At 42.3% G+C, this 121,291-nt stretch overlaps 6 protein-coding genes across 7 annotated transcripts; 4 read left to right on the forward strand and 2 right to left on the reverse strand.

Moving 5' to 3' along the window:
• Window positions 1–2,558: 2,558 nt before the first annotated feature.
• Window positions 2,559–3,458, reverse strand: LOC137904464 (leucine-rich repeat-containing protein 30-like). Its single transcript, XM_068748646.1, has one exon. The coding sequence runs from the start codon at window positions 3,456–3,458 to the stop codon at window positions 2,559–2,561; it is 900 nt and encodes a 299-aa protein (XP_068604747.1).
• An 8,470-nt stretch (window positions 3,459–11,928) lies between these two features.
• Window positions 11,929–17,824, forward strand: LOC137904465 (GTP-binding protein Rheb). Its single transcript, XM_068748648.1, has 8 exons — window positions 11,929–12,061; window positions 12,657–12,728; window positions 15,160–15,227; window positions 15,355–15,437; window positions 15,513–15,569; window positions 15,657–15,704; window positions 15,956–16,037; window positions 17,040–17,824. Exons 1-8 carry the CDS (start codon window positions 12,010–12,012, stop codon window positions 17,130–17,132), a joined length of 555 nt encoding a protein of 184 aa, XP_068604749.1. The 5' UTR covers window positions 11,929–12,009; the 3' UTR covers window positions 17,133–17,824.
• A 6,749-nt stretch (window positions 17,825–24,573) lies between these two features.
• On the forward strand, window positions 24,574–35,838 carry LOC137904282 (activin receptor type-2B-like). Of its 2 annotated transcripts, none has more exons than XM_068748443.1 (11): window positions 24,574–24,896; window positions 26,728–26,935; window positions 30,900–31,015; window positions 31,359–31,493; window positions 31,665–31,831; window positions 32,792–32,935; window positions 33,629–33,777; window positions 33,935–34,049; window positions 34,174–34,312; window positions 34,474–34,604; window positions 35,332–35,838. In XM_068748443.1, exons 1-11 carry the CDS (start codon window positions 24,845–24,847, stop codon window positions 35,524–35,526), a joined length of 1,551 nt encoding a protein of 516 aa, XP_068604544.1. In that variant the 5' UTR covers window positions 24,574–24,844; the 3' UTR covers window positions 35,527–35,838. The 2 variants fall into 2 exon arrangements, with proteins under 2 accessions (XP_068604544.1, XP_068604545.1); XM_068748444.1 differs by having other exon boundaries at window positions 30,900–31,003; window positions 31,359–31,510; window positions 31,688–31,831.
• Window positions 35,839–40,908: 5,070 nt separating this feature from the next.
• On the forward strand, window positions 40,909–63,498 carry LOC137904401 (rho GTPase-activating protein 29-like). The gene is made up of 21 exons (XM_068748579.1): window positions 40,909–41,209; window positions 48,613–48,756; window positions 51,506–51,602; window positions 51,851–51,923; window positions 52,163–52,223; window positions 52,808–52,957; window positions 53,665–53,729; window positions 53,847–53,957; window positions 55,210–55,290; window positions 55,868–56,035; window positions 56,178–56,315; window positions 56,700–56,887; window positions 57,490–57,662; window positions 58,084–58,218; window positions 58,680–58,778; window positions 59,109–59,272; window positions 59,547–59,735; window positions 59,893–60,030; window positions 60,383–60,621; window positions 61,267–61,564; window positions 61,806–63,498. Exons 1-21 carry the CDS (start codon window positions 40,909–40,911, stop codon window positions 62,892–62,894), a joined length of 4,101 nt encoding a protein of 1,366 aa, XP_068604680.1. The 3' UTR covers window positions 62,895–63,498.
• A 3,704-nt stretch (window positions 63,499–67,202) lies between these two features.
• On the forward strand, window positions 67,203–96,645 carry abca4b (ATP-binding cassette, sub-family A (ABC1), member 4b). The gene is made up of 49 exons (XM_068748596.1): window positions 67,203–67,268; window positions 67,386–67,479; window positions 67,588–67,729; window positions 67,853–67,992; window positions 69,028–69,155; window positions 69,322–69,519; window positions 72,732–72,821; window positions 74,399–74,636; window positions 74,994–75,133; window positions 75,337–75,453; window positions 75,664–75,861; window positions 77,323–77,528; window positions 78,399–78,575; window positions 79,020–79,242; window positions 79,464–79,685; window positions 79,841–80,045; window positions 80,150–80,233; window positions 80,408–80,614; window positions 81,463–81,640; window positions 81,749–81,880; window positions 82,226–82,365; window positions 82,461–82,598; window positions 82,885–83,066; window positions 83,153–83,258; window positions 83,358–83,563; window positions 83,913–83,967; window positions 84,248–84,298; window positions 85,307–85,479; window positions 85,989–86,113; window positions 86,252–86,350; window positions 87,258–87,539; window positions 87,615–87,647; window positions 87,729–87,834; window positions 87,905–87,979; window positions 88,174–88,343; window positions 89,007–89,184; window positions 89,632–89,747; window positions 89,831–89,978; window positions 90,712–90,835; window positions 91,337–91,466; window positions 91,548–91,671; window positions 92,134–92,196; window positions 92,702–92,808; window positions 93,974–94,115; window positions 94,336–94,470; window positions 94,754–94,857; window positions 95,079–95,171; window positions 95,433–95,682; window positions 96,529–96,645. Exons 1-49 carry the CDS (start codon window positions 67,203–67,205, stop codon window positions 96,643–96,645), a joined length of 6,957 nt encoding a protein of 2,318 aa, XP_068604697.1.
• Window positions 96,646–107,847: 11,202 nt separating this feature from the next.
• On the reverse strand, window positions 107,848–118,858 carry LOC137904394 (noelin-3-like). The gene is made up of 6 exons (XM_068748573.1): window positions 118,817–118,858; window positions 113,489–113,623; window positions 111,653–111,808; window positions 110,683–110,902; window positions 109,821–109,927; window positions 107,848–108,525 (listed from the first exon to the last, which is right to left on the reverse strand). The coding sequence occupies exons 1-6, from the start codon at window positions 118,856–118,858 to the stop codon at window positions 107,848–107,850; spliced, it is 1,338 nt and encodes a 445-aa protein (XP_068604674.1).
• Between the last annotated feature and the right edge of the window lie 2,433 nt (window positions 118,859–121,291).

Below are 121,291 nucleotides of genomic sequence, written 5' to 3' on the forward strand. Positions count from 1 at the left end.
CATTTCATCTCCTGGTTTGTCTGTACCATAAACTAGGACAGCATAATAAAACCGGTATACCATTATATATCAGCATGATGTACCAGCGATTATGCATCGTGTGAATTTTCCACCAATGGAGTTCATGTTTAAAGTACCAACATCTGTTTGATTTTCATGACATTACTCAGGAACAACTCATCATTATTAATATTCTTCTTTTTTCACTTTTTATAATCACAATTGTGTCAATTATAAATAAATCCGTTGCAACAAGGAAACTGGAAGGGTGGGCGTGTACATGGGGACGCAAAAAGAAAAGAAGCTATGACATCACACACTGATCAAATGGAAGGAAGTGGCTCTGAAACCAATGCCAGACCAGGATCAAAAGATTCCCGATTTGAGCATCGAAAAGGTCATGTTGACATTTCATTCCAGAGAGGTGGTGCTGCTCGAAGAAGAGAACCTCTCGGCCTTCAGCCCTTCAGCAGACCTGCTCTGCCTCATATTTCTCCCAGCAGGAACAGCATGAATCAGTCGAGCAGAACAAGACTTAATAGTAAAGTACTCAAGTGGGGGGGGGGGGGGGGGGAATAATGCTGTTTGTCAATAAATGCCAATCACCGCGCCCGGCGTGAACTCTCAGTGTGCCTGAATAAATTATAGAACTTAAACGGCGCTCCAAAAGGAAGACGATCTCATGCGGCTGCCAGACAACAGTGAGCTTGTCATTTAATTCCAGCATGATTATCCCATGCCTTGATTGTCAAAAAGCTCAATACGGGATTGATTAGCTGTCCTTCGTTACTTGAAGTTACTGGCTGCTAGTGAGGCTGAACTGTCTTGTGCATGCAGAATACCTCTGACTGAAGAGCACAGGGGCCGATCTGTTCTCACCCTGTTACAGCTCGTACTGTGTCTCATTATGAAGCCAAATTATTGAGGCTTGCAGCAATTAAACGGGATCTGACTGCAGTCACGGGTGAATCTGTCTACAGCCAAGCCACAACAGCTTTTCACTGCAATGCGATTGATGGCCAGACTGCACAGGGTTTTAATTATCATAGTACCTAAAGTATGTTTTACTTGACTTTACGCAAATAGATTGTTTTCAAGTATTCTCTCATCCATTAGATTGTCAGATTTAAACTGTTATTTTCGGATCAGACCTTCCTAGTTTTATTTATTGCATGCACAATACTTTAAATAAGACGAGGCAAAGTCATCGTAAATTGCTTTATCTGTAGAATAGTAGCGTCACCTCAGTGAAGTGAATTCAGCTCATTTGACTCACATCCCATGATTGTTATATAGGACAAAGACTTATTTAGGAAGGACTCATCCATCAAGAATGCTTGAGTCGTGTATGTGTGTGTGGGTGTGTGTGTGTGTATGTGCGCTGTCCTCAGTGGGTGTGGTTAAACTGTGTGTGACCTTTTTAAAAGTGACACCACCTAAACTTCAACCAAGGTTTTGTTGAGTCACAACATTTTCATTCTTGGCATTTGCGCCAAGTGTGACTATGGATGCTTTTATTTTGAACTTTTTTATTTTTTACATTTTATTTTTGCTTATACAGCTTGAACAGTATATTGAGTGAAACAATTATTAAGTCATTATTAACAATTATGAAGTTATTCTTGTCCAGTGAAACACTAGGCAATGATATTGTGGTTTGGTCTATGACAGTCTGAGTTCTCAATTCCATGTAGCATAATATCATGCATGAACATCCACAGAGACGTCTGTGACTTTAATCTAAAATAGCCATCTACAGTTTTGTTGCATATACAGTAATGGGGTAATGAGGGTAATGGGGCTTCACCTAAAAGGTCCACAGACATCATTTCATTAATCATAATTCATTTAAATATATTTTTCCCCACATTCATTCCATTTTGACAGTCAATTTTCAGTCTTGTCATTCATTTTTTTCCACTACTTCAAATTATTTGTGGCACCAAAGCGCCCTCGGCGGAGCTTCTCCCAGCAGCCTTGATCTGATGCAATGTAAAAACGCTCAATCAGCGTCTAAGTCCCTGCTGTGTTCTGTTTATTTATTTGTTTGGGGGGTGGGGGGGGGGGGGGTGTTTTGTGTAGATCTTAAGCCCCTTTCCGCCATTCTTTCCACTGACTTTCCACGCCTGATATCCATGACCTGAATGCAACAGAGAGGGCGGTGCTCTGTGGCTGAACTTGCCACAGCCACAGGTCAAACAAGATCAACTGACTGCAATCCTTCCCCAAATGTAGACCTGTGAATGTCTGCATAGGCTGAGAAACCTGTCCTGATGCCTTTGCTGTGGATTAACAAACACATGACACAGCAGTTATTTATTCACTTACGCATTGCATAAAAACAGGATTAGTAAATACTACTGTTGAACAATCTTCATTTATGCTGAGTAAATAGCAACGTGACATTATCAGTACGAACATCTGCTATTTACAGAATGACTGCCTCGTGCCAGGTGGGGGGCGGGGGGGGGTCCGATTTGTGCCACCATCCCATAATGACAGCCTCTTTTACCCCCACAGATGAGCACACAAACACACACACACACATTAGTAGTTCCTCAAGTGGGCTTGAGGTAGTTATAGAAGGCACCGAGTCCTCCTTGCAGCACCTCCTGGATCGGCTTGAGGAGGGGGTTGTGAATAATGTGAAGTCCTTTATCCAGCGGGTGGCAGGCCAGCCTCCTCAGCCTGCTCAGTAAGTACATTTCCACTGGCACATTTTGCAAGTCGTTGAAGTCGACGTTGAGGAGTTCTAAAGAATCCAGGAAGCACAGTGTCTTAGGCAGTGTGTGGATACTGTTCCCCTCCACAATTAGGATCTTCAGGTTGACCAAGTCCTGGATCTGGTCTGCGATAGTCTCCAGGCGGTTGCAAGCCAGGTGCAGAAAGACCAGGCCCTTCATGCTGTAGACACAGGCTGGGATGTGAGTGATGCGGTTGTGGCTAAGGTTGAGCTTGGTCAGAGTGTGCATGGCTGCAAAGCTGCCGGGGAGGCCTGTGATCTGATTGTTGGCCAGGCTGAGCACCTCCAGACAGGCACAGGATCTCAGCTCCTCCGGAACCTCACTCAGTCGGTTACGACAGGCAAAGAGCACACGCAGCTTCTTCAGGAGGCCGATCTCTGGTGGCAGACGGGACAGGTTGTTTCCCCACAAATTGAGGACAACCAGATTGTCCAAAGTGCCCAGGGCAGGGGGCAGAGAGCACAGGTAGTTCATGGACAAGTTCAGCTTCTGCAGTTCTCGGAGTTCCCACAGCTCCGCTGGGGTCCCATCAAGGCCCCGCATGGCCAGGCTGAGGGTACTGTAGCCAAAGTGAACCGTGGTACGTCTCCAGATCCTCTCAGCGGCCGAGGACAGGCTTGGCTCTTCGTCTCTCCAAGCACCCTTTGTCCTTTGACTCACAGTCACCTCGTTCAACTCCTTGTTGGCGAGACTGCGAGATTGCCTCCCACCCATTGCCTTCCTGCTTCTCGAGCCTTAAACAATCTCGTTAGCATGCAATTAGCCGAATCGCCGACATTAACAGAAAAGCTCAGGATAATAGCTTCTTATTGGTGTCAGGGGTTCTTGGACGAGCCACACAGAACATGGGCAGTTCTGCAGGTTGTTGTATAACCCTTGATGTTTGGCAGCGGTTGCATTGGATCCTGGCTGCTTTCTCACCGAGTTGAGTTGCAGGCTGCTCTAACCAAGCACTATCGCGGCTCATGGTCTGCCTCGCTCAGACCAAGTGCCTTTCCTGCTGGATGTCATATCCCAGCTGGTCCTGTCACTTTGCATGTCCACAGATAGCACCATTAATCTGCTCCACCCACTTTGGGAAGGCACGACTCGGGATAGGACGCCGTCGGAGATCAATCATTCAAGGTCTCTGCCATGACCTCATAGGCCTGATCTTGTAGCTCAATGCACAGACATGCACTGGTATTCGCTAATACTGTCACAATAGGAATGTGTCCATGTTCACGTAATTAAATGCACATGCTAGATTTTAAAAGTGTGTTATATTTTGCTTTAACAATAATTCAGATTCGCTCTCACACCTTTTGCATTCGCATGTTGACCCCTCGCACGAGATCCCGTCTCAACATAAATATTGCAACAAGCTGGCAGCTGTGAATGCACTGAATCATAGCTAAAAAAAGTCACAGTTCTTAGAGGTATTAGCGGAACCTCCGACACAGGCACGTGTCAGTTTAATCTAAAGTGCAAAAGGACATGGAACATTCCAGTGGATTCCTAGAAACGTCTTCCGCTATTCTAAATTCTAAGTCCCTGAGGTGAGAATCCCTCTTTCAGTGAAAGCATATACTGTGGTGCATTTACATTTTAGCATTTGTCTCCCCCCCAGCAATGTTCATGCTGAGGTAAAAATGTGTTTAATGCTCTTTCTCTGTGGAGTTCTTAAAGTATCTTCATCGCGTTCACTGAGACCTATTTGTCCCAAGATTCAAACACTAGGATTTTCTAGTATTTAGGTTTAGCTGTGTGAATATTTTTTGTATGATGTGTCAACCGAGACCTCAATTTATTTTAAGGATTGACAGACTAGTGCATTTACCCCCAATTTACACCAACAGGGAATTCAGAGATTCCATTTGAGGCTCTTTTCCTTTACTTGAGTATTCATGTCATGCTACTCTTTGCTCCTTTTTGCTCCTGTTCCACTACAATAAGACCTTGTGCATGCTACAATTACACTTACACTTGACAGTTTTAGTTACTAGTTATCTAACTGATTTGGTGTAATTTACCAACAGCATATGAAATTGTTAAAATTACATCCACTTTGAACAAGTGCATTAGGGTTAGGGTTAGGGTTAAAATAATACTCCTTATATAATAATGTATCCATCTCTATGAATTATTTACTTATTCACTTTTTTCAAGCAGTATGTAAATAAATGAAAATGTTATTTTATGCAAATATTAAGGTATTTCATGTTATGTTTACGTAACATAAATATAAGATATATTTGTCGACAAGCAAACAATTATGGCAGCTTCAATAAACATTCATGACCTGATTTGCTTACAACACCACAGTGTGTTGCTGCATCCCAGTTATTCAATGTTTAAAGGGAAAGTAAAAAAGAACATTACCTTAATGCAATCATTTCTGATATATCATTATCATTTTCTTTTCATTCATATTTGTTCTGAAGAACTTTTTATCATTTTTAAGATTTCATTTGTGGTGCTAACAGGATGAGGTGCATCATTTGGATCACCTTGACAGTCTTTGAGAGCAACTTTGGACAACATTCCTCTCCCAGTCTGTTATTTGGATTGCTGGACTGGTAGAAATCATGACAGTTAGCAGTGATATCCATCTCTGGGGACTCTGTGCCTCAGCTCTCAGGCTACATCAGCACTAATGAATGACAGGCTGAATCATGCATTTGCTGAATTGGACATCGTTGATAAGGCTGTTGGGGGTGCAATACCCATTTATGTAGCTGCTTGTGCAGATTGTGCAGATAAGCTGCACAAGCAGCTAAAAAACACTTTTTAGTAAAAAGTGTAAAAGTGTATTTCCACTCCTTATACAGTGTTTCGGAGATTTGTCCATGTTTGTTCCGTGGCTGATTTCACATCAGCAGGATTGCTAATATTTGCTGTCCTCTATGAAAAATGACACCTCAAATGTTGGTGTCAAAACACCTCGTCCCTGCATGGGAACGCATATCCCCAGAGAGGTTCAGAACACATGCTGTCAAATATGCAGGAAGCCACTGCCTTATGCATATCCCTCATTATTGGTTAGCGATACCTGCAAAACGCTGAGATGGTCGGACAGATGGATGGAGGAGGCTGTGGGGGGCGCTGGATAGACGTGTGAATGAATGGACAGAGCCAATGATGCTCGTTTCTATGATGGAGAGATGCCATCATGACATAGCTCCCCATAGCGCAGTGTTTTCCAACACTTTGTCATAATTTTGTGAGCCATAAATCTTCATTAAATCCCTATTCTTTTTTTTTACACCATATGCTTTTTTTTTTTTTTTTACTCCAAACGATTCTTCCTCTCTACCAGTGGAACATATGTTTGGAAACAGCTTGAGACTTAAATGACAAGAAAACGGGATTTACCGTTTGTCTTCCATTCACACGACACCGTAATACCAGGTCCCATTAGTAGCAAATGAGGATGAGCTATTCAGTCTGAGAACAGCTACACCCTCCAGTCCTCAGGGTGACAAAAAAAGATCTCATTTGAGGAAGCTCATCTGGTTACGTGGCGCAATAATGACTCTGGATGGGCTACCTTCAGAGACTCCAGTTCAGGATATATACCATTATTACTTGTTCATTACTGTGGAGGCTTCTAGCAATGACAGATGATATATGGCCTTGCTGCCACAGAATCTGCCTTAGGTGTCTCTGGCCCGTTGAAATGTAAGGAGTGCCTACCAAGACCCAAGGCTCTTTAAAGTCTATATTGCAGTCACATTGCTCCCTGCAGCAGAAAAAAAAACTCTTATTGAATTTTCACTTTAGACAGATTGCAAGACAAGAGACAGGAAATGTGCATTTGCCAAGTCTGTTGACTATTTCAGACAAAATTAGCAGCATGAGATGGAAGAGAAGCGCGTGAGAAGGGTGGATGGAGAGCCACCTGAGATGATAATCGTCTATTATTCAGCAGGTGCGGATGTGAATAGCCACACCACTGGACACTTTCCACTTTAGATATGTGCACGCTTAATGCATCTGCCCCAGCGAATGTCTGTGGAAGTGGCATTTTGTCAAAATCAAGGATATTTCACACATTTGAATTACCATCTGGAAAGTGACTGCAACACTGCTCTGCCCAAACCTCCAGGTGTCACAAAGGATCAGCTCAGCAATGCAAATTAGCATGGGGGAAATTTGAGAGAGTGTCCAACAAATCTACTCGGAGGCTGAATGCCAGTGCAAAAAAACGTCATTTCAATGTTTTGAATGTTCATTTATTTACTCGATTGGACACACTGAGGTTGCCCTTGACTGCCTGCGCAGATTTTCCGTTAAAGGTCACATATTATACTCTTTTTCCATAAGTAAATGCAGTTCCCTCTTTCATTTCTCAAACAGCTCTATCAGTAAAGCCTCTGAAAACAAAAACTAAACAAAATGAATTACATGCATGCAATTCATTTTGTTTAGTTTAGTCTCCATAATAGTCGTGTAGAAACATGGGAAAAGTGAGTTTTTCATAATATGTCCCCTTTAATATTCCTTAGGATATTTCTCACCTTTTATTGACTCTAATTGAAGCGTCTCCTCTGTATCTGTAATCTTATAATCGCCCTCCCCTGGCCACATGTTATGTATCTGCGGCGAGGCAACCAGATTCATCTCTAGATAAACTGGGACAACATGATGAATAGAGATAATAAAGGCGCCCAGGGGAGAGCACTATCCGGGTTAACTCCACCACATGAAGTTACCATTTGTGACGATAGCTGGAGTCAACAGGGAAGTGTAGTGAGCAAAGCTAACTGGGCTCCAAAGTGACCAAATCAGTCCTGAGTTTGCTGACGCAGCGGATGGAGCGTACAAACCAATTGTGGCTGTGACACAGCAAGCCGGGTGATGGAATACTGCTGAAAAGCCTTTCTGGGTCTCACCTGCTCGCTGCCACTGCTACAGGCTACTGCGTTTGCTATTGCTATTTGGCTACAAGCCAAATAAAAGCATTGTACAATAAAGCCAGTTGTGGCTTGTTCATAATAGGAAAAAATGTCAATACTTTGGGGCGATATGAGGCCAATTGATTTATTTGGATCGCAGGCTCTGACCTTGTCACTGCATGAAAACAGCAAGACCCAAGAGGCATCAGGTCTGTGTAGAGCTCACAATGGACATCTGGGGGAGGGGGTTCTCCCGGTCCACCTCCAGAAATTTAGAAATTTAGTCTGATTATTGAATGAATATTGAAGTTCCTACCTCACTGTTGAACCTGCCTATTAAAAGCTAAGCGCGCGGTAATGGTCGCCACGAGAGTTTGCATTACGGGATGTACAAATTAGGGAACGAGTCCTGCAGCAGCCTCTTTGCAAAGGGCAAATTGAAGATTTAAGTGTGTGGAGTGTATCAGGTGAGGTGCAAACTGGAGCTACTACAGTCTGGTCAGGTGTGGCGGAGAAGGTTTTTATTCTGACCACAAATGACAGTTCACTTCCCTCACAGGTACCATTCTTCCAACCTTAGAATCTGACATCGGGAAATTAGGATTCTTGCCAAGCCATCCCTACCCAGCAATCCATAAATGTTTCATGTGGTGCTGATATGGAAATTATTAGCTCCCTACAATGAAACCTTGTGAGAGTTGGATAATGATGGCTGTCTTTCAGGCTTGTGTGACTCTGGACACAGTCCAACAGCTGAGGCCCAGCCTGAAATGGGAATCTGCCAGTCGGGAATGTCTGCGTTGCATTCAGTAGGGGCATAAAAGTCTCAGAGCCTTAAAAAAAAAAAAAAAAGGTGCGGCAGATACCTTGTAGGCATCATGCAGGGTCTCTGCTGAGTGATGCAACCCGAATGCATTCCACTGAGTAAAATACGCATTCTTTTTCATGAGGTTTTTGCGAGTGGGTCCAGGTGCCTGTTGGTGGCACAGGCCCAGCTGGAGGATGTGGTTGACTCGCTACGCTCAGGCTGGCATACTAACAGAGCCAGGGGTGCTTTCACAGAGAGTTGAAAGAAGCTGGGGGGGGGGGGGGCACACACGCCCAGCTGCGTGTCCACTCGCTTGCGCAGTGACCAATTTGAGCCTAGAAAGTACGTTTTTGAACATTCAAAAGCAGTGTATGACCAGAATATCAATGTCATGACATCGACGTCACGCTGTCACTGTAATCATATCTCGCAGTCGCACACGAGATTCTGTGGGATCAATCGTTGGGAAGAATGAGAAGAAATTTTCCAATCACAAGGGATGCGGAAATAAAAAGCCAACGTGGCTAAAAGGGCTTAATGTATTATTCCTCTGAGGCTTGTGTAAGCCTTTTATTAAAGTAAGACAAGCTTGTCACACACCTGTTGCTCTGACGTGGAGGTATTTGCTGTTGGCCTATGTCAGCACACTGTAATCCCTGGCTGGAACATGGCTGTATTCTCATTGTGACCTATCCCTGGTCATAATACTTTCCTACATGTGAGAGAGAGAGAGAGAGAGAGAGAGCGGTTGTCGGCACTCTTCAGCTATTTTGTTCTTTTTTCTTTTTTCTTTTTTGACACCTAATGTCACGGAGAACAAATCACCAATTGCTGACACCGGTGATTCCTTGTCTCTGGTGCTGAGAAGTGTGTGTGGAGGCAAAACAGTTGGGTCCTACTGACGGGGAGTTGGACAGGTCTGTGATTAAGCACTAATGGTCTCGGACTTGACAGGGAAACAGGAGATTTTATTGGTCACGGGGCAAGAAATACTGGACACCCTTGGGTATATGGCCTATTTTTGTGAGAGCGAGAAATTTTGCTCTAAAACGCTCTAAAGTGGCACATAAACTGTATGACGTATCTCTAACAGTCAACACAAAAGTTCCACAGACTGAATCATTGGTGTTTGTGAGGAGTTTAAAGGCAAAGAGGGCCATTATCAGTTCGGCACCTTCAAAACGCCTGCCTTGGATTCCGGCGTCTGCCTGCAGGCTTAGCCCAATAACTGTGGCCTGGTTTCCAATGGTATTGTTGCATGCCTGTGGGTTGAGTGAATGCAGTTATATTAAGACCTGAAACTTTTATCACGTCTATGATGGAATACTCTTATCAATTGTGATGATCAGAGGAAAGTGTAACTGTGTTTGACTTTGCTGAGATGCAGGCCTTTATTTTAATGGTCTTGCATCACGCGAGGGACAGTGGTCAGTGAGAATGAAAGGGAGAGGGAAATAAACTCTGAGCAGAAGGGAAGGTTTACATGAAGTCATTTGAGCAGATGCATATAGACAACTGCTGTAGTAAAATGAATGATGTTATAGCGACATCTACTGGACATAAGGGAAGTGGAAGATTTATTTTTATTGCAATAGAACCGCCCCCCAAATCGTCAGGGAACAAACCAATGCATCATGTCTAGCTGTATAGAATGATCATAGCACCACATGTGTGTGCATAACAACTGTAAATCTTTTGTCCAGTTCTGTCGAGTACTTGTACATGTGTAATGGCAATAATGGTGATTCCTAATTCACAGACTGTCTTTAGAAATGCAGATTTTTTTGTAAAACATCTTATCTACGTGCTTCAAAAAGGTCCTCATTACCTCTGCCGTGTTTTCACCTTACCAATATGTTTGCGTCTGTATGCCTGTTAGCAGAAATATGTTTGTTTGGGGGTGGGGGTCCTCCTTCCTCCCACAGGCCAATACTACTACTAAAAATAATAATAATAATAATAATATTAAATAAAAATACAACATAGGTCAATTGATTATTTAAAAATTGTTTGTCAAATTTGTAACCTGGATATTTCTACACTGCTACGTTTACAGTTCATTTTATCACATAAGAAGTGACTATATGGCTACTCCTGTAAAGACTATGACTGTAATACATAGTAAATCTATCAAACAAATCCCTGTAATAATAATATTATATTTATTGATGATGACAGTCTGATTAGTTATCTGATGTGAAAACACAACCCCAATGCCAATTGCACAATTCGATGTTGTATTATGTAAATATACAGCGTGTTTAAATATCCAAAAGTGATAGCAAAATACAAATGTTATGTTGAATGCACTTTATATTTGAAAGCAAACCTCAAAGTGCACAAGAGTATAAAAAAAACATAAAAACAAGAGATAAAATCAACAAATAAAACATAAAATTAACAAGCAAAAGAGGTACAACATTTGTTTTTCTAAACAAGTATACAGAAGAGGAAAGGTGTTAACTGTGGATGATGAGGAGTATATATATTTTTTATGTATGATAGTATTTTATTGTTTATTAATGCAAGTATTTATGTTGAATATTTTTCTATATATTGAATAATAGGGGTAGACATTTTTTTAAATAAGTATTCCACTTCTTCCTACTCCTTTTTTTAACTATGTGCTGCATTTTGTTATGTCTTTTGTTTTTTTATCAGTATTTCTTTCCTTTGTATCTACAAATACTTACATATTTTTATACATGTTCAAAAACAAAATTCATTAATTCATTCATTCATGTGGAACTCCTCGTCTCCAAAATACAGTATATAACCAAATTTGTCCTGTGTCCTTCTCACGTGTCCAACGGTTGGACACGTTGTCCAGGTTGTTGTCCTCGCCTGCCTGCAGCTTTGACTCTATACGCATCGGCTGGTCCAAACGTTTCTTCACCTGTGGCGGCGGACGTCGATTAGCCGCGTAAAAACGCACGCGTCGCTCATCGTTGGCTGCAGCAGCCGGTCACTCATTGGCTCACATTTAAAAGTAGCACAGCATGAATTTTTACGTGTTTCTTTTATTTTCAATTCAGGTTGGATTTTGTTTTTGTGCGCTGCGGAGATTTTCGCTGCGCGAAGACCGCGCCATCAGCAGTGCGTAATTAATTACGCACGCAGCGTAGCCTCTGACGTTCTCCAAATGAACGGCATTCCCACACGCCCACTCAGCGCGTCACAATACATGTAACAACCAATCATATTTTAGATAGAGGGCGCTGCTATTTGACGAACATTTATTTCATGCAATCAAAGGTGAACAACACCGATTAACGCCCGCCCTCGACCCGTATGCAGCCAATTAGGACGGAGAAGTAATTACTAATTTATTATATCGCAAAGGGTAGTGACGCAGTAATTGTAGATCGTAGATACTCCATGGCTTCCGTGCGTGACCCGAATTAACGTTTAATTTTCTGTCTGTAGACGTAAAATTCCTTAGAAACAGAAAGAAAGAAGCGTCCCTGCTGTCATCTGGGAAGGGGGGTGGCGGGGGGGGGGGGGGGGGGGATTTTGGATGCCATTCCGGTTGGAGGTTGCGGTCGAGCCCGAGGACTAGATGCGATAACCGGAACGAGATATGCCGCAGCCGAAATCACGAAAACTCGCCATCCTCGGGTACAGATCCGTAGGTGAGTTTCCACGCGACGCTGCGTGAAAGGCCTCGAATGAGAGCGCAGATGGAAAAATGATCACGACCGAGTTCGTGCTCGGGCAGAATGTAAACTGGAAGCGGCGCCTCCCATAATGGGGCCGGAATGACAGGGAGCAGCATCTCAGAGCGCCTCCAGGTGAGACGCGGCCTTCGTGGGTTAAGACCCACGGGTTAAGACCCACGAAGGCCTCCCGTAATGGGCTCAAGAGACACGTTTCCTCCCGTCGGTGACACTAAAGCCTGGGTTAGTCAGCGCAAGGCTTTACGCGGAGGCCTGAAAGGAGCTGCAGAGTTGATGCGTTACGCAGGATGTCTGCCGTGGGTGCGCTCAGGATGGGGGGGGGGGGGGGGTAGCGCACATACCGCCCCAAGTTGAGTGGTCGTGGGTATAAAAAGAAAAAGATAGACACCTTAATGAACCTGAAGAATAATGAGGTGGTCTGTTAAAAGGGGATTTCTTTCTTCTGTTCATTCGAGTCATTTCTCTGTGCATGATTTGCTGCACCACCAGCAAACTGTGTTTCATTCTAGCAAAGCGATCTTTGATAAGAATTCTCCTTCGTGTCTTGCAGGAAAGTCCTCCTTGACGATTCAGTTTGTGGAAGGCCAGTTTGTCGACTCCTACGACCCCACAATAGAAAACAGTAAGTGGGAAGCCCCCCCCCCCCCCCCCTAAAAGTAAATTGTAAATGATTTCCTCTAGCAGAAACGGCCCTCTTCAGGTTTGTAATCTGTGAATGTAACACTTTATCTGCTCTGCTCAGGTCGCTCCTCGTGTGAATGTACCGTTCACTCGTGTGTAAACTGATGTTTGGCTATCAGGCCATCGTTTGTATCTGGAATCAATGACATGTGCTATCTGCTCAATGCTCAACAGGAAATCCCTGCTGGTTACTCTGGTTGGAATCAATATATTTATCTGTTCCAACTTGCTTCCCTGCTTGCTGAGTGTTTCCAAAGCCTTCAGCGCCATCTTGTGGTCTCGGTGGACGGAGCTGCTCACCTGCCGTGTTGTCATGTGATCTGTGCGCAGAATTGCTGTTATATGATGACACGATAAATCAAGATGTTGTTTAGGAAAATGTTATCGTTCATTGCTGATTAATCTGCCTTTCTTAATTATTAGATCTGTACAAACGCGGCGTCTGATTTTGTTTTGTCTGCCGTGTGGTCCAGAACTCACAAATATGAGATTCACAGCGATAGAACGAAGAAAAGGAAGACATCGGGGTATTTATCAGCTGGTATGACGAATGGAAGGGTTGGAAAATGTCACAAATACCCCTCCAGATATTTTATTGAGTCTGATTCTCTTTTTCATCCCATAAACGTTGCCTTCATTATCACTGCAGCCTTGGTGCCTCAGCAACACGATCGCTGTCGGAGACGAAGTGCAACCCGTTGTGGCGTAATGTTCTCTCCGAACGAATGTGTCCAAACACGACACCAGCTGATTTCACTGGTTCCCAGAACCGAAGACAATCGGCTTCATTTTGTTCTGAAATAACTCTCACGTTTGCTGTTTGCCGATCGCTGGCGTGGAGGCGGAGCTTCTCTCTCTGAGATGCTTCAGCAGAACATTTTCATTAGCCTGTAAAACAAACACACATTCCCAGTCTCTGGGAAGATTCGAGTCTAAATTTTCCCTTCAGGCTGTTTTTCTTTTTCTCAGCATGTTTGCTCACGCCTCACCCCGCTTTTTCCGCAGTGTGTGTGTGTCTATAAATATTCTCTGGATGGTTGACATAAAGCGAAGTGTCAGCGTTATCAGCCCGATGCTACAGGCAGTGCGTTGCTGCGGTCCCGCTCTAGATTACGTGACCCATCTACAGGCAGATATTGACATTTTTTCTGCTGAATGAACTCAGTGGCACCAAAATGGATCCGTAACTTTCTACAACTTGTGTGTCTCCAGACCTACGCACTCATGTATATGTATATAAACAGTACTGTACACCGGCTTCACAGCATAGAGTTGAAAACATATTACATCATGCACATCACCATCTCATACAGGGGATTGAATTCTAACTTACTAAAATGATAAATTAAATAGATCATCCTTTGTGAACACATGAAGATCAATATTTTTATTGGGTTGGAAGAATACTATATTTTTTTGGTTTTTCCCTTTTTTAACAGTAAATGCGGGTTATTTTCCTGAACCTCTCACTAATACATCATCAATCAATAAGTTAGTCAATTCATTAATAACCAGACAGCAACAGGGAGAGCACATATCTCCAAGACTAATTGATGCCCCCCCCCCCCAATGCACATAACACCCAGCAATGAGGAACCTTCCTGCAGGGCTGTGTTTATTCACTGAAAGTAGGGATGAGAATTGATACAATTCCAATTCCTCTTTTTCATTCTGTGAACCGATTCAGTTCTTTATCGATTCTCATTTGTAAAAAAAAAGAAACCAACAAGGTGAACAAACAGATCGATTAACATTAACTAAGTTTGGTATCTTATTTCAGAATTTCTAATTACATGACTTTACAAACCCAACAGTTCAGTTTTTTTTTATATATACATGTATAACCTCCTGAGACCCAGCTTTGGGTTAGCATGTCATCTGTAATGGACAAATGTCCACTCCAGAGGACATGCTAACTGGCTGGGTCTCAGGAGGTTAAATAATGAAATAAATGTACAAAATACAGCAGAAAAATGTCTAGAAATTAGAATTCCCTCCTTTTTGAAAATAATATATGAGCTGAACACTCAAAAATAAAACTTCAAACATACTTAAGTCCAATAGAGCTGCAACGTGCAGCCGTCAGCTATGAAGAATTAACAATTATTTTGCAAAGAAAATGAAAATAAGCATATATCTACTATTTTCAGGAAGGATACGTGATCTTTCTGGACTTACTGTGTCGTGTGCGGCTGCAGCAGGCTATATGATTAATTGTATCTGATCACAATGATAATGTTGCATTGTTTATATTTGTCAGTGTTATTTTGAAAGGAAATGTATTGATCCCCCCCCCCCCCCCCCAAAAAAAAAGGTTTCCGTTGTGATTACTGCTGATTAGTTTCTCCTTTTCCTTTTCCTTTTAACTGCAGCGTTTACTAAAATGATCACAATAAATGGGCAGGAGTACCATCTCCAGCTGGTCGACACGGCAGGGCAGGTAGGACTCGGCGCATTTGCTTTGATGTCAGTCGTGCTGCATCAGACGGAAGAATTGCTTTGGATCATTTGAATGACGACCTTTAACTTTTTGCACACTCATGCCACCGTGAATTCTCTGCCTGCAGGACGAGTACTCCATCTTCCCACAGACCTACTCCATAGATATCAATGGGTACATCCTGGTCTACTCAGTCACATCTAACAAAAGGTAGAGCAAGACAAACGTCTAGTAAATTCTGTACATTGACCTGAAGAACGATTGATTTCCCCTTGTTTCTTGCAGCTTTGAAGTTGTACAAGTCATCCATGAAAAACTGTTGGACATGGTGGGAAAGGTCCAGTAAGTACTGCTTTTGCTGCTCCACGCACGTGTGTGGTCGATCATCCAGTAATGACCACTGACCGGTGACGTTTTCCTGTGATGCAGAGTACCGATTATGCTTGTGGGAAACAAGAATGACCTACATATGGAGCGGTATGTTTTAACACACATTTACAATTGTTCACACAAACACCAATTATGAAGCCACTGTTGTAAACAAGCACAGGACACCGTGCTGGCAGGATGCTTAATTACTCGACGCAAGCTTAGGAGAACATATTTGTTGTGATTGCAGCTCAGTGATACAAAATAATTCTCCACCACACATTCGCCGTGAAATATTAACGCGTTTCATTGCCGTGTGTGTGTGTGTGTGTGTGCGTGCGTGCGTGCATGTGTTGTAGAGTTATCAGTTGTGAAGAAGGAAAAGCGTTAGCCGAATCCTGGAACGCTGCCTTCATGGAATCTTCAGCTAAAGAGAACCAGGTAATATTCTGAGCTGCAGATGTTTTTTAGTCTTATATTCCATCTGGGTTTTCTGGATATACTCGAGGTGTAACCGTCCACGTAATGTATTGAACCGTTTCGGTTCTGCATGTTCGGTTCGGTTTTTTGGTTTTATGCATTTTTTCTCATTAAATTTAGATCTAAGCAAGACTCGCATGTAACTTTTTTCAAACTCGTTTTGGTTCATTCTCGCTGCTCAGCCACTCCAAAACTCCACTATGAAGTCTTTATTAGCATATATGTAAATCAAACAGTGCACACACATACACACACCACAAAAAAAATTTACGCTCTACTACTATTGGGCCCCTTAACAATCCATACACATGCATATACAGTATGTAGGGGCCCTATAACATGCATGAAGAGGGAATAGGGGGAAGGCGCCTCCGCCTTGAATCGGTTGAGGGGGGTTGGTGCCTTGCTCAAGGGCACCTTGGCAGTGCCCTGGAGGTAGGCTGGCCTCTCTCCAGCCACCAGTCCACATTCCATGTTTTTGTCTCAGCCGGGACCTGAACCGGTGACCCTCCCGTTCCAACCCAAGCCTCCATTATGCCACTAACGAGCTGGTTTAAGAGCCTCTTCTCAGTTGACGTTCAGAATGGGACCTGCATCCATCAAGCATGACCTCAAACAAAGGAAAATGTTGCTGCTATAAGCCAAGGAAACAGAAAAGTAAAAAATTCAGATGTTTAGCCACAAAACTCCCGATAAATCTTCTGTCCACTCTTCATTTATTAGAGGCTGAATTTAGCCAACATTAGCTGAAAGTAATCATAACTGAAAAGGATTGGATCGTTTTACAAAGTTAAGATTCATTATCAGGAAATCTGTTGATCTGCTTTAAATCAATTTAGCAACAATGCAGCCTATGTTGAGCCTAAAGCCACAGTGACCCTCCACTCTATGACGTATGTGGCTGAGACGTGTGATACCATCCTCGTATGTGTGTGTGTGTGTGTGTGTGTTTCTCTGCTGCAGACGGCTGTGGAGGTTTTCCGGAGGATGATCCTGGAAGCCGAGAAGATGGATGGCGGTGTGCAGCCAGGAAAAACATCCTGCTCCATGATGTAGAGCTGCCCAATCAACACACAGGACACTGCACTGGGATATCCCATTACTTGAAGGCTCGCTGCCAGTTCTCCTCCACCTCAGTTGACTCCACCCCTTCAGGGTCCTAAATATCCAATACCGTCTATTTATGGCTCTGATTTCACTATTATTTATCAGTATTTCCTATTCCCTTGTCATCGTCCTTGTTTTTCTTTGTGTGTTTGATTAAAAAAAAAAAAAAAAATGGGATGAGTGGTGGTTCCCTTGACTTATAATGTCTACCATCCACATCTCTGTTCCAAGCACAGTGATCACGAGAACCAAAATTAAAGGCCAGAGGTTGTAGTGGCTTGATGCATTTTAGCTTGTCATTATGCAGCCCCCACATAGACTCCGAGCCCCCATCCTGTTTGAAGAGCAAACGATAAGAGAAATGTCATGTCCGCCTCGCATATACTCTCAAAATTGATAAGAGAACATGGGTGTTTCTTCTGATGCATCTCCAGCTGTTTGGCCCCTCCTCCAATAAACAGCTCCTTTTTTTTCCTACTTCATCTGAACGCATCACCCAATTCTATGTTCTTCAGTTTGTTCTCATTGCCGTTACTGTCAGCCCCCCAAAAAACAAAAACAAACAAAACTCTACATCCATTTTCTAATGTTGAAAATGTACAAATGTTTTTGATTGTAATCATTAAAGCCGAAAGTGGTTATGTAAAGTGTCCGACTCTGTCCGTGTGTTGCAGGATGGCTAACTTATGTATTACCGGTAGTTTAAAAAGATGCTGGTTGAAATTGCTTTACAGAAAACTTATAAACGGATCAGGAGGATGCATTTAGGAGAACAAAGCCACCAGAGTGCAAATAGTTCACACTCATACCGGAGTGCAACTTACCAGTTTACCTTTATTACATGTTTTTGATGGTACAAGCACCACCCAGTTGAAACATGAACACGGCTTCATGTTGTCACCTAAGGAATGTGTGGTGTCTTTGCCTTTGGTGGTGCCACTGCTTACTGTTCATGATCAGAATAAAAATAATGATTAAAGGTAAAGAAGGGACGACACATTATAATTTTATCCATGCAAAGTTATAAAGGCAATTTTTATTATAGTGATATTAATGTCTTTTTTTCCATCTCCAGTGTGAGACAATTGCAGCAGTGTCCCTCAATGCCATTCACGTCTAAAGTTTTTTGAAACCCAAACATTCACTGCCAACCTTGGCTTTGAGATCGGTCTCTCTTCAACAGCCAATAACTCTGGAACGGACAATGGTAGGAACACACTTTGTTTTGTTTCTGATGAAAGAAGAGACTGTAATCATTCATTTGGTAGCATTGGTGGTGTTTGCATAGGACACAGTAAAGAATATTCTGTGGTGGCTTGGAAAATCAGGCTAAAGGAAACGAAAACTGGGACACTCGGCATTTAGCTGGCACTGAATGAGTTTAAAACAAATTATTGATTCTTAACTTTAAAATCTATTGTAAAATGAAAGCAATGCCTTTGAGTGTCACACAAGGGTTCCTCGACACTGTCTACAGGAAGTAGCAGATGCCACTGTTGCACAACAGTGGATGTGTATTTAGTGGAGAATAAATGACAGACTCACCAGCTGTTAACAGCAGGGCGACGGTCCAACCCAGACCGACAGCTTCATCTTCCGCTCACTCCTGATGCCTCTGAGAGATACAAACCTGACACAGCATGCCCACTGCTTTTAACGCTCCAGATTCTAATGTATGTCATCCATTTCTTTTAAAGAGATTGTTAATAGTGCTATAAAAGCAGGTGCGTTAACAGGCAAACCAAAGACACCAAACCATTAGTGATTCCGTTATGTTTCTAAACATCATTTAGAACTGAAGGTTTAACACACAATACGAAGCAGCTCAACAAAGAAGCAAAGAATTACACCATGATCAGATTCTTATTATTATTAGGAGACTTTTGTTAATAATAATAACAATAATAATAAGTCAACTTTTTTAAGAATCAAATTTGATACAAGCAAATGGATGGATGGACGGAGAGTTCGATCTCTACCTAAATAGGATAAGAGGATGTTAGTTAAGGTTCAGTGTGTTAACTTTAGGCGAATCATGTCGATCGAGATTTAACAACAAAGAAGCCACCTTTCGTTTGGATCCACGGACGCATAATGAGCACTTCAATTCAAATGATGAATGATGACATGAATTGGATACAGCATTAAGTCTGAACTGACATAAACCAGATAAAAAAAAACCTCAACAACCCAGAATTAAATATAATGAAAGACAAGCATTCATGTTGCATAAAAGACCCACATATTTTCTGTGATGCACAGAGGCTATGACATCTATTAAAATGTCTTTTGTGCATTCAGAATGTATAGTTTTGCTGATATATACAGCAATTAATGGTTTAAAAAAAACCTTTTAAACCTCACAAGTCTCTTAAAGAGGTGAAAAACTGCACTGACATCAATTTAAAAAGCTCATAATGCCATTGTAAGTTTGCAATCTGCATATGGGAGACAAATGTTTGACACCACTTCTGGCCTTGAACGACTGCTTTTGTGTGAATACTAACCCGTGTTGCACTTTTGAAGCTGTTAAAAACCCACTGAAGAGCAATTAATCATTTCAAAACGTGTGTTCTATCTCTGCTGCTGTCGCTGCAGAGAGCTTCGGGAGGTGGGAGTGGAAGCAAAGCCACGGAGTTCATGTAAGCCCGGTCTCGTCTGTTTAGCACGCGGCTCCACCTGACTGACGCTAATTCTCTCCGTCTTTGATGCTGTGGCTGTGACATGCACGAAAGAACAAGCGAGCTTGAGGGAAAATCCATCCATCATCCATTTTCTTCCGCTTCAACAGCGCTAACCACTACGCCACCGACGAGCTGTAGGCAAATCTTTGCAGTAGGAGATCTGGAGAAGAAAATAAAAGTGGCGATGCAAACAACGATGCATTTGGTCATCCATGGCCTTTCACGTTTGTCAAATCTAAGCTCTTGACTTGTTCTTTCCTCTAATGGACACAAGCCCACTCCTCAGAATAACAGTCCAAAAGCCCAATCAAAGCCTAAGATCATCCTCTATTGTGGAGTCACCCCATGCAGAGCCAAATTCCAATATCAGCACTGGCATGTGAAGGGAAACTGTCCATGTGGCAGAATGTTAAAAGCCCCCTTTGTTATGCTTTTGTTGCCCCGGCCTCGCGATGCCACAACACGCTCTGTCAGCCATATATATTTGGGCGCCACTGTGTCACTAGTTTCAAACAGAAAACAGTGGAACATGTCTCGGTACTCAGGGAACGTTCAGTCGCATCAGCCGCACGAGAACCCTCTCATATGTGGCACGATCAAACGTCAACACAAAATAATGTCGACTGATCCTTCTTTAGCGATCGCTTTGCTTGCATTGGTGCTCGCCATGTCTTCGCCACAATCCCCATCATGTTCCCTGTTGTTGCTAAAAAAAAAGAAACAAAAACAAACCGAGTGTCTTCTATCAGGGGAAAATGTTTCACTGGTAGGTCATCACTACATTCTGGAGCATGAGGAAAGTATCCCGAATTTCCTCGCTGGAACGCCTTCGACAATCATATGGGATCCTGCAGCATAAATCGGAATGTGTATGAGATTGTGTATGAGAGGAACCCCAGGGACGGGTTATTGGTAAAGAAGCTGTTAGCTACAATCGAGCTAACAGGTTGGTTATTAAGACTTCCAAGAATGTGAACTTTTTTTTGTGTGCAAATCTGTTTTTTCAGAAACTAATCAATAATGATATAATACATAGCAGCAACTTGCAGCTTTTAGCATCGTGCATTGACAGCCACCACTGACAGAGCCGATTGGAGCCTCTCCACACGGTCCTTCATATATACCCATCGGCCTTTGCATTTCTATAGCTGTGTTTGAAACCTGCCACAGTCATCACCACATAAAAGAGGAGGCCGTGGCCCTTTGTATAGGTGGAGGTGAATACTGTTGCTATGATTCAGTGCCCCCCCCCCCCGAGCATGGAGAGCACTGCAGGACTGTCCTTCTCTGCAGGCACGAGGCCCGACTGAGAACTGAGACGAGTCTCTCAAGGTCGATGGCGATGGAGCGCCTGTATCTCTGCAGCGAGCGATTGATTGAACCTGTTTCGAGTTCAAACACGCAGCAGCGTTTCAGTTTACGGCACACGATCGATGGACGTCAGCGAATTTGATAACAGTGCGTCAGTTTTTGAAAGGTAGATTTCCAGAACCCGCAAAGAGGAAAAAAAAAAAAATCATTATTTCAAAGATTTATTTCATTTTGATTCTTAGCTGATTGGGACAGAAGACCAGAACAAGAAACACACACATTTCATTTGGCCATGTTTTCAATAAAAAATGAATGGTATAATGTGAGCATACTGCCGTCACTGATCTACACATATATATATTTAATATATTAGAAATGTACCTTCTCGACCTTATGTCACTAAACGCACCAATTTTCATGAGAAAGTAATTCCATTTGAAACAATGCACTTTTGGTTCCACAAAGAAAAGTATTGCCTCTCATTTGCCTATTCTATAATTAAACGTTAACCCTTAATGTATGCTAAACTGCAAATTCCAACTCTATTCTATGTGACCCCCCCCCCCCCCCAACCAGCTGGTTGCTGCATGAGGAGCTAGGAGAGAGGAAACTATTGCAACCAGGTGGCGTGGCGGGCAGACGATGCCGAGGACATCCACTGCTGGGTCTGTAAAATCATAAAAGATGAAGACTATGTTTGGCATCGCTTGTTGTATTATTATTTTGTATTGCTCTTAAATTCTGCAACAAAACAGTGATCCTGAACGTATTGTGAATCTTATTTCCTTCTCTTCCTGCGTTTATGCTCACTAAGTAAGAAAAACTAACTTGGCCGTCATTTCATTGTAGAGAAGTATCCAGGCTATTATCCAGGTAATTGCTTTCTATCATATGCCGTAAATCCAATACCGTTAAGTGTTCTTCCCTTCCGCATACTAATGGCTCCATTACAAGGTTACATGGAATACTCTCGATACAACTGGGCAACACAGAGATGGGTAGTTTATTTATCCAGAATGGAAATGAAATGTTTTTTTTTACTGTTACAAAACACTGAGCCTGATTAAAACAAAAACAAATTGCTGTAATTGAAGAATGCAAAAACTCATGAACGCAGTCTCTCTCAGCCTTTCAAGCCTTTACATGCTCCGAACAAAAGAAGTGTGTATGTAGTTCGCAGTGTTTAAATCACTAGTGAAAGATGCACACGAGGGAGAAGCTGCACCTGCTTCAGGGAGCTCTGCTACCATCTAGTGACATTCATCTCCTCTACTGTGACACAGAGACGCTCCTCAGGTTTCAAAATGATCACAATGGGAAAGTGCAACAGCACTGACACAGACGCGTAAAAACGTTATCATTTACCCATGAATAATAAAAAAAAAGCTACAAAATACAGCAACTAATTATAAGGTTTAATGTGTCTGACATGCTTATTACCAGTATATCTAACCTGGATTATATTAAGCACAGGGCATTTGTGCATTTGTGCATTTATGCAGGCTGATGTCAAATGAACATGATAAATTATACTCAACAGCTTTTTACCTCAGAGTTTCACAGATTTCATGCACCATTGCATCATCTCCTCGTATGCTCTCATTCCTGTAGCGTTGTCACACAGCGGCCTGCGGCTCCCAGACCTTTAATGAACGCTCGTGAGTTTCTCTTGCAACTGTTATGAGAACAGATCACCTATATTTACAGGGTTTCGCTCATGGCTTCTATTGAGTTACAGGGTCAATATGGGACAGCTGAACGAGGAAATGCTTTGTCTTGAATTGCACTCAAAGGCACTGGTTGAGCGGCGATTACCGACGACTATCCTTATTCCCGCGGCCCATTTGCAGCTCGAATCGGCTGCGCGTCACAAACATGCCATGAGTCGGCTTTTCAAAGTCGCCCAAGGAAGTCAAGGAAGGCAGAAGAAACTGTGAACAGGGCTTAATGGCATTTAAACAAGGTCACTGCTGATTTTCAATTATGTTTGGGAATAATATGGGGAAACCTAAAGTCGTACGCTTCCTGTCATGCTAACAATAATGAAAATACTTCATTACTTATTACGATTTTGCATTTTGTAGTTACTTTAATGCTGTCTGGCAATGAAATGAATAATTAGAAATACTACATTTAAAATACTACTTGTTGTATCATCTTGCTGCAAATTAGGTCAGCTTTTTATTTTATCTTTTAACAAACGCCACTATAATACATAAAAGAGAAAACCGTCTGAAAGTATCCCACCATTACTATTTAAGATTTATTCACCAGCACAGACAAAGAGATCAGCTGCTAGGCAATGCAACGAGCCAATATTTTATATATCACTGATATACTGTAATCAATGTTCCCTCTAATTTTTCATGCGTCTGAGCAAACACACAAATTCCCTGAGCACAGTCCCTTGGACAACTTTGAGCAACATCATAATAATACATTTTATTTTAAACGCACTTTACATTTGAATGCAAATCTCAAATTGCACAATAGTATAAAAATAAATAACACAAAAACAAGTGATAAGAATCAACAAGCAAAGGATGTGTGTACTGAGGTCCCGCGAGAGTCCTGCAACTCCGATTACAATGGCGTCTATTAGCTGCGTAAAAACATGTGAATCTCATCATTAGCCGGAGCGGCCAGTCACCGGACACTCACTGACGCACAGTGGAAAATGGCACAGAATGAATGTTGACGTGTTTATGTTATTTTCAATTTAGGTTGGATTTTTTTGTGCGCAAAGTAGATTTTCGCTGCGCGAAGAGCATATCAGCTGTGCGTAATTACGCACCCTTAGAGGGAACGTTGACTGTAACACACAAAATAAAACTCTGCATTAAGCTGCCCCAAAGCAACACCTTATTGTTAAAATATCGCAATATATTACATCAATCATGTTAATATGATCTAGAAACAAATATCCGACGTGTAACCATTTAAATCCGGATAAAACGAATTTATTCCCGACTGTAAAATGATATAAGAACAGGAAATTCAACTATAGAATGAAATAACTCTCTCCACATAAAGTGCGAGCGTGAGAAATCCACACATTCACTAACACTTCAAAAGCCTCCTTTTTTTAAAAAAAAAAACACAAACATATGAACAGAACAGCGCTCAGCGCCGATACGAGGACAAATAACGCCGTTTCAGGCGTGTGCGCGCGGTGTCGCGCTCAGGTCACTCGCTGGCTGCCTGAATTCCCCTCTTTGTGTTTACACATCCGGGTTTCCCTGTTTGCAGCCCATTCCCCATTTAGAAGCCATTTTGGACACAGATCGGTAACATGCATGTAAACCCCGACCGACCTCCCGGTGCAGCGGTGCTACTATTCAAGTGAAGAACCTCGCGGAGAGCGCGGAGTTTCGGGCTCTTGCCGGGTGGAGCGGATTCTAATTCGCTTTTTAGACGGAGTTCCGTATCCGCGGACTAACAACAGTGTAGCGAGCACTCCCTCGCCCCTGTCTTTTCTTGCAACATTGTTGCGGCGCCGCGGCGGCTGACGCGCCGTGGTGGTGGTGGTGGTGGTTCGGCTGCGGAGGGACCGGAGAGGCCTGCGGTCGGGTTTTTTTTTTTTTTTGACTGATGTTTGGACAACCTGAGTTTTAATGTTCGCGACGGAAAGTGGAGGAAATCTTTGTCCTGTATTTAAAACGGAACATGTCTTTTTCGTGGCTGACTTGTTCACTTCTTCTGGGAACTTTATGCGCAGGTGAGCCGCTATTTATTTATTTGTATTTGTTATTTTTCTTTGATCCGGCGGACGCTTTTCTTCGCCCCCCCCCCCCCCCCCCCCCGAACCGCTTTATGCTTGTCGGCGGATTCAACTTTTTTTTTTTTTTTTTTTTTACCGTTCGGGCTGCGAGGAATTCGTTGACGTTAACCGTGTCGAGCAACAGCACCGTCTATTTTAAATTGAAGAGTTATCGACGGCGATATTTGCTTTCGTGTTCGAACCGCCACGTGAAAAAGACGCAGCTGAAGCGTCTCACGGTCCGAAATGTCCCCGTTTGAAACTGTTGCGTCCCGGTGGCAGGAATAGAAGGCAGCAGCTGCACCGACATCCTGAAACCTTATCGGCACGTCTGCGTCCTGCAGCCCGAACGAAAACACTCCATCAGTGCGGATTCTACGGATTCTCCTAAATCAATGACCTTCGTTTTGGGGAGACATCATTTTGTGTGAGGTCGCGGTTTCTCCTCGACGGAGCTGCGACTTTGCCCGACGAGAGGCTTGTTTTTCTTTTGTTTGGCTTTTCTTCTTCTTCTTCTGCATCCTTTTTTTTTTACTATCTAAACCCAAGCCTGCCATCGTTTTTACCATGATTAACGATGATTGTAGAAAGAATAAATTCCACTTTCACCCCCCCCCCCCCCCGTAATGTTTTTAGCTTTGGCATACATTTCCAAAGGGCGCAGCTGTCTCCTGCGTGTCAAGAAGCGCTTTGGCTAATGCCTTTATGGTTTATAAATTAGGGCCGAGTGTAGTAAGCTGCTTCTCCTGAATTCATGTTGCTGTGGCGTAAGCCTCGGTATAGTGACAGAAGGAGGGGGAGGGAGGGAGGGGGAGGGGGAGGGGGGGGGGGGGGGGCTGTGATCTTGTAGTAAAAGTCCTCCAGGGTCATGTGACCACAGATATCTCAGAAATGCCATCCCTGCTCTGTGGCGCGTGCGTGATACGTGCGTGTTTCCTTCCTTGGCCTTACCATCCTCCTTAATAATGAGCGTGGTGCGTCTCTCGGTGCTCTAATGAAATCCAGTGTATGCTGCTGGACTAGTGGATGCGTGTGTGTGTGTGTGTGTGTGTGTGTGTGTGTGCAATGGGTTGAGGGGGGGGGGGGGGGGGTAACACTGAGGGGGGGATGGGCAACCTCATATAGGCAAGGATTTAAAGAGACAAGCACTGTTTGTTTTTCTTTTATTTCTCTGCGAACAAAGGTTAGGTGTGATTGTCCGAGCCGCGCTGTGAATGAGGCACGCGGCGGCGTTCATCAGCGCGTATCTCGTGTGTGTCGCCTGAGTATGTCCCCCCCGACCGCAAATCCCACAAAGGGGGGGACGGAAGGGAAACCCTTTTTTTTTCCAATTTGGAATTGTTACAACTCGTCTTGCTTAGCAGAAACCGTCTCCAACACTGAAAGCCCCCCGAAAGAGCACGCGCTTATCGACCAGCAGGGTTCACACGAGTCTTATCTGTAGAACTAGCACGCCCGGTGTGTGGCTTCCCTTTGGTTCCACGCCTGTGAGTATTCCTCTAATTAAATTCTGTCATTTCCACTCTGCTTCAGCTGTGACTCGTTTTTTCTGAATGGGGGTAGTGCCGGACTTACTATCCAGCAACAATTTGTGTGCCCTGAGGAAATCAGCGTTTACTACGGAGAGCGAGCGACCCGGGCTCGGCCCCGTGCCAGTGATGATGGAGGCTCTGCTCGGAGACGCCTCCTCGTGACACAGAGCGGATCCCGCGCCATATGTCCGCGCTTCCTCCGCTTGAGCTTCGGCTCATTACGGTGTGAGCTGACCGAGGCCTTCCGTCTCCCGCAGGGTACAGTCTGGGTGAAGCAGAGACCCGGGAGTGCGTGTACTACAATGACAACTGGCGCACGGAGAGGACCAACCAGAGCGGCTTCGAGCGCTGCGAGGGGGAAAAGGACAAGCGCCTGCACTGCTACGCCTCCTGGCTCAACTCCTCGGGGACGATCAAGCTGGTGAAGAAAGGCTGCTGGCTGGATGACTTCAACTGCTACGACAGGTTGGGTTCCTGTGCACGTGCGTTCTTATTTTAGGTGTCTGGTTTGTGCCCAGGGTGAATGGCAGTGTGTTCGGCGTAAACATCTGCTCCAGCACTCGCATGTTATTTTCTTGCTCCCAGAATTTTAGAAAAAATACACAAAAATTTGCATTTATTTGGGAAAATCTGAAATCTGAAGATGTAATGTTGATGGCCAGATCCACAGATTTACTCATCCTGAAATTATTTAGTTTCAGTTTAAAATTTCAGGCGTCCATTGTCTGGGATAGAATGGTTTGTTTAGTTTGATCAACGATCCAAAACCCCCAAAGATGAGCAGCGGTATCAGACAGAGAAAGCACAAAACAGGGACTGGATTAGTTCTGTCGATTGGGTGATTATTAGTAACTGGTTCTGGCTCATGCATAAATGCTAGCTCTCTCCTAAAAGGCACGTGGCCTTCATCCACACAGCTACAGACTGAACATACAACAGAATGTACGGAATGTAAGTTATTCAGTGTGTTTGTGAAATAGCGACTTTACAGTCAGAAAAGTTGATTTGAGATGATTGCCTTCACAGTCGTGCTTTATTTTGATAGGGCCGGCGTTTATGCTGGAGAAAACACTGCAAGCTGTTTAGCTCATGTTTATTCTTTCTGGAAATAACCAGATAGTCTTCATCGCTGGTGTCGGGTGCAAGCTCTGTGTCACAGCCTGACGGTGACAAAGATACAGTGTCAGCACCGCAAGTCAGGAGAATTTAAAAGACCTCCTGCTCTTTATCGTTCAAGCCGGGGCTTTTTAAATACTCTTGTGGCTCATGGATACGAGCTGGATAAAATGTATCTACGCTATTCAATGCTAAATGACACATTCAGGTGTCCTTGTTAAGGATTAATCATTGGCTATATGCAAAATGTGCCAGTTTATATTATATTACGAAACGTTAGACGTCTTCTGGTTTCTGAAAGGGAGTCCAAGGATGCAGAGGGCTGCTGTTATGAGTGACACAGTGGAAAGGCAGTGCTGCTCATGAACAACCGCATTCAATTCAAAAGATTCTCTGAACTAGAAAAACACTCAGAGCTCAGACCTCCGGCGAGAACCTAACGTCCGCTCCGTTTGGCCGGGTGTGAAAGCGCATCCGAACTCTGGTGAGGATCCAAACAAGTCCGCCTGAAAACGTGGGTCTCGGTTTGCTTGCAAGAGAACCCTGGTTCGTTTCGTTAGTTTTGTAAACCTCCTTGGCGGAGATAATTAGGATGTCAATTATTAAGATAGTCACATTCACTGGCGGTTTCAAGGGAGTAAGTTTTGACCTGAAGTTCTGCTGACTGTAATTATGAGTGGAATATAATGACACCTGGAGAAACTTTAAATCCTGAGTGTTCCATTCTCAACAGAAGGCTACACTAATTGCCGACAGGAAATGAAAAGTGATGAACAGATGGAATCCTTTTTTTTTTTTTTAAGTGAAGCGACAGACTCAGAAAGATTAATTATAGTATTTAAAACCACTTTTGCAGTCATGCTTTAAAATGTTAGAATCCCAATATCTAGGGTTGGACACAGAAGATGCTCTTTAGGATTGAGTGGACAAAACCTGTTATTTATTTACATGCTTGCCTGCGTAACCTGTTTTTAGTTTTCCATTTGTTAAATAATACCTGGTTACATTGTACCCTGTGCTAGCCTGATGGTACAACCTCCTTTACCATTTCAAAAAGACATGGGCTGGTACAAAAAGGTCATTTGAAAAAGATCACAGAACACTCGATTGGTCAGAGAACACAGGAAACGGTGTTTTTCCAATCATCAATCTCTGATGCGCGCAAAAGATCCGTAGAAAAAAAATCCCATGGCCTACCATTTACAATATCTGCACTGCTTCAGCCATACTTTTATGTGGAGGTGCAGACGTTCCTGCTTTTGATGGCTGAGGGGAGGCTCACAGGAGATGGACTAGAGGCGTGCGTTTCTATGACAGACGTCTAATGGAAATCAACCTTCAGAATGTACCCGATACCAAAGCTGAGTCATGCCGCCGAGCGCCGGTGACGCGTAGTGGAAATGTGGCTTGTGATCACAGTCCCTTCGCCACAGTGATGAAACTGACCGGTCCCGACAGAAATTGATAGAGAGGTCGACGCTATAATTCCAGCCAGGAGCCCCAACCCAGAGCAAATGTCTTTGAGGAGATTCTCCTCGTAGTCTGCGTCTTGTAACTGGATCAATGCCGGCGTAAAAGGAAGCTCGGACAGACGGCATGCTGCCATCGACTGGTTCGACGTTTAAGACGGGTGGATTTATTTTCATGGGCGGATTGAGTTTAAATGACACACGCAAGCTATCAAACGAGACTTGTTGCTAGCCGAACGACCGGACAGACACCCAAAGGTGAGTCCTGGTCTCCTCCCACGGAAACAAGCAGACCCACTGGAGTCTTGATACCAAGTCCACAATTCTGCTCGAGTGTTTGACTGACAAGCGGCTCCACTCATCAGTATGTTTGTCTGTCATGATTTTCTTCTCGCAGATCACATCTCCAACGAAACGCTCGAGCTTCACCAAAACCTTTACAAACATTTTAACCATAAATACTTGTGCCTTTTGATGTTCTGAACTGTCTACAGTTTTTCTTTTCCATTTTCTCTTTTGGCAATATCATTTTCCCAACTGAACTTGGAACATAGAGCCTTTTGATATTCAGGATTTCTATAAATGATACTCCGGGTTCACAGATTGCAGTTTTCTGGCCGATCACTGATCTTTTTTTGTGAAGTTGCTTATAAACATTGGTAGTCGCGGGTTGCGGTTTTCTTGGCCTTGTTTCTAAAGTGTCGTTGCTTATTTGGGCTTGTCCGCAGCTCCCTAATAAGTTGTCAAGCAGATATCTTTGACGTGTCATTTAAAGGTCGGATAGTTTGTCCCGTCTGTTCCCCCTGCTCTCCCCCCCCACACAGGCACACAGAGAGAGGAGACAGCAGAGTTTTCCCCTCCACCCACATCCTGCTTCTAATTGGCTCTGGCCCTGATGGCAACGAGTACTAGCCAGTCAGAGCAGAGGCTGAGCCCAGAGGGGACCAGTAGCAAAAGACGCTTGTTTTGGGCTCGTTTTCAAAGGCTTGGTTGCTTATTTTTGCTTGCGAGATACTAATTGAGTTTTCCTTGGAAATATAATTTTTAAGAGACACCATTGTCCATAGCGCACTGAATATATATATATATATATATATATATAAATAAAATCCCCTATTTCAGGCTCTCCAGAGAAATGGAGGATGTTGGCGTCTGGGTATACTGCATCTACAGAAGCTTAACTACTGATAAAATAAAGCCATCGCCTAATTGGTTTGTGTAATCCACGTATACATATATATGTGCAAAGAAAAGGGTAACCATGGTGATGCGTACGCACGGCATCACCAGTCTTCTATCACACATCAAAAGCTGCTGAAACTGCTGTGCCAGTTCATTGAGTCTGTTAATGAACTCATCGTCTCTGCCTGTTATAGGATCCTAATAGTTATCGGTATTCATTCATTATTTGGACATGTTTTGTCACAAAAGAAATTCATGACCATTTATGTGGTCGCTGAATATTCGGAGCAGAGCTCGGTCGTAACTCGGATAGGACCTGCGGGGCAGAAACTAGCCCTCACGTCCGAGCCAATAGCATAAAACCTTTTAAACATTTTAAAGACACGGCTGTGAGGGTTCAGCAGAAGTATGTAAACTATTCCTGTCAGCTTTACCAGCAACCAGTGAAACGGTGTGTTTGTCTCACCACCGACGGGACGGGTCTTACTTTGCTTAGGGGAAACATGCATGGCAGAAGGTAAATAGAAAAAGGAGTCACTAATCTACCTGCTTAATCAAATTCAATTCATGATCACAAAGCGTCGCTAGTTTTGGCATAATGGTTGCGACACAACTGGTTTCAGTGTTGGTCAATAATGTGTGTGTGTCGTTTACCCTTTCAGGCAAGAGTGTGTGTCCATGGACGAAAACCCTCAGGTTTTTTTCTGCTGCTGTGAGGGCAACTACTGCAATGAACGGTTCACTCACCTGCCTGACTTGATTGGCAGCGGCAACCGAGGTGAGCAGCAAATACATCCCACATATAGTACAAGCAAATGAAAATAGGTCTTTGCCTCCCTCTCCAATTAGTGGGAGGAAAGCGTCTCTTTTGATTTAGTAGTATATATAAAAAACAAACCTTCTAACTAAACGTTGGTGCGTTTTAAACGGAAGGTTCATTTTAAATACTGCTTAAAATTTCCCACGTGCTGTTGATCAGGAAAAGATAGTATTTGCTGAATATGATGGAAAACCAAGGTCGCTGCACTTTGTTTCGTTGCTATTGCAGCATTCGGCAGTTTTGCCTGTAACCCACAAGTCATAAAGCTGGCATGCTGTAATTATTCTGTCCTCCTTCACAGTGAAAATCCGGCCTCCCCCTCGAGTGCCGTCCTTGCTCAACGTGCTGGTGTACTCCCTGCTGCCTCTCTGTGTGCTGTCCCTGGCTCTCGTTCTGGCCTTGTGGATGTACCGCCACCGCAAGCCTCCCTACGGCCACGTGGACCTGAGCGAGGTGAGCCGGGCCGAGCCCAAGTCTGACTCTCATTTCCAGTGGAATTGCTCTGGTACCCAGATCAGCTGCTTGAACTGGGCGTTTCATTGGTTCATTTTCTGTGTGGCAGCTCAGTAACGCACAAATCATGGTTCATCCTAAGCACTCAGTTTGTCTGTCCTGGTTGCCTTTATTCAGGATCCTGGGCCAGCTCCTCCATCTCCCCTCGTGGGTCTGAAGCCGCTGCAGCTGCTGGAAATCAAAGCCAGGGGCCGCTTCGGCTGCGTGTGGAAGGCCCAGTTAATGAGCGAATATGTTGCCGTCAAGGTCTTCCCCGTTCAGGTATGTCAACTGGGGATGTCCCGATCAGGTTTTTGAGTCCGAGTCATTTCATTTTGAACCGATACCGAGTCCCGATCTGATACTTCTTTAATACATAAAAGAAAATAAAGACGAGTGAAAAATGGATCCAGGATGTCCCTTATTTTTTATTTTATCATCTTATTTCAACATTTAACTCTTAAACAGAGCTCTTCTGTGGCGTAGCTTGAACATTTTAGTAATGAATAAAATACTTTTTTCACTTTGGATTTGGACTAGTGCAACAGTAAATATTAAATACCAATATTTAAAATAAAATGAACAGCAGCCCAATCGGCACTTCAGAATACTTCCACAGCGCAGACAAACTCACGACTCGCTTCAAGCTGCTTCCGTGTTTAGCCAGCATTCAACCAATAGTGTCACAGGAAGTCACATCGCACCGCATGCATTACCATCTCTGTCTGTATGAGAGAGGTCTCACTGTGCTACAGCGTAACTGACAATCTGACAAAAAAAGTAATGGCAATAACGATCCATATATATTCGAATCCTGATCGGGAGCTAATATCCGATTCCGATCGAGTCTGCAAGCTCGTAATCGGGCCCGAGTTCCAATCACAAGATCGGCTCGGGACATCCCTGATGTCAACGATATTGATTCAAGGAATTTGTATTTTCAGTTATATTTGATTTGTGCCTCTTTGAACTATCATCTGTGTCTTATGAGTATTGATGTCCATAAAGAGCCCAACGATCAGGATGAGCAAATATTCCGTTTTTTTTGTAGGTTTTTCTCTTTTTATTCCATGTCTGAGTAATTATTTTTTTTAAATCCAATTAGAATAATGATAACAGCTGCAAGTGTTAAGTGAGCCTGAAGGAAAGTCCAATATTTTATTATAGGTGAATGTAATACAGACATTAAGAGACGAGCGGTATAAATCATGGAGTCCTGATCTTGTTGTCTGGTTTGTGTAGGATAAGCAGTCATGGCAGAACGAGCGGGACATTTTCCTGACTCTGGGGATGCGTCATGAAAACCTCTTGCGCTACATCGGTGCAGAGAAGCACGGCGCTAACCTTGAAACCGAGCTGTGGCTCATCACAGAGTTTCATGAGAGGGTGAGTGCATGTTTCCCTGTGTATTTTACATTCAGCCCGAGATGCTGGGTTTCTGCGTTTACTAGATCATCTAAGGTCATCAAATATCTGCAGAGGCGGCAGAACATCTCAGCTTTTATTAAAGAGGACTTTATTGCTTGTGGCTGAGCTGAAGGACCCTGTTTGTCTTAAAGTGACAGAAATGTGCTGCTCAGATGTATGCATTTTATTCTTCACGCTTGTAGTGTTAACAAAAAAGAAAAAAGAGCGAGGATTAAATCTAGTATCAAAAATAGCATGTCAGATTTCATGAAATGACACTCTATTATTCAAATGCTTTGAGGCAACCAGAACATCCTCTTCTTCGGTTTCCTCAAAAAAGGTATTAACAGGATTAAACGGTAATTATCAAAACCACAAATTTGGCATATCCATTGTGTAGCGGACTCGGTGCTTGCAGATCCCGTTTCCAGCAGCATGTTTAGTGCTGGGGGGGGGGGGGGTGTTAAATATTAAATATTAATATATAGTTAATAGTTAAATATTTCCATTTTTATTATTCTTAATGATGATTCATGAGGTTTGATTTTGTCTCCTCTGGTAATTCTTCCTTGTGACATCACAGGCATCAAATGCTCAACTCGACACGATGCATTCAGGGGTTATTGTTGCCTCAGTCGTTGATCTTTGCTGCTGATTCCTCGGTGCTTTCAGGGCTCATTGACGGACCATCTGAAGGGCAACACTGTGACATGGAGCGAGCTGTGTCTCGTAGCAGAGACCATGTCCCGCGGCCTGGCGTACCTCCACGAGGACATTCCCAGCTACAAAGGAGAGGGGCCTAAACCCACCATAGCACACAGGTGGATTTAAATATAGGGCAGTGCCTTCCATGCTGCCACCTGCTGGTTGTACTTTTCAATGTTTTTGCCCTGCTGAACCGTGGAATTAGTCTGAGTCTTAAAACTGTCTGATTTACAGCATTGTAATGAGATTGTTCCTGGAATAAATAATGTGCAGGGACTTCAAGAGTAAGAACGTGATGCTCCGAGACGACCTGGCGGCAGTCATTGGAGACTTTGGTCTGGCTGTCCGATTTGAACCCGGTAAACCTCCAGGAGATACTCACGGCCAGGTATGGAACTAATGGTTGCTTTTTATATCCCGAGTGAAAACTTGAACAGAGGCTGTCTTGCTATTATTAGTGTTCTGCAGAGACCCCCTTCAGGCACATGCTCATGTGTTGTCGAATCCCGCAGGTCGGTACGAGGCGCTACATGGCTCCAGAGGTGCTCGAGGGAGCCATCAACTTCCAGCGAGACTCGTTCCTGAGAATAGACATGTATGCTATGGGCCTGGTTTTGTGGGAGCTGGTGTCTCGCTGCACGGAGCCAGACGGTAAGTCAGGCTGTGCAGGCATGCGGGGGAAAGTTTCCTTTTCATCCGAGCAGTCAATCTTTAAACGGAGATCATGTTTTGAATAGGTTTCTCCATTTTACACTGCTCTGTGCACTTAAATCGATTTCCCTTCATCCTGTGATTTCGACGGCCCTCTTCAGGTGCAGTTGGTGAGTTCATGCTGCCGTTTGAGGATGAAATAGGCCAACACCCCTCCCTGGAGGATCTGCAGGATGTGGTCGTGCACAAGAAGATGCGTCCCGTCATTAAGGATTGCTGGCTCAAACATCCTGTGAGTAGCAGTGGGAGGAGGACGTGGCAATGCAAGGATGTCGTGCGTTCTTTATTCCAGTCATTATCTTGGATCTTAGTGCTCTGATTCAGTTTTTAGTTAGCCAGTTAGCGCTTCATGGTTTTCAGATGTGCTGACTAGAGCTGAGCAATTTGCTTTTAATCGATTCAGCGATATATCGATATTTTGTTTCCCCAGAGACCATCACTACATTAAGCCCCATTCAAACCCCCCCCCCCCGTGTCCCGCACTTTGCAGGAAGAGCTTTTAGGTCTGCCAGCCGCTTGTGTGCATTTCGGTTTTAAACACCGATAGGAAGGCGACTATTTGGACAGAAGTATGGCGGGTTTGCAAACTGTGTCACACAAACATGTTTCTATTCCTGAACATAAATCTGAGGAGCATGTGGATCGCTTGGGCTGCAGTTCTGTGGAGAGGAGCTCTTCTGTTTACAGGCCTTAAGCTACTCTGCTAGGATGGGTACAATTTTTAAGTTGGCTTAAATGTTGCTCCAATGGACTTGAATTGTTTGCTGCCATGGTTTATTTGTGCTCAACCTGGTGTGGCTGGACAGTTCAATTAATTCAATCCAAATCGCAGGATCACTCACAAGATGTCACCAAAATCACTTTTTCCTTTTTAAGATCTTTCACTAAATGATGCAAAGTGTATCGCATCGCATCGCATCGCTACAGCCCTGATGCTGACCTCTGTTTTGTGGCTCCAGGGTCTGAGCCAGATGTGCGAGACCATCGAGGAATGCTGGGACCATGACGCAGAGGCACGATTGTCTGCTGGCTGTGTGGAGGAGCGCATCGGTCAGATTGCAAGAACGATCGGCAGCACTACCTCAGACAGCCCCGTTTCCATAGTGATGTCTCTCACCAACGAGGACCTACCTCCCAAAGAGTCCAGCACCTGATTAGGTGACGTCATCCTTCGCCTGAGCTCCTGACTTCATAGATTTCAGATCGAAACTCACTGGGTCTCCGTGAATATTTAAAACATCATTAAAACAACAACCTAAAAACATCCAAGCAGCTGCTACTTTATCCCAATACTGGTATTTTTCTTCTGTTTCAGTGTTTCAGCATTTAAAGTCGGATCATACTAACGTATCTGCTGTACTTCTGAAGTAGTAGTAAGTTATGCGATGGGCACATCTGATAACAACAATGTGTCAAATCTAGTAATGTCATTACCTCATGTATTTTTTTTTGTGTGTGCGTTAGTCTATTTTTTATTACCTCATAAGTTGTTATCTTTGTCGTTTTCCTGTCGTGGTCATGACCATCTATGGCCAAAATGAAATGAGCCTTTGCTCCAAACCTCGGACAACGTGCTGCACACCTCGGAGGAACCTTTCTGAGACTGTTAGACAAAATGTATTCTCTTCCTCAGGGGTTGAAAGCTTCTCGATTTCTAAACTTGAGTGTGCTCCCTTATTTTAAACCTGCGAATGCTTCTGAAATGGGGGGGGGGGGGGGGGGGGGAGGGAAATTGGAGCACACCTGTTTTACCACAGGGGAGGAGCTACAACGGCGAGCTGAGCAGTTTTCGTACATATTTTTGAACTCCTTTGAACATTTTGGACAAGCGCCTTGTCCCCGGGGGAAACTACCTCTCAGGTATCCAGTAGGCCTCTTTGGAACATTGTCTCGAAGTTAAGAGACAAGCTATCAAGCTCGCTGTCATGGACGTATTCCTGGATTCGTTTTTTTGTTATTAATTGTAGGACTTCAGATTTACTCCTCTGCCAGGGGCATGTATGGATGCTGCCTGGAGTTGCAATGTTACACATTCTTTATTTTAACTGTGTGTGTGTGTGTGTGTGTGTGTGTGTGTGTGACTAAATGAAGTGAGATGGCTGGAGAGCATGTTTTAAAGTAAGAACAGTGGAAAGCTATTTTGGGGGGGGGGGGGGGGTAATCCTTTCAAGGGCCATACTTGAGGAAGCAAACATGTCTGTTTTTATTTTCATGGTGTTTGTTCACTGGACTCAGTTGGACACCAGTCCTCAGATACCTCAGTCACTGTCCGTCATGCAAGGAGAGCTGGAGCGGCTGCCTTTGTCTCAAATGCAATGCCATAGTTGTACAATAACACAAATACCATACATTGAATGTCCGTTATGCTGCTGTGATTATTCCAGGATACTCAAGGATTTGTAAATGTGCGTGTGTTATGTGTTAATATTATGCTAATGATATGTGAGGTTAATATTTTCTGGGGGGGGGGGGGTTGTTTTTTGGGGGGGCGGCCCTTCGTTGCTTACTCCTCCAGACTGATCTCAGAAACTCTGACAAGTACCTCAGGCTTTTTCTACATGTACATGAAGTTGTGTTATGTATTTGATTGTGTTTTAGTAGTTGAGATATTTTATTGCTGGTTGGGCCTTCTGTGGAGATTAAAAAAAAACCCAACTACCTGATCAATTGTCGTGGCGTTAACGCTGAACAAAATGAAGAGCGAGGCAGATTCTTGTAAATAATACCTGTACACGCAGTCGCTGAAACCGATCTGATTATTATTTTATTTTTTTAAGTAATCTGAAAATCAGGGCATTACTGTTCTCATTTCACAGAAACGGAAATGGATTTCTCCATTCCACCTCAACATGTATTTAAGTCTATCTACAACTAGCCCTGCGCTTTTTTTATTATTATTATATACATTCAGGTTTTTTTACGAATTGTGCTATCGGTTGTTATAATACGGTATTCATCTGGAGCAGAGCTGTGTTAAGACACTCGCTTGTGTACATCATATAAATACACACACACCCACACACAAAAAAAAAAAACAACCCTTGATGGTTTGGTGCTGGTGATTAGTGATTAGTGATTAGTGATCAACCACAGCGTGTGCCAGTTTGAATATGAACCTGCTGATGTGATGTCCAGACTTGTTCGGTGATACTAGTTTAGCCCCGTTGGACGGCACGCTGGCTCGTCTGTTGTGTTTTGATCAGTGCTGTGGAAAGCCGCCGATTCTCAACAGAGATCTGTAAAGCTTGCTTCTGTGCAGTGTAAAGAATGTGTAGGAGGGAGGGAGGGAGGGTGGGGGGGGGGGGTCAATTCAGAACAATGTTTTAAATTGTTTATCATTGATGTCTGTAAACACACGATTAATAATGCAGCCCCTATTTGACTGATGTTAAACAATGGCATGTGGTCCAGCAATATTAGTTATACAGCAATAGTCATTTGATTATCATAGTTTCTGTGAACTGGACCGCGCTGTAGCAGTTTTATTCTGTGGATGAATCAAGTCCATCTCATCACGCATGGATCAAGTTCTGATGTGGACATGTGAAATCGTCCTCATAATAATAATAATAATAAGAAAACAAAGTGACCCTGTGGGGTGAATTTGCAGGCATGAGCTGGACATGACCCGGTTGATTTAATGTATTGTGCCAGGAAAGACGGATCACAGATAAAGATGTGCTGTGATTGATTCTTACCTCCAAATGCTGTCTTACCCCCAGCTCCTCTGGACGTAAAAACGCGTTACCTCATGCAGTACCTCGCTAACGACACTAAACATGGAATCAGTCTCATCTTTAGGATAAACAAATATAGACAAATGTCAAGTTTCTTGTGTATATATTCACTTGACAAGTATAAAGGCTTTTTTTTTTCTTGTGTGAATCTTATGAAAGCAAATCCTCTTTATTGATTTACAGTCAAGATTTTCATTTCTCATAGTGTGAATGTATGCTTAAGTGAATTGTGTGACCTTCCCTGTTTATGTGAAGAGTGTGTGTGTGTGTGTGTGGGGGGGGGGGGGGGGGGGGGGGGGGGGTTGATTTCACAAAATGGTATGAATGCTAACTACCTGTGAGTTTAAATGCTTAGAGAAATATAAACTAGATGAGAATACATCCATCTTTTTGTATATTAAAATAAAGAAAAACACTGATTTAACCATATGGAATGCTTTGCTTTTTTCAGAATCCCATCTGTTTCACAACATTTACAAACTCACAAGATACAATATCTCAGTGCAACACAAAAAACAGTTGCATTAATGAATCCAGCCTTTTGGCAGCTCTATAGGTTCTAATAGTTGGAAATCCAAAAAGCGTTTTAAGAAGCCAAATAATCTTATTAGAGTGATCGGGATTAGGTGCTGATGTGTGTTTAGTGCAAACCTGTGAGAGTTCTAATCCTTGAATTATTTTGTAGCTATTTGTGTGTAGGGTGTTTAACACTGTTTTACAGTCACTTATGTGCACTAGATGGCAGCAGTGGCACCAGTAGCTTAGTTTAGAATTGTTTTATTTATCTCCGACAAGACTTTTCTGTAGTTTTGTGGCTAATTGTATAATTTTAACGAGAATCAAGGAAAATCCATAATAAACAATTGACAGAGTGCTGTAGCATGCTAGATTTTCACCAATGCCTTTAGTGACGTGTTTAAACTAGTGATGGGTTAATGATACCTCAAGGAGCGTATTGACACGCTGTGTTGGTCACTCAACGGTGACCTCTGCTATAGATCTAAAATCATTGCAGGTAAACAAAATGGAAAGAAGATGGAAAAACTTGCATGCTGTAAACCCAACATTGGCCCGTGAAATAATAATAATCTTTATTCCATTGCTGGTCTCTTACTTAAACTATGATCATCTTTGTATAATATCATTTTCTCCACTTGTTTGCTGAGTGAAGTTGTTCAGGTTAAGGGTTCACATTTTGCTTGTTTGTGTAAAATGCTCAAGAGTTGGCATGTAAATTATAGAAATGTGTGCGTAATAAAATTCAGAGTTAAAATGTTTATGTGGGATTTTGTTAACCAAAGTGTTCAATCGTATGAAATAACACTAAAAATGGATTTATTCACACATTTCCGAGAACGATCCATGAATGGGAGCAAAGCGGAAATCCAGTAGGGACAGCAAACAATGTGATCTCCATCCACGAACCCGCAACAAGTCGATACAGTTTGTTTCTTTTTTGTCGCGGCGCATCCGGACGACGCAACTCCTGCGTCGGTCACGTGGGTTTCTCTTAAAGCGATACGCACCAATCCGGGGGTTCGCTCGACACAGCGGTGACGCGCCAGTGTTGTTCGTCCCATCACTAGTTTAAACTTTCACAACGCTCTGTTGTTTTCAGATATAATCTAGTTTAGTAGTCTAGCAGCGATATTTTCATGTTCGTTCGGTGTGATATGATCCACAACCGATTGAACCATTTGCACACGAAGGTCTCTTCAAAGTTGGGAATGCATTTATTTCAGATAAATAGCGATTTTCAAACAAAATTCCGAATACAAGGGTCGATTATTTGTTGCGTCAATTTAACATATATTCCACGAAAAGTAAAAGCACTATCTCGAAACTTCTGCAAAACCAACACAGTTCAAAGCGTCTGCTAACACTTGAAGGCATCTCATCGCCATTTGATCGTGAGGATTGGGCCAATCGCAACACGTATGGGTCGTCACGTGACAAAGAGACTGGTAAATTACGAATGACCTGAAGACTGCTGTTGGGAGACGACTTTTAGACGTACAGCGCCTTTAAGCGGACACTTTCTGTCGTTGTCAGAGTTTGCTTAGCCCGACGGAAATGTCTCGGGGCTTTTACGCGCTCGTTTGAGCAAAGATTTATCCGGATATCGTGGCAATTATGTCAGAAAACTGCCGAGCAGGTGAGTTTGAGTAGCGTTTTTGATTGCGCCGGCGAAGCGGTTTGCGGCTCCGTACGAACAGTTTTAGACATCAGCAGTAAAGGAAACGTAAAGGTTGTGTTGTTTCGGGGATTGTTTTTCTTTTGGATTATAATTATTCTACCGTGATGTTGTGTCCGAAGTATTTTCTGTGTGTTTTGATAACGCTACTTTATAAACCAGCGGAGCTGGCGTCAACCACAAAACGTTACTCAACAAGATAAACCATAAAGTTGATGTAAAAACTTAAAAAGAAACTTAACGTCAAATTTGTTGCATTTAAAAACCTGAAATGACTTTTTGGAGCCCATAAATTAAAGTTGTTTGTTAAATATTTGCTGTAAACGAGGTAGCTTCTATGAAAAACGCACATAACGCACGGAGAATGGTGAGGAATATTCTATTTACTTAATTTTACATTCTTTACTTTGCTCCCCTGATGTAGTTAACACCGCTACACATCCATAACAAGTCTTCTGCAAGGAAAACATGCGCACATCACCCCCGCCCACCATTCTCTCTCTTTCTCACCCATCCAGGCAGCAAGGCAGCGCGGTGAGTTCAGGGGCTCGGTGGTGAGTTCAGGGGCTTCCTGGGACGGGTGGCAGCTGGAGTGACTTGCTGGGATGCTCCGGAAGAGCAGCAGCAGCAGCAGCAGCAGCGGCGGCGGCGGCGGGATCAGACACACCGGGGGGCTGCCACTGCACATCTCCAAGCCACACGCAGGATCTCTCTCAGCGGGATCGACCAAAACCTGGGACATGGGCCGAAGCTCCAAGATCCCCGGTCCTCTGAGCAGCATGGGGCTAATGTCCCACGCGGCGGGGGCCCCTGGGGTGGACCCAGAATATGTTCTGCAGTTGGTTAATGATGTGCGGCGGTTCGCTGACGTGCTGCTCAACCTCAAGGAGGCTTTCCAGTGGAAAGGTGAGTTCTGAAATTCTGTTGTTGTTGTTTTTGTTGCCACTTTCCACAAATTCACTTCTACTTCTGCTGGGATTATTTCTGGTAAGATTTTAAATTACAATTTTGCCTTAATGGCTCCTTACTGAAATGTTTTCTCTGTGTAGGTGCCCAGTCATGGACCTGTTTACCGTTTGTTGACAAGAAAAAAAAACTTTAAGCAAGTCTAGATGGATAAATTCAGACACTATCCGGTTACAAGTGTTCCATCTTTTTAAATGGTGTTTTTTTTTGTCACATTAGTTGTCCATGTTTCTGCGCTGAAGTCATTTGTACCTTCACCCACACTACTGGCATGGTGTTTTGGACTAAATGTTCAGGAAGTGCTTCTGTCTAGTTGTAATATTACAGATAATCAAAACCTGAAGTTGCTTATATCTCTGTCCGCAGACCGGACACCTGTGGAGCGTCACTTTATAGTGTGATCATCTCGGTGCTAACACGCTGGAGTGTTTGCTGTTTTATTGTTGTTACTGTTAGAACTACTTACAGATCCTGCAGTAGTACAGCAGACGCATATTATACTCCTTTGGCTTTGTTCCTTTTTGATTACACAAACGCTCAAATGCTTTTACAGTCTTTAACGAGGCTTAATGGGAACAAGCTGGCTGTTGCTCGAAGCTATAAAGTTGCTCCATAAATGTTGGTAAAACACTCTGAAAATCAAGGGTTGAAAGTAATATAATATAAAAGTGACATTATGACATTGTTCAGTTGGAAAATGTAACATTGCACAACATTATATTTGTTTATTGAGAAGGCATCCAATGTTTTTTTTCACCGTATCACTCTAGTAGTTCATCAAAGTTCCCTTTGCGATCCTTCCGTTCTGTTACAAGCTGACCACACACACACACACACACACGCACACACACACACAGGGTTCCATCTGCAGGTCTGCCTGAGGGAGTGGGTTTCCTCCAGCTGGAGCGGTGAGGCCTCTGAGTTGGATCCTTGTCTTGCCGTGTTTCTCTGAGCCATCGCAACAACATCTGATATTTGCATCCCAGTTAGCAATAGTTGTGTTTCTGCATGCGGGTATGAAATCATACTACTGTGACATGCAGTATGTGACCATGTGATGCTGTTTGACGATGTTCTGCTTTGATTAATAGTTTGTTTTAGCTATTATTTTTTGTTGGAGACACCACGGTTTGGTAGAAAAATAGAGACGCTGGCCGTTATTCATTTTTCTAGGAGTTTCTACTACTCGAGCATTAAAGTAATATATATATATATATTTAAGAATATTCCATCTTTATTTGCTTTATTTATTCAAATTGCCACCAGAATGGATATGTTTGCTATAAACGACTGGACAGTACCAGTTTATTAAAAGAAATATTTCCCAAATGCATTGGCGAGCTGAGCTAAGGTACGGTTTCATTTGGGACAGCTGTCAGGAGTGTTGTTGTGCAATTAGCAGCGTGTTTCAGCTTTTTTACTCAAACAGTAAAAATCCTCTTGTGTGGTTGAGGGAAGTTTCGGGAACAAGGCCACAGGGGAGGTAGGGAGGACGTTAGAAAGACGCGTACCAGCTCGTATGTTGTCCTTTTCATGAGTCGTGTGCGAAGCCGAAAACAAGCCCACAACCGCTTAAGTTGTGGTACATTTTTATTCCGATTGTACGGTAGTTTAGCTGAGAAGACTTATTCCATTGAGGGAACCCACCAGTTTCTAACTGGAGGCGCGTGCAAAATATTTGGTTATTGCGAACCCACAAGTGGAAACTCTGTCTTGGGCTGTGAGCTTGAATTAGAGACTCACCACGTTTAGTCCGAAGAGAATTCAAGACCTAGAAAGAGCATCAGGCTTCCTTCCTTACATGTTTGGTCAGATTTGATGTGCAATCTGACCTAAAGTGATGTGACACATCTCACCGCTTGTTGTAAAGTTGCAAATATCTACGTAAATAAATGGGACACACTGCTGTGTCGATGTAATCTGATAGATGGGTCCTGGAAGATCGGAACATGCATTTTCTTTTGGGGGGGGGGGGGGGGGGGGGGGGGGCATGCAGTACTTTTTGAAGCATTTTAAATTGTGTTCTGTCTTTGGTTCTAAAACGCACTGAATATGAGACCTTCATCACTCACGGCTCTGCATCACACTAAAAAAAATTCTAATTGATTAATTAATCCTTTCACTTAATTTAAATTGTCCTAATATTTTATTGAATGAATTTCCATTAATATCTATTTGCCAACAATTTGTGTTGAATAATTCTTTATTACGGTCTTTACAGAGATTAGGAGTTAGTTGAGAAGCAACAAAGGGATTCTGCAATGATTGATTAGTGATAGAGGATGTTATTAATCACTGGGGAAGACTCTCAGAGACATTAAGAAGCTATGCCACTCCTATATCGTTAAATTGGCTTTCAACAATTTTCAGCTGCCAATAAAAGGAAAGAAAACACAACCACGTATTTGGTGCAGTTTCTAAATTCCTGTGATTATCAACATAACATGCATTTATTAGTTTTAGTCCAAAACGAATTGTTTCACAACATTTCAGGGATTATGCAATAATTTAATTGGAATTCAATTAAAAGTCCAGGATATTTTACTTCCTGAAATGTACTGAGTCTGTATTATTTTGCTGAAGACAGCTTGGTTAATGGTTTTAATCAGGATGAGAAAGGAGTCCTCCACACAGCCAGACTGCCGCCCCCCTCCCATCCCCCAACGCTCCTGCATACTCAACATTCCTTTCGAACAAATGTTCACTTGTGGCTTTAGTGCCCTCAATGGAGTAATAGTAGATGTGAGGCAGATTGACTTTGAAAAGTCTGCTAAAAATAATCAGACTTACATTTTTAGTCAGAAAACACATAAGAGGCCACAAGGGGCCAAAACGGTGGCTTCTTTCACAATTTATTCTAAGTATGTGAAATAGCACCTCTTTTATCAGATCAAACGTAATGATTTCAAAGGAACCGTTGCACTCCTTGTAACAGAACGACCATACCAATATATTTATATACATTCGACCACTGCTCTCTGGTGAAACACAACCTCTGTGTTGCACAATTGTCTTCTTTTTAATAAAATGCTTCTGTTGCTCAAGCTCAGGCCCGAGGACAAGTTTCTTTCATTTCACAGATTCCTTTTGCTAATTGTTGCCCACACATTAGCATAATAGCTATAATTTAGTGCTGTCAAGTGCTAAAAACATTTTGTGCGATTAATTCATTATGATCTGTAGTTAATCAATTCTATCACCTCAAAATTACAGAGAAAAGCCCTCAACTTGAGGTCTTTTAATTTAAATTCATTACATTATTGTGGCAGATCAAAAGACTAATATATAACAAATGGTAGCTTTATAATTTAAATTATTGTTTGATTTGAATCAGAAAACTTTATTAATCCCAAAGGGAAATTCCATTCCAACAGATGCAGTCCTATCATTTACATTCTGCTGTATTTGCAGAATCTATTTTTTAGTCTTTTTTCGCCATCGTGCGTCTTTCTGATTTTGGTCGTCACTGTATTCTTGCACGGAGGCCGTCTTTACCTCATCATGGCTGGCCTCACCACTGTCTTGTAGAGCTTTCCCTTCATCCTCCTATCACAGAGCACACCTGATACTTTCCTCCACTATTCTTTTGGAGCTATATTTGATCAAGTGTTTGATTCTTATTGATTTACTGTATTCCCTGTTTACTGGCCACTAGGAACACACCACTCTCTAAAAGATGTGTTGGTCAACAGGTACTACAAATCTCTCCTGTTCTCATTCAAGTGTCCCTGTGCCAACTGGAGTGTCGCCGTGAGGCTGGTGCCCAAAATCGAGAGAGCCAATGGTTTAATGAGCTGCTGTACTCGGGAGAAAGAAAAAGAGAGATTTGTCACCCACTAAATAATCCCCTATGATGCTGATGGATGCTTTTGTGCAAGCTTGTGTTTGGGTTGTTTCCTAGGGTGGGATTTATGGTTATGGCCGCTGGATGTTTGGGTTCAAGATTGGTCGTGGCGAGAGGTAGATTGGTCAGTGGAGCTCCTGCTGGCAGGAGAGCGATTTACAGCTGTGGATCAGGGCTGCTTGGAAAGAGGGCAGATGCTCGTAGAATACCAGAAATAGGTAATGTTGAATTAGGAGGTTGAACTAAACTATAATGGCTGTCAATACATTTCTTTTTAGGCATCTTATAGGAATATTATTCACTTGGGCAGGTGGAAATAATTTTTTTACAAGCCAACTTGTAAAAATTAAGTCATTAATTAAGTCACGGATGCTGCAGGACAGCAGAAGCCTTAAGTTCCAGTTTCACCCTTCTGCTTTGCCTCACTTCCCTGCGTATCAGACACTCAGCCAGAACGCGAGGCCGAGAGGCTTGTGAGTAAAGCAGGTAGCTGTTTATGGAGTGCCTGCTGTTGACTGTCTGGGTGACGTTTGGGGTCTGCTCTGTCTCCAAACAAGACGTGGGAAAGATTGAGTGCCATCCAGCAACAGCTGATTGTTTGGACGAGTGGTGGGGGGGAAGAAATAATCACTGTTTGGACATGGAATCCTGACGAACCGATTCAATCTGTTGCTTATCTGAGGGTGCACAACAATGAAAGTGGAGGCCCAGAATGTGTCTTCATGGCTTCTTGCCTTGTGGCTTCTGATACGGAGAGACACGCGTTATAATACCTGTGCATAATATGACTCTAGGTTTGTTTTTTCATGTTTTGGAAGGAGCCTTTGGGCTGAGTCATAGAGTCCTGGAATGAGGTAGATGTACATTCAAAACTTGAGTAAGCCTGAAAACCATCTGCCTCAGCGAATGTAAGTCTGCCACCCTCCCTCCGTCAAGATACAAGAAGGTGGCGGGATGCTGCAAGAGAAAGATTGCCTCTGTCCTCTCATTAAATCCTGCGGCTGCTTCCCAAGCAGATCTGTTGTCACCAGAGCTGCTGAGGCTTGTTTCATGTGGAGCAGATCGCGTGTCCAGACAGGCCGGCTGATTGCTGTTGTTATTCGAGGGGGGGGGGGGGGGGTGGAAGGGGAGGCGATAACCTCTCACAGACCACTTGAAGATTTGGATTGCTTGGTCAGTGTCTGCAGCAGACACACGATGAGTTCTCTTAGACACAATGCACACACACACACACACACACACACACACAACATGCAGGGATTATTCATTTAAAAGTTATATATTTGATATATAGTATTAGGTTAATATGCCGAACAGTGATAGTCAAAAAACAATGCTGACAGAATTTAACGGAGAGACAGGGACTATATCGGTAGAAGGATGCTGAGGATGGAGCTGCCAGGGAACAGGGCTAGAGGTCGACCCAGAAGGAGATACATGGACGTAGTGAGGGAGGACATGAGAGTGGCTGGTGTTGGGGAGGACGATGCAAAGGACAGGGTGAAGTGGAGAAAGTTGATTTGCTGTGGCGACCCCTCACGGGACAAGAAGAAAGTACAGTAATTTACACCTCAAGTATCCTCAGTCTAAATTGAATGTCATTATCTGAACTTAGATAGCAGCTATTCTCTTGAGCCGGTCACATCTATCCAATAGCACAGCGACACACCTTCAGCTTTTACCTGAGTTCTACATTCATTAATCTGAGTCTTGATGCACTTCTAGTTACTTCTTGCACTCTCCTCCATATAACTGCCCACTCCCTTCCTTTTGTCCCTTCATGTTCTTTCCGACACCGCAGCCAAAACGGGATGTAAATTACACAGATTTGTGTTAAATTTGAATTGTAATAATAATAAAAAAGATGAATGTAACTATAATCACTTAACCTTATATGAACATGAACAAAATGACTGGCAAAACTTAGAGGTGTGCACCTGGCTAGTTCTCGTATAGCACCTCTAAAATATTTCGTGTCTTTGACTATAAAATCTTCAAATGCAATAATATTCAGATGACTACAAACGTGAAGGACCGCGTGGAGGATGCTTAATGGTAACCTGCTGAGAGGGGATTATAAAGCGCGTGCTGAGTTTCACGGACCTCACTTCGACTGCAAAGGAGGACTGTATTCCTATAATCGTACGGTTTGTAAAATAAGGACGGGGATTGTTTAACTGTTAGCTTCACACCACATGGCATTGCGTTCATCTCCTTCCTTATTTCTACTTCTGTAAAATGTGTTTAGGTCTTACTTCTCCTAGTTCCCTCGTTGCTTGGTCTCAAAATGCCTTCTTTCCCGGAGTCTAGTGCGTTTGTCAGTAACAGTGGGTTTCACACTCTCAATCTCTTTTAATGTTCCAGTAAATGCAGACTTTCATCTCTGCCAACCTCCTCATGGGGGGGGGGGGGGGGGGTGGCCTTATTGGAAAAACAGACGACCTTGACTGTTTTTAACCAACATCCCAAGTTCTTTCGAAACGACAAGATAGACAAACGGACGTTTTGTCTGATACAAAGTCGCAGAACCTTTTATGAATTAACCTACAACAAAACTAGAAACAGACTTTCCTCTCCCGTTGTAAAAATAGACATTCTTTCCCAGATTTTTCTCCTTTTTTTTTTTGTCTTACCCAAAGAGATTAAATGTCTGTAAATGAAATAGACCTTGCATGTGATGCTGGAATGCTGTATTAACTTTAAACACTTATGAAGAAGAGCATTCATGGTCTGGAAGATAAATGTCCCTGCCTTGGCCTGTCTCTAAGAAAAAAGCATAACCGAAACAATGCAGTGTTTCAGATGTGATCTGAATGCATTCTGTGCATTCTTCCTCCTGAAGTGTCATCTTCTCCAACCTCATTAGTGACGGAAGGTTTGGAGCCACTGTGCCCACTAGTGTATGTAATGAAAAGTATTCTAGCGTGGTGTCACTTTGTTTGCCTGTAGAATCGCACCTTTTCATCCGTATTTAAGACGAGTGTGGTGACATTTTATGCATAGTGCAAAAACAAGCTTGATTATGGTTCACCTGTGACCTAAAAAAAAAATAGAACAAAAACACTGCCAGTTCTGTATTCAGCATCCGCCTGTCTGGGAATGTTGTAATCTATTTGCATAGCTAGAAATCTGTGTTACTTTCTGCCTGAAGGAAGCTAAAAATAGATTTCATCATCATAGTTTCTATGTTGCACAGCTTCAGCCATTCAGCCCCAGCCCTCTCACTCTTTTCATCTGGAGATTAAGCAGAACACGCACTACATTTTATGACCTGAGGGAACTTGCATGGATGAAGCAAAAGTTGACAGCCTGGTTAGTGTTCGTCGGGTAGAATGATGCAAGGAATGCCAAAAATGTAGCGCTAAACGGTGACTCAAAATCTGTTGCTTTGGTTACGACGCTGACTTAACGGATGAGATTACAAATTGTGCTTGGTAGTTTGACTGTGGATCTTATGAAGCTTTTGCTAACCTACTTCTGCCTGTACTTATTTTTTCAGAGAACTTGGACGGTCTTCAGAAGGGGGTGCAGGAACGTTTAGCAGAGTTACTCCGCGTGCTCAAGGCCGTCATTGGAAAACACCAGACCCTCAATTCCGTGGACATTCTTGGAGCGGCTGGAACGGTCATTGCCAAGGTGAAAGGTCGGTAATTATCCGCTAGTTTGGAACCCGATGCTTAGATTTCAGGGCATTGTTACTTTAGTGGTTCTGGATAATTCACATCATGTGTGAATAACATGCAGGAATATTTTATAATGTTCTGTTGTTTTTAATTTGGCTTGGCTTTTTTTTTTTTTTTTAAAGGTCACATTAATTGCAGGTTTTGATTTTTTTCAGCAATAGATCCATTCCCCATTTCATTAATTGATTAATCCAAACATATCGGTCTTGACTCTCGTGTTGATTATGCTAAAAATGGATCCCACTACATTTGATACTTTCACTTGAACTTACACAGAGAGATCTGTGCAGTGGAAATTGCAGTTTTTCAGTTTTTCAGCATCCACGGCTGCCCTGTGGCAAACAGCATGTCAGTCAGACACTTGATATTTGTTTCTGCTTCTCACTTATCCCCACTTTCAATCTGAGTTGAGTGAACAACCGACTAAGAATGCTCACATGCATGCACATTCCGTTGAATGTTTAAAAGGCAAAGAGGAAATCAGACTGCATTCTTGCTCAGCCAAAAGGAATTATTGGAAATGCTGAAACCGTGATATGATCGTAAACTAAGTGACAGAGAAACTTTCATCATCACTAAAAGCAGAGGGATTCAATAAGATAACACAATTTCTATTACACCCATTAAAACGCATGATAGACGGACCTCTAATATGAGCTTGAGCAGATGTAAGCATTTGAAGTAATGAAAGCGCAAAACTCAGAATATAATAGGTCCAATCCCCTTCCCTTTGAAATGCTTCGTAATCTTCTTTTAAAAATAGTGGACGTTTCGACATCCACAAGGGGGTGCCTAACGTCGCTGCACACCCCTAATGGGACGGTCGGTCAGTAGCACAATCCTGAGAGAGGGGCCTGAAAAGCAGAGTCCAAGTTAGTGAGAAGTCATGGATCAAGACTCGAAAGGATGGGAACGATAGCAGGCCTCGGACGTCTCTCTTCAGAGCGTCCCTCCTTGTCCTTACTGCCGTCCGATGTATAGCCATGACACCTGGAACAACTTTGCATAGCTGCCAGAATTTACCTGAAAAAAATTCCTCCTTTCATCTTTTCCCAAACACATGGTTGCCCAACCAGTTCCAAATTCCATTTACCGGTACATGTCAACACTAAACTGCTCTCTCTCTCTCCCCCTCTCTCTCTCTCCTTCTGTCTTTCCCCCGACACTGTAGACAGATTTTATTAACCCTGAAAGCACCAGGAGACAGGCTTAGCTCCTCAGTTCTGTAACTCAAAAGCTCTCATGCTTAAAGACCTTCACTGTTTTGTTGCTCATACATCTCTGTATATCATCAAAGATATCTGATCTATTCACACTCGCGTTGACTCAGACCAGCGTCAGACATTAGTTATTTTGCTGGTCTCATTTTGAAAGAATTAACCCCCCCCCCCTCCTGCTGAAAACGTGAAGGTCAGCTTCCACAACTTATTGAAATTCTTTCCGTTATCTGCCCTTATTTGTCTTTGGAAGACACTGACAGCTGACGGTGTATTTATTTGCTCTTATCGATCTTGCATGTGCATGTCAACATTTTAATTTTGCTGTTCCCTAGATTAGATGTTACTACACTGGAAAAATAAGGTTATAGCTCCTCAGGATCATCAGAAAATGATCAGACATTCTTTCGCTCACCAAAGGCATTTTTCAGATGCGAATTGTCCCAGTTCCGGCTCTACCGCAAGAAAACAATGGTCCCAGAACTTGAATGATGCACTTTCCATATTTCACGCACGACAAGGGGGCAGAGTCCTGGAATCAACCGACAGGATGTCCTGAGGAAGAAGTCAGAGCAGAGCTGTGCACTAGTATTCATGGCCAGTGAGGCTAGAGACAGGGAGGGTTGCAAATCTGCGTCCAAATTTCTGCCTGCGTTGTGGGGTTTGCCTCCATCGCCTTCGTAGGTTGTGAATTGACAAATGCCCAACCTCCAATGGCATGAATTTACATTTTTGTCTCGAAGAAAAAAAAAATGGAAACACAAAAACTAGGAGCCAAAAGCTCACCAGAGGCGCGTTCTTTGTTTTTGTCTCTTTCACTCACATTTTTTGGTCAACTAGATCATCAACTAGATAATGGCACGCTACACAGAAGAGAGGTAAGTGTTGCCATGGTTGTGTTACATGTCACAGAACTCAAGCTGTGTGAGTGTTTCCTGTTGCTGGGCAGACAGGAAGTACTCGACTTTGACGGATTTCACTGCCTGTATCTTTCTGAAAATGTCTTTCTTGCTGAGCAAACCGCTTCCTGAAAAGGAAAGGCACATTCGCAAGTTCTTCGGAAGATTTGTCGAGCTGTCGAGGTGTTTTTGTCACGGATTGCGAAATACATGCGTGTTTGATTGCCTCATCTGCACAAAATCATAATAGAAGACTGCTAATGGGATTGACTTTATAGTAATACTGGAGGTAAATCTGCCCCCCTGCATGTTCCTTGAAGCTTGCACCAGAATGCATTTCTGAATTGGTAGTACATATCGTTCATAAAGCTGACAAATCATGTAACCTTAATGTAATTAAATTGAGCTGTTTCACTTAGATGCAATATTGTTCTATCCTCCGTGGGTTTATTATAACATTGGGTTTCACGCTGTTACAACCTCACCACCAAACCACATAGAGGACTCGATGTCTAAATAGTGTGTACCGGTAGATAATCTGGCCGGCAGTGCAACTGTATTTTTGCTGAAGTTTTCTTTTTTTCTCTCCACAGGAATTAACTTCAAGGAACTGAACCCGGAAAACACGAAAGCTGTGTTTGGAGAGATACACGCATCCATTGACACTTTGGCATTCACGTTTGGCAATGTGTGAGTCCCGCTGTATTTGTTTTTCAACCCTTTGATCCCCTCTGGATCTTTTATTCATTTTATGTTACAGGTGAAAAGTTAAGCTGAGTGGAATCAATGTTAAAGCGTCCCCTTTCTGTCCTATGTATGTCATGTTTGAACAGAATATATGCTTTTTTTTTTATTAGAAGAATCAAAAGTGTACTTTTTTTACCGATCACAGTTGTGACCACATCACATTGTAGCTTTGACATATATCTACCCTACAGAGTTTCTGACTTCCTTATGGGAGATGTGGACAGCAGCTCAGGGTTGGGGACCCCCCAGATCACGAGAAGCAGGGTGAGGCACCACCTCTTTTGCCCCAGTTTTCAGGAAAATGTTGTTTTTCAAAAGCTTTATTTTTAGACTTGACAGGATTCATAAGGTTGTATTTAAGCTACCGTTTTACTATGTCTTTAAAAAGCCTCAAAGACGTGCTTTCAGTTCTTAATTGGGGCGTTAAACACTAGCTGCTTGTGATGTCTTTGATTTTATGTCTGCTATCCCCCTCCTTATATTCTGAAAATACCTTTTTACAGTCTTTTGACAATCTCTCTGTGGATCCTGAGGAGTATGCTTTGGAGAAAAATGACATAGTGGGTAAGTTATTCACATAATTACATTAGCTTCTGAGCCATGTGAAAAATAAGAAGTTGTGAAATGAAATGCTATTAAGCAGCTTTTTAAGGCGTTCTGTTGCCCAGGGCATCCTGGAGCGCCAGACTCTGGCGCTAGCCGAGTGATTCAGGCTTTTGAACTCTTGAATAACTGAGATGGACCCGCCGTAAACATTTGCTTCCACCCCTGTGATTTCTGCTGCTTCTTTCCATCCTAGCTACAGTTTTCGTCCAAATATCTGACATTCCTTGCCTGTTAAGGAGTATTTCCATGTGGGATGGGAAACATATGGGATATGTACTAAGTCAGATGTTGGACAGCTGGGAGAGGTGCATCACAGTTTAATGAGTAAAAAGGAAACAATGCTCCTGGACTATTTTACTGGACGCCTTGGATATACTCCTACGCTGTAAACTGTAACCTGAATACCTTTTTTTCCCATTTACCTCCCAAAGCATCCCTTGGAATAGTAGAAGTGAAGACGTATCAGTCGAACTCCGGTTGTTAATACCGCATATTTTAATTCAGTGTGATTTATAGCTCCATCTCCTCTGCTGGCTCTTCAGGCCCAGAAGTGCTGTTGTCTCGGGAGGAAGAAGTCGACCTAGTGCTGCTGAAGAATGACAGCGGCGTGGAGTCTGCTCTGCTCTATGCCAAGGCCTGGTCCAAGTATATTAAAGACCTTCTGGCCTGGATGGAGAAACGACTGGCTATGGGTGAGCGACATCAAGATCAGCCCGATTATAGACATTATATTAGATATAAAAATACGTAATTATTGATCACATTTGAACTGTAATGTTATGGTTACATTTTATTCCAATGTTTTTGTTGCAACACAATGTAAACAGCAGAGTTTATATTTACAAAGAGAGTTGTATAGAAATGTGTGTGGCCTAAAGCAACCTGTGCATTATTAAAGCCTTTTGATTGTTGATTGGGTTCAGGAGAGGCAGACCAGTTTGTTCCAACTGAACAGCCATTTAATTGTAGTACTTCAGCTGTCAAGAAGGCAGCTCGGCTCAGTCTGTCAGGAATAAAGGTCACGACTCCTTCATGCCAGAGGCATTCTTCTGCTACACATATTATTTAAATCTGTTGCGCTTGTGATTATTAAATATAATTAAAGCATGTGAATCGGGCTTTGGATATTATTTACCGACTGCTTGCTTCATAGTGGCATCCACTTAGTGTCACAATTAAAGATACATATAAAATACTGTAAAATGTAATGAAATGACTGAAAACATTTCCCTGCCCAATTTGAAGTTCATGAATATAAAGACTTTTTGTTTTGGGACATTGTTATGCAAATCATGCAACATTAGCTCTTACCAAAAATGTGAATAATTAGACAACGGTGTCACAGATGTGGATAATTATTATTATTTTGTTTATGTTTCTATGAATATTTTTCTTTCAGATGTTGAATGTGCTAAAAACTATGCCAAAATGGCTGAGTCTGCAAAGGCACTTGCCAGTCAACAGGTATCGGCAGAAACATTTGATATTCATGTTTTAATAAGTGCAAATATGTTTTGTTTTTTTAGAAATAACTTTACAATTCTTAAGCATAAATTTATTTCTCTGTTCCGTTTTTCCAAGGACTACATGCCTTTTAGTGATACCTACATTTCCACATTCAAGAATGACATTGAATACAGACAGCTGCTTATCCAAACTGCAATGGCACTTCAAACAAACAAATTCATGCAGGTAAGAGGGCCTAGTAAGTCTTTGAAGTGCTAACCTCATCCATTGAAGTGCTAACCTCATCCATTTACACACCAGTGGAGAAGCACAGAGCTGCCTCGTGGAGCACAGACATTAATTGCTGCTCACAGGGATTATCTTTAATAACTAAAAGGTTGGAATGCCCTATTGTGACATCTACATTTGAGGAAAAGGGACATGACTACCGTAATTCCCGGTGTACAAGCCGCTACTTTTTTCCAATATTTTGAACCTTGCGGTTTATGCAACGACGCGGCAAATTTACGTATATTTTCCCACTTTCGTTACGAGCCGTGTTTCGTTAAAGCCTATTTATTTTCGTTACAAAATTAACGCCCGCCCGCCCGGAGGGAAAGCCCCGCTTGCCGAGAAGGGCCCGGCGCTCGTCCGGAGTCGCCGCCGCCGGACCGCCGTACCCGGTCCCCGGTCCCCGCCGCCTGTCCGCCATCCGCTACGCGGCGCGTCCGACGCCGCGTAGCGGGGAAGGAACCCACCCCCTCGACCTCCCGGGCGTCCCCACCCCTGCCGCACCACGCTCCCGCGGACGGAGGATGAGGGGCACGGGGGCAAGGGGGACAGGGACACCCCGCCAGGCGGGCGCGCGCGCCGCGCAGCCTCCGACGGGCGGAGAGGGGAGGGCGACGGGGCGACTGCTCCCCCAGCCGCGGCTCGAGCCCAGCCCCGCTTCGCACCCCAGCCCGACCGACCCAGCCCTTAGAGCCAATCCTTATCCCGAAGTTACGGATCTGATTTGCCGACTTCCCTTATTCTAACATGCCAGAGGCTGTTCACCTTGGAGACCTGCTGCGGATATCGTTACGAGCCGTGTTCCGTTAAATATCATTTGTCTCAATGCACTTGCGGCTTACGAATATGTGCGGCTTATTTTAGTACAAAATATATATATTTTTTAATTCAGTGGGTGCGGCTTTTTCACAGGTGCGCATAATAGTTCAGCAATTACGGTATATATTTTGTGCAAAAACGTTTAGTTTTTCATGATCATTCAAATCTCTAATTTGTTTATGTTGTTGCTGTTTGTTTTCTCTTTTCGTGCTATTTTAAGTCCTTTTTTAGGTCTTATCTTTAAGAGATAAGCTTCCTGCAATTCACTAGTCAACAAACATCCATGATTCTTAAACGTTCTTATTTGTTGTTCTCAGTGTGACGCTTTCGAGAGTCCACCTGTGAATGAAAAACATTTTGAAATTGTGTAATTGTTCAATTTTCTCAGCCTCTCCTTGCCCGTAAGAATGAGCTGGACAAGTTAAGGAAAGACATCAAGGAGCAGTGGCAGAGGGAGCAAAAGAAAATGGTATGTAACGAGTTCCTTTTTAGATAAATACTTGTGCATCTAGAGCAAAGCTGCTTCTCCGCATTACAGGCGAGGCGGCTTTCCACAGTTCCATAGATGCTCATTCAATCTGGAGAATGTCAAATGCATCAACAGAGGCACAAACCCGATTTTAAATTTGATCATCTTGTTAGACTCTTTCTGTAAGTTCTGTTTAATGGATCAACACTTTGTGTATAATTCACTGTAACGTTAGTGGTTTCCGTGTCTCCGGGTTCTCTGGTTTCCTCCCACCTCCAAAAACATGCAGTTTAGGTCAATTGGTTACTCGAAATGTCCCTAGTCTGAGTCTGTGCATGAATGGTTGTCTGTGTGGCCCTGCGATGCGATGGCGACGCGTCCGAGGTGTTACCCGGCTCTCGCCCCATAGCAAGCTGGGATAGGCTCCAGCAACTCCCGTGACCTGCAAAGCAGAAAAGTGGAGGAAAATGGGACGGATTATGTCTGAATTAACCATAATATCCATAAAGGTTTGTAAAATAAAATAACTTTTGCGCATATTTTAAATATTGTGGCCGTTTGTATGTGATTCTGGCAGCAAGAGGCAGACGTAACCTTGCGTAAAGCACGAGCGCTGAAGGCACAGAGGAGAGAGGAGTACCAGAAAGCCGACTCGTCTGCCTGCTGCTCCCAGGAGGAGCAGTCTAATGTTGGTAACAAGCAGCTGGAGAAGAAAAGAAGGCTGAAGGAGGAGGCTCTGCTGAAGGTAGGTGGGACAAAAGACGACGACGGAAATATTAGATGCCGCTTTCCACACCATTGGACTGCAGAAACATATTGCACTTGGATTTCTGCATGCTCATTGCACTTAGCTTAGCATTTCATCTACACTACATTTCTCTGGTCAGGCAGAGGAGGCCCAGGACCAGTACCAGAGCTGCATGGCTGACGTAGGCGTCAGGAAGATGGGCCTGGTCAACGCCAAGACCGCCATTCTCACTCGGATCCGAGAGATCATCTTCCAGTGCGACCTCACACTCAAGGCTGTGAGTAGACGACACAGCAATCGGCTAACGGACCAATGACGCAACGCAAACGCCGTGTTTTGTTTTGCACGGTTAATGATAAACACATGACCTAATGTGATGCTTTGTGCTGTTATTCATGTTTGGCATCTGTCTATTGAAGTCTGGGGACATTTACACGCCTATAAAACGCGTCAATGCTATAGAAAAATATAACGCACCATTTAATTTCACTCGCGCTCACATCCAGTAGGACTTTAAGGAGGGAGTCGCTGATTGAATTGTTTTAGCACCCCCATCCGTAGAAACAGATTTCAGAAGGTTTGCTTGCACTTGGTGCTTGGTCTGGTTCTCCTTCAACCACTGAGCGTTTCGATCATTCAACTTGGTTAAATCTTTCTTTAGGTGACAGTGAACTGGTTTCAGATGCAGCAGGCACAGACTGTGTCACTCCCAGCCCACTACCAGGCCTTGAGTGAGAGCGCCAAGTTGTACGAACCAGGTGAATGCTATGCCGAGTTCGTCCGGAGGCTGCCCCGAAACCTGCCGAAGGAGCATGTGCACTCGCACTCCATCTCTTCTGACAATGCCAGGTACCAGAGATTGTGTATTTGCTCTGTGGAAAGCACCTCTGTGCTCAGCAATGCCGTTAATAGCTTTGTTAGCATCCATTGGGCTGAAGACCTTTTCATCAGATTGTTTCACATGGGAAGATAATGAGAGAAAGCCTTGGTTAAACGAGCCCATCTGAGGACAGTTTGGTATTAGACTTCAGTTTTAGAAGGTCCCATTTCTCGATCTTCTTAAAGCAAAGGTTAACAGTGAGTGAGAGAGACTGACAGAGAGACAGAATGCTTGTTGAATGTGTTGCCCTTCCTCAGGAAATCTCTCTGGTGCACGCTGGAGGCAGCGGGGGTGATTGCGAGCGTGAGAGTTTGGACTCTGCCTAGATTGTCAAAGCAGTGTCAGAATCGGCTTCCTGCAAATGCACTGACTCTAGAAAAACAAGCTCTGCTGAACAACTTAACGTTCTACGTCCTGTGTTAATGAACTTAATGGCGTCATTGTGTTCATTTCGGCCTTTTTAAATCCCCGCAGATTTGTGACATTGTAATTATGAGTGTTAGGACAGCTCAAATCTTTCTTACTGAAAGATGAAAAAATGTTACCTTAAATGTTGTCTTTGTTTTCCCAGGTTTGTGTTTAACAAAAGGTCAGTGGGCAGCAATCGTTCCTCCCACGGCAACCTGTCGCAGGCATCCATCGCCTCCTGTGACATTCTGAGTGGAGACGAAGTGGACAGCAGCCCCCTACCCCGGCCTGCAAAGATCAGTGAGCAGAGGTCCAACAGCAGCTCAGACATACAAGGTGCCCACTCACTCAGTTACTAATATGATCCCAGGAAGGTCACAAGCCAAGGAAGTCTTTTTCATAGTTACATGAGCATTTCAGGGACTTTCTCTGGTGCTGATGATGATGATGATGATGATTTTATTTTATTTATTGGTTTATTTAGCGGGGACATTGTACATTGATAACATTTCTTTAAATATACCAGAATTAGCCAAAAGGCTATTTTTCATCTGCAGTATGATGACTCATTGGACATTTCCCCACTTCTAAAAATTGACTACGGTACATTTTGACTTGTGTGGCTCGTCCTCATCTCAAGTCTTGGAATATGTGATATTAGAACGTCTTACGTTTTTGGCACAAAGAATATCTCTGAATATCACTAAAAGCATATCTATCATGTACTGTATTTGTTTGTCTGTGCGTGTTCTTGCAGCACTGAGAGGGCAGGCCTCCTTGAGAGCCTGGGCCTCTGGTTGTCAGGGGAGCCATGGTGGGATGTGCAGTGATTCTGAGAGTGCAGGAGGCAGCAGTGAGTCGAGGTCCATGGACTCCCCCGCTGCCAGTCCAGGTAAGAGGTTTCTTTCAGCTTTCAATTTGGCATGGATAAGGAATTCTTTTCAGAAAAAACACCCAAATTATCCAACTTAAAAGATCATGCAAACGACTTTTGAATGACATGGCTTCCAGAATGAGAAAATACAAGCAGACAACATTGCTTGATTTAGATTTCCGAAACCCAACAAAGCTACAGAGGACAAAGACAGTCAGGGTATAATCCTGTCTATTGTTATCTTTGTTTTCCCTTGAGTTTAACTTCCTCGTTGAGCCTCATCTCTGAGTGCACTTCCCTCTGTAGTTGAAACGTCTGGCACATTGTGCAAAGCTATAAAATATTCAGTATTATACGCTATAGCTGTTCTCAGTATTGCCATGGTATATTTTACCTGGCTCCAGACTGTAATAACTGTATATTAATCGTTAGCCTCTAAACAATGTGTAGACATTCAGGACTTTTCTACATGTGAGCAGGTGACTTCAAAAGACGGCTACCAAGGACTCCGTCCACTGGGACTATGTCTTCTGCTGATGACCTGGATGAGAGAGAGCCTCCCTCGCCCTCAGACAATGGTAAGGCACACTTATGTGTGTTCTGTCTTCATGAATATATACTTGTATCTCATCCTATGTGGAGTCAAGCTAATGGACATCTGGTACCAGTTGTGGGCTTTTATCTGCCATCCAGTCAAAGTATAAAGTTGTGTGGCGGGGAAAAGAAGCGGTGAGCGTCTACGAATCGCCTCCTAAGTGGGTTTTTTAATGAGCGTTGCTCTCAGGGGTTTTGCTTACTGTACATGAAATGATTACACACAGAAAGGGGGGGGGGGGGGGGGGTGGGGGTTGTCATGTTGTGAAGTCAATTGTTGAACAAGTTCACTAACCAGCAGTTCTGATTTTCAGGTCTGGCAGAGATGGTGATAGAGACGGCCAGTTCTCCTGGTCCCTTTCGAAATGCTCAGATGTCCAAAGCTGCTCAAACCCATAAGCTGAGAAAGCTACGAGCGCCGTCTAAGTGTAGAGAGTGTGATAGTCTGGTGGTGTTCCATGGAGCCGAGTGTGAGGAGGTAAAATATTTGGATGATAATGTTTCGTAAAAGGGTGTTGAGGTGTTTCACGATGCTTTAGAAGCGTAGCAGATGGATGTGAAGTGATGCCATTTGGCTTCAGACTTGCATTTTAAGATGAAAATATTGAACCAGCAAAAAGACGTAAAAAAAACCCAGACATTTTAACTCAGCTTTTATATTTGGAAGAAACTGTCAGATCTCAGGATCAATCAATTGACCTGTTTTTTGTTGTTGTTTTTTTTAAATGGCTTTGTCTCCTTTCCTTTGACAGTGCTCTCTGGCTTGTCATAAAAAGTGTCTGGAAACTCTTGCTATCCAGTGTGGCCATAAAAAGCTGCAAGGCCGACTCCAGCTGTTTGGCATTGATTTTGCCCAAGCAGCAAAGAACAGCCCAGATGGTATCCCTTTTATTCTCAAGAAGTGCACGTCTGAGATCGAGAACCGAGCCCTCGGCATCAAGGTAAAGCTAGATTTTCATGTCATTAAAAGCAATCGGTACTTTAGATTGCAGAACGTTTTTTAAAAACCGGAACATGGAAATATTTGTTCAACTGGCTGAAAGGCCGTAGTTTGGGTTATGTCAATAGTAGTAAAATGTATTCTGTGTTTCCTCACAGGGAATTTATCGTGTTAATGGAGCCAAGTCTCGTGTTGAGAAGCTTTGTCAGGCTTTTGAAAATGGGAAGGACTTGGTTGAGCTGTCGGACCTCTCGCCTCATGATATCAGCAATGTCCTCAAACTCTTCCTCAGACAGGTTGGCCTCGCGTTTCCAATGAACAGTTGAAAATGAATGAAAAACATTTTGAATAAACATGAGGTTAATATATTTTTCCTCTGTAGTGTTGGACAAATTAATTATTTTACTTTTGATGTGGTTTGTTTTATGAAAGCAGTGTCGGTGGCTTTTATTTGTAATCTGTAATGGTTAAGATGAGGGCGTGGTAGGTTTTATAGTATGTGATGTATTGTTTAAGCATTTTAAAATAGCTAGACATTTAAATAAGTAAATGCATACACATGCACAACATTTTTTATGCTACTACGAGTTTGTAGATGGATGCGTTTTCCGTCTCTATAAAACCCCTCTGTTTCCCCTGTGCATCCAGTTACCAGAGCCATTGATCCTGTATCGATATTACAACAACTTAATCGGCCTATCCAAGGAGTGCCAGAGTGTGATTGTGGAGGCGAACAAACCTCTGGGCTCCCAGGCGGGAGAGAGAGGAGAGAGAGGCGGGCGGAGTATCCAGCTCAACACAGTCCTTCTCAAGATCAGAGACTTTCTCCACCAGCTGCCGACGGCCAACTACCGGACTCTCCGCTTCCTTATAGCACATTTAAACAGGTAAGATCCAGGACCTTTCGACTGTTAGCATTCCTTACATGCTGCTACATGCTACAAACTTCCTTGTTATCATAGAGGAAGAATGACGAAGGACATAACTCTCTGTTAATTAGCTTGCGTGACGCCGGCTTCCACATTCTTTGAAGTGATCCCTAACTGTTTTGACCAATTGGTCACATTGCACCCAGAATGCCTTGCGACGTAAACAACGTTGGCGCCCCCCCCAAACAAAAAGGATTTTATATCTTATATGAATGTGTTTTTGTCCATGTGTTTACGTAGTAGAGGTATATTCTTGTGTTTGTAGACCGATTTTTCAAAACAGTCAGGGATCACTTCAAAGTAAGATCCGGTGCTCATTTCTTTATTTACTGATGATGTTTACAGCAACAGTTACACCAATCGTAGAAAAGAGGAGTGGTTTCTGCCGGCAACAGCTTTGTACAGTTTTCACAAACTGATGCCACCGAGGTTTGATCAATGAAATCGTTCTCATGTTGACATGGAAGCAGACAACAAATTGGTCGACTTTAAGATATGAAAATCAGAACTTTGAGTGGATGTGGAGACCAAATACCGGTACTTCAACAATCTCGGCGATGTCCTTTTAGAATGAAAGATCTTCATTACTGTTCACTTCCACAGAGTTACTGAGCAGGCAGAAGAAAACAAGATGACTGCAAGTAACCTGGGCATTATCTTTGGCCCCACCCTCATGAAGCCGCGGCAGACAGATGCAGAGGTGTCCCTCTCCTCCCTGGTAGATTACCCCTACCAGGCCCTGATGGTGGAGCTCCTAGTTCGACACTTCCAGATAATCTTTGACGCATCATATCTGTCTGGCTCTGATATCCTCACCGGCCAGGCGTCCCCCAGACTCACCCCCCAAGAGAAGCTGCAGCGACTCAGCCGACACTCTGCCTCCCTGACAGACATCAAAGAGGTGAGGAGGGGTTTGCTTTAGGGGAAACCACCTCCTTGGAGGAATGGAGCAACTCTCAAGTTGTAACGAGGGTGTTTTTCTATTCTCATTGGTTTAACTATGATATGATGGTGGAGTTCGCCCGCTAAAAAAATACTTTGGCATCCATGGCAACCCCCACAGGAACCTGTCGACTTTAATTCTGGAAGATGCGTGTACTGAGCATTTATATGTGATGCACTGATTTGTTGTGTCTTTGCAGAGTGCTAAAGTGTACAAAAGATACTCGTCTGTGATCCCATCCTCACACATCCTTAATGAGGTCCGGGAAGTCCAACCAGGAACAGACGGAACAAAGATGTCATCAGTGGATGGATTTAACGGCGCCCAGACGTCAGGGTTAGCTTTTGGTCGTTCCAGTGCCAGTGTCCCTTCAACTGCCGTAGCAGCAAAGGTCCAGCTCCGAATGCAGCGCACCAGGCACGCGTCTCGACCAATCAGCATGCCGCTAGAACACCTGCCCACCCCTGCACAGATCGGCGAGAGGAATAGCCGTAACACTGCTGCTAATGTTTGTGCCAGCTCTACGGAGCGAGACCCTGCTTCGGAAACGATAGAGGAGATCCCAGAAACAGAACGGGCCTGTCAAAGCAGCTCGTCTCGGGTTAGCACGTACTACATCACTCCTTTCATCGACACACAGGCAATGCACAGGAGAGCGTGGGACAGGAAATACAAGCATTATGATGTTACACCAAGGACTGCTATGATTGTGGCCAGCTCTGGAGTACAACCTGTAACAGGAGCAGCACTGGTTAGCTTTAGCTCGACAATAACCACCGCCTCTGCAGCTGCTACCGCCGCTAGCGTGAGCCCCATGTTTTCCAGCAGCCCCTCTACAGTGTCAGTCAAGCCGGTGTGGACGTCGAAAAGGGAAAATGAAACGTGCAGAAGTTCACAAAATCTTCCTCTGATGCTCAGGGCACCCAGAACTCTGCAGCCTCCCCCCGGAACTTTCTACAAGCCCCCTGCCTCCACGAATAATAGAGTGAGGACACTTGCAAACTGCTCTACTGTTCCCACCACCCCCACCAAACCTGCAGAGGTAGTCCTACCGTCTCCTGCTCTCTCCAGCCTCCCACAGTCACGGCTCCAGACGCAAGATTCCATCGACAGCGCCATTGACCCTGGGGCCTCGACCTCTTCTACTCTTTCACCCCCCCAGTCGCCTCCCCCAAGCAGTCCAGAAGACCTCAGCCCCATTGAGACTAAAGAGACTAAACCCGTCTACCAAAGACTGCGACCTCGGAGGCTACAGGAGCTCGAACACAGAGAGGCTCATTTTGTCTGACGTCAAAGCAGCCATCTGTGCATTTTAAGGTTTCCTTCTGAGCCATAGTGTTTGCTAGGAAAACCGTTTCCATCCTACACACTGAGAGCTGAAGTCAGCATTGGCCTGTGAAAGTACACCATGAAAGTGTTGAAAGTTCTAATATATTGTATTTTACATGTTTGTGGTCAAGATGCAAGCAACAACTCCATGCGATGCTAACATTGAACGTTTACATTTTTTAAATAACAGTCGCATTCTTTACTTATTTTTATGTCAAAGAAAATTTGCCAACCACATAAGAATTATAAACCTCCTTTTATGAACTGAAGAGGAATTTTTCTTTTATTGTAATCACACAATGCACTTAATGCTGGTTCTTATGTTGCCTTTTATGTTCAAATTTGATTTTGTGTCATGTAACACAAAAAAAACCAATTTTCAATTTTAAAGGGGTGAATGTTTTTACTTTACCTTTGTGGTTGGTACATCTTTTTCTCCAGAATGTAAACCATATATATCTGTTTATGTTTTTATATGCATTCGTACATTGTGCGTGTTTGTCACGGTAATTTTGTCTCATTGCATTATTGTGAAAAGGAAGAAAAATGACAGGCAACAGTATTTGATGCTAATTAAAAATATAGATAAACTTACTGTTTCTATGGAGTCTGAGTTTTTTTTTTTCTATCTCCAATCAGTGGTTTTTTCAGATTAAGCGTAAATATATCTAATTATGTGCTACTCATCCAGATATAACATGTCATTTGACTAGGAACACCAAACTAATTAACTATTTTTGACTGAATATAGTTTTTGTGTACTCTGCTAAACACAATGTGTACCGCCATTTGTCGAAAAATCACAAAGGTATCCGCAATCTGGATCTGATCCGGATTAAATTCTGTGGTGAGATAGAGCTCCCGACCCTACATGACTGTCAGATTCCATAAACATCGGTCAATAATCAACCGAGATATTGAGGAACAAATTTTGAAGCTCCATTGACTGCAAAATTCAGTCACAAAAATTTCGAAATGAGCCGTAATCCAGGATCTTTTCTGGATCATCACCAAAATGTAATCATCTGTTTCTGGTAACATTCCCAACATTTCCTGACGGGATCCGACCGTACCTTTATAAGTTATCTTGCTAACGGAAGGACAAACAAACGCCAGCGATTACATAACCTCCTTCTTGGCGGAGGTAGTAATACATACGTTATCACCAAATATTTTTTTTTCTTTTATCCAACCAGGGTTCAAAACTCTTTCTTGATATTCCTGCCCTCTAGAACTCATTGATCTGAGTGCATCATGCTGCCACAGAAGTAACCGTGAGCAAGCTTTACATACTAGAGCAGAATTATTAAAACGATGATGTGGCTGTTTGACAACAATAATTTATTAGGGACAGGTTGGGGGGGTTGCCATGGAGTGTTATTCATACATATTCAATAACAAATTCTGAAAAAACGAGTTTGTTCAGATGCCATATGTGAACAAAGTCGCGGGACTTGCTGTCATAGAAAGGAAACTGATGAATATTTTTTAAAACTGCAAAAACTTTTAATTGGTCAGATTTAACCGAAAACGACCGAAGGGTTAAGTTAAACAAATGTCGTTGACATTATTACTCAAAGGTTTTAGGGTGAGGATTAAACATGTCAATCATAACAGCATTTGTTATTAATAATGGTATGTTCAAGTGAGTTAATCATAATTTAGGACTTTATAAATTAACTCAAAAACGCGTCTAAAAATAATAAACTACAAATTTCCGTGTCATTTTCAGGGAGCCTCGTTTTGTATTTTACATTTCATGCGTTAATAATACTGTGACGTTGCATCTTTGTGAAGTTCGCCCACAGTTGCTTCTTTTAAGCTGCCGGCGGCGCCACGATGATCAGATTCCTGCAGAATGAAGCCTTTGACGCCGGCGTCAGATTAGTCTGTGTGTGTTGTTCATGTAGTGCACAGCAGGATTGAGTACTTTCAATATGTCACTGTCAAGGCCTCACATTCGCCCAACTTAATTACTGTGTCTCCAGCGCCGCCCTGCCGAAGCCCTCAGAGGTAAAAAAGGCCATTTCAGCACAAAAGCATTGCCGTCTTATCTCTGAGTCTCATAAGACCCTACTTTACAGTATAACTAATGCCTTCCTCGCATGACATGAAAGATTTTAGCTTTACATATAAAGGATCAAGTTTGACCTTTGAAAGACTCGCGCTTCATAATTACATCTAAATATGACTTGGCATAAATTCTACTTTGGTTTTGTAAAGATTTGGGTCAGTAAAAAAAAAAAAGAACTACAGGTGATTTTTCCTAGTAAATATAATGTAACCAAGCAGCGGTACTAGTTGTAGTTGTGGCTGACCTGTGTTTGTGATTTATACTGAAATATCAACCAAAGAGATGCTCTGCTGTGTGGACAGTGATGTCTCATTCTCGACCCTATGAAGTGAGGACACATCACCCAGATATTCTGTCCTGTCGTATTCTGCACACATCCCCTAATTCTGCCTCCAAAATGGACGTCTGTTGTCTTTTTTTTCTTCTCGCCCGTGTTGAGCTGGGAGATTAAAGCAATCAGATTAGGAGTGCTACTGACCTGCAGCAAGAGGAGAGCGAGTGGGCAGCTTAGAGCTCGCCCACCTTTGTTGTCTCCTACTCGGTCTTGTTTGTGAAGCCGTTTCTCGAGATGTCACGCGTTCCATAAGAGGTAAGGATCAGGGCGAGTTGTTTTGTTGTTCCAAGAGAGGATTTTTCCATTGCTAATTAGTGTTGCTGCATTTCAAAGGCTTAGATTGTAGCGTAATCTAAAGTTGCCTGAAAGAGGAATCTGCGTTCATTTACAATGTTTTTTACTGTCTTGGGCTTGTGTTGTGGAACTTGCTCCACGTTTCCACGGTGGCGCCACAAAATTACTGCAAATCTCTGTCAACCTCAGGTAGAAAAAAAAAGCCCTTTCATGCATAGTTGCTGTTTGATTTCAGAGACGTCCGGATGCAATGGCAGCCTTTACTCTCCTGTTTCAGTCCCTCTGTTGTCTCTGCAGCCTCAGTTTGCTGTAATCTATTGGACACATCACCGAACAAATTACTTTGTGTTTGACATTCTCTGAGCTCATCTGCACATAACCTGTGTGTGAGTGCCAATTTTTCTTTCAGTTACGCCTCTATTTGCCTTTTTGGAATGAATTTATGAAAGAGGAGGATCAAACACAGTCCTTATTCATTCATGTTGTTGTGTTTCTACATTTTAACGTTGGACTTTACATGTTGATTATATTTTTCCCAAATTGTATTCGTCCAGAGATAAATTTCAGTGTGCTCTAAAGCTGGCGATGTTTTATTTGGGAGTGATTTCGAGGATCCAATGACGCACACAAGACCACCTCAAACAAGTCCAAGTATTTATTAGAAAAACACACTTTTGTAGAAACTGATAATGTTACATGCTAAACATGCAGGAATGACTCAAATCCACCTCCATTGAAGAAAGACAAATTGAAGTTAAGTTGTTCCTATTAATTGCAATTCTTTACAGTTGCATTTACATAGTCATTCATTCATTCATCTTCTATCGCTTTTCCACTTTGCGGGTCACGGGTGTTGCTGGAGCCTATCCCAGCTTGCTATGGGCAGAGGCGGGGCACACCCCGAATGCATCGCGGGGCAACACAGAGACAGACGACCGCTCACGCACACACTCACACACTATTTGGGTAGCCATTACTACTACTACTACTACGTCTCTACTTTCGGCTTGTCCCAAACGGGGGTCACCACAGCAAATCAATGTTCTCCACTTCACCCTGTCCTTTGCATCGTCCTCCCGAACACCAGCCACTCTCATGTCCTCCCTCACTACGTCCATGTATCTTCTCCTGGGTCGACCTCTAGCCCTGTTTCCTGGCAGTTCCATCCTCAGCATCCTTCTACCAATAAAGTTCCTGTCTCTCCTCTGGACATATCCAAACCATCAAAGTCTGTCCTCATCTCCAAAACGTACACGAACACGAAGGGAAACTAATACGAATAGGTTGTGTGATGAAGAACGGCCTTTGAGTTTCACTTCGGGTGTGATATATGGTGGACAGACTGAAACCGTTCCTTTGCCCTCCTCACTTCTTTTGTCAAATTGGTGGAACACCCGGGGGGAAGGAAATCATGCAAATGTCAGACGTAAGACACAAATTCATTTATGACCAGACCCATGAAATGTGCTTCTGGATCTTTCTTCTGGCCAGGCTCAATGACCCAAAGCTGTCTGGAGGTTGGTCAGGGACTGATGACCCCTTCCGGGGGGTAACGCTGCAGAGCCATGAAGACGGGCTCCCAAATCCACCTGCTACTGTGGAAGAACTGGACCCTCCGAAAGAGACAGAAGGTACTTTACGTGAGAAAGGGACGGGACAAATCTTTCAAAAACACAGCCCAGTTATATCCAATAATAACTCTCCAGATAGTCAGTATGGCTGAGCATGGCGTCCTCGCTTCTATCCAGGTCCGCTTCCTGGTTGAGATCCTCTGGCCAGTGCTGCTGTTCATCGGTCTGGTGTGGCTGAGGAGGGCCAACCCACTCTACCAGCAACATGAATGCAAGAGAAACTGCACATTGGCAGGCTGCAGAAGCAGTCTCCTTGTCAAAATGCTTCCAGAACAAAAGCAGCCACGCATGACCTCTGATATGTTTGATCTTTCTGCAGGTCATTTCCCCAACAAGGCAATGCCCTCAGCAGGGATTCTGCCCTGGATCCAGGGCATCTTCTGTAATGCCAATAACCCCTGCTTCAGATATCCAACTAGAGGAGAGTCTCCAGGCGTTGTCTCCAACTATAATAACTCAGTGTATGACTGATGGCGTCACTCGCAAACCTAAACCTTCAGTGTCGCTGATTTATGCTCCTTTAGGCTACTTGTTCACATTTGAAATGAAGTGTGTGTGTGTGTGTGTGTGTGTGTGCGTTCTAGATTGGCACGGTTCTATGTTGATGTTCAGAAAATTCTACTCAGTGAAACGGACGTCCAGCAGTTCGGCCGTCTCTGGCATGATGTGTCGTCCTTCTCAAACTTCATGGACACGCTACGCAGCAACCCCTCCGTGCTGAGAGGTAAAAGGGCAAATGGTTCAGAGCACAGTGTTTTAATGGGCCGTGAAAAAGGAGACGCTTGTTTTTCACACCGTGCACTCAGAAGAGAATGAGGCTGCTGGCGTGAGGCGGCGGCGTTTCACTGTCGATGAAGGCATAAAACCAAAGTACTGAACAAGGATATTTAACAGAAAATACATTATTTTAGTGTCTGTCGTCTGCTCATCTTTCTGTTGTATTCACCTCTCTTTCATTCGTCTTTCATTCTGTCTCATGGTGTATTCCATTTTCACTTACAGTTGGTTCAATTACTTTAGAGACATCCAATATATATATAATTGGATGTGATCTTTTATTTTTGTTTTTTTTTATCTATTTGCTTGTTTGTCACCAATATATTTAACTGGAAATAATGTTGGCAGACTTTTGAGTACATTTTATTGAGCGTTGAATGTTGGAGCAAAGAAATGTCCGTCACAAATTGAAATGTATAATATTTATCCATCCGTCCGTCCATCCATTGCTGGAGCCTATCCCAGCTTGCTATAGGTGAGGTACACCCCGAATGCGTCGCCAGCGCATCGCTGGGAATTTATGCTATGCCAATACAAAATAAAAATACCCAAGCATGACGTTCCTCTGTGATGCATAGTTGGAATTAGAACCTCTTTCTTGACTTTTCATGACTTTTCAAATCAATGTGAGTAAAGTGACATCGCTGTGCTGACATCTGCATCGTGGGTTCTACGCCCTGCATTTGAGAAACCCAACCTGTCTACTCCTTGAAATACTGACATTGATCTGCTCCTTCATGGGATTGATCACAACACAGACCTGAACAGACCTGAAATCCTAAAACTGATATTCTTATTATTTCTTCCACAAACATGCACTCAGCCTGCTGGCAGGAACCGGCATATGAAAACATGTCCTCTGGCTCATTAGTTTCCCTCAGCATCATTTCCTCTCCTCTCCCCGTGAATCATTTCCTCTGCATCCAGAACTGCTCGGGTTAATGCTGCCATGCATTCCTTTATCTCTGCTCTTTCCTTTCAGGCCGTGGCCTAAAGATCGGTGATGTTCTGAAGGACGACGAGGTTCTCACGGCCTTTCTTTTACGAGATGCTACCCTCTCGGAGTCCATAGTCTACCAGCTGGTCAATGCAAAAATACGACTGGAACAGGTGCTGATTGGAGGCATGCATCGGAAAGGATGGAGTCTAAGCTTGTTTTGATTCATTTCTCACTGAGGAACCTGCATGTTTTCACAAATGAATAAATGATATCTGATAATATCCTACAATTACTCCATCATTCTACCTGCCTATGTGTTGTTTTTACGTTGCCCAGTTTGCCTTTGGTATCCCGGACCTGCAGCTGAAGGACATAGCCTGCAGCCAGGCCCTGCTGGAGCGCTTCCTCATCTTCCCCAGTCGCATGGGTCTCCATGGCATCCGCAATGCCATGTGTGCCCTGAGCCAACAGAGGCTGCAGAAGATAGAAGACATCCTCTATGCCAACCTGGACTTCTTTAAAATCTTCAAACTGGTGAGTTTTTGAATTTGTGTCAATGTTGCAAAAATAATTCTTATCACATTCATGTTGGTTTTCCGACTTTCATTGCTGCCCATTGCAAAGAAAGGATTTTGTTCCTTACGTCAGTTTTGGCTCCCTTTTGCCACTCTTTATCTTGGTTAGGTCAGTGATGTCATTTTCCAAAAGGATTTTGTTCTATTGATGTTCATTTTTACATTCCTCATTGCTTCCCACTGGAAGATTCTCTACAGTTTTGCAGGAAATAATGCCCTCCTCCAGATACTACGTAGATACTTTGGTGCTCTGAAAGTTTCTGGCAGCAGAACAGAGTATTTAGCTGGGCCATACACGCCATGATTTGCCTTCTCATGCTTGCAGATATATCTTTGCCCTTTTGTGTTCTGAACACAGCTGGTCCTCACTTAACAGCAGAGTTACGAAACAATTTCATTAAACAAATTTTCGTTTTAAAAATATTTGCATTCATATCTGCCATTTATACTGTACGTATGAATGCATGTGCTCTCTCATAACTCCACAGCCGCCAGTACATTCCACTCATCACAACAGCGATTCATTGTCGCTTAACACAAACGTAAAAATGTCCAAAAGCTCGAGGACCAGCTGTCAACCTTTCAATATGCAGTGTGAACTCATCAACATTATTCCACCAAGCATCAGTCCGTGACAGAGTCTCCTGAGTTTTACATTCAGGGGACTCTGCTACTCAGGAATTGGCTTTATTCTAAGAACTGGAATAAACCATGGTCCCTGTTTCAAGCCTGCTTACCTGGATATTCACGGCAGAAAGCAGAACTACTTTGAGTCAAAGATGATCCTTTTGTTCTTTACTTTAATATATCTGTTCAGTATCCTCCCCTGATATGTTAAAGAAGAATAACAGAAGTAGTAGTAGTCGTCAGCACATTGAAACGTGTATTTTCTTGACACACTGCACTTGCTGCCGTCTGCGTGCTCAGCCTGAGTGAGTCAGGTGATGAGCTCATCTTGTCGGCGTGGCATTATCCTTCTTGGCCTGTTTCTTTAATGGGCTTACCTGGACTCCACATGCAGCCTTGCAAAGTCTTTTGGAAGACATGAAACTGCGTCGTGCACAAATACATTACAAACGTGCAGTTCAGGCAGCGTAGCAGCACGCCTGGCTATCTGTTGCTATAGGCAACCAGAGTGTAAAGACCTGACTTATCTTATCTTTAAGGAAAATGTCAGTACACAGTCTCTTCCAAAAACCCTCTTGTCAAATAAAAACAATTCCACCTCATCTGTGTGTCCTTCTCAAACTAATGAGAGACCGGAGCCTGAATAATAAAAAGTACCATGTAAAGTATATTAAATGCTAACTACGGTGTAAGATGTTTAGAATTCACTTAATTTACTGGGAGATTATTTTCAAAATGAACTTGAACTTTATTGCTCCATAAGAGAAATATATGAAACGTATGTAAGATTTTTTTCTTTTAAAGTCAAATCAAAAACTCTAAAAGCGAATATTTCTCTACACCATTATTCATAACTAAATATGCAACAACCTTTTGAACTGATGACAATTGCTGATTCCGCATGATCTGACTGACTAGAAGATACTCTTCAAAATTGTTAGAATTTGTGCGCAAAAGAATGTGACTTCACCTTCACCTTTTTCCATCCATCTTGTGCAGTTTTAACTTGTTTGCTCCAGCTTCGTTTATGTCAACCTTTAGCGTGTAGCATGGCAAACCTTTGTTTTCATGTTGCTCCTGTTGGGAGCCTGTCAACAAACCAACAAAGCAACAAGCCATGAGATTCTTTAGAGCAGGGCTGTCAAACTCATTTTCTCAGAGGGCCACGTCAGCATTATGGTTGCCCTCAAAGGGCCAGTTGTAACCGTAACTCATTGTAAATGTAACTAAATGTAATGTAAATTAAATGTAACTACTCCTTAACATGCTGCTAAATAACTGTATTTATTATGTATTACTTATTACTACTACATACTTAATTAAGATACAAACATTACGTATGCAATTGTATAGTTGTAAAAATATATGGATACTTTACTGCTGTAATAATCTCATCCGAGGCGAAGTGGAGGTTATGTAATCACCGGCGTCTGTCTGTCTGTTAGCAAGATAAGTAAAAGGTTTCTGGACAGATCTTGATGAAATGTTCAGGAAATGTTTGGAATGTTACCAGGAACAGATGATTAAATTCTGTGTTCCTCAATATCTCGGTTGATTATTGAGTGATGTTTATGGAATTTGACAAGTAAATAATATTAAACAATAAGTAAAGAAAAACATCATCCAACACAAGTTATTACATCAACTTTGTTCGAAACGTTTTTGTCACAGTTGAGAGGGGCAGAACTGCAGTACAACCAACAACGATGAACTGATAAGAACACGTGTGTGACAGATGCAGTGTTTTACAAAAACAAATGTCTGCACACAGCTCTCGCGGGCCACAGAAAATGATGAGGAGGGCCGGATTTGGCTCCAGGGCCTTGAGTTTGACACATATGTTTAGAGTACAGTAGTCCTGAGCTTAGTTAGTGGAGGGCTGCAGCTGTGCATAACGGCAATCTCTCCTTTAATCCATTAGCTCTGTTCGGTTTACAGCCCATTACCACAATGACCTCTACCTTCTAACAACTCTCCTTCAATCACCCTCTAGCGATCACGCTACCCCCCCCCCCCCCCTCGCACCTACGCCCTCCTTCCTTCGTTCATTGAAATGCAAGCACGAGGAATGTGAGAGGAAGGATATCACATGTTTGTCTTTTCCGTAGCCCTCATCACGCTCCCCCGGCCAGTCGGCTACTGCTAATGGTTTCTGCCCGTACATCAAAGTCACGGGACTGGTGGAATAATGTCGATGAGTTCACACTTGATATTGAAAGATTGATGAACGGTCCAGTCCCTCCATGAGCAGAGGCCTAAATCTTAGGATAGAAATGAGAGGCCAGATGGAAACTGATGTTGTTTTGCCCTGCAGCTTGCTTGTTGCGCTGCCCGTAAAGTTAGGCAAAAAAGCTCTTTCCATTTCTCAGAAGGGCCCAATCACAGGAAATTATTTCACTTTAGTTGCAGCTGTTTAATCACTCGACATAACAACGAGAAAACTTGTGCTTCCTTTCTTGCTCTGCCTTCGTCTCAATTTGGATATTCACTTGCACCAATATTTTTCGCCTGACCTGATGCATCTTTGTGGCTTTGCCTTCACAGATGCCTCAGGTTACGGACAGCAGCTCTGATGGGATTGACCTGCACCGCTGGGGCCAGGTCCTCAAGGCGGCGGCGGAGACGGTCCAAGTTGTAAGTGCCTCAAAGTCTCCTGCTCCTCTCTGCTCTCCTTGCTCGCGCAGGATCGGTGGCCTCGGTATTTTTAGTCCTCCAGGAAGCCTGCCTCTTCCGCCACTCCCTGTTCTCCCTGAGGATCAATCACAGAGGAGGAGACTGAGTGACGGCCCAACAATGCAGGGTGCTTGTTTTACACAGAGTGAATCCCAAATGGCATGTTCATGTAAGCGTCTAAGTACATACAAATCGCAACCTGCAGTGGAGTCGCTGCTGTATCGGAATGACACCTCGCTTTCGACTGCATGGGGAGTTTAAATACTTTAATTATTTTGGGTTGTCTGGACAGATTTCTCCCACTTTGGATTAAACATTGAAGTTCAAAAAAACTTAATGATTTAATTTTTCCAGCAGCTTTTAATTTAGAGCAGAAACCGATGAGCTGATTATCGTTCAAATAATTTAAACTCCCCATTTTATCCATTTCATGACCTTTGCCCTTTCTTTTAATTGTTTTTTTTTTTTTGTGTTAAATTATATTCTGGTTAATATCTTTGGATTTAGCCCTATAGGTTGGCCAATAAAAAAAAAAAAAAAAAAAATTACAGTCTATCACTAAATGGATTATACTTTACATGTAAAATATTATTTCACACTCGGAGGATCAGGTTTGTTGCCTTTTGTAATCAAACAAGCAAATAAGGAAAGTATAAAAATAAATGATAAATAATAATTATGCAATAGAAATGGGAAATGAATAGAGCTACAGTATGATAGTGTCGCAGCCCCTCTGGACACGTCATCCTGATTTATTACAAACAAAATAAGAGCGTGACTGTGCATTGTGTGTTTCTGCACGTTCCCTGTATGTCCCGGGGGGAGGGGGAAATTCCTTCGAGGTGACATTTCCTACCGCTGTGGTGACAGAAAGGCGAGCCAAATGCTCTCATGCCCCACTTCTCCTTCCTATCAAATGTAGTGAGCATGTCTCTGTGGTTCTGTGAAATGATAAGGAAGCATAGTGAGGAAAGCATGAAAATATATGAGGTGTGTGTGGCATGCATGTGTTCATTTACACAGTTTCATGCTGGAAAGGGCATAAAAGAGTAATAAATAATCTATTTAAAATTGTATTGATTAAGGATATTGTTGAGCTGTGCTCATAAATATGAGAGCTTCATCTCCACTTAAAATCTGATCCCTGATATAATCTAGACATTTAAATGATATCTTTAATTTATCACAAGAAAATGGATGGATGGGTGGAAGGGGAAATGTGTGAGCAATGACTCATATATATTCTGTTCTGCCGCTTCCCCTTAACAAGAAATAATCTCAGGAACGCGATGTAAGCTCCTATTTTTTGTCTCTCCCACTTCAATTGTTTATAATAGAACACGTAGTTGGTATTATCACTAGACGCAGATCAGCAACACTGAGTGTGTAAACACAGCCTACACGTATGGCTGCCTGCAATGCATTATGGGAAATTTTGAAAAGGATGAACCCCTCCATCCAGAAATGCGGTGTCATGGTTTGGTTGTGAAGGTCATCTGCCTTGACCTTGCCCTTCCTTCTATACGTCACTGTTACAGCTGATGGAGCAGGACAGCTCCCAGGAGCTGCTGAGGGCCGTCTCCCCCCTGTTTCAAGCTGGGGGCCCCTCCTCGTTCACCCAGCTGATGTCCAGTGTATCGAGCCTCTTCTGTGGATACCCAGAGGGGGGTGGCTCCAGGGTCCTGTCCTTCAACTGGTACGAGGACAACAACTACAAGGTGTTTCTGGGGGTCAACGGCACCAAGAGCCACAATTACGTCTACGACGATTCTGCAAGTGAGTGGTCGACTGTGAAAGTGTGTGGCGTGCACGAAATAACACACAGTCTACCATGTTTGGGTTGTTACATCACTTTTTCTGAGAATAATTAATACTTATTTAAATATGGATCATATGGTCATATTCTTTTATTAGTCAGAGCAAATGATTACTGTTTACTTCTCTATGCTAGAATAATGCATTGTTGTAATGAGTCACTAAATGTATTTCCTTTTCAAATCTATTGTTTGAAATGCAATTTGATTGGTTTGGTGGAGACAGGCAATCGTTTTCAGAGTCTGATGTGTCAGTCTTATTATTTTCTATCTCTACTTTGCTTGACTGAGCTCCTTATTTCTGCAATTCTTCCCGTAGCTCCCTTCTGCAACACACTGATGCAAACTCTGGAATCCAACCCCGTTACAAAGATCGTGTGGAATTCAGTCAAACCCCTGCTGATGGGAAAAATCCTGTACACTCCCGACTCCCCTGCTGTCCACAAGATATTGAAGAGCGTAAGAGAGACTACCTGCAGCTTGACCCCTCACCTCTCTCTCTCTCTCTCTCTCTGTGTCTCACTTTTTTCTCGCCTCTTACATTTCTTCTTCTACTCGTATTTGTTTGCATCTGTCTGAACTCCAACCTTTAATTTGAATCCAGTGGTCCTTAACTTTACTTTTGAGCTTAGATAAGTGTGTGTGTGTGTGTGTGTGTGCAGGCCAACACCACCTTTGAGGAGTTAGAGAGGTTGAAGAACATGGCCAAAGCCTGGGAGGAGCTGGGACCACAGCTCTGGGTTTTCTTCCACAACAGCGTCCAGATGAACATGATCAGGGTAGGAACACTCCGCATGCACACACACACACACACATACACACATACACCTCAAACACAAGGGGGTGTGTTCTCTTTGTTATGGAATCAACGAAACAAAACTGTGCAGAAGATGCATTAATATAATATAGGGCTGAATATGCAGCGCTTGTTCTTGCATGTGTAATCATATTCCACGCTGAAACTATACTTGTTGTCTCAATCCCTGCAGGACACCCTGAGAAACCCCACAGTGATGAACTTCATGGATGTCAGCCTGGCTGGCGCTAATTTCACCACCAAAGACATTCTTAACTTCCTGTACAACGGCCTAGAGGAATGGAGGGAACCAGGAAAGCCCCATTTTGACTGGAGAAGCATTTTTAACATCGCAGACCGGCTCCTACGTTTGTTCAACCAGTATGGAGAGGTGAGAAGTTAGTCTGTGACTCCATGTCTCCCCCCCTCCCCGGTTCTTGTTCTCTCATTCTTCTGTATTTGCCTCTTTGGTCCAAATCACAATTTGCTGAAAGTCACACGTTCTAGAATGAGATGCTGACGCTGGAGACTCGCTTCTCCAGACAGGTGCGGCGGTCTTCCTGCTCGGCTCCCAGGAGATTACAGCCAGGCCTCGCTCAAACAGAACAGGCCACTTAGCACAGACGCGCTCCCATCCAGTACGCTGAAAGGTGGGAGAACAAGTCTCCTGTCACCCCCTTCCTTAGCTCCATTGTAGAGCTGGTGATAAATTGGAGAGTAGGGCCCCCCCTCCATGAATTTTATGCTGTTTTAGTGAATGGCCTTGTATTGAAACAGACCCTGGCACTTGTGAAATAAAAGAGGGGCAAATCACCGTCCATCTTTCATTCCCTCACCCCCCCTCATCTGATTTAGAGGGGGCAGGGGTTGTGGTGCGGAGAGCACTATCAGTGCAGGCGTCTCAGTCTCTCCTTTGTTTCAGTGCTCAGTGCTGAGACCCCTCAGAGGCCCACAAACAAACCCTGGCAGTTTAGCCAATTCGATATAGCTGTCAGCTAGCATTGAGCTGTAGGGTAACTGTTGCGTCTAGCATGAGGACCTCTCACTCTGTGGGTGTGCTTCTCACACCGAGGACCCACTGGAACTTGTGCACGAGTGAGGCTCTTTCTTCTCAGCCCATCTCTGAATGAACAGCATTGTGCTGTAAAAGTGATGGAAACGCTCTCAGCGTATTGTTGCAGTAATAGCAAAGAACACATTCGATACGGTGTGCACAGGGGTGTGTGTGTGTGTGTGTGTGTGTGTGTTTCTATGTGGATGTGTAAAGTGGGAGCGTCACAAGCCAATTAGCAATTTCATAGAGAGAGCATGTGTGTTTGTGAGAAAGTAGATAATTGTGAACTCCAGATTGCAAACGTTTCTAGGTGTGTGTGTGTGCATGTTGTGTTTTTTGAATAAGCTTGTGCGCCGGCGTCCACGCGTGCATTTGCGTGTTTGTGGATGCTGCTGCTGAATGTTTGAAGTCACTCAGGTGTTCTCCATTTATTCGGATCTCCTGAGTGAAAGATAAGAGGGACATTTTCACGACTGCTACACAACCAAGAAGCCGAGTGTACCGCGTGAAACTTTCCTGGCGCTACTACATTATAGAGATGTGCTGAAACTGTAGCACAGACTCGAGGGTGTTTTTGCTCTTCTTTCCACTAATCCTGCATAAATACATCAATAGACCTTCTTATAAAGAGAGTACCAATTGATGCTCTTTTTGAATCAGCAGCTGATCAACTGTTTAAAACTCCTCATTGTGTATTAGATGTGTAACATGTTGCCAAAAGGTCACACCTCCTTCCAGCCCCGCCGCCTTGCCGGCTCACTCTGTCCATACGGACATCGGAAATCTTCTCTCTTGCAGTGCATCAATCTGGATAAGTTTGTGGCTTACACCGACGAATCCCAGATGAGCCATCAGGCCTTGCACCTGCTGGAGGAGAACAAGTTTTGGGCCGGCGTTGTCTTCCTGGACATGTATCCTTGGACAACCAGTCTGCCACCTCATGTCAAGTACAAGATCCGTATGGACATTGACGCGGTGGAGCGCACCAACAAGATCAAGGACAGGTCAGTGGGAGCTGCGTGAAATAATAATAGCGATAAAAAGAAAAGAAAGTTGTCTCAAGCTTTGAATTTGAAGTGTTTCTTCCAGACGGGGTTTAATTCTAGAAAGACATCAGAAAAACAGAACAAGCAGAACCTGCTTTATTGTTTTTTCTGCCTGGTTAATTGTGCAGTGACCACTCAAATTTACATTACAAGCCATTACATATTTATACTTAAAGACAGTCCTTAGGATTAAAAGGTTTATATCATTAATTATATTAGTGCAGAGCAAGTCTAAACCGGTTTAAGGCAATTAAGTGCCACACAAGTAGGACCCATCCAATAATATTCAGACCATCACATCACCTTGAAAACATGCCGCTCTTACATTTTCCATGTCACTTTTGGAAATAACAAGACAATTTATATGGATTTGCCACTTTCCTCAGAGGAGGAGAAAAACTTTCCATCTGACTTCAATGCCTTTCCTCTTCGTGGCTTCATATTAACACAATGGACCCTTCATCTTTCCATGTGAAGCACGGACTCACATACATGTTCGTTTCCCTTTGATCTATCATTCATGAACAAGCAGTATGCCAATAGCCATAGGGGTGAAGGAGCGCTTTTAAATGTTTGCGTCACACCAGCAGGCTGCAATGGGCACAGCGAGAGTCCTGCCTCCATACAATCGAATAATCGGATTGTAGGAAGGCTTTGTCTCTGCCTTATCCACTTCAGTTATCCACTGTTTGTGTGTGTGTGTGGGGGGGGGGGGGGGGGTTATTTTTCCACGGAGCAGAATGCTTTTATGAATTATTTACATTTTTTGCATGACTTATGGTCTTACAACCACTTCTTTAACCGATGACACTCTGCATCCTTTATCAGATACTGGGACCCTGGCCCTAGAGCAGACCCCATGGAGGACCAGAGGTACATTTGGGGAGGCTTCGCCTACCTGCAGGACATGATCGAACACGGCATCATTAAGCTTCACACAGGCAACGACTGGCCACTCGGGGTCTACGTTCAGCAGATGCCGTATCCCTGCTATGTGGATGATCTGTGAGCAGACCCTCCACATGATGGATGATTTATCCCAATAATCACTCTGTAACTCCATATGTATAATTACTATTTACAATTTGTTGAGGATCATGTCTGCACCTTTTTGCACATGAATGAACACTTTAATGAACAAATACATTGTTTGATTTACCGATCCCACTGCTTGACTATAGTTACCCGTGTGCCCTCACAGCTCTGAGGCTAACAGCTAGCCAAAGTGAGCTATTTTGCTCTGCACGACTTTTATTGCTTAAAGTCCACGTGCAAGTTTTTTTAAGTGATTGCTGAGATTCTGGCTTTGGATTTTTTGATGAATAAAAAAAAGCATTGTAATCAGTATTTATCTATAGCCAACAGGTCATCAAACAGTTCATTAGTCACATCCATGTTGACCTTACTCCCCTCCCCTTCCTCAACCTGCACGCCTATGCTCTTCCTCAGCTTTATGATCACACTGAACCGCTGCTTCCCGCTGTTCATGGTGCTGGCCTGGGTCTACTCTGTCTCCATGATGGTGAAGGGCATTGTGCTGGAGAAGGAACTGCGCCTCAAGGAGACGCTCAGAGCCATGGGGGTTAACCACGGAGTCATCTGGTGCACCTGGTTCATTGACAGCCTCATCATGATGACTGCAAGCACAGCGCTGCTCACCGCCATCATAATGGTGAGAATGCCTGGGAGAATGGGATCAAAGCAGAAGGAGGAGGAGGCCATGATGATTGACTGGGTCAAGTTTTATTTTCTGTTTTTTTTGTTGAATGCAATGGCGCCCTCTGGTGGGTAGTTTGTGGGAGAGTCATTCATCCTCTGTCAGTCCAAGGCTTCATTATTTGAGGAAGATAAAAATCTGTCTAACTTGCAGCTATGCTTCTGCTTCTCTCTCAGGGCGGAAAGGTGCTGAATTACAGCAGCTCTGTCCTCGTCTTCTCTTTCCTGCTGACTTTCACTGTTGCCACCATCATGCAGTGTTTCTTGATGAGTGTGCTCTTCAACAAAGCCAACCTGGCAGCAGCCTGCAGCGGCATCATCTACTTCACCCTCTACTTGCCGCACATCCTCTGTTTTGCCTGGCAGGACCGCATTACCAAGAACATGAAGCTGGCCGCTGTATGTGACATTTAAAATGTTAGAAATAGGATGTATAATTTTTAAGACCAAAGAATTTAAACTATTGTGATTGCTTTGAGATGTCAATGTCATGTTTTTTAAAGTAAGATGAGCCCATCGTCAGACATTCAAGTAAAATCCCTCTCCATCTCTAGAGCTTATTGTCCCAGGTGGCGTTTGGTTTTGGGACCGAGTACCTGTCGCGGTACGAGGAGCAAGGTTTGGGTCTGCAGTGGGACAACGTCCAGACCAGCCCATTAGAAAAAGACACCTATTCGTTCCTCACCTCCATCCTCATGATGATGCTTGATGCTGTACTCTATGCTATCCTGGCCTGGTATCTTGATAATGTCTTCCCAGGTTGGGATGCTAATATACTGTATGATTTACTTGACAGCATTTGTCCCTTTACATGCACAGCTTGTGGAGTGTACTAAGAGCAGTAATAAATCTCTTCTTTATAGGACAGTATGGCATTGGTCGTCCACTTTACTTCCCACTCCAGCCCTCATACTGGCAAAATCCTGGAGCATCAAAGGCTGATCAAGGTTAGTATCATATCTATTCTGGAACTTTATTGTGTTTCATAACTGTATCAAAGAATAACCAATTTATTAAAGTTTCCTTGCAAGCCTCTGAATCTGCAGGTTTGCAACATCCCTGGAAGCTAAAAGCATGCATGATGATGACTAAAATCAACATCTTCAATCTGTTTTCTTCAGAGCTTGAGAAACCAGAACCAGAAATTGTGCAGAAGGACATGGAGAGCATGTGCACACCTGAGATGCACACTTGCAACGGCTCGGCCGGCAGGAAGACCTGCAAGCATCAAAGTAAGAGAGATCGACTGGAGAGAGAGAAGGAGCTGCTGAGACGACAAGAAGAAACTCCAAACCCGGAGGAGGAGCGCCAAGACTCACGGACGGAAGGTGAAGACATGAATACATGAATTCATGAAGACATGAAGCCACTGGGCCAGATTGGAAATGGGCATTATGGGGAGCGCACTGAGGACATCTGCAGGACAGCTGGAGTCAACACATATTACCAGAACATGGGAACCTCAGGGGGACTATTAGATGGACACTTCCGCAGTCATTACAGTAAAGAAAAGTAGTAGGAGTATTATAAGGACTATAAATGTAATGTACCAAAGTTAAAAGGAGTTTCTACGATACATTTGTTAGAGTGTGCTATGATACAATATTTAAATCTAAACTTTTAGACAGTGGAAATAAGAGAATACAGTTCTAACGCAATATGATATTTTAGTTGATTTTAACCTTAAATTTACATTTATTGTGTAATGAATCCTATTTTATAATGTGGAAAGGAAGTGAAGAATCGTGGGCAGGCAGGCTGGAACGGGTCAGGTGTGATAGGAGAGTGTCAGCGAGGACGAAGGGAAAGGTCTACAAGACAGTGGTGAGTCCAGCCATCAGTGAAGGTTAGACGTTTTGGAGACAAGGTCAGAGAGGACAGACTTTAATGGTTTGGACATGTCCAGAGGAGAGACAGGGACGATATCGGTAGAAGGATGCTAAGGATGGAACTGTCAGGGAACAGGGCTAGAGGTCGACCCAGGAGAAGATACATGTACGTAATGAGGGAGGACATGAGAGTGGCTGGTGTTGGGGAGGACGATGCAAAGGGCAGGGTGAAGTGGAGAACATTGATTTGCTGTGGCTGAAAGAAGAAGTACAAGAATGTTATTATATGAATAGTGTGTTTCCACTTCTGTTGGTGTTAGCTCACTCAATTCCATGTTTTCCTGCAGGTCAGCTCTTCTTTGAGGCCGACCCGCTCGGCTCTTTGATAGGAGTCCAGATTCAGGACCTGGTGAAGGTGTTTGATGGAAGCTCTCGTCCAGCAGTCAACTGCCTCAACATCAATTTTTACGAGGGTCAGATCACGTCTTTCTTGGGGCACAACGGGGCAGGAAAAACGACGACTATGTAAGATAAAATAAAATCTGTAATTTAAATGAAAATATCAATAATCGGTTGTGCCTAATGAGATCCGAGAGCACAGCTGACAGCCCAGTGTCCCTGTATATTTCTCAGGTCCATCTTGACTGGTCTGTATCCTCCCACATCCGGCACTGCCTTCATTTATGGAAGAGACATTCGGACAGACATCGACCTCATCCGTTCGTCAATGGGCATGTGCCCGCAGCACAACATCCTGTTCAAGCAGTGAGCCACAGAGCAATATTTACAGTATTTTTTTTATTTATTAAAAGAGAAAGATTAATTGGAAATCATTTGTGCTGAAGAACAAGCAGAAATAATTTCAATTACATGAAAGATGTTGAATTTCAAAAGTTTGGTATGTCTTCTGTTCAGCGAACAGACTTTGTTAAAATTAATACTTAAATCAAAAACATTAACTTCGCCAGAAGTTGTTAAAAGCCCAAATTACCTATTTGGCTTTGGCATCCAGACTCCCAGCTTTAAAAAAAAAATCCACTGGGAAGAAACTGACAGAATGACTATTTGACAGGCTGCTTCTTTCTAAGTGCTCTCCGGTTTTTGTGCCAGTCTCACCGTGGAGGAGCACATCCTGTTCTACTCACTGCTGAAGGGTCGGACTCAGGTGGAGGCGGAGAGGGAGGTCGAGGAGATGCTTTTGGACCTCGGGCTGTCTCACAAAAGACGCGATGAATCTCAGAACCTGTCAGGTGGACGACTCGTTCTTTTGTGTTAATAACAGAGCGAGAAAAGAATTGAATGAAGTATTTCACCCTTTGTTTCTGCACTCCTGCATACCCCACAGGTGGCATGCAAAGGAAATTGTCAGTTGCCATGGCGTTTGTTGGAGGGTCAAAGGTTGTGATTTTGGATGAACCCACATCTGGAGTGGACCCCTATTCCAGGAGGTCTATTTGGGACCTCCTTCTGAAATACAGAGCTGGTAAAATGCCCCATTTACCACTTTTAGCTCCATATTGTACACAATCTACAATTAAAAATGCTCATTCTGCAGTCGCCCCGAGGTGCTGGAATTAAATAGTGAACTGATCAAACGGAAAAATTCAGCAACATGGCAATAACAATAGCAACATGCTGCAGTCAGGAAATTAATAATCTGCTGGCGGTGACTATTGAAAGTTATTTGAACTTTTCTGTTTTTCCCAGCATGTGCTGTGAAATGTTCCATGAATTCAGATGAATTGAATGAAAGTTTTCTTGTTATGTAGGCCGGACGGTAATCTTATCCACTCATCACATGGATGAAGCCGACCTGCTGAGCGACCGCATCGCCATCATCTCTAAAGGACAACTGCACTGTTGTGGGTCCCCGCTCTTCCTCAAGAACTGCTTTGGGGTCGGCTTCTATTTGACGCTTGTACGCCGGATGAAGGATCTCAGGAAGAAGGAGGTAAGGTTGACATTTTCCTCCAACAACCCGTGACCCCAATCGTGATGTTCATTTTCTCTGCTGCCTGTTCATCTTTGCTCCTGCAGAACGACTGCGACTGCGCCTCCGACTGTTCCTGCTCCTGCTCCATCTGCACCGGATACAAAGAGCAGTCTCAGGACCACTCGCAACATTTAGACAGAGTTATGGATGGTAAGTGTCTCTGAATATTTAACTGTAACTCCCCACTCATGAGCTACTCCTCCTCGCAGACAATCCCAAATGGTGGTTTCTTTTGTTTTACCCATCCAGGGGACATCGACAGCATCACCGGCCTCATCCACCACCACGTCCCCGAAGCCAAACTGATCGAGATGATCGGCCAGGAGCTGACCTACCTGCTCCCCAATAAGGGCTTCAAGCATCGAGCATATGCCAGCCTGTTCAGGGAGCTGGAGGAGACGCTCGCTGACATGGGGCTCAGCAGCTTCGGGATCTCTGATACATCACTAGAGGAGGTAGACATCAACAACACTGTGTGTGTGCCGAATGTTAAAGAATGTCATGATTTAATTCTGGCTGATGACTTTCTGCTAACGCTGTCCAATAACAAGGGTATAACATAAATACATTTCCTTATAACCACACAGAATAAGGTGGGCTGCTCCATGAGTAAAAGAAAACCGTTTATTTCCATAGAATCCTCCTTATATGGTCGTATGCCACACATCTACATCCAACTCAAATTCATGATTTTTAACAAGAGGTTAAATCCAAATTGGAAAAGCTTCTCAAGTTGAACGGACAACTTGTATATGGCGTCTAAATCACTATGAATGTTGATGGACGATTTCACTTTCGTTCCAGATATTCATAAAGGTCACTGCAGATGGAGAAGCGGCGAATAAAGACGCTCCTCCTGGTAAACTCCGCTGCCGATATTCCACACGGCTTTTTCTTGGAATTGGTTTCTGAGCCATTACTCCGTACCTTTAACGTTGTTGTAAATCCATTTACCTCCCAGCTGTTCTGATTGTGTTGCCGCCTTCGTGATTCCTGATACCTCATCTCCCGTTATTCGTTATCTTAATTGCATTCTTGTGAAATGTTTCCACATTGTGATGCTTTGTCTGTTTTAACCCACTAGTTTGTGTGTTTGTGTGTGTGTGATTTGTGTCTCACCTGTTCACTCCCACCTCTAGAGCAGTGGATATTACAGCGAAGAAAAAATGACACCAATACTGACAATGAAGGTCAGAGACATGAGAGAATTCGGTTGTTTTATTCTCACACGCTGGAGATACATAAGGGAGCAAAGCACTATACTAGTGAACTTCAACACTGGACAGCTCCATCTGTAGCCGGCTACATGTGGAGTTCAGGTTCAGCACTGGACAGCTCCATATGTAGTCGGCTACATGTGGAGCTGTCCAGTGCTGATTCTGAAAGTGATGTCTTTTCCGCGGCATTGACTCGGGGAATGTTCTTTATCTTGCACACGTCGGTTGTTTTTTTTGGTTTGCGCATGTCCATGACAAGACAAGGTGGTGGCTTTTTGGTTTTGCTTTGATTTTGTAGCGATTATCTTTGTTCCTGCGTGATGATTGCATTTGAATGGAGCTTTTCCACATTATTAGATGTGTTAATTTATTCCCATCACAAACTTTGGTTCATACTTATGACTTTTCTGATTTGCAGTATGGCTTTATCTCTAACGATTTTTAAGTTACAACCTTTTAAAAAGTGATATTTTATTGTAATTACTGTGGCGGCTAAAGAATTAAGTTTATTTTTTTAGAGACAACTAGTTTGGGTAAGAATTGTTTGTTACATTTTAAATTGGTTGTTGCCATACCTTTGTTACATACGGTCTGGCAAAGTATCCTCATAAAAAAAGGCTGTTTTTCTTTCTTAGAATACTGTCATGTGACCAATCTATTGACTCTAATGACACTAAGAATCCGATTTGGATCTCCAGACAGTTAAATAATGCACATATTGAAAGTGGACTAGATGCTGTTATAGTCGGTATCTCAAGTTTTCACTCTTCAGGAAGGCATTTTTTGCTTGCTCTTCTCAGGCAGGATATTACTTTAAGTTCACTTTTTATTTACATGCATCCCAATATAACCGTAGAAACACATACAGAAGGAGTTGAACTCAGCTTTGGAATGTCTAAGCCCATGCCTGCTACCGTTTCCTCTCCGTCAGATGCTTTGTCCCATGCAGATAATTTCTGTGTGTTTTCTTGTTGATCGTAGAACACAACAGTGCGATGCAGAGTAATGGAATTACCCATGATGCATCAGCCAGCAAGGCAGGAAAGGGTTCCCGGCAGGTGAAAGGCGCTGCTCTGGTCCTGAAGCAGTTCTATGCGCTTCTTGTGAAGAGGTTTTACCACTCTATCAGAAGCAAGAAAGACTTCGTGGCACAGGTAGCGAGATGGTCTTGTGCATACGTGAAGTGTTGATGGTCGGATTATGCGATGTTTAGATGTTAAAACAATCAAAATGATTATTAAATGTAGTTGAAGACATAATAAATGTGGAAGTTTACATTTTTGTAATATAGAACTCAGTACATTTATTGTTTTTATGCCACTTTCTACTTGTACGCAAATACATTTTGCTTCACGACATTTATCTGACAGCTTTAATTACTAGTTACAAACAAAATCTGTTGGTTTTGAACATTACCCCAGTCTAGAGATGAGCATCCCGGCTCGAGTGCTGCAGGTCTAGCACTCCAAACAGAGTTCATGCATTTAATATCATAATATAATTTCATATATATATATATATATATGTTCTTTTCATTGGTTCCTTTTCTGCATTGCACATGCACACATTTACTTAGGTGTCAGTTTCAAAGCAATACTTTCACCTGTGACAGAGTACTTTACAGCTGTAATGAGGACGCAGTACTTGTGTATTGTGGGTACAGATTGTCCTTCCTGCCAGCTTCATCCTGATTGCGCTGATCTTCACCATGATAGTCCCTCCGTTTGGAGAGTATCCAAGTCTTACTTTGACACCCTGGATGTATGGACAGCAGTTCACTTTCTTCAGGTCAGATCTCATGACACTGAGTATTTCCCAAACCATCACATTAACACTTTATCTAGCTGCTAGATGGTGAATATAATGCTTCTATTTGTAGCCAGTGGCTTTAATTAGTTGTCTTTACATTTTTTCATCCATATTTAGTAATGAGCAACTATTAGACCCTAAAATGAAGCGCTTCACGGAGCGTTTACTACACACACCGGGCCTGGGAACTCGCTGCATGGAAGGGGAACCTCTAGGGTGAGTATCAGGGCTACTGTGAAACTTTATAGATAAAAACTTAATGCACTATTTGTACTTGCTAATATTTAACACTGAATATAGAGCACTCTACCAACTGAGCCACAGCCTGGTCTCTCTGACCTTGCCTCCAAAACGTCTAACCTTCACTGTCCCTCTTATTGTCTCATTTCTAATCCTATCCAACCTCAGCATCTTCATCTCCGCCACTTCTGGCTCCACCTCCTGTCTTTTCCTCAGAGCCACTAAGGCTAAGCCGTCCATCATGGCTGGCCTTACCACTGTCTTGTAGACCTTTCCCTTCATCCTCGCCAATACTCCTATTACAAAGCCTCTCTTGCCCACCCAGAGCCTGTCTCACCTCTTCCCTAAAAACCACACAACACTCTTCATCCTTCAGCCTCCACCACTGTCCTCTGCTCTGACTCAGTGCTCTTCCTCTTCTTCACCACTAGAGTCGTCTTATACTATCTACCTCAACTCATATCAATTTAAAGAGAAACTTTAACTTTTTAATTTACTTGACTAATACATTAATTATGTTTTACCAATATAATACTAATGTTACATTTGAATATAATTAACTGATGAATTTTTACATTACAGATTAAGACACCCAGTAGCATTTGAAGTAGCTAACATAAACTACATGTTGCATGTCAGAGTTTCATGTTACATATGACATATATTAATTTAGTACTTTTTCTTGTTATTTTGCATTTGCTAATACTTAATATGTAATTCTAGCTTTGAATTCTGGATTTAGTGTGACTTTATTGCGTGTTTCCACACTGTGCTATTCCTGTTTAGTATTCTTTCAGCTACTGCACACCAGTTGTTCTTAGTGGTTACATACAGGTTCCAGCTCCATGCTGGTTCATGCTTGTCTCCACTTATCTCCTTCCAGACTTCCCTGTAGAAACAGTACTTCAGACTGGGAGCATCCTGCCGTCTCTTCTGTGATCAGCAACATCTTACAGAGTCCCGAATGGAACTGGAGAAACCCTTCTCCTTCCTGTGAGTGCAGTACTGGCAAGAAGCTCACCATGATGCCCCTGTGTCCCGACGGAGCGGGAGGCCTGCCCCCTCGACAACGACTGGAGGCCACAGGAGATGTGATGCTTGACCTGACGGACAGGAACGTCTCCGATTACCTGGTTAAAACCTACCCCCGTGTCATTAGAGCCAGGTGGGGGAAATGATACAGCCTCAAAACTCTGCAAGCTCAAACTCTTAAACCTTTATGAATAATTCCATCCCACAGCTTGAAGAGCAAATACTGGGTTAATGAACAAAGGTAATAATTTATATATTATCTCTGAAGTTTTCATCTTGAAGTCCGTGGTGGACCCTGAATGTGAATGTTCTCTGAACCCAGATACGGAGGTCTGTCGGTCGGAGGGCAGCTTCCCATCCTGGATATCAACCCCAAAGACATCCAGAGTGTTTTTCACCAACTTGGACGAATGCTCAATATCACAGCGGTAAACCTTTACTTTGTTCATTGGAACAGCGGGTAATGTCCATCGATTAAATGAACATGTTCTTTCACAGGGTTATTACTCTGGACTTGCACTGAGGGATATTGGTCCATTCTTACGATACATGGAAAGTGAATTCAATGTGAAGGTAGGCATGGGGTGACTACAAGAGCGATTTCCACCAATCAGACAGACATCATAAACACACATTCAGTTTATCAATCAGGGCCACATAATGATCAATTGCTCTAAGTGCTTGCTGTAATATTGACATTTAGGTAAATTGTATATCAGGCTTGTAATTCACACCAAGTCAGTCCAGACTGTCCCCTCCCCTGTCAGGTATGGTATAACAACAAAGGCTGGCACGCCATGGTGGCCTTCATGAATGTGGCCAATAACGCAATTCTCCGAGCCTTCCTCCCTCCATCAGCCAAACCTGTGGAGTTCGGCATCACCGCTATCAATCACCCTCTGAACTTGACCAAAGAGCAGCTTTCTGAGGTCACTGTGTGAGTATGACTTATACATGCATTTTTGTTGTTGTTTTTTTACACAAACCTTTGGCTACACATATAGAGAAATAAACACACACTTGTGCAGGAGAGGTGGGAACCTTAAGCAAAGATAAAGTAGAAGAAAGCATCGTTGACCAACAGGTGATGCCGTTTGCTCCAACAGAATAAAACAACAGATGGAGGTTATGTAATCGCCAGGGCTTTTCTAGTTATAATAATTATAATAACAAAAGCATTTATATATTGTGCAGTACACACAATTAAAAGAGTCACCATTCAACAACAGAAAGTTCACTTTAAGCAGAGCTTATTTTTGTGTTGGTCACTGTTAATAAATATAGTGGCAGAACTCCATTCATGTCTTGATTTGACTTGTGTGCAAAGATGTTCCGTCGACCAAGGTGTCGCTGTACGTTTTTAATGCATCAGGTATACATTAGAACTGATCTCTGGTTATTCTTGGAGTATAAACATAATATTAATATAGTTAGAAAATAAAATGGCTTCCTCTCCTCTGTGATTCATGCTTTGTGTTGTTGTTCTCTTCTGGCACCATCGCTGTTAGATTTAAAAAAAAATACCTGTATGTACGAAATGACACACTGACAGAAATATTACATTCCTTTAACAGACTATATTATTATTCTATTCTTTCAGGTTGACCACGTCAGTAGACGCTGTGGTGGCGATCTGTGTTATTTTTGCCATGTCCTTCATCCCTGCCAGTTTCGTCCTCTACCTCATCCAGGAGCGTGTGACGAAGGCCAAGCATTTGCAGTTTGTCAGCGGTGTCAGTCCTTTGGTGTACTGGCTGGCCAATTTCTTCTGGGACATGGTAAGTCAGGCAGGGCTGGAGTCCCTAAAGAAAAGACCCAAACTCTTGCATGACATGCATTTTTTTTTCTTTTTCTCTTGGCTATTTGGGCTGATTGGGACCTGATAAGTGTAAAAAAAAAACAAAGAATGAGCTTTTATCATGATGTAGTTTCTGAGACAATTGATGGCCAATTGAATTTCAATACAACCATGATGACATTACATAGTGATGTGCAAAGCTCTTCACTTGGTGCTTCATTTGGAGTATTGTGGTCAAGACAACCAAACATGTGACGTCCCACACATGAGGCTGCCAGGTCTGAGGAGGATTTATTGAAATTCATCAGATATGCCATTATTTTAGTCATTTTAAGCTTTTCATATCCTTTCAGTGGATATAAACTCATCTTCAGACAGACAGATGGTGGATATTTTTCCTGCATGAATGCTTTATTTGCTCTCCAAGGTTAACTACTCTCTCAGCACTGCTATGGTAGTTGGTATTTTCATGGCATTTGACAAGAAGTGTTACACTTCACCGTCCAACCTGCCTGCGCTAATAGTGCTGCTACTGCTATATGGGTAAGGGATTATTTTTGTTTCATTCATATTGTTCAGTTTAAAATGAAGACGGCTCTCAGGAAATCTCATCCTCTCTCATATAGGTGGTCTGTGACACCCATGATGTATCCCATGTCCTACATGTTCAACATCCCAAGCACTGCATATGTATCCCTGTCCTGCATCAACTTGTTCATAGGCATCAATACCAGCGCCATCACCTTCATCCTGGAGCTTTTTGAAAACAATCGGGTAAGGACAGGAGAAAACTCACTTTTAACTCACAACTAATACAAGTACTGTCTTCTAGTTAATCACGTTATTTGATTCCATCTTGAATTTATCAGTTTGCCCCATTATAATATTCAGAAATGTAATAGTTAAATAAAGGAATTATTTTGTACGTTTGCGATTGAGATCTCTGGGCTTCCGTAGACTTGGATTATGCAGCATTCAGCATTCCTCCTACGTCTCTGTTTCATAAACAGAGACGTAGGAGGAGAAGGGAACAGGTGCTGTTGCAACTATTTGCCAGATGCTTCTCTCCACAGCGTCGGTTATACTCTGATCTCATTGATGAATCCATCAACCGTTTAATTTAACTGTAAAACACTTTATACTCATGCTATAATTATTTTGCTTAGATAATATATATATAAAGTTTAAGTGTTGTAACAATGGCATCCACGAGTTCTTTTATGCAAAGCTAACTGAAGTCTCAATTGAAATTCAGGCTGCATCTTTACACACAAGTCGAATCAAGACGTGAATTTCTGATAACATCGACATGGAAAAAAAATGTAGGCCATTTGATTTAACAGTGATCAACGCAGAAATATGCTCTGCTTTGGGTGAACTTTGTGTTTTCAGTTGAAGTTGAATGGCGACATTTAAAAAAATTGCAAGTACTGCACAATCTATCAATGATGTGCTGATTTCAAATGTGAATCATTGCCTGTGTGTGTCTGTGTGTGTGTGTTACCAGTCTTTGCTGATGTTCAATGAATGGCTAAAAAAAGGCCTGCTGGTGCTCCCTCACTTTTGCCTGGGACGTGGATTGATAGACATGGCCATGTACCAGGCTGTTACGGATGTTTATGCCCGATTTGGTGAGTTTTTAATCATTGATTCATGATAGTGTACTCTATATATTAAATATTAGCCTATAAGCAAAAAAACACTGTTAACTCTTCGAGTTCCATTAACGTCTAAAGACATTTTTTCCAACTCAAACATTCACTGCCAACCCTGACATTGATATCTGCCTCTCTTCAACGGCCAAGAACTCCGGAAATGAAAATTATAGGAACACAGTTTATTTTCCTGATGAAAGTAGAGACATTAATCTTTCATTTGGTAGGTTCGGTGTGTGCTGGGGCACTCAGCATATTGCTGAGTTGAAAATGGCTGGCACTCATTGAGTTAATCAAATTATTATTCATAAATAAATGCGGAAAGCAACTGATGAAATGACCCATTTGTATCTATCTTTCAGTGGAAATGGAGCACCAATTGAATCAAATATCTCCATTTGTTCAGCTTGTGAAACACTTTCTTCGCAATGGCTAAACAAAGGGTTCATTTTCAGTACAAACCTCATCTGTTTCCAGGTGAGGAGCACACGCAGGACCTGTTCCGATGGGACTTTCTGGGGAAAAATGTCGCTTTCATGGCAGCGGAAGGCTTTGTCTACTCTGCTCTCAATCTTCTGATCCAGTACCGATTCTTTGTGGACCCCTGGTGAGGGACTGGCTGAACACAGTTTGCATACACACTTACAATCTCTGTAATATGAGGTGTTTCTTGATATATGATGTTTAGGTTGTCTGACTACAAGCAGACGTCATCAGATGATGATGATGATGATGATGTTGCAGCGGAGCGGCAGAGAATGTATGATGGGGGCAGCAAGAGCGACATCCTGCAGATTAGAGACCTCTCTAAGGTACTTACAATAAACGGCTCTGCTTCTTAAACAGAATCTCACCCATACTTCTGAAATGTACACTTATGTGTTTTTGAAATTCAGATGTATTTTGATTTCATTCATATTCATTCAGAAAGGAAATATAAAATGAACTGAAGAAGAAAAATTAATAGAGTATAACCACAAAATCACCACGTAACCAGCCCCCTTTAAAAATATCCAACAACAATACACAACCTAATATTGTTATTTGTTTAAGTATTGTCTAAAAGAAAGGGTCAGAAAACACAACTAAAAATAATGAAAATAAAAATGTGGTATTTGAAAATCAAGACTACACAAAAGATACGCTATTGATTGAATGTTTTATTTTTATTTTTTATTCTTTGTTGTATTTCAGTTTTGCCTCATAGTATGTATTGTTTTAGAAAACGCCACACAAATAGAGTCAGCTGCTGTGTAACTGGCTTCTCTGCGCAGACATATGTGGGCAGGAAGAGGGCAGCTGTGGACCGGATTTGTGTCAGTGTCCCTGCAGGAGAGGTAAAGTCAAAGAGTTCATCTGTGTTCATCATTTGGGGGCGACGGTGGCGCAGGTGGTTAAGCGGGTCGTCCTATGATCGAGAGGTTCGAGTCCCTTCTTCGGCACATGTGTGTGTGTGTGTGTGTCGTTGTGTCCTTGGGCAATACACTTCACCCACATTGCCTGTGTGAATGTAGTAGTGAGTGAATGAATGGTGGTCGGGAGGGCCTATGGCGTAAATTGGCAGCCTCGCTTCTGTCAGTCTAGCCCAGGGCAGCAATAGTAGCTTCACAACCACCAAGTATGGAGTGAATAAATAATGCACAATGTAAGAGCGCTTTGAGTTTCTGTATAGATAGAAAAGTGCCATATAAATTATTATTATTATCTGAGAGATGGTGATTTCTCCATTTTGTGAATAATAGAGGATGAAAAGGTGCCGAGTTTTATTCTGTACACTAGTGAGTGCACTCATCTGTAGTTCGGCAGAACTCTTGAGTCTGATTTGTCTCTTTTTCCCGTCAGTGCTTTGGTCTCTTGGGAGTTAATGGAGCTGGAAAGACAACGACCTTCAAAATGCTGACTGGCGACAGTGATGTCAGCTCTGGGGAGGCGACTGTCGCCGGCTACAGGTGCGTAGAGATTGGGCCCTGGTTGATAGAGCACAGGGTGTTTTCAGATCTGGATCAAATGCCATTTGAAATTTGTTTTTTTTAAAGGTCCCATATTATGAAAAACTCACTTTTCCCATGTTTCTACAATACTATGGTGGGTTTGGGTCATTATCAACCCAAAAACCGCTAAATAAACCATCCAGTTAATCCTGCGTAGTTTGCATAGGTATGTAATCACCTACTGAAACACAATCTTCGTTAATGTGATGTCACATTGTTAGAACGTGAACAAGATGTGTGTGCACATGCATTCATTGCATGCACGCAGCTGAACTTAGTTTTAGTTTCGTTTTCAGAGGCTTTACTGACAGAGCTGTTTGAAACAGACAAGATGGACGCTGTCCTGCAGCATCTGTTTGTTATTTTGACTAAAGACTGTCACAAATATTTCATATAAGTGTCTGGGAACTGCGTTAACTTGTGGAAAAAAAGAATATAATATGTGACCTTTAATTCTTCATGTTTCCAGATGGGAGGCGACCAGAAACAGTCCAATCTGACATGCTTGGGACTATAAAACCAACTCCTGTGGTAGGAGGAGGAGGTTGTATATTCAAAAACAGAAACAGAGGAAGTCAATATTTATTGTGCAGGCACTCCAAATTAAGTTTAGTGCGCTAAGTCTAACCCAATTTCTGCGCCAGCTATTTGGACATACCCACCCACAAGTTTTTATGACAGTGATTTAACCCGTCTATGGTGCAAGCTACATTTGCACCATTTTTGGATGCTGAAATTGTATGAAAAACTTCATTAAAAGATGCAGTTTAATAGCAATTTAAACCAATAATAATAAAGTGGTGACCAAACCTTTTGTCTGTTGACCCTCTTATAATGCATTAATATGCAAAGCACTCCTCACAGGTTATGAGTAATCCAAATAAATAATTTATTTATTTAGACAAAAATGAGTCACTGTCGAGTCATTGAATGAATTGATTAAAAACGTTTTCTATATGTCCAGGTTCTTAATACTATTTGACTCATATGAATCAGCCCCAGATATATGAAATATCAACTTTATCAGTCTAATCCAGCTCTGAATAATTTTATGAATTGTCATTCTGATTAGTCTTTAGATGCCAGAATCTAATTTGACAGCATATTGTGTCTTCTTTTCTAGCATCCTAACAGAGATTCTGGATGTGCACCAGAACATGGGCTACTGTCCTCAATTTGATGCCATCGATGAACTTCTGACCGGCAGGGAACATCTGCACCTCTATGCTCGTCTCAGAGGGATTCCTGAGTCGGAGATCCCCAGAGTCAGTGCTTCTCCAGCTGCTTAATAACCTCAGCGCTCTAAATATTGTGCATTGTGTTAATTTTGTCTTTACTGTCACCTTGAACTGCTGATGTTTTATCCTTTCAACATTTTTATGGAGGGTTTGCAAATCAATAGACACTGCCCCTCCTGGAACTGAGCATGCATTCCCCTGCTGATGCATAAACTCACCAAATGCATGTTTCATTTTCCTCCTGTAGGTAGCGGAGTGGGGCATTGAGAAGCTGGGGCTGACAGAGTACGCTGGTCGATGTGCGGGGACCTACAGTGGAGGCAACAGACGCAAACTCTCCACAGCCATCGCCATGATTGGCTGCCCAGCACTGGTGCTGCTGGTGAGTTAGCCAATGACAAAGAGCTCATGTGCCCATTGTTTGAGTTTTATGCAGGGATTTGTCAGTGAAATGTTTTATGGATCCAGATGGGAAGCCATATGGGTGCAGTCAATCCTGGCCTGCAGTGTTTTATACATTGGCAGGCAAACTGTGCAGTTCAATTCAGATTGGCATAAATCTGTGATCTTTGCCATATGCTAATAAGGCTTTTGCCTCCGTTCATCCGGACCTTTGTGTGCAGAGAGTGAAGTTTGTTTTTTTGTCTGTGGCCGTGTGCATTTAGGATGAGCCCACAACCGGGATGGATCCCCACTCTCGACGCTTCCTGTGGAATGCTATAATGAGTGTTATCCAGGATGGCAGGGCTGTGGTGCTAACATCGCACAGGTTTGGCTCCTAATGATGACATCAATCCACTGCACACACACCTGCTGCAGCAGCTGAGCAAACACGGGGGCGTCTCCTGCCAACAATTGCTGATCAAATCAGGGCTGGGCTGGAATTAGTTTGATGTTGCCATCTAAATTTTTGAAATTATGATTTATTGCTTGTCGACATGAAATAACAGCAGTGGAAAATAAAGATGGATTGTGTTTGTTTTCAACCAGCATGGAGGAGTGTGAGGCCCTCTGCACTCGACTGGCCATCATGGTCAATGGGACCTTCAGGTGTCTGGGTACCATCCAGCATCTCAAGTACAAGTAAGGTTTCCTGTCACATCTTTTTTGTAGAAATGTGTGAGGCCCATGATGCAACAAATGTGATAAATACATTTTACTGCCATCACTACAGCGATGCAAACATGATAATTTCAGTTTTTAAAACAACCAATATGAATTTTTCTGTTGTCATCCACAATGATGTGACAAATAATAGCATTTTTCAGCCAGAGAGCTGAAGACATAACCGCAACGAATCCTGGGAAATGTCTGATGTTGTCACACTGTACTGCCTTGATCCAGATTTGGTGACGGCTATGTGGTTACCATGAAAGTCAAGGCCGTTAAAGCGGACTTGTCTCCACACCTGGAACCCGTGGAGCGCTTCATGGAGAGCTCCTTTCCTGGTTGTGTTCAGAGGGAGAAGCACTACAACACTCTGCAGTACAAGATCGCCTCCTCCTCCCTCGCCCGCATATTTCAGCTGGTGGTGGCTAATAAAGAGAGGCTCAGCATCGAAGATTACTCTGTTTCCCAGACAACGCTGGATCAGGTGTGTAGGACCAGAGTCCTTGTTTCATAAATGCTAATCAATTGATATATCTAATACAAAACTTGGACCTAATAATCTGATATGATAGAATTGTTTTTCATGTTAAAAAAATATTTTTAGAATTATTTGTTAAAAAATATGAACTCAATCCTTACGTAATACAAAATCTAATTTGACAGGCTGTTTTTGTGATGGGAAACACTAATGCCACCTACAGAATTAAGCAACAAATCACACCTGTCTGAAACAGCCATGCAAAACATACAAAACCTTCCACTTTGCATCACATAATACGTCACAACAACAACAACAACAAGGCAGCACGGTCACACAGTAGGTAGCGCTGTTGCCTCTCAGCAAGGTTTTGCGTTCGATTCTTTTCTGTGTGGCGTTTGTATTTTCTTCTGTAGTCTGCATGGGTTCTCTCCAGGTTCTCAAGCTTCCTACCGCCTCCAAAAAACATGCACCTTAGGTCAATCGATCCCTCCAAATTGTCTTTAAGTGTGAATGTGAGTGTGTGCGAGTTTGTGTGTCCCTGCGATAAGCTGGTGCCTCATCCGGGGTGGACCCCGCCTCTCGCCTGTAGTCAGCTGGACTCCAGCAGACCTCTGACCCGCAAGGTGGATAAGCAGCTGTACAAAAAATGGATGGGTGGATCATATTAACAACAACAATGTAAAAATAATAACAGCAATAGCAATAGTAACAAGAATAATAACAGCCATAGTAACAAGAATAATAACAGCCATAATAACAATAGTAATAACAGTCAGAAATATTTGGGGTCCATTTGAGGAAGTTGAAATGCATTTCTTTCGTGCTGAACTGTTATTCTCTGTGTTGCAGGTGTTTGTAAACTTTGCCAAGCAGCAGACAGGGGATGACGAAGACGTTACTTTGCGCAGACGGACTGTTGGAGGAAGAAAAGACATTAAGATCTCACCAGTACAGAAGAAAACGTGAAAAAGATGTGACACAATGACACAACCTTGCTGCTCTGCAGACCAGCCATACAACCGTTCGTGTTCTACAATTAAGAGCCAATCTTAATTTTCACTAACCTAATTATTTTCTAGAATAGAGAAGATGAGCAGCTTTGATTACCTGCCAAAGTGAAGCAGATTTTTTCCAGCCATCGACAGCTTAGAGGCCCTTTGTCGATAAAGATCTTGGACACAGTCAGACTTGGGATCACGAGTTGACAGCAAAGTAGAAGCAGCAGCTTTTTCACAGAAATAGGGGAAATACATATTTTTGCATAGATTGACCAGCCTGTGTAAATTTTGTACACATTGCATGTGAAACAAAATGTTTGTTTCATTAATGTTTACACCTCACCTCAATTAATGGGACATATGTTAAGGAATGTTTATTTTTTCCAAAGCAATTATGCAATGACTTCCATTGTTTTCCATCGTTTACTGTTGTACATTCAAAGATTTCTATCTGCCATGTTTCATACGTCGTCGTGTTCTTCTCCAATGTCAAACTAGAGGAAAGTATCTAAATTACAACAGATAACTGCATTTGGATATTGCTTATATTTTATATCTGAATAAATAAAAGTTTCACATGCATTGTATTTCATGTGCTGCATCGTCTTGTTCCGCTTGTTTGCCATTCGTCATTCAAATAAAGAGAGTTTCCTAATTTATGTGTGAAGTGCGTCGTGTCTCAAATACATTTCTTTCTTCTGTTAGAAGGACAAGATGTCAGCGTGGGTTATTTAGTGAGGACAATTAAAGGGCATTGCACTCTTACACCAATTTCACTGACCTCCACTGAAGGGCTAAAACAGATACTGCAAAGGGCCAAGGTGACAATCTGCTGAGTGGCTCGTCAACCTGGATTTATCTGACACACAGTCCAATTACTGTACTCCTGCCGAAAGTGGTGGCGTCATTGCCGCAGGCCTTCTGCTAGCCGGAATTCCATTGGCTACCTGAACGAAGCAGGGGGCACGATTGCACTGTTCAATCCGGGGCCACTAATGAACTCTCTTGTGTGCATCTCATGCGCCTCTTCTTCCTATCTGGTCGTCTGGACAAAGCTGATGAGCTTCAATAGTGTCGCTGTGGGAGAGCAACCACACTGTAACAAGCTAGAAAATATCACTTTTCTTTGCACTGCAGAGTTTTTTTATTTTTACACGATGTGGCTAAATGAAGAATAAATATGAACAGATGTAACACATTGGTAATTTTGTGGTGGGATGAGACTAAAAACAAACTCTAACAAAGGTTTAGAATGTATGCACAACCAAGGCGAGGTGCCGAGGGTGCAATGGTGACGGAATTCAGACCCAATTACTGCATTCAAAGCACAGAGGAGAAAGAAATAGATGTCATTGAAAGCTGCAAGTGTATTTCTTTAAAAAACAAAAACAAACCTAAAAGAATGTTCAGTGTCAGATACTGCACTGAATATGATATTAGACCTTGAACAATACAGAGCATGTGAAAGATGTGCTGTCATTAGTTAAAGTCACAAAGCAATATATTGACGGAATTAAACAAGGATTCATTTTGTTGTTTAATAATTTCAACATTTTACTTCCACCAAGGAGGTTCTGTTACGAGTGTAACATTGTCAGGGGTTTTTCAGCAGGATTATGAAATAAATAAAAAAAATAATACTGAATGGGCTTTTCAAAAAACCTGGCAGAAGGGGTGTTGGCCAGAATAAAGAAGAAGGTGTGGAAAGTGCTCTTATGAATGAAATTCTAATTTGCGTTTAATTTACCCTATTCTACTTTTCTATTTCATTTGCCGTTTACTGTGTGAGAACATACAGTAGTATATTCACCCGTACATAATGACAGATATAGATAAACCTGGCATGTTGCAGTACTGTATGCAGTACTTCTTACTGTTAACTGTTAAGACCTTGAATCGGCATGCAGATGCCCGTAAAGGCATCAAAACCACATCATTAAAAACACAAAAGCTCAAAATTGTATTTGTCTGATATCATCTCAGGAATCGCAGCAGGCATCTGATTTTCCACTCGACAGAAATCCTGTATTACAAACCTGGATTTGAGACATTTTTAGACATTTCAAGGCTTTACTCATGAACCAAATATTGAGTATGTCAGAGTAATTTAGGCCATTATTTTCTTTCAAAAGTAAGTGTGGCTAAATGATTATGGAAATTTGTTATCAGAAAAGGGTAAGAGGTGGTTTAAAACAGTTATTCTTGGAATGAAGCAAGGATTCTTTAGTGTTCTAAAGCAAGAACTTGGAAATGACTGAAGATTGTTTTTAAATTCTGGTAGGAAGAGAGAAGCTTCATATAATTTATAGCAGCTCTGACTTGTGACTGAAGTTACAACCCAGCCTTCTAAAGAAAGGCTGAAAATCCAGGGAGATGTTGTGTTGTTCAACCGCTAAAGTTGAGTTATGGTAATGTCTGGCAGGGATTAATGGAAGCTGCAACAGTGAGCGTTTACACAGCATTTATTTGAGTGTGAGAATGATGCGTGGTTATCTTGAAGGTGAAATATGTCTGACCCTTTTTTGAGTCCGAGTTTTTCTTCTTCTCCATTGTCAGCCTGTAAGGCGGATATTTCAGGTCATGAGTTTAATTGGGAGCATGGTTGAAGGATGGAGTCAAACAGATCACTTTTATATCCATACAGACAGCAAGCCGAAGTGAAGGGGGGGGGGGTTAACAGTTTGATGAGGTTTGCCAAACTGAACAAATCATCCATCAATCCAATCATACGCATGACATCTTGTTGATTATAATGTCCTCCAATCCAGGCAGAAAAAGTCATGACATGAAGCTTTAAATATGTTCCAGATTTTTCATGTTGGATTATTAGAGTAACAGGCTGAAGACGTCTGTCTGGCTCGCTGACATATGAAGGTTTGAGAAAGGCTTGTCATTAGCTTAATCAAAAGAGTCATAAATCCATGCAAGCAGTGAACGTCTCATGCACAGCACACCAAATAATCAAAAAATAATAATAATACATCTCTTTCAACAACAGAATTTTGAATGTCAATGTGGTTTTTACTGTTTATTATTTAGGTCCAGTTTTCAAAGCTTGCCCAGTCATCTGTTATGAAAGGGGATGCCTTTCTGTTATGAAGAGGACATGTGCATTGAATTTTTACTTCTGCCCAGGAGGTTATGCTTTTGATGCTATTTGTTTGTATGTTTGTTTGTTAGCAGAATTGTTGAAAAACTGCTCGATGGATCTTGATGATAAAAATCTGAAGATGGGTCTTGGTCTAACTTCGATGCCATTCGATTTTGAGAGCGATCCGGATACCTGTGTGGATACAAAAATCCGGATTTTCCCCATTCACTTATGATGGAGGCTTTTTCCAAAGAATTATGAAGGGAATGAGCTGCTTGGCGGAGGTTATACGCTCTCCAAGTACTGTTCTAGTTTAATACATAGCAGTGAGAAGGAATAATTTTTGATCGAGGCTTACAAATCCAGTGTTGTAGAGCCAGACAGCATGCAGAAGAATATTGTCATTACCAGTCTGAACAAAAGATCAGCTGTTTCTGAAATGAGAAATTAGGTACTTTTACTTTAACTTTTTCTTTTTACGTTTACTGTTGTTTTGTGGTAAAAGTTCCTTTTGTGATGCGGAGCCAACCACATGAGGGCAGCAGGTTTATTACAATATCCTGATAATGCAATGTAAAATTTGGCATTCCCTCAGCTCTGCGTCCCTAACCTTCAGGAGGTGTGTGTGAAGTCTGAGGGATGTGTGGGCTCAAAGAAAGAATCGCTGATCAAGTGTTCTCTCAAAGTGCATAAGATCCATGCAGCTGGCCTGCATCTTCTTGCATTTTGTGTGCTTCTCTATGAGCTGAGAAAGGTCCCTCTGTAGAAATCTTGAACAAATATTTCCCTCTTTCCTATCTCGCCCACACACTATTACTCATGCTACAGAAAACGTACTTGCAAATCTCCAAAAACAAATGCAATACACGTCAGGCTTCGATTTCTGCTGCTCATTCTTCAGAATTCCCTCTGGTGTGTATCAACAAGAGAAGAAAAATCTTTTATTCGTCCATGCATTCATTTCTCACATAAGCAAGCTGTGGATATTATATATTTTTGGGTGAATTACTGTACTTTCTTTTCTTAATAAATCTCTTGCTTTGCACATCTCTGCCATCACTTTTTGGTTGGGCTCTGTACTTACTTTCCTTACCGGATCCAATTGATCATTTGCATTTTGAGTGCACAGTGTAGATAAAAAAAAAAAAAGAATTCTCAAAATGAAGTCACTTGGGACTTAATGCAGGAAGATGAAGTTTTGCTGCTGGATGAGATTTGTGAGGTAATAAAGGGACAGAAAAGTAAAGTTCCAGGAGTTGGTATCGGTGGAGATATTGCAGAATAACTTGAGCTGATAGCTATATACAGTACTGTATACATGGAAAGCGGAGACAACCCAGGCTTTGAACTTGCTGTAGGGCGACAGCGCTAACCACTATGCCACCGTTTATTGTGTATTGTGTGTTTGGGATCCTCATTAGCTTCCACAATGGTGGTTGCTAATCAATGTTCCATTTACAGAATATAGTTAAGTCATTTGCCCAGGAAATTCATATGGATTTTTCAAGTTTCTAATTGATTTAATTTAGAACATTAACATCTTACAATCCCTGAACCATTTACGTTTAGGTAAAATGTTGCACCAGGGCATTAGCTAGACACAAATTCACTAAATCACATTAACTGATTTTGAAACAACTGTCAAACAAAATCCAGGGTGGCTTTGGACTGACAACTTTTAGAAATAGCTGCACATCCACAGTCTGCTCCTATATGTCCTAATGAGGAGTGAGCTGACAGCAAATTTGTCGCCCCTAACAAGCTGCAGTAGCTGAGTATAATGAAGGCGATGCCATCCCTGCTGTTAGGCCCTTAAATGTCAAAGACAATATGGCTGACTGCCTGCAGCTGTACTTAATGCAGCTGTCGCCTTGTTCTGCATCACATGTAAAACGCTGCTTTCTCGGATGCATTAACAATCCTAGCCATAGAGTTTTTAAAAAAACAAGCTCTTGACTTTATTTTGGAATCCTTATACTTTCCATCTTCGGTGACTTTTTTCACCACATGGTGGTAACAACCAAAGTGTTTTAAAAATACAAGAATTCTGGCTGCAGCATTGTTAGAATTAAGACAATCTTTTTTTTTTTTTTGCGTGCATTTAGGATGCGTCTGAATTGCAGAGGACAGTGACAGGACTTCTGCTAGGATGAGCCTTATGCCTGCAGCTTTTCATCTGACAGCTCTCAGTGGCTACTCCTTGTTCCATTTCTGCAATAATCCAACAAAAATGACGGATGTTTCTGAGTTTGAATATATTTTTTATTCACGATAGCAGTAACTGCTTCAAACCATACTTAAATTGTGTTTTGGTAGATTAATTACTGTAAAATAAAGGAATGTAACTTTTAGAAGCAAAAAAAATAAAAAAGCCTGAAGAAAGGCAATTTGACTGACAGTCGATTGAGCATCTGATCTTCACATCATATAATGCGTCAGTCAACTCCCCGTATTTTGATGCTGTAATCCATTGTGGTTTTTGGAACCCAGTTTGACTCTTTCTTCAGCTCTAACCCCGAAGACTGCTCTGCCACCTGTCCCACAGCCACCCTCTCCTCAACCCGTCTTCACAAGGTCGATGATAAACAACAATGATATCGAGCGATGGAAGAAATTCTGTGTCTGAATTCCATTTTGACATTGGCTTGGTGTCACTGTGTTCTACAGTCTGGGAATAAAACGCAACAATCTACAATCACTTTAAGATAATATCGTTTTTTTTTTAATGCATTATCTCTCATATTATGTATACAGTATATCATATTTCTCTAAGTTCACCATACATTCCGTTTGTCAAACAAAATATACATCACAATAGGTTCAGCAGTGAATGACGGGCTGATTCACAGTTATGTTACCTCGTTACCAGCATTTGAAATTGTTTTTTTAATGTAAATCTTCAGTTACCTTAAGGAGAGCGGTTGCTTCTAGTAAAAGGAATCGTTCTGCATTTTGGGAAACCGCCTTACTTGGCAAAAGATCAATATCACATGCTGCATTAAATACAAAGCTGGAGTTATTTTGTTTGAGTTATTTTAGGCTTTGGAAACAGTGTTTGCTTTTTATCGGATGGCTCTGTTTAATGACATATTACAATGTTACAACTCATTATTATTTTTAATTTTTATCTAGATTTCATTAACCCAAACGTCTAGTGTTAGTTCTGTACTAGATTTTGCTTAAAACATCTCCAATCTATTCAATGAAGCGCTTTTTTAACTAGATAACAGTGACAGGTTTGTTGAAAGAGTTGAGGAGCCAGTCAGGTTATGATACATTAACTCTCTAATATTCAAAGGTATTATCCTATACTTTTATGTCTTTATATGATTCACTCTGTCGTGCATCACAGAAGAGTAGAGTCTGTTTGAGGATAATGCCAGGCTCCATCAAACAAACCCCTTTGTTGTAGCCGCAGTTGTTTAACTAATGAGTAAATAGCAGCCAGGGAAGATAGCACAACTGAAGCTAATAAAAAGGATGAATCGCTGCATGAGTCGGTACAGAGTCAACAAGTCTGAACCGTGACAGGTTTATTGAGCCCATTCATTCAGAGAGATGAACCCTTAGCTGCTGCGCACACAGATAAGGGATGATTGCAGAGGAGCGCAAGCCAAATGCTGAAACACAAACCTGAACAAGGGACTTTCAAAAATGACCACAATGAGGAGAAACTACGTGAAGCACAAACACGTTTCTTCATCTTTGTGTCTCTACCATTTGCTGGCAGAATATCTGTTTCTATTATTAAGAAGTGCCCTCCTTCTATTTCCTGTATCTGTCAGTATGAAATATCTGAGACAATATACGAGACGATAATTCCTGCCACTGCTCAGTAATTTTTTGTTTGTTGGCCTGATAGGCCAGAGTTTACGGTCGCTTTGGACATCTGTAAGACTTTAGGGAATGTGACATTGATGCGTTGTGGGGCGAGGTGATGAAGAAATTGGGAAGGCTTTAGTTGAGATAATGTGGGCCAACCGTAGTCATTCTCTTATTGCTTGTAAAATATGTATTAAATTCACTCACAAAAAAATCAAAGTCATGAAGAGGTCTGATATGCACTATTATGCAAAATGTCTTCTGGATCTAATCCAGAATGAGGGCAGGAAAAAATATGACATTTTAACGTTGAAAATCGCATTAGTGAGGGTTGCTCTGTTGTTGACCTGAACGAGACGCACCTGTTCCACATCTCACCTAATCAGCTCCTGCCTCTCTGGACAGTTCTTTGCCAGAATATATCCTCTCTGTTCCCTCAGTTTGTTCAGGCTCTCCCATTCTCTGTGTCGTCCCGTATTCCACAAAGGAGGTTCTGTTTTTGCTGGTCTTCACCAAGACGCTGTGGAATTAGTACTTGGGCAAACGGATATGTTGTATCTTCAAAAGCTCTGGATCTAGATCAAGAAGAATCCACCATTACTGAAAGTGTGCTTTTTGTGAAAAACATCTAAAAACTAATAATATCAATGTAAATCCAATTGCTAAAGGTTTGTTTGTTTGCTTGGAGCAGAAACTGAAAAATTCTCTTTAAAAAGACACTTCCAAAGGATTGTCATATCATTTTGTTCCTTATCTTTCTATATAGCATAACATTCATCTTGAAGTGGATTGGATTCCTGCTTTATTTTCTTTCACTCTCCTGATTTATTTTTCTTTTGTATTCCTGATTCCTTATCCATTGTCAGTGGTTGTGTAACTACAGCAGGGAATGTCTGGATCCAAATTTAAGACCAGTGACCTTTGGTCCTCCTATCAAATCTTCGGATCAGATTGGAGCCAATCAGATTTCTCAACACCCTGTCCTCTCTAACACACACAGATTAAGGGTGTAATTTAAATATCAGACATACTGAAACAGAAATATCCATATTTGAAAAATGCTCCTTAAGCCATTAAAAATGATAGAATCACACCTTCCTGACACTTTTATTTTTGATATTTTTGTCACAGCAAAGCTGCACAGTAAATTAAAGTTGTTGGTTATCAGATGTTAAGGATTATACTGCAGTGATTATAAATAAGAGTTCCCAGTGGATGCTCATAAAACGGTATCAAATGGACCGCAGTAATTACTGTTCTCATTTGGGCGATGGGTGTTCAGAATAGCCTCTGTTTCATTTCTATGGACTACTGCACATGCAGCTTTTAAATTGGTCTGGGTTTATTTCCTGTTCCTCTGTATGCTAATATCAATAGCTGACAGGAAATACATTTCCTCCCAAGATAACACAGTTCAAATCACCATGAACAGGGTGCTAAGATACCCATCACTGCAGTGGCGGAGGAAGTTGTGGGATCCTTGTCCCATGCTTGATGATTGTGTTTTTGGATTGAAGTGTATGTTGCATTTTACTGCAGATGTGTTTCTGCTATAAAGACTGTTGGGCAGGTCATTATAGTAATATGTCATATTCCAGAGGATTATCTCATGTTTGCGGCGGTGCTGTCTTGTGACAACTGCAAGTCACAAATGTGTGTTTTACTGCATAAGAAAAGCAACTTGATTTACTGTGCTGTTATGCGTGTTTAAAAGCAAAGTAATTACTCTCTGTTACTACTTGTACTGAGTTGTACTCGCCACTATATTTTCTGCTTACATCGATTGATTTATTTTCTTTGGGGGGGGGGAGGGTGATCACTTCTAATTGTCCATAGCGTATGAGTGTGTGCATGAATGGTTGTCTATCTCTGTGTGGCCCCGTGATACACTGGCGACGAGTCCAACGTGTACCCCGCCTCTCACCATTGCAGGCTGGGATTGGCTCCAGCAACTCCAACAAATGAATAGATGAATGGTCTTCATCTATTAATCAATTCATGATGGGGTTTTATTTTGTTTAATGGTGCATCTGTGTTTTTGGTCTTGTTGCTGTGTATATCCTTATAAAGCAAACCGACCAACCACTTCTGTTTTGAGCGACTGTAACCGCCCTGGATAACAGTGAACAGGCTTTTGACCTTATCGACTTTGTGTTAACAACCTCAGAAGAGTTTAAGTATCTGCAGCCCCAATCATCCCTTTAGAACAGACAAGGCCACTGGTATGAGAGGTAAACCATCTTTAAAGCTTAAACAGACATCCAGAAGTTTTATAATCAACCTTCAAAGAATAAATATCACCTGAATGAATAAGAAACTATACCAGTTAATGCTCCTTTTTAAATGTTGTTGAAGTCTCTCTATGCCATTTTGAAATCTGATCAAACTTATTCAGGCAGATTCATGTTGAAATTTGCTTCCAACTTGTATTCAGCCTCAACTTAATCAGTATTCACCAATCAGTGAAATACAAATAGAATGCAGACGCTGGATATCATGCTCTTCACATCTACCGGAGTAAAACTGTAAGGAGAAAATGCCAGTGAATGTTTTTAAGCTGTCATGTTATCAGCATATTCAACTGTCATAAGTAAAGATAGTCTGACGTTTCCTATTACAAACAGCAAAACACAAAAGCTCCAAAGACTATATATTTAATCAAGCATGTCAGGAAAGATAATCTATCTGAGATATATTTTTGTATGCTTTGTGCTTTATTTTGAGATAATGACAGCTGCAATGATACAGAGGGGAACTTTATGCAAAGGGCTCATGGGTAGAATCAAACCTGCCTCAGGTTCATTCCAGATGTCATTTGAGGTAAAAGCTGCATTTTGTGTGACTATATTTTAACAAACATGGCCACAAACACGGTATTTAACTGTCCCCTGCCACACTTTGAATGATAGATTTATATAAATGAACTCTTTGCCATTATTATGACACTTCTCCAGTGTATGCAGTTTGGTTTTGAAACACAAGCCAATACACGTGTTCTTTAACAAACTTACACATGAAGCTTTAATGAGCTTCAGTAATAAGTAATGCAGTCAATGATCAAGAAGTTTTACTTTGCCCTTTTAGAGGACAATGAAATAACAAGTCTTTGGCAGAGAGGAGTTGCTGCGCTGAGTATGATTTAAAGTAATGTCACATTTTATGCAATCAGTGTTTTCCCTTTGCATCTTGAGCAACCCAGCAGACACAAATACACAAGTCGACTGCCCTAATGAAAACACATGTTTATTTTTATTTTAGTTACGTCTAACTTCTTATTTACACAAGTAAATGCTTATTAATGCGGTCTACTGCCGTCTGCATGAATGGATCTTTGCCATTGCTGTAGCTAGAGAGAAGATGAGAATGGGACCTATTCTGATAAAAATTCACAGTTACAATAAATATGCTCTTAGGATAACCAACATTCATGCACAAGAGCTGTTATCCTTGGGCTTACAGAAAACACAGCACTGAATAAGGCGTAAAAACTGCTGCTGAACATACAAAAAAGCAATATGCCCATGTACTAAGTAGAAGGCAGCCAGACATACTGTTTGCTGAGGACCTAGTACTTCAGGACACCCGATGACCTGGATGAATGAGGAGCTTCAAAAACACGAAGAATACAATAACTATACAGGTGAAATCAGATTCACCACATTTCTCGCTGTCATGTACAAGGTCACAAAAAAAAAAACTTCTTAAGGGGAAAAAGTACAAAGGCAAATTGAAATGCAGCATCATCGGATGATGATGACGATGATGATGAATAAAGGACGAGGAGAAGAATGGAAACAAAATGAAGAATCAGTGAACACGGTCAAAAATGAATAAATGAAGTGGGCATGAATAAATCCAATGAAGAATGAGAAATCATTACGAATACTTCATTTTGTCAAACCTTCTCATTTCTGCAGCAAAAAAGGACCTGCAGAGACGACTGGAGGTGAATTGTTCAGCGTGTCCAAATGTTGCTGACTCAATTATTACCATTATTAAGTTGAACGTTTTGGATGTAATGCATCTCGAGATTCAGTGAAGTTTCATTTTGTGCTGTCATTTTGCATAAAAAGTCTTACGTTTCCACCGGAAACTGCACTAATCATTTAACATTCTCATGAAAATGGAAAGAAATAGCATGATGATGGTAATTAAATTGGTATAAAATGCCCCAAACTAGGAAAATTATTCAAATAAATAAATAAATACTATTTACTTGAACATTCATAATTCATAATTTTTTGTGTGTTACTCTGATTACGATTCATCCTCGGTTTTAATGATGTGGAAAAGCGTGACATTGAACAGCACCTGGTGGCCGTTGTTCCAGCCATAGAGGGCGCGGTCCCTGGCATTGTAGTCCAGCATTGACATGTGGAAGTACTGGTTGTGAAAGGGAATGTCCGTATACTCGTACGTGGAGGTTTTAGTGGAATAGGCGTAGTATACCTTGGCCCCAGTCAGGTGGGAGTTAGTGATATAGAGTGTCCCACAGATCATAAATGACTCGCCGGCATTCCTCTTTGAGTACTCTGTGTTCCACGTGTTGAGGATCTGTAGTGTGTCTGGGTTCAACTGGCTGACCACAATGTTCCCAGCGTTCTGATTGGTAGCGTAGACGGCCCACAGGCCCAGCTCATCTGCCATTAGGTCGATGTCGGAGAAGCCCCCCCAGGTATAGGGGTACACGTTGTAGAAGCCGGCTGACTCCAGAGCCCTCTGGGTGATCACACGGCCCGTTTCGAAGCTGTACCTCACTATGATGTTGCTCTGCATCTTGTTGTAGTACAGCGAGCCGTTGTACACCACGTGGTTTGTTCCAGCCCACTTGAAGGGCAGGTTGTAGGATCGAGACTCCAATCCCGCCACAAAATCAGTAACGGATTTATACTCTTTTACTATCTTGTTGTTGGTATAGCTGTCCATGTACCAGACCTGAGGGCAAAAACATACAGACAACAATTCCGTGATGACGAGGAGCGTTACATTATGACCCCTGCATGATATGTCCAGGTCAACATTTCCAGGAGGCCAAATGTTCAGTAGCGCCTCAACACTGTTAGGAAGTATTGAAGTGCTGATAAGATCTGCTGGGGACAGAAGAGGTTAACTTTGCTAATAATAATGTCAGGCTACAAGGATTTTCATTTTCATCGCTTAAATGGGACCCTGTGGAGTGTGGAACAAAGCCACCTTTTGTTCTCTGGTCTCTTTTCTGTTTTGTCTTTTGGACACATTCCTTTATAACACGATTTAATTGTGTGCATTAGGGTAATTATTTGAGAAGAGAAGGCAGAGAGGAAAATTCTGAAATTAAATTGCCTCATTAAAAAAAACAATTATTTTTTTTGTTTGTTGACATTACAACATATTACAAGAAAATATGATTTTCTTCTCAAGGAGACACAGCGCTTCACCAAAAATCATGTAGTATCATATACTACTTTACCGTGTATTATGCCTTCTTGGTTGAACTACAGAGTCAATTCAGTCAAACTTAAGGAAATAACTCTGATTTTAGCCCCATTCATTGTGTTCATCATCACCATAATAAGCATCCAGAATTTAAAGACACATGCCTTGAATCAGTTCCCCCCCGCAGTTTTTATTTTATTGTTGTAACTTTGTCAATATACCAAATAAGTTTATTTTTCTACTATTATCACCCCATTTTTGTAAACCAGCTATGATCCTAATACACCACTGTGACAGGCAATATGACTATGAACTAATATTTTATCAATTAATTTAAAATAATAATCATAATTAATAACGTGACAATATTGATTCAGTGAATGTAAACCAAACTATGGTCTTCCTAACCTATTTTATTTGAGGCGTTGGTTTTGTGATAAAGTTCAGATCTTTTATTTTTATTTTGAAACATCTGTGCTAAACTACTAACAGTGTTGGCTGGATAATTAGGGTTAATTAGGGTCTGATGCCAGATAAAGGCTGTGAATTTATCCAGTCTTTAAAACATGGAAAATAAATTAAAAACGGCAACAAAGTGTGAAGTCACTTCACCTCACCGAGTTCTAGTTCTCACTCAGAAAGTATCCCACCATAGAAATGTCTCATTTACATCAAAACTATCTACTATAGCAAGCTGCAACCAGTTTTAGGCTTAATATCGACAGTCAAGGGTGCAAAAAAAGGCAAGGCAAGCCTACATTTTGGGTTCAAATACATCATGTAGACATCGAACGAAGCACATTAACACAGCTCACCCTGTTGTTTTTGGGAGATGCCTGTGGGTCAGTCATCCAGGCTCCGAATCGGGTCCCTGAGGTTTTCACTGTCAGCGGCCCAGTAATCTTCATTAGCTTGCCACATGCTGCAAAGACATCACACACGGTAATAATGAAGGCAATCACAAAACACTGGGTTGTGGGAATCTGGCAGCGTGAACATTAAATGGTCCAAATGTGGAAACTGCAACTGTTTCTGCTGCTATAATAATGCGAAGGATAAAACCCCTGACTATATGTCAAACCTGGTTGAACATTCATCCTGCAGCAATTAATATTTGAAGAACTTGAGATGCACTTAATCCATCTTGCCAGACACTTTGTGCCAAATGAGAGCAAGCTATCATTTTGCAAGTTCCCTATGAAGTATATAACTGCTATTTTTACCTAATCAATCAAAGCGCAGGCACAATGGATGCTCAAGTCATCATCTCGGGGCTCAGACAGATTTCCAGTCACATGCCATTAGCATTCACATGTTAGCTATTTACTCTGACACTTTGACAGGCTCCATCAGCGTTGATAACCTGGTAGTTGGCAAATTGAAATTTAGTCATGCAAACCTTTATCAGAGACGAAGCGGCTCCAGAGGCAGAATTGATCTTATTAGATGTGTTCAATCTCAGCTGATGGTGCAAATGAACCAAAGCTTTTTCACTGACAGTTTTTATCCTATACTTGGAAAATGGTTCTGTTCTCTGCAAAGGGAATAAAACTATAACATTAATACTGCCTGCAGCAGCAATTATACGGTCTCCTGTTCTGTATTTGCCAATCTATAAGACATTTCATAATCTAGGGGTCATCATACATGGCTCAGCATTGTCTGCACCACACTTACTGAGTTTGTTCATACAGCTGTGGAGCCGATTTTCCAGGTTTAGGACCCTCTGCTGCAGCTCCTCATAATCATATGCTCCCATTTCCTCCTGGATGGCCATCAACACGTCAGACAGATTCCTAATCTCCTCTTTGAACTGGGAGATGAGCTTGGCATCTGTCTTGTATTGCTCCAGGACAGGAATTAGTGGCTGCAAGGATTCCATCTTTCCCTTTAGCTCCTAGAAATCCAAGAACAACCAAGCAACCGGTCTTTACCATATCCCAATCTGGCAAAGAGCATGTGTGTTGCTATTGTAGCTTGTTACTATTTTTTTGAATAATACAAGGCTGGCCATCTAACAAAAGGCACAATGTATGAGTCAAGAAAAACACATGGCATGTTACCTGGGTAACTAAATTCCAATTCCAATTCGAGAGAATAATAAATGCATTGCAGTAACTGTGTTTTCGAATAGTTACGGTTGGATAATTGGCAAATATAAAATGCAATGAAAGAAACAAAAGGAACAAAAGTTAATTTTAAGAGAAGAACTAAAAACATACAACAAAAAGAAGAGGATGAAACACCCTGAGGGATGATGATTGTAATTTATCGTAGTAATATTGTCAACCAATGCCAGTGTTAATTAGTCAATGCCAAATTCAATGGAAATCCTCTCCCCTTTGAGTCCGCCGTCGTGAGAAGCATCAGTAATGCTGATACCTCCCATGGAGCTGCTGCACATCAAACGTGTCTGTCATCATGCCGCCTTGAAAGGGCTGAACAGACGGCAAAAAAGGTTTCAAGTAGCCTTCAAGACTTTGCCAATCAGTTTCGCCTGCTTTCACAGCCTGTCTGGACTTTTAAGAAAATGACGTCCTTGGCCAATGCGACCTGCATTGATCCGATCGCGAATGAAAAGCTTTTTCAATTCAAATGCCTCTAAGGACAGCATTTCACAAAACGCATTCTGTCTGTTGTAGCGTACCTGAAAGTTCTTGTTGACAAGCGCCTTCCTGTCCGATTCAATCTGTCGAAACTTTGACCGCAGTCCTTTGATCTGGCTCTCCGTTCTCATGATATACTGAAAGTCCCTCTGCGTCCGCAGGTTCAGCACCTCGATCGACTGCGACATGTTCTGCACCTTTTGAAAAGAATTAAAATAGCACAGCATTGATTTTTCCATCCACCGCCAGATTAAAATGTCTTCCATGTTTAGTCACTCAGTGGCTTGACTTGCTGCAACACCCCAAGGAACGACTCAACTTTTTCACCGCCGACGTGATTGTCTTTTAGCTATCCATATGTGAGCTGAATGGAGCGTTGACTGGAATTTACATGCATGAGTAAGTACTATTCAAAGCATCATACACCAAGACAGTCGAGGGCCGTGTGGGCTTCCGAGCCGCCACAGAAAAACAGAAAAGAGCAATAAGGCGAGCACAAATACACACACCTCCATACATGTCAACTGGACAAAAAAGTGCATTATGTCTTCACCAAATGAGACATTAAGCACCCTCCTACACACTGAGCTGAGTAGCATCGCCAGGCATAGAAGGCCAGTCAAGCTACTCTGCAGGTATTTGAAGGAAAATTATTCTCTAAAATATAATGCAATGGTCAATAACACAAAAAGAGAATCTATATAAATTGTCATCTATGGGATCACACAGGTGACTCTTTCTATTCTCCTCTGGGAAGGAGGGATAACACGCAGATCTGTGATCCAGATAATCTCAGTTTTAGGGGACTGTCGGGATGTATCTCCCTCTTTCTCTCTTTTGACTTGTACAATATCTTTCCGGGTAAAATTCAATTTCGGAAATGCTGGTGATTTTGACAGAATGAAGATATTTCTCAGAGAAAGCTTACAGCTACTGTCTCTGATTTAACATAAGCTCAGTGGGCTTATGGGGCACGTGAACAAGAAGATGCATGCTGCTTTCTCTCTCCTCTCTTCGGCTCTATTTGTAAGTAACCAACACTATTGGAGCATATCACCAGCAAAGTGGCACAATGCTCACACATTGTATTCTGAATACTTTTCTGGTTCTGGTAGAGCAACTCTAAAATGGCCTCATCGAAGCCCTGAGGCTGCTTAGTGCATTAGTGTCATGCAACATTGAAATGTAGGGTGGAGAAACATTTCTTTATATAGCATACTGTTTGAATAAGGCAATGCAGCCTCATGGTTAGCACGGGTAGTGCGGTTAGCAGAAGCTAACACATCATTGCCAGTTTCTCCCCTGAGCCAGTCCCAAGCCCGGATAAATGCAGAGGGTTGCGTCAGGAATGGCATCCGGTGTACAAAGTTGCCAAAAGTTTAACATGCAAATCACCTTAAATAAGAAAGTCATATCGGATCAGTCGAGAAGCATTTCTGTGCAGGTTCTCAGTCATCCAGGTCATGGTAAATCATAAATAACAAAAAAGAAGAATCAACTGGACTCAAGTTTAATTGAAGATGTTCCACCTCTCATCCAAGAAGATGAGGAGGGGGGGTGGGGGGATAGAAAAAAATGGTGGGTTCTCCAGTTCTGTTGAGGTAAAATGGGGAATATTCATTTCTTTCACAAACGATCAATAAGGCGATGCCACCGACGTAATAGATGCTGAAGTGGAAAATAGGTGCTGTGGACCTGACTGGTACAATCTCCCAGAGGATTAGGGCAACAATAGAAGCAAAAAAGAACATCAAATCAATGTAAAAAAAATAAAAATAAAACCCAATTTATGTGTCTGTGTGGATTGAGGGTTTGTGGCCATTATGTGTGCGAGATAATCTGCCCGTTGTCATCTCAACAGCGACGTGTGCACTTACCTTTTCCAGGAGCTGGCGAAGCTGCCTGCCTTGGGCGTCTCTGGAGCACAGGTTCTGTTCAGGCGCCACCACTGTGCAGACACACCGGCCATCTGCATCCTGAGCTGAGCTGTAGACCTGCCACCCCTCCTTTGGCCGGATAGTCTGCACACAGACACAGTCATGAACACACACACACACACACGTCTCCTGACAGACACGCTAAACACACGTAACACCGATGATGATCACTGAAATTGCAATGGAGTCTTGTTTTTTTTTTCATCCATTCCTTTTCATTAGAATCCCAAAGCTTTAACACCAACCACTTCAAAGTGTCTGAGCTTTGACGGTCACGATATCCGGTGAGTTTCCTGTTGAACAATAAAAAGAGTTTCCTGACCTTGATAAACAACTGGAGTGCTGTAAATTCCTCTGTTTCTCTTCACAAGGCCTTCAAGGGCCTTGACTGAACAGTCTGCTGGGAGACGCAGATAAACCTGATTTGTTGCAGCTTTTCTTCTTCTTTTTTTATTACAGTCAATATGCGCCACAGCTTGAGAACATACCTCCTAAAGAACATTAAGCTATGCATCATAAGGCAGTGCAGCTTTTTATAACACAGCACCATTGACCAATGTCAGAGTGTACACAGAAAAAAGTCATTTTGCGCCAAAACATTGATCAAAGAGTCTTGACGCGCTTGAAACGTTTTTATCTATCCAACACGATGGAAGCATCAGTATCTGGACAATACTGCTGTTTGCTGGGAAATGAATACTAGCCTCCAGCCTAAAAGCAGCAACCTTTAGCTCTGCATGGTGAACTTGTCTGCACGCCAAACATCTGTGGCAGACAACGACATATTCTTTGGACTGTGTTTCACATTCTGAAGCTTAATGTGGTTGTAAAATAACACATCAAATATGCGAACTTCCTCAAGCAGCAGCCTTTTGACGCTCGCAGATATAAAAGTATGGTGGTCTGTTTGCTGCTGTGCAGCATCGTTTCCTCCAGCCTCAAAGCCTTCGCTGTCAGCCTGAACAGCTGAAAGGACATTTGGAGTCAGCCATGAAATATCTTGTCCCATCGGAGCAGGTAAAGACATCACACCAAGGAGAAAGCTCAGTCTTTGACTCCTCATTTTCACCCACTGGCAGGGCGTTGCACGTTGAACTATATCACTTCCGTAACAAAGTCCCGTACTGTCGTGTGGATTGTATATTTCTATTTGAGCTTTAAGCACTTGTATCATCATCAGCTTAATCATCTTCTTGTTACCTACAAAACTCATTCTCCAACACGATACTTTAATATCGCACTTATCAGATTGTAAGAAAATTGTTTCAGGCATTGTCGAGGCTCTGCAGCTCTGATCTTTGTCCACGTCGTGATAGTGTGCTGCTAATGTTCGTTATCTACACATTAAGTCTCATTCTACTGATGCCTTAACCAGATTGGCCCTGATATTACCATAAGCTAAAAGGCCATGAAAGGTGACTATAATAATAACAACACTTTCACAACCACACAATCCTTGCTTCTGTACTACAGTAAGTTAAATACAGATGCCCAATCTGCATGTCATGAACACTGCCCTGCACGCGGAGGACATGTGTGGGGTCTACTAATGATGCTGGGTATATGTGCACCGTGGTGGTTCCCAAAACTGCCTCTCTCTCTCTCTCAAATGGCACCATAGCTGAAGGGAATAAAAGAGAACACAAGAGAAAGACCCCCCCCACCCCTCCTTACCCTGTTTCGAGAGGCTCCTAAAGAAGAGACGCAAATCTCACTAATCTGCTGAAAGTCTCTGTCCTCTGTCTCGAGTAACGCACATCCTTTCCCCTCTTCTCATATTTCCGTGTATTAAAATTAATTTGTGGCTGAGCCAAGCCACGCTCCAGCTAGCTTTATGTGTGGGACTCTGCACTAAGAGTTGCGCTCTCATTGAACAATCCTCACAGCCAGCCGTCTCCGCTCTTTTGTTTATCCTGTGCATTTTGACTTCCTGACAGATCTCCCGACAGATTCCACAATTGGCATTTCCTACATTTCCTTTTCATGTAAACCAATGAGATTATAGAGAGAGCATAATTTCTGCAGATCACTTTCAATCACAGGAAGGTGATAGTGTGGCAGGACACTGATTTGCAATTAAGACACAGAGTGCTTGGTTGGTCATGGTTGACATGATCCTAGTCGACCACAGCTCTCATCCAAATGGCTCGGTGAACTCAAATATGATCCTTCTAATTTGCAATAATGCTTGGAAATAATCTCCGAAGATTAGAACAGGTGGAATTAGTCAATTCCCATTTTTCTGTTACAAAGATATGGAATAAAGTATGTACACAAGAACAGTGAGGACAACCAATTACCTTGACAGAATAAAACACCTATATGAAGATGTTTACTGCACATTCTTCTGTATGAGAGGAGACTCACAAGGGAAAATATTTATATTTATTTATTTATTCCAATGATTTCATTCTTCATTAACAGTGGAGCTTCATATTCCTGGCGTCACTCCAGGATCAATATCAGGCAATACATATGATTGCTAGCAGGGTGTCTGTCTGCCAATACTTTGTGGTCTTTATTTTGTATCAGAGGTTATTTCTATTAGAACATGTCTACCATATTTGGAACATTCCTGTCTGTGCTTTCGTGCAGGTTGCTGGAAACACCGGAATGGTTCCTGCTTTCTGTGCTGTCCGTTCACCAACCACATTGCAGCGCTCTACCCGATTCAGATACATCTAATGGAACTTTAAAGCAACAACATCCCACGGCGCACTTTGAAGTTTATTCTAATCTCTTACTGAGATAAACGCGAGGGCAGTGAACTCACCACCGAAGGGCAGGATCCGAGCAGCAGCAGGAACAGCAGCGGGTTCAGCACCACGGACAGCGGCATTCCGTCGACGCGTCCCTTCGCCGCCGCAGACCTTGCGCCACCTCTTCCCACTACGCGCTGGTAAAAACCGTAGATTCCTGGCGAGGAGGGGGGGCGGGCATCCATCCACTCGCCCCCGCTACGCGTGCCATGTGGGCAGAGGGGAGAAACCTCGTCACTGTCTGTAAGGAGGGGAAAAGTTTACACAACCGTGGGACCCTCGTTCGTGGATATGACGTCACCCAGCTGCCTCTCTCGGCTCTTGTTGAATCCGAGGAGGAACCACCGGCAGCTTGTGCGGGGACAAAAGTTGCAGCTGGTGGCATTCACCGGGAAACAGGAGGATAAAGGCGTGAGCTCAGGCTGCGGTGGCTCTGCGCCTGGGTGCGTGGCGTGCGCCAAAAAAGGGAGAGGAAGACCTCGAGAGGACAGCATGGCAGCAAAGTATGGCAGGGAAGCGAACCATTTCATTATAGGGAACTACTTAGCGTTTTAGAGCAGATGTGAAATCATCAAATCGTGCCCAAACCACTTTCCTGCTCGCTTCCGCAAGGCAGTCCATTGGAGAATGAATGCTTTTGATGTGCGAGGTTAAAGTTTGATTTAAAATAATGAAATACTTCTCAATTTCAAAAGCTGGAGCTGGCTGCGACCAAAGAGCTGGCCAATCAAAGGTCGAGCTCCTGCTTTTAGGGGCGGGATTTCATTAAGTTTTAGATATTTTTTTGGCTTCAAAATATAGTAAAGCGTTGTGAATGGATTTTGATTACATTTTGTGTTTTTGAAACTTGATTAAATTATGAGAACGATCCACGTCCAAATTTTGGATTTTTTTTTTTAACTAACAAAGCACTCAGAGAGCACAGACCTCCACCGAGCAGCTCATTCCCCTCCTAATTGGATTTGAACCATCCACATGGTGATCTGGATCCTCATCAAAAGGTTATAAATTGTTCTTGGTATCTTTATACACGAACCATGAAAAGTAAAAGTGAATCAGAGTTGATGTGTATTTATAACAGATTAAATCTGTAAATGTAATCTGTAAATGGGGTTTTCAATGTTAAAATTAAAGATTTTTTACTGACTCCATTCTGGATCCGATCCGGATGGAATTCAATGGGGGGATAGAGGCCCCCACCCTACATGACTGTGTTAAATTCCATAAACATTGGTCAAAAATCAACCGAGATATTGAGGAACACATTTTGAAGGTCCATTGACTGCAATTTAACACACATTTCAAAGTGATCCAGAATCCAGGATCTCTTCTGAATCATCTGCAAATTTTAATTATCTGTTCCTGTTAACATTCCAAAAATGTCATCCAGGTCCATCCGTCCCTAACAGACAGACAGACAGATACACTGAGGTTTGTGAGCATATATATACTGTATATAACTAGTTCCAGTTGTTCAGTTTATAGTGACAATAAGCTTGGCATAGGTGTGCACTCCCCTGCATGGTTTCTCCCTGCATGATTTCTATTATAAATTTAAACTACATGATAGATTCATTCTCTAATATATGACATGTAACTAAATTAAACAATAGACAGTGTTATTTAAAAAAAATATTGAAGCAAAGACCAAAGAATTAGAAAACTCATTTTTTTATTGCTCTGTAGTCCACCCTTTCCACCTATTTCTTTCTTTAGTATGATTATTTAATCATTCGATTCCCAGAAATTATTTGCAATATTAGTCGGAAAAACAGAATTAGAAATAATTTGTTGAGTATCTGACTATTTAAAAACTTCTTTGTGGCTAGTTTAAATTGGAACCTATATTTACAGTATAAATAGCCACTGTGAAAACTTTTATAGAAATTCCTGTCAATATTCAAAAGTAAAATGGGCTCATCTGGAAAAAGGAATCCCACTTGGGTTCACTGAATTGGATTAGCGAAAGAAACCGTATACTACAACTTTTACTTCCTGCCTTTGTATTTCGAGTAAAGGAACTATCTGAATAGAAAAAAACAAGATTAAAGTCTGATTAGTGAGACTTTCTCATTAACTATCCAGTATCATTCAATTCTTATGACTTATTATCCCCTGCAGAATTCAAGAGGTGTTATGAAATGCAGAGACAGATAACCCTTCATGCAATTTGGATTCACAGTTTCACATATCAGGCATGTTTATTTTTTTAATAGAACAAATAACACAAAGCTTTCAGTGGCTCCGTTTTAATTTTCCTCTCTGTTCAAAGTCGTTAGTCACTCATAAGACATCGTATTTTGAGTGCTTAAGATAATTGATAGGAGGCGTTAAATAAAGCCTGCAGTGTTCATTATGAATATAAATAGGGTTCACAGGAGTATAAGACACAAGCATATTTATTCAGCTTTTGTGTCCTTCTCCTGAGATTTATAAGAGACTCTTGCCAATTTTTGCCTGAACATAAACCTTCAGGCTTTGTTGTTCTGAAGCAAGACTGGAAATATGTATTGAAGAAAAGTGCTTGTTTGACATTTTTCTCATTTTTCATCCTATTTTTTCTTTCTCATTTTTTAAGAACATTATCTTCAGTATTTCAGAATGACTTTTATTTTAGGCTGTGCTATAGAAAAACACACATTATTACCCACACTATTTTACATATGGTTTTTACTATTTTACAGTGGTTTTGTCAAATATGTTCAGCAAACAGGTTTTGATTATTGTTTGCTCATTGGAACATTCTTCTGCCTACTTTGAAATGCCAGCTAAATAAGTGCCTTGTCTGCCATTCAGGCCTTGGCTGATGGAGGCTCAACTCATGCTTGTCCTTGATTATACGCCTCACCTTTACTGCAGTGAGAAACATTTTTACATTGGTATGCCAATCGATGTTTCCTCCTTTCTAAGGAGAATAGACACATTTTTCTTTTTGCCTTTGTTTTGACAGTGGAAGAAAAGCGAAGGGGACAGCAAGAAGAAAAGGGCTGTCAAATTCGCTGAGCTGAGGCAAGCTCGGTTTCGAATACAAGGCGGGTGAGGCGGTCAGCTTTACAGCCTTCCCCGGACACTTCAGGGAATGCCAATGTAAGAACACAGCCAGTATTAACCGGAGAGCTGAAGTATACGGATGTTTCCAGGCCTCCTCCAGATCAGTCTGCAGCAGGGTCGGATAAGGTGATGGGATTGTTAAAGGACACTTATGCTGGAGTTTTCCCCAGTGAAGCTTTTCAAACAGTAATCATAGAATGTGACAAGAGTGGGAAATGACTTTCTGAGCATACTTGAACAAAGAATTTTGAGGCAGTTTCTTGCATGATTTGTGGCTATGGTTCAAATCGGTTAAGGCATGTGATGAAACTGCTGAAACATGTAAATGCTGTAAACAAAGCAGATGTATTGTGTCTCCAGGTAAAGAAAGGAACATCAACATAGAAAGCTGGCACTTTTCTTTCTACAAAAGAGACTCTCCTCCTACCCCTCTCTCTCAACCCAGCCGGTCCAGACAGATCGCCGTCCACCATGAGCCTTAGGTTCTGTCCAAGGTTTCTGCCTGTTAAAGGGAAGTTGGGTTCTGTCTTTCAGCAGGTCTTTCCCTGCTACTCCTGTAAAGTGCCTTGAGATGAATTTCTGTTGTGATCTAGCACAATATAAATAAAATTTAATTGAATTGAATAACAGTCACTACAGAATGTTTCTACTGTTTCTTTCAAAATATTTGAACATTTCATTGCATGTCAGCTATAATTTCCTTTAAGCAGAAGTGTGTACAGTAGTAGTTTTTTCAGCTCATTGGCTTGTTTGGCAGTTCTGCCATAGCCATTAGAGATTGTTTCTTTTTTGGAATTTGTCTTGGTTTTGTAGAATTTTGTAGGATTATTCTGAGTTTGATAGAATCAAACAATTTGGAACGATGAAATTAAAAGACCGTGAAAGCTGTGAAGGCCCCCACAACACCTGATCAGAACATTTCTGAGGTAAAGAGATTAATAATAAAGTGGCAAATAGGTGATGGTATCATGATTGCAAATGAACGGTACACCCTTGAAAGTTAATTTGTGCTTTCTCTGACCAAAACATGATGACAGAATTTATGTTTATTAAGAATTCTCAGCAAAGCATAAACATTTTAAAGGTTAATTGGGATAAAATGACGTTCCAATCAATAATATCGAAGAGCTCAAGGGTCTTTCTGGAAAAATAATATTCTATACAAGGACTTTTCAGGCAATGTTTCAGATTTGGTCTGATTCCGAATTGCTGAAAAGGGAATGCATGAGTTTACCATGATGCTGCTGAAGATGTGTACATGTTTTAAATTTAAGGCTTCTTGGTGTTCCATCAAAATCTGATGTAGCGGCCAAGCATGTGGGCACATAATAGCGTGCTATATAACAGGCAACCAGTATTCTGCCATAAATTGATTAAAAAAATATTTATTTATAAAGGTAATTGTGACATGTTTATGGATTTGTCATGACTGTAATTTGTAGAAGCGTGGTGATCTATGATCATTAACATTTAAATCATGCTTACGGTAACTATAGTACAAAACACTTTTCAATTATCATCATTAAATGTTGAAGGTCAAACTCCTCCAGCTTCAGTAAGTAAGATTTTATTTTATTCTGATGTAACAAATAAAATATAACAAATAAAATGAAAGTTTATCATATTGCATTTCTCATCACTGAAGAATGAAAACATCAGATTTCTTGATTTTGAATTGACTGAAAATCATATTCACTGCTAAATTTGTGAAGCGTATCCCTTGACTAGCCTGGAAATTATCTGTTCCTTCTTTCGCCTCTGGCGTAATGACAATCTCTCCAGGAAAAAAAGATAATTACTGACATTTGCTTTGGACTTTTCAATAGAATAAATGTCCTGTGGTCTATGATTATGTATGATTACGTAGTAACTTACTCTTTGCTTCACGCAATACTTGAAAGCAATTCCTTTCACTATAAAGAGTGAAATCAAG

The sequence above is a fragment of the Brachionichthys hirsutus genome, chromosome 15, assembly GCF_040956055.1.
Source record: "Brachionichthys hirsutus isolate HB-005 chromosome 15, CSIRO-AGI_Bhir_v1, whole genome shotgun sequence".
NCBI lineage: Eukaryota > Metazoa > Chordata > Actinopteri > Lophiiformes > Brachionichthyidae > Brachionichthys > Brachionichthys hirsutus.

Bases quoted from the DNA above. Each gene is read 5' to 3' on its own strand.
- abca4b (XM_068748596.1), top strand. From the start codon at position 67,203: ATGAAGACGGGCTCCCAAATCCACCTGCTACTGTGGAAGAACTGGACC. The intron at 77,529-78,398 runs GTCAGTGGGAGC...ATCCTTTATCAG, and splicing joins ACCAACAAGATCAAGGACAG to ATACTGGGACCCTGGCCCTA. The intron at 89,185-89,631 runs GTAAGTCAGGCA...TTGCTCTCCAAG, and splicing joins CCAATTTCTTCTGGGACATG to GTTAACTACTCTCTCAGCAC.
- LOC137904464 (XM_068748646.1), bottom strand. From the start codon at position 3,458: ATGGGTGGGAGGCAATCTCGCAGTCTCGCCAACAAGGAGTTGAACGAG.
- LOC137904401 (XM_068748579.1), top strand. From the start codon at position 40,909: ATGCTCCGGAAGAGCAGCAGCAGCAGCAGCAGCAGCGGCGGCGGCGGC. The intron at 56,316-56,699 runs GTGAGTAGACGA...ATCTTTCTTTAG, and splicing joins GCGACCTCACACTCAAGGCT to GTGACAGTGAACTGGTTTCA. The intron at 56,888-57,489 runs GTACCAGAGATT...TTGTTTTCCCAG, and splicing joins ATCTCTTCTGACAATGCCAG to GTTTGTGTTTAACAAAAGGT.
- LOC137904282 (XM_068748443.1), top strand. From the start codon at position 24,845: ATGTCTTTTTCGTGGCTGACTTGTTCACTTCTTCTGGGAACTTTATGC. The intron at 24,897-26,727 runs GTGAGCCGCTAT...CGTCTCCCGCAG, and splicing joins TCTGGGAACTTTATGCGCAG to GGTACAGTCTGGGTGAAGCA. The intron at 31,016-31,358 runs GTGAGCAGCAAA...CCTCCTTCACAG, and splicing joins GATTGGCAGCGGCAACCGAG to TGAAAATCCGGCCTCCCCCT.
- LOC137904465 (XM_068748648.1), top strand. From the start codon at position 12,010: ATGCCGCAGCCGAAATCACGAAAACTCGCCATCCTCGGGTACAGATCC. The intron at 15,228-15,354 runs GTAGGACTCGGC...CTCTGCCTGCAG, and splicing joins TGGTCGACACGGCAGGGCAG to GACGAGTACTCCATCTTCCC. The intron at 16,038-17,039 runs GTAATATTCTGA...TCTCTGCTGCAG, and splicing joins CTTCAGCTAAAGAGAACCAG to ACGGCTGTGGAGGTTTTCCG.
- LOC137904394 (XM_068748573.1), bottom strand. From the start codon at position 118,858: ATGAAAAATGAGAAAAATGTCAAACAAGCACTTTTCTTCAAT. The intron at 113,624-118,816 runs ACATATTTCCAG...CAGACTATCCGG, and splicing joins AACAAGCACTTTTCTTCAAT to CCAAAGGAGGGGTGGCAGGT. The intron at 109,928-110,682 runs GTAAGTGTGGTG...ATGTCTTTGCAG, and splicing joins CAGCTGTATGAACAAACTCA to CATGTGGCAAGCTAATGAAG.